At 42.4% G+C, this 144,179-nt stretch overlaps 1 protein-coding gene across 1 annotated transcript; it reads right to left on the reverse strand.

Annotated features, from left to right (window-relative positions):
* Window positions 1–17,322: 17,322 nt before the first annotated feature.
* NKD1 (NKD inhibitor of WNT signaling pathway 1) lies at window positions 17,323–111,882 on the reverse strand. The gene is made up of 10 exons (XM_066583958.1): window positions 111,644–111,882; window positions 111,479–111,511; window positions 109,223–109,329; window positions 56,614–56,671; window positions 45,683–45,786; window positions 41,168–41,263; window positions 38,126–38,273; window positions 37,218–37,290; window positions 33,484–33,614; window positions 17,323–26,767 (listed from the first exon to the last, which is right to left on the reverse strand). Exons 1-10 carry the CDS (start codon window positions 111,666–111,668, stop codon window positions 26,190–26,192), a joined length of 1,353 nt encoding a protein of 450 aa, XP_066440055.1. The 5' UTR covers window positions 111,669–111,882; the 3' UTR covers window positions 17,323–26,189.
* Between the last annotated feature and the right edge of the window lie 32,297 nt (window positions 111,883–144,179).

Genomic DNA, 144,179 nt, shown 5'->3' on the forward strand with positions numbered 1-144,179 from the left:
CCGCGATGGGAAGTCTTTGTGCACCCACAGCATTGGCAGACCCCTGTAACATATCTGTAGCAAGAGTATAGGCGAACCCCTCAAACTATTCAGTAGAAACTGTATAGGTGGGCCACAGTAACATTTATGTAGCAAAAGTATAGGCAGACCCCAGTAACATTTCTGTAGCAAAAGTATAGGCGAACCCCTCAAACCATTATGTAGCAACTGTATAGGCTAACCCCAGTAACATTTCTATAGCAAGAGTATGGGCGGACCCCAGTAACATTTCTATAGCAAAAGTATAGGTGAACCCCTGTAACATTTCTGTAGCAAGAGTATAGGCGAACCCCTCAAACCATTAAGTAGCAACTGTATAGGCTAACCCCAGTAACATTTCTATAGCAAGAGTATTGGCGGACCCTGGTAACATTTCTGTAGCAAAAGTATAGGCATACCCCAGTAACATTTCTGTAGCAAGAGTATAGGCGGACCCCTGTAAGATTTCTGTAGCAAAAGTATAGGCGAATCCCTCAAACCATTCAGTAGAAAATGTATAGGCGGACCCCAGTAACATTTCTGTAGCAAGATTATAGGCGAACCCCTCAAACCATTCAGTAGAAAAGGTATAGGCAGACCCCTGTAACATTTCTGTAGCAGAAGTATAGGCACACCCCTGTAACATTTCTGTAGCAGCAGTATAGGCGGACCCCAGTAACATTTCTGTAGCAAAGGTATAGGCGAACCCCTGTAACATTTCTGTAGCAAGAGTATAGGCGAACCCCTCAAACCATTAGGTAGAAACTGTATAGGTAGATCCCTGTAACATTTCTGTAGCAAAAGTATAGGCAGACCCCTGTAACATTTCTGTAGCAAGATTATAGGTGAACCCCTGTAACTTTTCTGTAGCAAGAGTATAGGCGAACCCCTCAAACCATTCAGTATCAACTGTATAGGCAGACCCCAGTAATATTTCTGTAGCAAGAGTTTAGGCGGATCCCAGTAACATTTGTGTAGCAAACATTGGTGTACCAAGAGATTAGGCGAACACCTGTAAAAATTTGTTTACCAAGAGTATAGGCGAAGCCTGGAAAAATTAGATTGCTAACAGTATTGGCAATGGCCTGAAAAATTGGTGTACCAATAGTACAAGTACCCGTGAAAAATTGCTGAACGCCGAGGGCAGGTGAAACCCACAAACATTTTTTAAAGATGCAGCTCATTATTGGTTAATTTGTAACAAAGCCTGGAGGCAGCCCTCTGCAAAAATTGGTTTAAGTCTAACTTTTAAACTTTAATAACTAATAAAACTTTTTAAACAGAGGATTTTGGGCCGCATAGAAATTGGCAGTTCAGCATGATGACATGCTGTTTTAGGAGGAGGAGTAATAATACACAAAGCTAATTCTCCACTTTTTTGGGGTGATAGAGGATGCATTTTTCTCCTGTTGCAGCGAAAAGATTCTTTAGGATTCCCTGCTTTCCACCGGTGAAGAAGAGAAGTCTGGGGAAATCCAGCCTTTGTGCATCTTTATGAGGGTAAGCACGTCGGCGCTGTCAGTTGACAGATGGGTACACTTATCCGTGATCATCCCCCCAGAAGTACTAAACACCCTCTCTGACAACACGCTAGCGGCAGGGCAGGCCAGCACCTCCACGGTGTACAGCGCAAGTTCGTGCCACGTGTCCAGCTTTGACACCCAATAGTTGTATGGAGCAGAGGCATCACAAAGGACGGTGGTACGGTCGGCTATGTTCTCCCTCACCATCTTTCCCAGCCAGCCACAACTGTAATGCAAACGATGAGGAGTAGCCCTAAGAAGGACCGTTGGGGTTCTTGAAGACAGGAACCTACTCAAACACTTTCCCTTTATAAGCAACTCTTTTCCTCAACTCTGCCTAAGGCCTTGCAGACACAGAACAGTATAGGTGTAATGGCCTGCAAAGGCCTAGATGCTTAAAAAAAAAAATGGTGCACTACTGCTCCCAGCCAGCCACAACAGTAATGCACACTATGAAGAGTGAGTAGCCCTCAGAAGGACTGATGGGGTTCTTGAAGACAGGATCCTACTCTAACACTTTCCCTATATCAGCAGCAGCACTTTCCCTAACCTCTGCCAGCATGCGTCTGAGGCAAGCCGCGGGCGAGACCAGTTTAAGTACTGAGCGGTCACCTGATCGGCCCAGCCACTCACTACTGGGGGGTGGGATAGGGCTGGCACGTCACAGCAGGAAGTGGTAATGCCTTCCCCGAATGTCTATTGGCTAGAAAATGGTGCTAAACATGCGGGGAAGGAAATGCAATTGACTCAAGTACCGCATGGTGTTCGACTCGAGTAACGAGCATCTCGAGTACCCTAATGCTCGAACGAGCATCAAGCTCGGAAGAGTGTGCTTGCTCATCTCTAGTCATATCCTAAATTTATGTACTTGATAGAACATTACAGGCCAACTTTCCGTGAGACCAAACTACAAGATTTCAAGGAAAAAGACTCTTTACATTTAAGGACATTATGTATCAACTGAAATAATTATTGTTTAATATGATGATGTATATAGTGTTACAAGCTAATTCAAAGGTTGGGAAAGGGAGAGAGAAAGGGGAGGGAGGGAAGGGGGTTAGAAATGGAATCTTATGTTTGGAAAAAGTGCCAAAACTCAAAAAATTATTGAATGAAAAAAATATAGAGATTAAAAATGTATTAAAAAATGTAAGAAAAATGGAATAAAATAATATGGAATAAAATTTGAACTGAAAAGGTGCCTTTATGTTTTCTGTTGATTAGGCTTCCCCTTCTCTTGGAGCTGTTTGCTGCTGTCTGCCTCCGGGCAGCAATCACTCTGCAGGCCTCAATGTCTCTGTTCTCTTTTCCAGATAGCACCTCTTACTGCAACTCACACTTCTTGGACTGCAGCTGTGATGCAGTTACTAAAGCCCCATTTACATGCAACGATTATTGCTCAAAATGTGTTCAAATGATGGCATATTAGCAATAATCGTTGTGTGTAAATGCTACCATCATTCACCCTTTGGCTGAAAGATGATTTTTATGGTGGCTTCACACGAGCGTGTTTTTGTGCGTGCATATGTGCACACAAAAACTCGCTTCTATTAGCACCAATGCATTCACTATGGTGTATTCACATGTTCGTGCTTTACAGGTGTGCGCTTGCAAAGATAGGACATGCGTGCACACTAGTGAATGCATGCATTGTCTTTAATGGAGCTGCGGCTGCTGCCAGCGGCTCCATTGAGGACAATGGTCTTCTGGCACCCCTGCATTGTTTTTCAGGGAAGGGCTTTACATATAAACCCTTTCCTGAAAAACAAGGTAAAGTAGAGTAAAAAATAAAAAAATAAACATACTCACCTTCCTTAAGCTGCCAGGGCTCAGCTGCATCCTCTCAGTGCTGTCCCCAACTCTTCAATGCAGTTCTTTCAGCAGGCGGGGATTTAAAATCCCCGCCTGCTGAAAGAGCTGCTTGTGATTGGCTGAGGCTCTCAGCCAATGACAGGCAGCCTGTTATTCATTCATTCAGCCTGTTATTCATTCAGCGAGATTGCATTACATTGTATTCAGCTGACAGCCTGTGGGAGAACTAAGGAACTGATTGCAGAGATCAGACCACTTGCTGTGTTCTGCAAGCATTTACATGCAAATGAAGCTAATAAGGGGCTAATGGACATTAGTGTCCATTAGCATTTTATGTAAAAGGATAGCCAGAACTATCAATCTTTCAATTGCTTGAAAGATTGTCTTTACGTGAAATGAGATTTAAGTCTGTTATATCCTTCACAACTGCTAGTGACTCAGGACCTGTGAAGGGGCAGGCACAGCGGTACTTTTCCACTGTCCCCTGTGCTTAAGGGCGGACTCTGGGCTTCTGACATCATAGAGGCTGTGTTAACCCCTTGTGAGTAGCCTATCACAGTAGTCTCAGATCTGCAGTCAATGTGTACACAATCTTTGCCTCTCTTGATCTCCTTTTTAACTAACCCGGTACATGCAGTTATGTTGTAGGCATTAAATAAAACACAATTAATGAAAGCATATTGCAAGATTAATGAGACATTATTAGATGAACATAAATTTCTAAAAAGTTAGGTCCACTTTAAATACAACGAATATCCAATAAGAGTACAGATTTAGGCAAGACGGTTAAACTGATCAGCAGCATTTATCCAGTAAGTTCTATATAAATATACATGAAGACTGCTAACTCTGACAAGTGTATTCACACTTGTATAAACTACCGTAACACCAGATTTTACTGAACTCTCCTGACGCCTGCGCACCTCCGCTTACCCTGGAAGCTATAAATGTGTCACCTTAAGTGACCAATACTTTACGGTGTATAAATACAGCAGGCATGGGTATATTTAGAGAAATGTTTGTAATCTCTGTTCAATTTTAAGAGCTGCATATTTCCTTCTCCGTCTCTGGAATGTGTTGCAAAATTGTATGAATGTACCCTAAGCTTCAGAAACATGGTGTGGGCATGTATAAATAAAACAGCTTGGTGGGAACAGTAGGGAGAAGTATGGGTGTTACATTGATTTTACCTACAACATAGTTACTATAATGTTACTCACTATGTCCAAATGGGTCTCTAGGAATGTTAGCTTTCGAAAAATAGAAGAGGGGATGAGGAACATTTTTTTTGTGAAAACTTTAAAGAGTTTTGTGTGAATTTTGGAGACCCCTTTACTGTGCCCATTGCTCTAGATGGCATTTGACGTTTGAGCAGACTTTTTCAAGACTGTAAGTGTATTTGTTTCTCTATAGTTGGCTCGACGTTAAGGGTATTTTTTTCCGAAAATCAACCAAATCTCAAAAAGTCCCATAAGTACTTAATAAATATAATCATAAAATGACTTATAAATTACCTATTCTGTATCCCTGCTGCCCTTCTACTACCTGCTTAAGTCAAAGATGCCACCATTACAGCCTGTGCCAGCTGACAATGCCCCCTTCCAGCCTGTAATTATCTAAATTAAAAAAAATGAGCCTCTATGTTCAATTCAGACAGTGAATAGTAGAGCATAAATAATGCATGAATTTATTGAGGTCTGCCATAAAAATAACAAAAATGGAATTCTGTAAAGACAATGAGACATCTTTTCTTATGACTGTTTTTTATTACCATGATAATTTGGTAATCTATATATTGATAAAAAATTTAAGGAATTGTCTCACCAGAGACAACGCCTTTCAGACTAAAGACACTATGACAATCAGCTGATGGAAGTCGGTCCAGCTCCTGGCAAAGCTGTCTTTGCCAAGAGAAGCCACAGTCTGCCAGATATTTCAGAAATGTAGTATCATATGGCAACTATGAAGTATATGGATGACTTGAGTCCACCAGAACATGGTTCTCCCCTTTAAGACATCCGTAAGCCTTAATAGACTATATGGATAGGTTTTGTGTCAGGTGGAAAGCAGATCTGCCTTGCCATACAGTGGTATAGCTTTGGGCTATCTGGGGAGGCTAAAACTGAGTTACTCTCTTTTTCACCCTTGATCTCTCTAAGCGGGATATGGTCTTTGGTCCTGGTAGTGTACCTGCTTATCCTACATCGGGCAGAGAAGCAATACCTAATGGTGTCAGTTGTAGCGTAGTGGTCAGACAGGAAATGATCAAGGCTGGCGTAACAGGTGCAATAATAAAGTCCAGGCAGAGGTTCAGGGCAGGCAGCGAGCAATAGTAAAGTCCAATAATCAGAGCTGAGGTCAGGGAGCACAGAAGTCAGAATCGTCAGGAGTCAGAACTGGAACAAACACAAATAGGGGCTTTGTATCAATGGCTGATGCAGACCAATTGCTTAGGCATTAGAAAGATGTCTAATATAGTTAGACCTGAGTGGGGATTGGGGGAGGGTGGAATTAGGAAGTGTGCACTGGCCCTTTAAGATAGGGGGGCATGTACGTGCCCTATCAGCAGTAGAGAAGGAGTGAGCAAAAACAATTGCAGCATAGAGTGAACAGAGCCTGGCATGCAGGGCAAGGGGAATGGTGATGCCTAACCATGATTCGTGACAGGTGAACCATGGTGGTAGTGTGCTATGACATTTTGTTTTCATGAGACAAACCTTCTAAAGAGAACTCGTCATTGGATGGACTCAACAGGGCTGGCTGGATGGCTCAGCAGCTATGGCCCCACTGCCACTACTTCCATTATTTTTAATACTCACTTCCCTTTGCTTGGATGAGCTCTTCTTATGTCTGGCTCCTGACATTCTAAATTTATCATGTTGATGCTTCCCACTGCTCACTCTCAGTGCATCACCCATTGTCAGTAAGTGGTGGAGCCACCCATTTGATACATTGACATTGTCAAGAGCCAGATGTAAGAAGAGCCTGAAGGGAAGTGAGTCTGGAAGAAAAACATGGATGGAGTCAACAGGGCTGTGGCTGCAGAACCATGTAGCCAGTGCAGTGCCCAAGGAATAGGTCTTGGCCTTGGAGATGGCGGGGATTAAGGTAGGGCCTTGTCATGGTGGCACTACCGTCTCCCACCCAGAGACCGATTTCAAGGGGCCGAGGGCAGGCTAGTAAAGGGGATTGGTTGCTTACTTGATTCTGTGGTTGTCACAGGGGATGCCACTATTCCTTCCTCCTCGGTGAAGCAGCAGATGTAATAAAGTCCACACACATGGGGAATAGTGAAAACATGCCATTGCCGGGAATGAACAGCAACGGGAGCTTTACTTGAAAATGTTTGCATCAGTTACAAGACTTTAGATGAAAATGACTATAGTAAACACAACAGTACAGGTAGAAACTGTGATGAGGACACAAGATGACACCAGGCCCACAGTCCAAATTATCTGTGCATCACCACTCCTGGACAAAATACTCCATAGGAGAACACAAACTCTCTACGGGTCATTCTCACGACCTTGAATACTGCATGGCGGACTTCACACTTCAGACACACTTCAGGGTAGGGGTCCTAGGGAAACACTTCCTTTCTATCTCTTCCATTTTCACCACATGCAGGTTGAAGGTGCCTGCATGCGGGCAGCACTCCAACGAACAGCCCTCCAAGGAGACACAACCCCTAAAAAGCTCAAAAAGCCCCAATTATGCACTTTGCAAACACATTTATATTACCAAGTCACATGACTTACAAAAGTTACATTTCCAGACATAACCCAAACAGTAACCCATTCAGTGCTGCAGCTGGGCAATATACTTCATATTTATGCAACATAAAACATACTGGCAATACACATAAGCACGAGACTACATAGATCACTCAGACTGTTCCAGAAACTTTCATACATGAACTTCTGTACACTACACCAGCCCCACTGATTCTATACAGTGATAAGTCCTCTTTAAGTATTAACTACTAAACCACTTTAAACCTCTAGATATATTATCTATGTTGAGTGAACTCAACCAGTAGAACCCTATTTCGCATCAAACTTTGCTAAAAGTTCTTTTCAGGTTTATGCTGAAGTGAACCTTTAGCAAAGTCCTACCCAAAACAGGGTTCTACTGGTTCGGTTTTCTCAACACCAGTGCTGAACAATGGTGTATAACACTAAGAGCCTTAATAGCCTCATATAACACTCCTAGGGCTCTTTCACACAAGCGTATATCGGCCGCCGTGTTCACGGGCCGAAAAGAAAGTCCCAGGCCAGAATACGTTGGCAGCTGCATGGGCTCCTATGGGAGCCAATTACAGCGGCCAGAGAAAGGAGGTGGGAAGGAGTTCAGCAGCGTGACTGCTAAACTTTCACTCTCTTCTCTCCTCTTTTTTCCTCCCTTCTCTCCTGCTTAGCTCCACCCTCGTCCCACCCACTCCCATTGCAAACAGCTGAAGGGAAGGAGAGACGAGGTGAGCTGGTGAGGGGGAGGCAATGGCATTGCTGCCTCGGCGTATATGCGCCGGGGCCCATGCCATCTGAATAAACGCACAAACATTAGCTTTGTATGCCCGTTCACACGTTTTTACGGCGCCGGTGGCCGCACTCAAAAAACGCTTACGGCCTTGTGACAGAGGCCTTAGGGAGTTGTAAAGGGCATTTATGGCTTTTAGACACTTTTACACATGAGTATTAAGGATTTTGATCCAGTTCAAACTAATTAGGACCAAACTAAACCTTTTTGTAAAGGTTTGGCAAACCAGCGGACTTCATTTTTCAAAAGTTTGCTCATCACTAAATATTATATACTAACCCATAATGATCTGGACCAGACACCAACATTAAAAGAGGATGGGGAACCCAATAACCAACTACCGATGATCTATCTGTCAGTTGTAAAAGGCCGGAATACCCCTCTAATTGTTAATTCACTCTAGAGTATCATATGTACACTATTGCTCAACATAAACCACCAAATATAATATTGTGATTAGAGATGAGCGAACGTACTCGGTAAGGGCGATTTCGCAATCGAGCACCGCGATTTTCGAGTACTTCACTACTCGGGTGAAAAGTACTCGGGTGCGCTGTGGGTGAGTGGGGGGTTGCAGCGGGGAGTGGGGGGGGGAGAGGGAGAGAGAGAGGGCTCCCCCCTGTTCCCCGCTGCTACCCCCCACTCCCCTCTGCAACCCCCCACCCCACAGTGCACCCGAGGACTTTTCACCCGAGTAGTGAAGTACTCGAAAATCGCGGTGCTCGATTGCGAAATCGCCCTTACCGAGTACGTTCGCTCATCTCTAATTGTGATGTAGTAGATGCAGAAAGTTGACAGAGCTGGTATAATCAGAGGTGGGGGAATACGGAAGGTTTGCTGTTTTTAGCATGGGCACAAACAGACTTGGAAACTTTTAATTTTAAAAATCTACATTTGCTCTCGGTAAAGACTGAGAGATATTTTGTGACCTTGTTGCTGAATTAATACTATCTCAAATTGTTTTGGACACTTTTTAAGGCTCCTAAAGTCAAATGCAAGTAAACTATTTGGAATTCACATAGGATCTGTAGGATAATGTCTTATTTTTAGCTAGGCAATGAGTAAATACAATATGAGTGCCTTATGCTATATATCAGTAAAGGAACATAATTATTGCTATATATCATTTGTTGATGCAAGAGTTTGTTATCATGTTTTATTTTTATGCGTTTATACTGTTTGCATCTACACTCATTGTCGAAAAAAATCAGGCACCTATAATGAGTTGTTGGAATTGAATGAAACTTTCTATTTATGATTGTAACGTTGATATAAGTAAGTGATTACAATATCAGAGCAAAAGGATCATTTATTGCGTAAAACTGAAGACTTGAAGGCAGGCATGAAGGCATACAGGTTCCGTATTGTATCCTGCGGTATATCACTCCACATTTGCCTCCAGATCATGCAAACTCATAGTCTGTTGAAGTTGGCGTCCCTGATTATCCCATACATGTTCTATTGATGAAAAATCTGGCAAGTGGGCAGGCCACGGAGGTGTGGCAATGTTGTGGAGGTATTCCTGTCACACTCTTGCTGTTTGCAGCCGAGCATTATCCTGTTGGCGGGCATTTTGTTGATATGACCATCCTGCTTTTCACATTCCAATAATGCACCCCCTCTCATACTCTGTTGACTGGGCAAAAACTTTTTGATTGCATTGTATAGGCATGTCTAGTGGTCAAAAAGCTCTACACAAGTGGAAAAAGAGGTCACTGCCCACAAGTCGCCTTTGACAGCCTTTTTATAGGCTATGGGTAGACCCAGAGATTAGAGCTCCAGGAAGATAATTTGTGTATTCCAGATGCATTTTGAGAAGAGTGAAGAGTCACCGTGAATGAGAGGATTGCTGGGTTTAGCTGGGTCTAGCTGCTCAGAGGACATCACCAGACCAGAGATTGGAGCTTGAATATGATAATTTGCATATTACCGGTGCATTCTGGGAAGAGTGAAGAGTCACTGTGAGCAGGAAGATTGCTAGGTTTATCCGGGTCTAGCAGCTTGGAGAACATCCCCACACCAGCGATTGGGGCTCCAGGAAGAAAATTTGCATATTCCCAATGCATTCTGGGAAGATTGATGGGTTTAGCTGGGTCCAGCTGCTCAGAAGACATCGCCAGACTGCGCGCAAAGTTTTACACTTAGCAGTATCTTATAGGTTATATATCATCACTAGAATTCTTGACTTTTAGAAGTTTATAAGTGAACCTCAAATGACAATATGGAAGGTGTGAGCAGCCATATGGTGAGCTGCAACATATGCTATATGTTTACAGACCTGCCAGAGGAAAAGCCAAACTGCCAGCAATACAAGCTTGTGTGTCTATTAAAGGAAAAGGTACCAACTCTTTAGGAGAGAATAGCTGCATTGAAACTCATTAAGGAAAATGGAGATTTCCTTAACAGAGCAGAAGTAAGTCTTCCAAATGTTGAAGGAAAATAAATTTTCAGTGTACCTGCAGAAGCAGAATAGTGGAAGCATGTGTCCCAAAGAATCAGGAGGATTAGGAATCAGTCAGCACCCATACTCCTCAGAAACCACCAGTACCAGGCTGCTATGCAGAGGAACAATAAAGAGGTACATCAAGAAATGACTGTCCACAAAGAACACTCTAGTAAGCACAGAATCTTCTTGGATGGAGAAAAAGAAATGTTGTTGTGAAGAAGAAAAGGAGAGCGGTGGTTGTGGGGGATTCCCTATTGAGGGGAACAGAGGCAGCTGTCTGCAGACCTGACATAACCTCGTGAGAGTTGTGCTGTCTTCCAAGTGCACAAATCAAAGATATGTCTAATAGGTTATCAAGACTCTTCAGTTCTACAGACAACTATCCATTCCTACTGATGCATGTAGGGACAAATTACACTTCAAAAAAGGACCTTGCAACTATCTGCAAAGACTTTGAAAACCTTGGCAGGAAGGTGAAGGACCCAGGAGCACAGGTGGTCTTCTCATGCATCCTCTCAGTGGATGGGCATGGAATAAGATGATCGAACAGGATTTTAGAGGTGAACATCTGGCGATGGTGCTGTCAGCAACTATTTTGAATTTCTGGACCATGGAGTGAATTACCTATATGATGGATTCCTTGCTAGAAACGGGTTGCAACTTACAAAGACAGGTAAGCATATATTTAGCAGGCGTCTTGCTACACTCATCAGGTGAGCTTTAAAGTAGAGCAATATGGGAAGGGAAATGAAAGGCCAGCTAAACATATACAGCTAATGAATACAACTGAGAACCTTGCTATTAGAAGTGGAAAGAAAGAACACAGACAACAAATTCAGAAGGAAAGTAGAGGATCAAGAGACACCGATCACAAACTAAAATGTTTCTAACTGTTTGGGTAAGAATACAAGAAGAGAATAACAGAAAGGACACCATTGTAGACATTTACCATAGGCTGCCTGAACAAGCAGAAGATAAAGATGAACTCTTTCTACATCAGATGACCACATTCTCAAAAAAGCATGACATAGATTTTAACTATCCAGACATTTGTTGGGAATCTCTCTCAGGTAAAAGTAATGGATCCAACAAATTCTTATCCGCTCTTGCTGACAACTTTATCTTCCAAAAGGTAGAAGATAAAACAAGGGGATCTGCTATCTTGACCCTAATTCTTACCATCAAGGAGGAAATGGTTGAGGAAGTAAGGGTAGCTGGGGCCTTAGGAGGTAGTGATCATGTTATCTTTGAATTTTGGTTAAAAAGGAGTGGGAGACCAGAGAAGACTCAGACTTCAACGTTGGATTTCAGAAAGGCAGATTTTAATTGAAAGATTGTAGAAAGAATCTAATTGCTGGATGTTCTTAAGGACAGAAATGTCCAAGAAGGTTGGGAAATATTGCAAAATGAGATTCTCAAAGCACGATTGTTACCAATCCCTAAAAGAAGGAAGAATGTGAAGCATTTAAAGAGACCAGGATGAATGAACACAGAACTTACACACATGTTAAAAACAAAGAAAAATATGTTTATCAAATGGAAAGAGCGGGGAATATCTAAAGAGTAATATAATGCAGTCTGGAGAAACTGTAGGGCAAGTGTCAGAAGAGCTAAAGCTGATAATGAATTGATGCTTGCAAGAGAGGCCAAAAGCAATAACAGGATTTAGGGGGTTGTCAAAAGCAAAAGTAAAGTCAAAGATGTTATAGGATGTTTATAGGATGAAAATAGTGAATTGGTTAAAAATGATGTTGAGAAGGCCAAACTTTTAAATTCCTGTTATGTATCTGTTTTCTCTCAGAAAGTAGATGTAATATCAACTGATCTTCCCTGTGCTATTGAAGGGATAAAAGAATGCAGGCTATCTATAAGCAGAGAGATGTTGAGGGAACACTTAGCTAACAAATGCAAACACAATGCAATCTTTGAAAATTCATTTAGAACAGGTAAAGGGCATGTCTTTGAAAAAGGGAAGAAGTTGGACCCAGGAATCTACAGGCCTGTGAACCTGACTCTATACCGGGAAAGGTCTTTGAACAAATTATTAAACTGCATGTATGCAAGTACTTGGATGAGAATGAAGTAATTAACCAGAGCCAGCATGGGTTTGTAACAAACAAGTCATGCCAGACTAATCTAATTTCCTTCTATGACAGAATCACCGATTGGGTTGATCAGGGAAATGTGGTAGATAAAATATATCTTGACTTTAGTAAAGCATTTGACAAAGCGTCTCATACCATCCTTATTGAAAAAATGACCAAATATGGGATTGAGAATGCAACTTTGAGGTGGATTTACAACTGGCTGAGTGATTGTACTCTAAAAGTGGTCATAAGTGGCTGCACATTCAATTGGAAGAATGTGTCAAGGGGAGTACCACAAGGCTCTGTCCTGAGTCCAATGTTGTTCAATATTTTTATAAATGATCCGGAGGAGGGAATTGAGGGGGAACTGATCATATTTGCTAACAACACAAAGCTTGGAGGGATATCTAACAGTGGAGTAGAGAAAGGATTCAAAAAGATCTACAAAAGCTTGAACTGTGGGCGGCAACTAACAGAATGGTATTTAACAAGGAAAAATGCAAGGTCATACATCTGGGCAAGAAAAATGAAAAAAATACATACAGAATGGAAGGAATTGGTCTAAGCAGCACATATGAAAAAGACTTGGGTATACTAATAGGCCACAAACTGAACATGTGTCAACAGTGTGATGCATCAGCAAAAAAAGCAAACACAATTCTGGGATGTATTAAGACAGGGGTGTCAAACTCATTTACACTGAGGGCCACATCAGCCTTATAGTTACCTTCAAAGGGCCGATTGTAATTGTAAGACAGTATAGTAAGGGCTTGTTCACATGAAGCCATTGATTTCAATAAGTTCATTCACATGAATGTATATTTTCACACAGCATGACCTATTTTGTTGTGTACTACAAACCGCAATACACAGTGAATGTGCAAGAAACCTATATATTCACTGCATATTTGAGCACCATTTCAATGGGCCCATCTGCGTTCTTTTTTGCTTGCCCAAACACGCAGACCTAAGCGATTTTCGAATTGCACAAATATGCAGCGTAATTGTGCGACCAAAATACTATTACGCCTGTGTGAACGAGCCCTAATAGTGACCTCTATAGTGGCCCCAGTAGTAATGGTGACTCTCATAGTGGCCCCAGTAATAATATTGATCCCCATAGTGGCCCCAGTAATAATAATGACCCCCATAGTGGCCCTAGTAGTAATAGTATCCCCTATCGTGGCCCCAGTAGTAATAGTGGCTCTCATAATGGCCCAAGTAATAATATTGACCCCTATAGTGGCCCCAGTAGTAACAGGGTACCCCATAGTGGTCCAATTAGTAATAGCAACCCCCACAGTGGCCCTAGTAGTAATAGCGACCCCCACAGTGGACCCAGTAGTAATAGTGACCACCACAGTGGACCCAGTAGTATTATTGACAACTATAGTGGCCCAGTAGTAATAGCAACCCCCACAGTGGCCCCAGTAGTAATAGCAACCTCCACAGTGGCCCCAGTAGTAAAAGCGACCCCCACTGTGGCCACAGTAGAAATAGCGATGCCCACAGTGGACCAAGTAGTAACGGGATACCCCACTGTGGTCCCAGTAGTAATAGCGACCCCCAAAGTGGCCCCAGTAGTAATAGCGACCCCCAGTGTTGCCCCAGTAGAAATAGCAATCCCCACAGTGGCCCCAGTAGTAACAGGGTTACGCACAGTGGCCCCAGTAGTAACACAGTACCCCACAGTGGCCCCAGTAGTAATATTATTTCCCCTCAGTAATATTAACCCCAACCGCAATTTTAACCCCCCTTAGTAATATTATTAGCTTCCCTCAATAATATTATTAACCCCCCTCAGTAATATTTACCCCCTCAGTAATATTATCCCCCCCAGTCATGTTAACCCCCACAGCAATATTAACCTCCTCAGTAATAATATTATCCCCCTCAGAAATATTAACCCCCACAGCAATATTAACCCCTCAGTAATATTAACCCCCCTCTGTAATATTATTAACCTCACGATAATAATAGTTACCCCAACCCATATACTTACCTCCTCCTTACTGTCAGCACCGCTCCCCCTCTGCTCGCACTGAGCTCGGGTGCACACTGACATCAGTGTGTGACCCCAGAATGCTTCCTCCCCTGTCCTCTCTTCTGTGGAACTGAGGAGCAGAGGACTCAGGGAATGTGGATCCTAGCTACAAAAATTATGTCAGAGAGTGCACCGGGATCAGCGCTGGCAGCGTGGTTACCAGCGGGGAGCTGCGGTACCCCAGCTGGCAATTGCTTCAGTGGTGAGCGGCCGTCGGCATGCTGCGGGCCACATAAAATGAGCTTGCGCGCTGCATTCGGTCCACGGGCCTTGTGTTTGGCACCTGTGTATTGAGAAGCATAGAGTCTAGATCATGTGAGAGGTAATTATTCCCCTCTACACTTCCTTAGTCAGACCTCATCTGGAATACTGTGTCCAGTTCTGGGAACCCTACTTTAAAAAAGGCATAGATAAACTGGAGCAAGTTCAGAGAAGAGTTACCAAGATGGTGAGCGGTCTGCAAATCATGTCCTTTGAGGAACGGTTAAAGGATCTGGGAATGTTTAGCTTGCAAAAAAGGCTGAGAGGAGACTTAATAGCTGTCTACAAATATCTGAAGGGTTGTCACAGTACAGAGGGATCAGACCTATTCTCATTTGTACAAGGAAAGACTAGAAGCAATGGGATGAAACTGAAAGGGGGGAGACACAGATTAGATATTAGAAAAGAGTTTCTGACAGTGAGGGTGATCAATGAGTGGAACAGGTTACCAGGGAAGGTGGCGAGTTTTCCTTCAATGGAAGTGTTCAAACAAAGGCTGGACAGACATTTGTCTGGGATGATTTAAGCATTGGGCAGGGGGTTGGACCCGATGACCCTGGAGCTCCTTTTCAATTCTAAATTCTGTGATTCACTTTTAGGGCTTCAGGTGCCAAGAACCTTTATCTAATCATGCCGAAACTCTAGTCGTTTGCATATGTAACTGCATGCCGAGATTTGCAGCAAACCGACAACTCCTTCAAAGTGCTTGTTTCTTTTATTATTACAGGCTGTTGACAAAGGCTGTTGTAGCCGAAACGCATTCAGCCGGACCTGTGAGCTGTATGCTTTTTATTTAATAAAGAATGTAATTGTTTTAACGGTAGCAGCTCCTCTCCACTTCTATTTTTTTCATATGGAATTTATTCGTCTGCCGTCGGCTGCTTGAGGACAGAGCTCCTGTTAAAATTCAGATTTCCCTGCTATATTGGAAGATACTGCTGGTGAGGTGAGCCCATACTTCTTTTTTGGCTTATTCACATACATGTTCACTGGTGTTTTAAAAAATGTCTATGTTTTTCCTAATGACCATACTTTGGTCTTCCGCCTGTCCCAACCTCTGGCCTGTTTTACCATGCTGAACCCATTTTGTGTGTCCCAATCCTCAGCTTGCTCCTTGTTCTGAAATTACGCTGCCTGCCCTGACTTGGTTTGAACTAACCACACTCCTGTTCACATGCTCAGGTACTGGGCTTTGGTCTACAGTAGCATCAGCTGCCACATTTCTGAGACCACTTCCAATGTTACGGCCTGGGGAGCCCCCAGCGAAGCCCACATTCCAGTTGGTGGCATTAAAGCATGAAGACCATGGTTCCTCAGGTTTCGCCTTTGAATTTGGCCCAAAGTCAAACCAATGTGTGGCATAGTGGATCCATATCCACTGACCATGACAAATAGATTATACCAGTACACAGGAAGATCACATTGGCCTGTGATCTTGGGCCACCACTGATTTCCAGAATGTAACGAAGAGCTTAAACAACATTGACCATGTGGAGAGATTTCTGTTACTAAAAAATCAAACACAATATTCTCTGCAAAGGGACCCCTGAAATTAGCATCTCTTTGCTTACAATTTTGCGTCAGATTTTCAGTTATGCATCACTGAGCAGTCCCAAATGCACTACAGAGCTATGGAAATAACTGGTAGTCCCCAGTCACTGACTTCACCAATGTGATTATGTCATTTTGACAACTTAAGGCCCATTTAGACCCAATGATTCTCGCTCAAAATTCGCTCAAAGCCTTCTTTTGAACGAGAATCGTTGGGTCTAAACACTCGACCATCGTGCAGTTTTTGTTAACGATTTGCTCATCGTTGTCTTTCAGCAAGCTGAAAGACAACGATGAGTCTTATCAGGACCGTCCGCTGAGTTCTCAGCGGAATACCACAGGAGTATGCAGAAGACAAGCAGTCCAGCTGCCTTCTGCATACCCCGCTTGGAGCGCTCAGCTGTATACCAGCTGAGTGCTCTGAGAAGACAACAGCTGTATGCAAGATAGCGGTCCCGCTTGTCTTCTGCATACAGCGTGAGCCTTCATTTACACACTTATTCAAGATTGACGCTCAAAACTCTCACTCAAACTGCTGTTTGAGTGAATTTTGAGCAATCACCTTGCAGTGTAAAGATTTCTTTTGAGCAATAATCGTGTCTAAACAGGCCCTTACACTTTAAAAAGGAACCTGTCATCGCCCTTGAGCCACGTAAATGATGTTCTAGGGCACCAGCCAAGGGATAGGAGAGTCTGGCAAGCGGTTTTTCATACCCACCACATTCCCCGTTCCTTTGCCGTGTCTTTGTGAAGTTGGCGCATGCACACACTGTTACTCTTTTGAGCCAGCTGTGTGCCCACTTCATAGAGATGAATGAGTGGGCACAGAGAGCCAGCTGAAGAGTAGTGATGTGTCCGAGCGCCAACTTTATGGAGACGCAGAGCAAGAACATGGAATCGGATGCATATAAAACATAATCTACATAACATGGTTTATGGGGCTCAAAGGTGATGCCAGGATCCCTTTAAGTTGTTGTACAATACACACAACCATTACATGACTGTATACCCGGCATTTCATAGCACTTATATGTGACACATCTGTAAAAGTATAATAAAAAGCATTTATTTTATTTACAACAAAATTTACAGCAACATAACCGAAGTAGTTGTTATCCCCAGAGAACATCCGCATCAGTGGAAGATGTTAGCAAATGTCCCGGTAAGCCAAGAATAACTGTGGCGGAAATGCCACCTAGTGGTCAGATTATCATAAAAAAGTTTTTTTTAACAGTGTTGATTTCACAAAGTGTTTCGATTTGAACAATTACATTTCTAATAGACTATGAAGATGGATGAATGATCATTTTATTCACTGCTTAAAGTAACGCATAAATCTCCACTTACAGAAAACGCAATGACACAACATTTCTGGATTACAGTATATGCTCGTTATTTCACTATGTCTCTGATGTAACGGTTATTGGGAAAAAAATGATGTTTACTAAGGGCCAAACAATGCTCCTTCAGTTCCTAAAATGTCAGGAGTATACCAGGGCTCATGTACACTTTCCATGGAGCTAGTTGGATCTTAAATTTATAGAAATAGACCCTGGGGTCTCTATTTTTAACCATTTGAGTTCTAAATTTAAAACTGGTTTAAACTTGAAGAGGAGCTAAGGTTACATTTCCTACTTTATACTAGTTATAAAATAAGTCATTTTGGAATTAACACCTGGTGCAAATAAAGTCACTGAACCTTTTTACAGAACCCAACTGGCAAAGGATACAAAAATGATTTGTTACATAGGCAGTAATATAAAAAAAAGAAATAGTTAAAAGAGAGGCAGATTAGCTTTAAAGGGAACCAGCCGTGTCCCAGCAGCACCACAAACTAAGTTATGTTGCAGTTAGGGGAGGTGACAGGAGGGTGATGTATTTTTTATACTCACCTGCTCCCGCGATACAGCTCTGTCACCGGTGAAGTCAGTGCGCAGCGCAAAAATCTTACTCTTTTCCAGTTCCTGTGCACGCTCTCTCATAGACTTGTATGGGAATGCATGCACAGGAATCTTAAAAGAGCCAGATTTTCATACATCATTCTTACTGGGTGACAGTGCTGGATGACGGGAGCAGGTGAGGATTAAAAAAATGTCACCCCCCATAATAACACAATAACTTAGTTGTGCTGTGGGGACAGGTTCCCTTTAAATTAGAAGTACAGCTTATATATTACATGATGTTTGTGAACGTTTAGGTCTTTTTTCCTGTACAAATGATGCATACTATAAATACCATTATCTACCCCCACATGACTATGTTCGATGCATATTGACTACACTAACATGGTTGGTGATCCATCCATCAGCCAGCAGCATGATGATCATGGATTTGGATAATTGTTCAGTGGTTACATTTACTCTCACAGAAGACTCACTCGTGATACGTTGCATTAGTTGATTACATATATGGCTATTCTGTTTTCAAAATGGCACTAAATTAGGATACTATACCAACAGGAATGCAAATGTTGGTAAATGCCACCAGTGTTTAAAGAGCAGCAAGAGTCTCGTATTATATAGCTTACTTTGAGTTCTGGGTGATTGATGAATGATACAATGGGACTTGAAGTCTCAGATTTAAAAAAAAGTCTAAGCATAATTAGCGTAAAGAATTATAGTAATAAGTAGACTCTTGAACAGTTTTGCTCAAGTATACACATAGTAATAAACATGCAACATTAAAAAATGTAAATGTCACCTTTGGGCCAGATTAAGAATATGCAAGAAGGTCAGTAGGAAGAATACAAAATCCTAATGAAATTTAAAAAAAATGAATTGCTTCCAACATTATAAAGATTGTTCCTGAAACTACAGTACAAAAGCAATAAAGACAAACTAATAAAGTTAGTAAACCAGTCTGTTGGATTTCTTCCCCAGTAGCGCTCCTCTACCTTCATGCATACAAACGTATTCGGAATCCATGTTACGTGGATCATGAATAGAGCACCCATAGAATCTATAAGCTTATACTGTAGTGCCATCTGCCTTTGGAAAAAACGGGCACACTCAATGTGAAGGGCCTAGGAGTCTGTATTATGGATCCTTATTACTAAGTAGCCACCACCATGTAACTTCACACACTCAAAAAAGTTTGGGAGTTGAGGCCCAGGCTGGCGATCACATGGTTGAATTTTTGGTCCATGCCAGGTTGGTCTACTGTGGGCCAAAATCCAAAGCAGATGTTTTGTAGATTTCCACTAGTAGGATTTTGTCTAGTTATTCTGCCAAATAAATGGACCTCCTTCTGTTTGCTTAACTACCTACATCTCATCTAAGAAACATAATTCAGTTGAATCTTCTATAATCTTCACTGTAGATCTGAGAACTTACTTTGCAGTTTTTGTAAAAGCAAATCAATCAGCCTCAAACAAAAAGTAGAAATAGTTTTAAATATTAAAGAGAAAAATTTATTAAAATTAATGCAGTGAACAAAGTTTAGTTTATGATTAGAATTTGAATTTACAGCAGAACTGGCCACATGAACACCTCCAGTTCAATCCCTCCCATTGACAAAGACCCTGCCTTGTAATACACCCAGCAACCACTGGGTACCAGTCTTTATACCAAATTGGTGCTCCAGAGGCTGGGATTACAATTGGGTATACATTGTAATATATATGGTGACCCAATTCTGCAATAATTACCATTTAAATAAACTTGCTGAAGAATAGCTACATTATAAGAAATTGTGAAATTAAATAGCATTTATCTTTGACAACATATTAAAAAGTCTGTTTTGCATTGGGCAGAGGTAATACTGAAATGTACATATACTGGGGTATGCCACCCCAGAAGGTAATGGTATCTTATGGTACCATTTATACAATTGAACTTATCACTACCAGCTTCCTAATCCAGTTTGATTGCAGCCTTTCATCTTTCTTGCACTTTTGGGGAACCTTGTCTTTTTCATTGTCCATCTTTTCAGTGCACCTTCATGATTGACCTTTCACAATATAATGAGGCTTCTGTTAGATGTCCCCACTTAAACTTGAGCTACATGACAACTCCTGACATGCATGTGCTTGGTAGGGGTAATCATGTGACCTAAGGGCTCATTCATTTACATTGACGGAGGTATAATTCACTGTAACATACTTTCCATAACGCAGCCAGGACAACCAACGCCAACAGTCCAGTTAACCTGTCGGAGTGCAGCGTTGCTAGCTGTTGCTAGCACATCAAATGCCTTTAGCATGTGCTTTGAATGCCCCACACATTCTTCACTTATAAGCCTATTATGACTTTTCTGTGCTATTCAGTGGCTTATTACTTTTCCATTGGTCTACTTATTAAAATACTATCCTTACCACATGCACTAGTCTTCTAACTACATTTAACGATTAAACAGGTCTCCGCCAAGTAGATCACACTTATCTTCTGCTGTTGGCATCACTCCCACGATCAAGTTGACTACGGGTCTTTTGACATGGGCAGACCAATCTGCTCATGGGAGTGACTGACGACCAACAATGAGCATGTTGGTCAACGCTTGTTAATAAGTATTACGCAGGAAGATGATCTGCAGTATGGGGATGAATGATCATTAATATAATTGTTCATTCCCATACTGCTGTTATTGGTCAGCTTCACATCTCCTGTTTACACGGCGAGATACGCAGCCAACCAGCAAATACTTTAATGCTTGGACAAATGTGATAATCAGCCAACAAACATGGAATTACTTGCTCGTCAGCTAATCATTGGCACATTTACACTGCCTAGTGAATGGGCAAATGAAGATTCAGGCAATTATTGGTGCCTGACATTCGGGCATTGTATAAGGCCCTTAATATGTGGAAAAGCAGGAGATAATTTTGAAAAAATGTACTATAAGGCAATGTTTGTCCTTAGCCTTCCAAAATAAACAGGCAAAGGTGTCAAATTTTGCTAGAGCCAAATATAAATATTACATTTCTAATTTCCTTGCTAGATATCTTGAAAATCGTGAAATTCTTTGGATTCAACAAAAATTTAAAATTTACCCTTTGACTCATGCCCATGTCTACAACTTATGCTTAATACACAAATTACATTTCCTAATTACTTTTCAAAAGTTTCCAGTAATAGTCAACTTGTATGTATCACAGACAAACTTTCCAAAACCTAACATTTAACAATTAATTCAGTATTCATCATGCTTCAAACCTCTAGAATATTTATTCCTCAAGATAACCTACATCAGATACAAACATATATACAATAATGGGTTATTTATTGTACAGTGCTTTTTGTATTATATACCAGAAGGAGCGGTATTGTCATGTTGGCTATAACAGCTTAACACATGACAACTGGGTTGTCTTCTCTTTCATCAAAAAATACTTTTTTAGGGGCTTCATCGCTATTAACACTTTGACCTTTGTGTGAAAGTAAGTCGTCAGCTCATCATAGGACACGGCTTAATTATAAACACTGGGAATTCATTAAGAAATTATGCAGAATATAAAGGGGTTACCTTGGATTAAAGAAAAGGTCTAGTTTTTTCTAAAATAGCGCCATTACCTTCAATGGGATGTTTCAGGGATTGGAGCTCAGTCCTGGTCACTTGAATGAGGACCACCTGTGATACCAGTCCTGTACAATACCTTTAACCTCTACATAACAATACAGGCATATATCCATAAAAGATATCCTATTAGATCCAATGGTTCACTTTGTTTAGCATCCAGTAGGAGAACCCCTTTATTCTAGTGATTCTTTTTATAAGTATAGAACATTGATAAGAAACATCTATGGTAAGCCTGGCAATCATCTCTAAGTGCCTACCACCAAGACCTTTTTTCACTACTTCAATCCATAATACAAGAAACTTAACAGGGTCCCAAGGTCAGCTTTTGGTTTTCATGATTGGCTTAACATAAATTTTTGCTCATTTGCATATTACGGCAAAACAGTTCCAGGAGCTTATACCAGTCGCATAAGCATGGGGGCCAAAAGGAACATCTTGAATATAAACTTTTATTTTAAAAGTATTTTATCATTTTAAATAAGCATAGGGGGAAGATGGTACTGGAGGCCTCAGGGACCTTTCGCACGTGTGGAATACTTCTGCCAGATGCATCTAAAGACGTACCATAATCTGCTGCTATGGATTTCCACTCCATGACTTACATGTATACATGCAGATTTTGGTGCAGAAGTTTCTGCATCTTTGGGTACATCTTGCAGAAATATTCCACATGTGTGAAAGGTCCCTTAGGAATACTGATCAGAAAACCACATTCATCAGTTCTTCATCAACTGTGAGGTGCCCCCCATTTATTGGTGAGGCATAGCTGGAAAGGCAGTTTGAACATAAGCTGCACAATGCATTCATTGGCTTGTTAATAGAGATGAGCGAGTATACTCGCTAAGGGCAATTGCTCGATCGAGCATTGTCCTTAGCAAGTATCTCCTCACTCGGCAGAGAAGGTTCGGGTGCTGGCACGGGTGACAGGTGAGTTGCGGCAGTCAGCAGGGGGGAGCAGGAGGGGGAGAGAGGGAGAGAGAGATCTCCCCTCCGTTCCTCCCCGCTCTCCCCCGCAGCTCCTCGCCCACCGCCGGCAGCCGAATCTTTGCTCCCGAGCGGGCAGGTACTCACTAAGGGCAATGCTCGATCGAGTAATTGCCCTTAGCGAGTATACTCGCTCATCTCTACTTGTTAACATAATGGACTCCTTTTTGTCATTATGTTAATGTTATACTGGGTTTATGAAAGAAATAAAAATAGATTCATATTTATTTTTAATCTTGGCATGGACTTTGACCGCTGCTACCAAGTCCCAGGCATCACCATGTTCTGGCTGTTGCAGTCCCAATAGGAAAAGTTTAAAAATATTTTGAGACCTAATAATTAGGACTTCTTCCCTGTGTATGTATTGTTCCTCAAAATCACAAGAACTTTAGAAATATCTTTTAAGCATTTATCCAGGATTAGAAAAAAAACTTAGCTGCTGTCTTCCAAAAAAATAGTACGATGGCTGTCCACAGGTTGTGTGGGGTATTATAGCTCAACCCCATTCTCTTCAATGGAGCTGAGCTACAATACTAGACAAAACCTGTGGACAGGGGCGGTAGCAGGGGCATAACTATAGGGGATGCAGGGGTTGCAGTTGCTCCCGGGCCCAGGACCCGTAGGGGGCAATAAGGCCCATCTTCTCCATACAGTAAGCCTAGTAGTATGAATAAAGCATTATAGTTGGGGCCCTGTTACCGGTTTTGCATTGAGGCCCAGGAGCTTCAAGTTATGCCTCTGTTGTGTTGTTTTTTAAATGAAAGCAGACATGTTTTTCAGTCCTGGACCTGAGAAAGTACTCATGATGAAGGAAAATATCACTGATGCAGGGGATTACATTTCAATTTGTTCCATGCAATTTACAAGATTGGATTTTGGAAAAAAATGTAACTGAGAACTTATTACAATGCTATGGTTATTCTTCTTAAGGAAACATTCCACTTTTATCTCAGCAGTGGCTCTGCAGGGCCACGCTTTATAATCAGAGACCAGTGACCATACTATTCCATTGGAGACCCATACGATTCCATTGTATAATCTTAGAGAACCCCTTTAATTCCATCGTGAACTTCATGAAAATTCCATCATGTAGGCACACGGCAATACTAAAAGCTGGAACCCAATTGCATGTGCTGTGAACTACTGAATGATTCCCAGGATACCAATGTTTCAATGCAAAAAAAAGGATGAAAAGAAGGAAAAGTTTACCAAATAGAAGGATCGTTGATCCAAGGAGTTATTCTGATTTGGAGTTGAGGAGTTTTTTTCCCCCTCAAATGAGGAAAGTTGGCTTCTACCTCATGGGAAGTGGGGCTTGCCTTCGATCAACAATATACAATATAGGCTGAACTGGATGGACATGTGTCTTTTGTCAGCTTTACATACTATGTATGTTAAAAAGATATTTACTTTCACCTTTTATCATTTCAGATCTCTTAGGCCAGGTTCACATCTGCCCTGGAACCTTCGTTCTGAGGTTCCATTGCATATTCGGCACAAAATACCGGAAGAAATAGCGATTTTTCTTCCGGTAAAATGATGGGTAGGTGAGCGGAAACAGAACGGGCCCCATTATAGTCAATGGGGTCCGTTGGGCACTTTTCAGTTTCATAATAAGACAGACTCATTCGGCCAGGGGATTCTCCTTTCCTGCTTTCCGAATGGAGCATGAACACAGAACCCCCGATGCAGATGTGAAGGCAGCCTTATGAAAACAGAATCTGCAGCTTATACATAGGTTACACTTTTGCAGGGAACTTTACTTGCTTATTAATGATTACAGGAATACAACGCAAGAGCACAACATAGAAGCTCCTAGAAAGGTTGTTATAAGCCTCCCTCCCCCCAAAAAAAATTTCAGCTCAAGTTCTATGACGCTCTGAATGTGACATCACAGCTTGCCTTAAAATCCATTCAAATAGTATGTAACTCAAAACCTCCATAAAGTTACTAGCTTTTAGTGAACTGACATTTGAAGTCCTACAACTGGTTCAGTATGGCTGCCTTTAATATAAAATTTCCCTAACTAGCTTTTTCTGTGTGAGAAACAGTAACCTGTTACCAGGGACAGTCCTATTATCTGCTTTATTTTCATTAAGTGGAACATAAAGAAAAAGACAGAAAAAAAAAGAAATTAAATATACTCCTTCACAATTCAGGTTTTTTTTCCATCATAAATGGGAATTTTGCCCTGGAAACAGCAAAGTTTTTAACACAAGATTCTGTTATAATACATAGAAACTCTTTGAAATAAAATAATTATAATAATTAAAAAAAAAGAACAGAATGCTACAAATAACCAAACCACAGATTTGTTTAAACGCAAAAAAAGTACCTGAGTGTATATATAATATACTTTTATATAAATTTATATATATTTATACTATATACCTGATAAAAAGAAAAAAAAAAAACAAAGACAAGACTCTGGCTATTGAGAAGAACCTAGAAAGGAATTAGGATGTTGCTTATTACACTTTGAAATATTCAAATACTGGTAACCATATGCAAAGCAACATAATGAGCTCCCCTATACTGGGGCGGGAGAAGAAGTCATGTGATCTCATGATTATAAAGATGGTCAACTGGAAAGCCCTTGTGATCAGCTGTTACCATTGAGGGGGTGAATATGTAAGTGCCCGTTTTACCTGCAGTGTAGCTGCAATGCACCTTTTAAAAACAAAGTATTACAATCAATGGGCATCAGTTTTTCAATGAAAGCCTGAAGTCAATTCAGAGTTGAGACTTGAGGATCGTGGCCATAGCTAGTAAATGGCAAAATCTCTAAGAGGTCACTTCTTTTAGCCAAACCTTTCAGATGCCTCAGACTTTGACAATTAATACAGAATACCATAAATTCTTATTACTTCCACCTATCTACAGTCTCCATGTTGATAAAGACAACTTAAAATTACTGTACATATAAATATCACCAATGATCTAGAAACAGTTAAGAAAAGTGAAGAATGTTGGCTTTTTTTTGTGTTCATAAGGTAAACAGTTAACATATGGACAATATATATATATGCCACTCGGGTCTACCCGCCTCAAAGTCAAACTACAAATAATACTAGAGGTAGTGTGCCGTTTGTGGGGATTTTTTCGCTATTTATTTTCTGGTGTCCAAAACCCATCAGAGTTGATTAGTTAAAGGCGTGTGTGCAAACAGTCTGAATGTTAGATGAATAAACATCACTGAATGTTAATCTTCCACGGCAGGTCCAAATTCTAAGAAGTGCTTGGTTGAGTTCAAAATATATTTAACAGTATCCACCAGTGGGTTTTTGGGTCCGCTTTGCCATTTTACAATGATATCGTTCCTAAATTGTATGTCAGGCAACAAAGCAACTTCACTTTCAGAACAGGCACCAAATTTTGAAGTTCTTCTCAGGATGTGGAGTAAATGGACTGATTTATGTTTGGTAGAAATGATGATAGTGGTGGTGATGCTCATGGTGATGATGATGCTCATGTCTTTGTATCAAGTGTCCATTGTGACCATCATACAACAGCACGCTTGGCAAATCCCTCACGTGCTCTTTTTCCACTACGTTAATAGGTGACTGGAAAGCTTTGCACATCTGGTGGCCTTCCTTGGTTTTCTGCTTGCTCTTTCTATGAGGTTGCTGAGGTGGTAAAGGGTGGTAAGCATAGCTCTGGCCCATAAGTGCAGTTGGGGAAGTCACAGGAATTTGCATACCGTGGATGGTTTTGCTCCTTGTTGTCCTTCCTGGTTGACTGTTTAATGCTGTTACATTCTTGTTTGAAGCTTTGGGACTTCTGACAGAATGTTTGTTGGATTCTTGACTTCGTTGTCTTTGCTGAAGTTCTACCATCTTTGGATGAGAAGGGTCTAGTAGACTGAAATGTCCAGGATCCAACGCTTGAGACCTTCTCTGGTGTAGATGAAGAGTTTCTGGTTCATGGGAACGAGACCTCATTTGATTGGAGGCTCTTGCATGTGGATCTGGTTTTTCAGCTGTTGCAGAACCTGCAAAATTAATTAAAAATTAAAATGAGCTTTTACCTCAGATATATATATTTTTTTTTACAAAAATCAGCCAATTATTCATCAATAACACGTGGTATGCAGTTCTTTTTTAAAACGTGTACCAATTTACATAATTTTATTTAATTTGTAATACTTGTAAAAATAAATATGTCTGTAGAATCCATTATAACACGTAAATACTGCCTTTAGGGCATAACTTAGTAACATGGTTTGTAAGGCTGTAAAAAGACATACGTCTATCGAGTTCAGCCTTGAGGTGGTGCCCATTTTCCTCATTTTAGGAAAAAGATTCTTGCCAACTCCAAATATGGCAATCGCATAAATCTCTAGATCAACGACTACTCTAAACTAATCTAGTAACTATAACATGTAATATTGTTACACTGAAGAAAAGGGTCCAGGCCTCTTTTGAACTCTTCAAGCAAATATACCATACCCATTTGTTCAGACAGAGCTCCATAGTCTCACGGCTCTTAAAGAACCCCCTTTTATGTTCATGTAAAAATCTTCTTTCTTCTATAATCTGCCTCACGAAGAGAATGCAGCCGACAGTGGTGGTATTGAATGCATCACTTTGCAGTTTGCGGTTGAAGATTGATCATCTCTCCTCTTCTTGCCTCTCTTCCGGTCAACACAGGCAGTCACATGATCGGGACCATTGGCATTTGTCACAGTTGGCCAATCCCCAACCACAAACAGTGAAGTGATATACTCAATGCCACCACTATGAGCTGTATTCTCTTCATGAAATAAGACTTTAGATGTAGATAATGCCCCCTCACTGTTACATTACATACTAAGAATAATGATTGATGATTAGTTCTGAGCAATTAGTGGAATAATACGTTCAAGTGAGCACTGGGTTGATTTTACAAAAATCATTGCGAGTCGGACTCTATTAAAGTCAGTGGGAGTACAAATCAAGTTCACTAATTTGCCCTCCAGAAGGTCCCAAATGCAGCAAAAGCCCCCCAAATTGCATGAGAGTACACATCCAGAGAACACAATGCTCCTCCCAAAAATTGCTCAAAATAGTGTACAGTGGTGTTGGGGTCAATTGAAAACAAAAGAAGGTCCACATAGGATCTCCTAGATCAAAAATTGTGCTAAGGAAGACAGCAGGCGTGGTGCTGGTTTTAAAAGTAATGTCATACATTTTACCAGGGGAAATTCTGCAAACACTCAAGCATGGGCCTGCTCCAAGGAACAGCTGTAGAGCTGTGCCCATGGTATATATGGCTAGGTCACGTGACTCAGCCATCTAATTAAATTGCTGCCCACATGCAAGATGGAGGACACATTTCTTGACATCAGCAAGATGCCATGGCTGCCGATTGACTTCATGCTAATCCTCTGCAGCAGGCATTATTGGAAATTCGATTTTCCAGCGATCTGACAAAAATCAGTTCTGACTAATCCGATTTGATTATGCGAAAATTGGGATGATTTAATCGCCTTGCCGATCATAAGTAACACGGTTGTTGATACATTCATAACAAAGGTCAATCACCACAAATAAGGATATAAGGAAATGTTATATCCCTATGACGAGTCCATCCTCATATTGAACAGCTATTTCGTAGTCTAATACACAGCTAAATATCCAGGAATAAATAACTTAAAATTTTAGAGTTAACTAAATTTATTGGACCAGCTGTAAAATAATTTTTGGTCACTAGCCAAAATCTTCAGTAGAGATTAGAGATGAGCGAACGTGCTCGGCCCCGCCCCTTTTTCGCCCGAATACCGCGATTTTCGAGTACTTCCGTACTCGGGCGAAAAAATTCGGGGGGCGCCGTGGCGGCGCGGGGGGTTGCAGCGGGGAGTGGGGGGGAGAGGGAGAGAGACAGGGCTCCCCCCTGTTCCCCGCTGCTACCCCCCGCACCGCCGCGCCTCTCCCCGCCCCCCGGCGCCCCCCGAATCTTTACGCGCGAGTACTGAAGTACTCGAAAATGGCGGTACTCGGGTGTGTAAGTACTCATTACGAGTACGTTCGCTCATCTCTAGTAGAGATCTTATAATAATTTATCAAAAAAATGTCCCTCCTTTTTATTTGTTACTACTATTTGAAATCCTCTTTTTGTATATATTAAGGTTGCTGGATATTTTTATGGTTGAAAAAGGCTTTAAAAATGTTTTACATACAACATTTTAAGTGGCGTTCTATCGGGGAATATTAAATGTGCTATAAATAGAGATGAGCAAGCGTACTCATTAAGGACAGATACTCGAGTGAGTATCGTCCTTTTCGAGTACCTGCCTGCTCGCCCGCAAAGATTCGGGTGCCGGCAGGGGGTGGCGGGGAGATCTCTCTCTCTCTCTTCCCCCTGCTCCCTCCTGCTCACTCCCGCAACACAGCGCTCACCCCCGCTGCCACCCCAATCTTTGTGGGCGAGTGGGCAGGTACTCGAAAAGGAGAATACTCGCTCGAGTATCTGTCCTTAACGAGTACGTGCGCTCATCTCCAGCTATAAACTGTGCGCTTTTTGGCTCCATTCTTTTGCACTTGTCATTCATTTTTTAAGTCAGTTACTTCTTCTTTGCAATAGCAACATTGTGCCGTTTGGCATTTTTTCTAGCATTTTTGCATAGATTTCTCCATAGGATGTGAAAAATCCCAGAACAAAAAAAAATTTGCTTAAAAAATGTGTTATTACACAAAAGCCACCAAGAAGACTTTTAAAAAACGCACGTACCATTTACAAACAGAAACAAAAAAGTGTTTGTGGAGGAAGCCATAATTTCTTTTTATGACAACTGTGCGGTTTTATTGTATCTCTCATTTCCACAAAACTGAATTCTTTGAGTTCTTGAGTTCTTTGAATGTATACAGTCCCAAAATATACGACTAACTAGTGCTAGTGCTCCCACAGAGGAGGTAAAATGAGAGGTTTCTTTTTATATTTTTCCAATTGCGTCCAACCACACGTGAGTTACTTATATCACCCATAATTCTAAAACTTCTGGGATAGAGGCACTTTCAGACTTTATGCACATAGCAGGGCCAGTATGGAGCGCTCAGAGTCCTCTAAACTGCGTGCTTTGAAGCTGTAAGTACTTCATGTCACCTTATTGTACATCTGTAGACTGACAAGCTATGGAGATATTCTCTTCTAGAAGCATTACTTCTAAGGGAGAGTATCTCTGTAATACCGCATATGATGGAACATACTGTAGCACATTTTTTTACTGTCAGATTAACCCAAGAGAAAAGAAATGCTGTGTGCCGCCATAAGAAATTTAAGGCATATAGAGCTATAGGGCCTCAGTCTGTATTGAGATGTCATGGCTACATGCAACGCATTACAGAGGAGTAAGCATGATCCCTAACTTTACACCAAGATCAATTTTACGAGCATTTGTTTTCTTTATTAAAGGGGTTGTCCCACGCCGAAACGTTTTTTGTTTTTTTTTCAATAGCCCCCCCTGTTCGGCGCGAAACAAACCTGATGCAGGGGTTTAAAAAAAAACAAAACGGATAGTACTTACCCGAATCCCCGCGCTCCGGTGACTTCTTACTTACCTTGCGAAGATGGCCGCCGGGATCTTCACCCACGGTGGACCGCAGGTCTTCTCCCATGGTGCACCGTGGCCTCTGTGCGTTCCATTGCCGATTCCAGCCTCCTGATTGGCTGGAATCGGCACACGTGACGGGGCGGAGCTACGAGGAGCAGCTCTCCAGCACGAGCGGCCCCATTCAGAAGGGAGAAGACCGGACTGCGCAAGCGCGTCTAATCGGGAGATTAGACGCTGAAATTAGACGGCTCCATGGAGACGGGGACACTAGCAAAGGAACAGGTAAGTGAATAACTTCTGTTTGGCTCATATTTAATGCACGATGTATATTACAAAGTGCATTAATATGGCCATACAGAAGTGCTGAACCCCACTTGCTTTCGCGGGACAACCCCTTTAAGATGGTCTATAGTCTAAAATACAACATGAGGCCATATATGTAAATATCATGCTGAAATCCAGATATAATAGGGGTATAATCTTTAAATTATTACTGCTGGTTTGGTTTTTGTTTGTGGCTGGAAAGGTTTTCCCTGAGTGTTGAAGGAACTGCAGTGGCCAACAGAACTTTTGGAAGTTATTGTTTTTTTATGTGGGACTAGTGCCATAATCCCTAGTTGTGTGGTTGTGATTGTTAATGTCCTAGTGTTGCTGTTTATTTCGTGTATTAATGGCTCTTCTGCCTTTAAGAGGAAAAGGTCTCTGGCTGCAGCTACTGTTGGTAGCAATCGGGGAACCTCAACTGGTGGTGGCCATCAAACACCACTTTATTCAGGAGGCCTCTTACCCATTTGTCTTACTTTATATGTATGGAATACTGATTGCCCTGCCCCAAGTATGTTTTGCTTTAGCTTTAAAGTGACAGTCCAGTTGTGGGATAAACGTCTGTCCTGAGACTGGAGAATAGAAGGGGTATATTACCTGTAGTTAATTTTGTTGGCCATTCCTCAGTTCCACCAGTTCAGGGTCTTGTTTTCAGGCAGCCAAGATGGTGGCTGCTCTGTTTAGACTACCTAAATTGCCCATAGTTCATTGGTAGTGTTAGGAATACCAATGCATTATACCTGGTTTGCGATTGGTCAGCACTGTGCCCATGTGATTTGCACTGACCAGTCATAGAGCAGTGTCATAGACCATAGTGTAGTTAGAAAATGTCGATAGCCATATCGGCTGTTCATAAATGGGACACTGAACTGGCAGAACCGAACAATGGCTTACAAACTCAGCTACAGGTTATATACCCCTTGCCACTCTCCAATTTTGGGACAGGATTTTGTCCCAAAACTGATTGGTCACTTTAATGCATATTCATGTTCTTTCTCTGTTTGGTGGCACTCTAGTGCATTGCAAGTATTGCATATAGTTATGGTGTAACATGGTGGTTAATGACTCAGTCTCAGTCCAAGTAGTTTGATATAATACGACACCTGGAGGGATAAGCCCCTGCGCAAAGTTATGTATGGGTAATGTAATGCAAAGTAATGTAAAGAAGCCCATGAGTAGTACAGTGATGCTGATGTAGACTGGACTTCCTGTAGGGACAGTGTTGATATACACCACTTGCCATCAGAGGGGTGAGCTTAGCTATCCCCTGGTCTGAGTGATATAGTGGGCCAATGTGATTTTTTTCCCATTTTTGGCATCATTTGGTATGGAATCAGTGCACTGTCCAGTTACAAAAGTCTGGCGCAGGTTGGATAGTGGGAGCAGATGGAGTGGCTGAGTGTAGGTGATCTGAGTAGCCCTACGTAAGTGACCCAGGAATGAAGTGGGCATAGTTATACACTACAGTTCAGTGGCTATTCATTGCATCCAACAGCAAGTGAAAGACTGACTAGCCAATTCCAGTACCTAGGAAGAAACTCAACTTTTTTTTTGTATATTCAACCGCCAACTGTGTCTTGTGTTAATGCAGTGAAGTAACCATTAACATTCTGAACCAGTTGTATCCATTAAGAGTCTGTACCAGGCGTAACAGCCAAGCAAGTTATTTTCAATAAAGAAGTAAATTTTTAGATGAAATTGCCTTTTGTCTATTACTCCTGTGCCATTTGTGTGTGAACTTAACCCACTCAGCCCTAGTACAAATCATGGGCCCATTATAGTTTACTACTTTGCTTAAAGCCTAGGTATAGGCAGCCATTTTTCAATACTGTGGTGCCTCCTTAACCACAGCATACATTTACATTGGCAAAAGGGGCCACTCTGCCCTCAAGTAACTAGAATCCAGAATGCTTTATTTTTTCCAATTGTCATGCTTTTTTGGAAACCGGTGTAGTCACCTTCTTTGTCAAATAAATGCTTATACCAGGATCCTATATTGTTGGTGTATCCCAGATCTGTTTCTCTCCGTCATGCCACTTATGTTTTTAATCAAGGATTAAGGCCCATTTACAAAGGACTAGTGTCGGGCAAACAATGCCCAAAACTCATGCCTGCGTCTCTGCGCTCCCTTGCTCCTGGAGGGGGGCGGGGGAGCGAGAGTAGAGAGATCTCCTGCACTGCCCTGACCCCCTTCTGGCTGCTCCGTGTGCGAGCCAGCTCTGCTAGCTCCCGTGCTCCTGCGGGAGACACAGGGACGAGACACAGTGCCCGACACTCGTCCTGTAAATGGGCCTTAATGCTTGATTAAAAACATAAAAGTGGCATGACAGAGAGAAACAGATCTGGGATACACCAACAATATAGGATCCTGGTATAAGCATTTATTTGACAAAGAAGGTGACCACACCAGTCTCCAAAAAAGCATGGCAATTCAGTAGCGGCCACTGGTGGTCACTGGTGGACACTGGTGGTCAAGCCTGTTAACAAGCAGCCACCGAAAATGGGGTGTAGATCAGCGTTTGCTGTGATTAATCACATATAACGAAATTAAACAAATTGTGTCAAGTCTTAATGAATCCTCCAGGCTGCGTTCATACAGTGCAGTTTTAAAAAGAAAAAAAGTTCAATAAAAAGTTCAAATTTCCCAAACTCCCTAAAGAATAATAGCAAACGGAAAGTCTGGTTTTCACTAGCTTCGTTCATTCTAATAAGGACCAAGGAAAAAAAGAATGTCCTACTTTCTCCTGTCCACAGATATTCCCTAACTCCATAGAAATGGTTGATCTCTTTGTGAACTTTTCCCTGATTCCACTCCTTTTCATATTTTCCGGCAGTAAAATCTCAGCCATACACACCTGGCCCAAATCTTGAAGTGTAGTTTTCTATTCCAGCAAGATCCAAGTAGTGGTTTCTCCGTTCAATGTTCTCATCCACACACTGCCGGAGACATTCAGTCTGTTCTGTTTCATTTTCAGCTGGGTTATGTCTACAGGAGATAACAAAGAACAGGATACATCTGGGAACCACTCACAAAACATCTATAAACAGATTAAAGCATCTGCAGAGACATTATTTTTTACAAGCTGGAGGATTTTTTTTCGAGCATTCTGCTGTCTGATCATTTCTTTTTGGACTTTGCCTTAAACAGTGAATTTTATCCCAGACCTGATTAGTATATAACATTCAGCATCTGAAAGCCCCATTATATAAATGCACCGCTCTTTGATTCTCTAATTATTGTTTTGGAGTTTCCATGAAGAAATACTTCACATTTAGGGGTAGAAGCAGCACTTACGGCATGGGATTCCATTCAGTATGGGTAAAAAAATGCAACCCTTGTCTACTTTCACACAAGTTTAAAACCGAGGCAATTTTAATCTAAAGTGCTTTCCCTATATGCATGTACTTCGAACATGTAATGCAAATGGAAGATGATACAATGCGTCTATAGCACCACCTATTAGAAGGTAGCTTTCCTACAAGTCAATGACCGGCCTTTAACATGACTGGGAATACAAGCCAAAACTAGAGTTTTCTCCAGAAGGAAAAGATAACCATGTACAGACAGCCTGTTTTAGGGTTTTCGCCTGTTAAATAGGTGTTGCTGCCAAGACATTGTAACATATACATTTGAAGAAGTTGCCAAGGAAAAAAATTAAATTGAAATCCTTTCAGCATAGTGGAAAAACATTGAAAAGGCATATTCACCTCACCCAATTTCCCTCCGTTCCCTTTCCCCCACTGCTCTTTATTTCCTCAATCATTGCAGCCAATGACTAGCAGTCAATGATTGACTGCATCGGTCACATGTCCCTGTATTAGGTCGGCATAGTCATAGCAGAAGGCAAAGAGCCATAGGAGACTATTGGAACGGGTGATTGGGTAAGTAGAGTTTGGCCCTTTTTTTTATACTATGGTGAGTAGAGATAGATTTAATTTATTTTCCTCGGAAAACCCCTTTTAGTCTGTGGCTTATTACATTTACAGCAGATACATCCATATATTATCCATATTAAATCAGTATAGCATATATTTCTAAGGGACGACCTGATGTACTTTCTATTCCTTCTATGGATACATTCTATCAGTACTATGGATCCATAACCCATGATACGAAGATATATTGTGAATGCTTAGTCTGCAAATTGACATATACAACTGGTGGAAATTGAAAGTGTAATTCCAGAGTTCCAAAAATGTATAAAATTTGGATCAAAGGATCTCCATATGAACGGTATTGAATAATAACAAAAGAAGTATGTGAATTAGTATGGAAATGATGGGGCCCTTTGATATGCAAAATACTACATTGTTTTAATTTATAAGTCTTAAAGTGTGTTACATAAGAAGGTCACTTTTTTGTCCAAAGATTGTAGGTGACCAGTTATTCCAAATCGTAGCATTGGAATTCTGTATACTCTTATGTCTGACAATGAGCGAGGTTGGATAGTTGAAACGGGGTCATCATATTGTGAGATCTCTAAAGGACTGGCTGTAGTGCAATGTCAGTACAGAGAGTGGTTACTTAGTGGATGCAGTAAGGATCCAGTATTTGAAGACCTGGCACAGGTCCACCAGAAGACTGCCAAATTATGCGTATGGCAGTTGCTGATAGATGGGCGACGGCAGCATAGAGCTGAGCAGTGGTTGGAATCAGAGTCACCCTATGAACAATTGTAAACCAATCGCTCGAAGCTGGGTTTCATTCTCCGACCCCCATACAGGGTGTTCTGTTAACACGATTTCACTGCCAGCAACGGCTAACCTGGTGCTCTGCTAGATGCAAGTGGACACATGAATGGAAAAAAGTTGTTTGATGATTAGTTTTGATTCTCTCTGGGGCAACGTGATAATCATCAACATATCCATTGGCATTTTGGAGAAAGGGACCACCCTACCGTGATTTCAGAGTCCAACCCCTGGTGTCATAGTTTGGGAGGGGCAATGATGACAGCAGGATTGAGTTGGTGGTTGTTGAAGCTACATGATTGCCTGTCCGTATGTTGACAGAGTGGTACACCTTGTTGTCATATCACCATCCAAATGGTATCTTCCAACAAGATAATACCCATCCACATACTGCAACCATCACAAGACACCCCTTGTAAGGCGTCACAACCACGGATTAGCCCAACCCGTTTCTAGATTTATTCCCAATAGAGCATGTCTGAGACTTCACATGGCCACCCACCACAAACTGTACAACAACTGAATACACCGTTCATGCAGGCATGAAGAGACATACCCCAAGAAAATATCAGAACACTTATAGATTCAATGTCTGCAAGGATCAAAGAGTGTATAGGTGCTCATCATGGGCCCACATCTTACTGAAACCTCTACTGACCAGTTATAAACTTCGATTCATTCCAATTTGCTGTCATTTATTGCGGGTATGACTCTGTACACATCTACCATGTTTCACGAAGTTCCATGAATTCCTTCTGGGTGTAACACTTCCAATTTCCACCAGTGTAGGTTTGTGTGAAACGAGAGTGTGCATTTTAGAGCATAATATGGTGCACCAGATGGAATTGTATTGTGCTCCCCATTGTTTGGTGCTGACTGAATTGTTATAATGAATTATTTTTTTCCTCTAAAACCATTGAATATGGTGTTTCTAGGTGGAAACTCGGTCCTATCTACAGAAGGCGATAGAGCAAGCTGTAATTTTTTTATGAATTATAGACTTTGCATGAGTTTGCCATCAAAGTGGTATGCATAGCCGCATTGAAATGCAGCGACACTATAACCTGGATCCATGCAATATGGAGTCCAAATACGCTGGTTTATACAAGACTTTCATCCAATCAAGAAAATAATTACAATTTTATTGGTCAACTCATTAGAGTGCTTCACTTTAGTCTGCTTTTGAAGATTACTACATATATAAATATTAGTCCAATGATTGATGTAAGAATTTCCATGAGCATAAAAGAGGAAATCTTCTAACAGCCGTTGCACGCCTGTTGCCTATTCATTCTCATTATAATGTTGAACAATGATTCTGCAGCAAAGCCCTGAACGGTGTTGGCAATGCTTAGAACGTCATCTGAAAGCTATTCCCAATGCTTTTCTTCTTTCTAGCATAACATATTTTAACTTTCAGACATAACACTCCCTTTTATCTTCTCCTTTATCTGCCTTCACCTTCCATATATCTTGAACATGGCAAATCTCACGACAGTCTACTCTAGCTTCTGAAGGCCATAGGATACTTTTATCACAGAGGAAAGGCTAATCCAGCGCCAGGAGTCTCTCCACATAGAGACCCCGTGCAGACACAAGAGCTACAGCCATGCTTGGAATGTAAGACAACAAGGATCTGAAGGCATCAGCTGCTGCCAACATAAATATTCTTGGAAGATCTTGGGACCCTTCCTTTCATCTCAGTTAACTACTAGATATGTTATGTTATAAATCTGTGCTGAGTAAGATATCATTACTCTTCAGCAGTTCAACATTAGGTGAAAAGAGCTATTGATGTCCTGCCTCTTTTTAACAAGTCTGAATTGCAAAGCAGCAAACGTGTATTAACTTGTCATTATCGGTAGACGACTATATATAAAAACTGAAGTCTATAATTCACCTTGAAGAACTACGTTGTTTCTTAAGATCTTCATTCACTTTGCTTTCACTTCTGTATCTTCCATTCTGTATCTCTGTAATTATACAAACTATTATTCATAAGCCTGACATACAGCTAATTATAAAGGCTATCTACAGACATAGACGTTAACATTACACACCAAAACTCCCTAGATATTATAATATTTAAAAAAAAACAAAAAAAAACTCCATTTAAAGGGGTTGTGCCAAATTATAAAGTTATCCCCTATCCACTGTGAAGGGGGTTCCGGTTGGTCGCAGAGTGAATCGAGTGGAGGTTGTGCAGGCACGCCATCGCTCCATTTATTTCAATGACAGCACCGGAGATTGCCGAAGTGCTTGATTGAACTCGACAATCTCCATCACTGTAATTGAAAGGAATGCAGTGGTGGCGCGCCTGTGTATCCTCAGCATCATTCATTCAGGGACTGACTTGACCCCCGTTCTCGGGATTGGTGGGGATCCCAGTGGTCAAACCTCTATTGATCATAAAGTAATCCTATCCAGTGAAAAGAAATAGGAGAGCACAATGGAAGCTAGTACGCATGTGCTCCTGAGATCCTGGCCATCGGCTTTAGATAAAAGAAGTGCACAAGCATCTGCCTCCTCTGCTATTTCTTTCCATAGAAGAGGTGGTCTGTTTCTCTCACATATCCGCAATATCTGGAGAATGGGGAATTTTGAACTTAAACATCTTATGGTCAAGTGTATTGGTCTGCAATTCCGAACACATTGAATAGGATTCCTGAGATGGGAAAACCCCTTTAATGGACTTCACTTAAAGTGCATAGTCACTGTTGTACTTAAAGTAAATCTAAAGTTACCTAAAGTATTGCCCAATTTGCCCCCAACAACTTTTGCACTGAAAATGTTGATACTAAGTATTACCCGTGTGATTTAGTAAAACAGTCCTCTTCTTCAGAGTAGCATCTGGCGCCACAGACAGCTTGACCCTAAGGGTTTTACTGGAACTGGAGGAGTGATTCACTGATGCGTCAAATACTTCATATATGGTATGTAACAAACTTGTAATGTCCTGGATAAATAGAAGTTAGGAGTTAAACTCTAAATTGCAGTTTAATTATACACATACAGAATAGCTTATGCACATATCTATATTGCTTGTCCTTGTTTCCTCGTGGTTCAGAATGGGTATTTGATGTTTTGTCTAAAATTCTTCAGACAGTCCTTGAAATGTGAAATGTTCTGCTTTGTATAAATGAGTTCTCTGGGTATATGTACATAAAGTTCATTGAAGGTATTATAGTATATTGTCTGTAATAAATGAAAGAGTAACTGCACTTTCATTTTTCTTCTTAAGTTAAATAGGGATGATTTTAAGATGGTTAGTAATATATTTATTCACTCCTGAATTGCTGTCTCTATCTATATTCAGTTATGCAGCTGAAGACTGTTGCTAAGGAAAATCCATCTTTAACTGCATAGATGAATAGGGCAACTGATGACGGGAAATGGCTGCTCTTTACTGTACCTGCAGCCTTCCAGAGCTATTCCTGGCACAGCTGTGGGGGAAGTACTGGTATAAAGAGAATAACTTTGTCACATTGCACTGTTATATTGTTACTTTTCTGGCCAGGTGCGCTTGAAGGTAAAAGATAGGCATGGCATGCTACCTCAATTAGGTATCATTGAGTAGGGACCCAGAACTAGGTATTTTGAAGTCAAGACTGTTTTCTTCATTATAGAATCTTATTAAGAAGTCAGTCAGACTTTGAAACGCATAGTCTAAATCAGGGTTTCCCAAACTCAAGTTTTCATGACCCCCCCCCCCCCCACACACACACACAGGTCTTGTTTTCAGGATTTTCTCAGTATTGCACAGGTGATGTAATTATTGTCAATGCCTCAGATATTGCTACAGGTGTGCTTTCTATAGGATATCCTCGAATCATAACCTGTTGGGCCGGTTGTGAAAACTGGAGTATAGTAAACTCTGGTCTAAATAAAACTTTTACTTACTTATCTATTTGGTCTTTGCCCACCCATACCTAAATGAATTGGTGTGTCCTTACTAAATGTTTACCAGCTAGTTGGACTTACAAAGTATTTCTCTACAGGAAAATTCACACCAGATATCAGAGAAAAAAGATTGTTGCTGATTTGCCGCTTAGCTAAAGGCCCCCATACACATTAGACCTAAGTCATCCGGACCAGTTGATAACAGTGGGGCCAGACAACTCTTTGATGTCTATGGGGTGGCTTAACTTCTCCCCGATAGATGTCGGGAGAATAAGAATTGCTGACATTGAATTACGAAGCTCGATAAATAAGTCAAGCTGTGTGCTTGCAATCTACTTCCCTAAATACAAGCTCTTGAGCTGAACATTCATATGTACGGGGTAGTGGAGTAAACATCACTTGTTCAACAGGCATTAAATACATATGGGCAGCTTAACATTACTGTGTCTAATCAAGGAAACTGAAACCGTGAACAGGGTTTTGCTACCCCCAACTACACTTGGTAGCAACCACAACTGGTACCTCTCAGTTTTCACCCTATGGGGCAATATGTAGCTCTTTTCTCTTACATTTTGGGTGTAAGCTTTCATATGGTTGTATTTACATAATTTTTGTCCATGATATATGCACAAACATAGGGTCCACAGAAAAAAAAAATAGATTTGAAATCAAAGCTCAGGGATCTAATTGGCATGTATCAATAGTAGAAACTCTGGAGTATGGATTTGCGAACTTCTAAAATGTACAAAAACTTGTCTAGAGTTAAACCCAATTGCAAAATACATTTAACCCTTTCCAATCCACTGTCTGACGTCTGAAGACATTATAATTTAAGGCTGTACTGCTCCGATGTTGGAAGACATCCGACGGGGTTCTCTTACTGTATATTGCCAGCCTCTCTGCTGTCGGAGCCTATCCAACGTGTCACCTCATGCAGTACTGGCTTTAGCCAGCAGATAGACCATTGTATAACGGCAGAAAAAGAGTAAGCCCCCTAGGAAAACCAGGATACAAATTGGATTGGAAAGGGTTAAAAAGCAAATCCAAGAAGGAGCTGATGGCTCAGTCTATGTACTTGTTACAAGAGAATTTCAAAATCCTTAGCATAAAATGAAGTCTTATTCTGTATACACTAAAGAGACCAGTAAACTACTGGGAATGGTTAATAAAGTCAGCAGCAGACAAGGATGATCTAGGTCTTTTAAACCTCAAACACTTTTAGAACACTTCACAGATCACAAAACATTAGTTCAATTATCACAGTCCGATTAGCCATTTTTCTTACAAAGATAATTACAGGGCAGCCTGTCAGTTGTAGAAAAAGACCTCAAGTACAAAATAAATTGGACTGTCAATGACGGAAAACACTCTATTAGCTAATTCTTTTCAACAGGAGTATTAAAGACATGCCGTTATCTTAACACGCGCAGAAAGAGAGGACTGAATGGCTCATCAAAGTCCTCAGAAGCGAGGTGTTTCCTACACGGACTTGGCAATAGAGTCAAGGAATGTGTCGTCCTGTAATGAGACGTTTCATATGCAGTAGCCTGACAAAGGGAATACTAGATCATGAGAAGGACTAACATTATAGGGTCACAGTTAGGGTCAGTACTCTTTAAACACGACAACATTCTTGTATGTAAAAAGTTAGTCTGCCTTTTAGCTAGTCCATTCTTTCTTCGTTGCATCAGTTTTTTTTTTGTCCAAGAACTTTAAAGTTCATGTAATTCAATAAAGTCATGTTGATGAAATAGTGACATCATACAATAAAGAGTATATTCAATAGAAATGCGTTCTAGAGGTTTCTGTCCGAAACCTTCTGCGTTACACTGTGTTTCTAAACATCCGTTGCCATGCACAGTTGCGCACCGTGTGCCAGGACACGTAACATGCTTGTAAAGGAAAGCTTCAAGCACTACAGATAATGAAAATACTATTACGGGAACGTACCTCTCTTGTTACTCTTCCACTGTTGTCGAAGTCATACAAGGTGAATGTCCACTCTTGGCGGTTATCTTCTTCCACCGAAACATCACACTGAAATTCCTGATTTTTATAGTGAAATAAAATATGTGCCCGTCAGTATATGGGATGCTATATATTTTATGCTATATTATATATACATACATACATATACACACACACATTATATAGGGTGCTATATATTTTTTATATCATGATCAAGTGGATGAGGAAAAGTCATTTAGTTCAATTATATAAAGTGTAGAAATCAATCAAGTTGCTTTGGGACTAAAAAAGTAATTATTATATAACGTCCGTCATAGCAGTCATAATGGCTGCTGTGGAGCCCTCCTTATCTCGGCGTTTGGCAGCCCAAGCCCCCTTAGACTGTGGTTACTAAAAGAAGGGAAAGGTATAAAATATTTTAAAAAATAGCCTATACTCACCTCTGTCGCTCTCCCATTATTTACTCTGATCTGGTGTCCCCTTGCTTTCTGGCAGTGGTCATGCGCCTTCTAAACATGTGATTACTGTGTCCAATCGCTGGCCTCAGCCACTGCTACCAAAGCTGAGGGCAAGGATTGACCATTGCTTAGAAGTCACGTGACCACTGCAAGAAAGCAAGGAGAGACCAGATCAGAGGAAACGAGCGGACAGCAATCCAGGTGAGCATATGCGGTTTTGTTAAAAGCATAAGCGGCACATTATTACTAAAGTGGGAACAAAAGGGGCATTACTACTAAAATGGGAGCTTAAGGGGCAGTAGTATTAAAGTATGATCATACAGGGTGTCATTAATACTGAGTGGGGCCATATAAGGGTCATTAATACAGAGTGGGACATAAGGGGGCATTATTAGTGAGTGGGGGCATGCAAGGGGCACTATTACAGATTGGGGCATAAGGAAGTATGATTACGAAGGGAGAGAATTCAGGGGACATTATAACTGATTTGGGCATAAGTTGTTTTTTTTTCTCTATTAATGAGTGAGGACATAGAGAGGACATTATTACTGAGTGTGAATGTAAGGGGTCATTTTACTAGGTTGTGGGGCATTAAAACGTCATTTACTGTGTAAGGCCTAGAGGGGGCACAAAAGGAGGGACATTATAACTGTGAAGGGCACCATTATTGTAATCAGTGCATAACTGTTTGTGCCACCACTCCTCACTCCTGTGAGAGTAACGGCACACTTAGTGGCCTACTGTAGTTTGTCTCTAACTGAACTCTTACATGGGGCTGGTAAATGTTCACAGGGGGTCGGGTCATTCAACATTTTGCTACTAGGCTCAGCCTTTTCTAATATGCAGGGTTACAGAATGTTACAAACATCATAGCAGTCAGCTTCAACATTCACTTAAAGAATCCCCTGGTATGGCAGTATAGACTCATTCATTGAATAGTATGGGAAGGAATATACTGTAATTCACTGTTACAGTGCAGCCTCTCTAAAACACCACCTCTTTGAGAAGACCACCTCCAAACCAAAATTTCCTGCGGCAGATTTTCAGTTCTATCATATATTATGATTACCATGTTCTTTGTAAGGACCACCTGTCTGCCAGACCCATGTTCAAGGCAATCATGGACGATCAGTTCAAGGTGGTCTTAATGTATATAGTCATTGTTGGAATCTCTTTTCTTAACAATGGGGTCTTGATCAGAACACCCAGGAAGACGTTTTATGTTGCAGGACATTTTTGTGTCAGCCTAGCAGTATTATGTATAGCAGCACTACAGAGTAGGAGTTTCATAAGGAAGGACAACTGCAAAATTCGGATAACTGCTAAAATGGGAGATATCATAGCCTGTCCTGCTCAATTTCACGATTTCTCCCTGTGCCAGCGTGAGCCATTTATAACATTGTGCGAGGGAATATCCCAATCCAACGGTTCTCCTTGACTGTGAAATAAGAGGAGTTAATGTAAAACGCACATGGACACAATAAAATGACCCGTTATAGGCACATCTGCAAATAATACAACCGAGAAGGACTAGTAAGTCTGTTCGCTCCTTATATTGTTCTGGAGAGAGAGACGGTGAATGGGTGCTTAAAATACATCATGCTAAACCCAGCAAAGTAAACCGCTCAAAATAGCCCTCGGTTGTGTGCAGCCCAGTTACCTGCTAGATTTGCTGACTGAAATCCATTCCCTCTGGCAGTTCTAAAGAGTCTGTGTCCCCTACTGAGTTCAAAGCCTCCTGACTGTAATAAGCCAGCCTGAGATATTGCAAACGGTACCAGTCTCACATTACATGGTACTCGCAACTAGGCTGATTCTCTGTGAGAAGGTAAAACAGGAGCAAGAGGAGGAGGTCTGGATCAGAGATAAAAAGTGTCTGAAAAAAGCTCTGCTTTAAACTATCAGGGGGACACCAAAAGCATTAACATGATGTCTGTGAAAGAATCAGTCAATGTGCTGCACACTGAATGCCCAAATATTCTCCTCTGCCACGGTGCATGCAGGGAATTAATAAATGCCGCGTTATGCACTTGGATTCTCCTCTCCTTTAAACTTGTTTTCTTTTGCTCTAGAACTATACTGGATTTTGGTGAGGCTTTCGTGAGATTTACTGACTTTATACATAGCATACTTGTCACAGCATGCTAGCTGCAACTGAAGATCGGGACTGGGGTGAGGTCTCCATATCAGCCCCGACCCATGGAATCTTCATCGAACGCGTGCTCAATGTCATTTCAGCATTGGATGCCAATAGGGATACTTTTCTTTCTGTGTGTGGCCAGATTGGTTGGCCGAGACATGAAACAGACCAGCCAACCAATCAGTATTAGCTTGTGAATATTTGTTCCAAGTCCCCCTCATAGAGGGCACCGGTTATTCACTTGGTCTGGTCTGAATCCCTGTCTGATCCAATTATTTTACCCTTTCCAATCCACTGTCTGACGTCTAAAGACATACTGATTAAAGGCTGTACAGCTCCGATGTCGGAAGACGTCCGGCAGGGTATTTTTACTGTATATTACTGGCTACTCTGTTGTCGGGGGCCTCTCCAGCATGTCCAATACCGTAGTACTGGCTCTAGCCAGCAGGTGGCGCGATTGTATAATGGCAGAAAGAGAAAAACCCCTAGGAAACCCTGAATCCAAAATTGGATTGCAAAGGTTTAAGATTTGGTCTGGTCTGCAACTCCCTGTCAGATTGATTTCTGTCCGCCTTAGTGCTAGACTCTCAGTCTGAAGTTGTGTCTGATCTGGGTCTCAAGTTAAAGCTAAGTCTGCTGTTCTATCTGGGGTATTTGTATTACCTTATCTTTTCTCCTAGATAATTGTGGTTATTATATTTGCTTAACATCTAAAGGCCCATTTACATTGAACGATGATCGCTCAAAATTCGCTCAAGCTACAGTTTGAGTGATCATCTTTGCACAACTGAAAGTAGCTTATCAGCTACTTAAAAGTTAATGCAGGTGGAGCGAGATACCACCGCCATAGCTCCGAGAACAGCAGCTGTTTTGTATATGCAAACAGTTGCATTGTTCTCGGAGCTCTCAGCTGGTGTCCAGCTGAGAGTATTCATTTAGCTTGTATCCCGCTGGCAGCTATTAGCGCTTCCTGCTGAGAAAATCACCATGCGGCACTGATAAGAGTCATCAGTGATTTCTAGCTTGCTAGAAATCAGCGATGAATAAAGAGCACAAATAGTGCACAATGGCTGCGCGTTTAGATGCAACAATTATCGCTCAATAGACGCCTTTTGAGCAATGATCATTGTGTCTAAATGGGCCTTAACTGTTGCCACATTCCCTGTTGCTATCTAGGGAGAGCCAGGGTCATCCAGGCTCCTGACATAGGGTAGCCCTCAACATGGCGATTGCCCCACTTACAGGTAGGGTCTTTCCGTATCTGCAAAGTCAGAGTCAAGATTCCTTTGATTCTCCGTTTTGTGTTTCTAACATGTAACAATGCTATTCATTTTGAAGAGGGCAATAACAATTTGCGGAAATTAAAAGGGGTTGTGTAACAGAGACAATCCATTAAAAAAAAAGGCAATTAAATGATCAGCTGATTGCTGTAGGTTTAGCTTTTTGCATTTTCCAGGTATAGGGGAAATGCATAATAGCAGTACACTGCAACCATTCCGAGTTGAACAACTCTTCATTCTCGCTCATATAGAAAGTACTGTATCTGAGCAGGCATATGGCTTTCATATGCCCTAATGGGGCATATGGACGGGCGTGGCTTTTATGGGTTTAGTCCTTTCATAAGAACTTGTGATATTACTTGGTGCCCATTTAAATGAATAACCGACCATGCAGCATATGGTCTCATCGTGTTCTCAAGAGCATGAACTGTTCTTTGCTCTGGTTGATATTCATCTTGCAGCCATATTTAAGGATATATCATGTAATCCCTTGAAAATCTCCCTTTTGTGCAGGAATGTAAATGAGATAATAACCTGTCAGTATGAAAGGAAAGGGGTCTTTAAAACAAAGAATCTAAAAAATCTTATTGCAAGTGATGATGTGAAAAGAAGAACATACTTCAAATTTCAGTTGTTTTTTTGCCCGTCCATCTGAGTCTTTGTCTCCTGGCTTCTTTTCTTCACAGGTGAAAAGACCATCACCTTTCTCGGGAGGGAGAGCAACTATAAAACATAAAAAAAAAGAAGTTGTGACAATGATATAAAAAATGTAATTTGCCAAAGCATAGAATGGAAAATCCAACATGTCAACCTTCCCATCGGGTAACGATCCCATACACATTAGATTGTCAATAAATAACCGTTTTGTAATGCCAGCAGAACACTAAATTCAGGCTAGATTCACCAGTATTTGATTTTTCGTTTATTTGTCCTATCATGGAAAATGGTAAGTTGGATCCGCCTGGAAGGAAACGACCGGTGTTGGACGGGTCTCATTGACTAAAATGGATTATGAAGTGTTCACTCATGTGTAATCAACGTTACAAATACCAAAGCCTTAGGGCTGTTTTAAAAGGAAGAACTAATGTTCATTTTATCACTGAATCATGTGAAACTGAATGACAAATACTCAGTATAAACACTGCTAACGACTAAAAGATGAACAAATTTGTGTATCATTCGTCATTCATTTTATGCAGGAGTAATAAAATCAAATGGCAATCGGCTCGGGTCAACAGGCAGTCGTTCATCTATCAGTGGAGGTGGGTGAATGGAAGCCCTCTCCAGGGCGTTCCACCACCAATCAGTGAACGATTATCACTCCCGTGTGAAAGCACAGTAGCAATAATCGATGGGACAGTCGTCTCATGTAGAAAGACCCTAAGTGGCCTGAGGTCTTGAGTCCCGTGACAAAGATCCTGGGGATTCTTTCTGCCTCTCTTCTATAGATCCTGTAATAGTGGCATCATCTTCTCCAAAATCTAGACAGATAATTACCCCAACTACTTAATTTTGTAATATCTAGCAGAGAAAAATATAACCGAGATGACTAAGCAATTCCTAACACTACTCAGGATAATTCTTAAGAGAGCTTCAAGTAGTTAGGCAAAAAAACTATTTGCTCATCAAACCGCTAAGATTTTGGTAATGGCAAATCAGTCCTAACTCTACCAGAACCCAAATTTTTCATCATCTGCTGAGAAATATACTTAAATAAAAATGCTAATAATCATTTATTGATTTATTAACAGTTAAGGTCCTTCATTCTGGCAATCTCAAAGTCCATTAAAGGGATTGTCCTGGTTTAAAACAAACACAATCTGACTTTTGTAGTACTGGCACACATTTCACAATGTGTCTTGCTTGCTGATCTTGCTGATGGAGATCCAGCATGTAGTCATGTGACACCCCCACTCTCTCCCCCCTCCAGGGCTTTTTAAGTGGTTCTGCCAATGTCGCATACATATAGGACATAGTACGTCTGGCCAGGCAACGTTACTAGTGATGTAGCGGTCATTATCTGGCGGGAAATGCACAGTACGCTTTGGGAGTAGTGGGCAAGACAAAGCACTGGTATGGATACTTGCTAAGAGTGGAAGTAGTGCTGGCATGGAAGACAGTGCTACTGCTGAGGTGTACTGACCCCATGGGCAAAACTGGAAGTGACACTGTGCCACGTCCTGGACTACAACAAGGCGGCAGCAATGCTCAAGAATGAAATGTGGACACAAAATAAAGGAGCTAAAACATCTTTAGGGGCTTGTTAATGCTGGGAAGGAGTCTGCTGGGGCCAAAAAAGTTTTGGAGTGGGAAAACCCCTTTAAAGTACGAAGAATTGTTGACATGATCATCAAGTCCTCATAAACTTCCATCATTGTTGACGGCACATACCCAATTCACATGGGGGGATGCACTACGGACAATAATTTTATGTGACGTGTAAAAGTTGTGATCACCCAAGAAACAAGAGTTTGCTTATTCCACGGGTGATTGGTGGTACCTTTACATGGCTTTATCCAACCGTGTAAAAGGCCCTCACAGACCTTTACCACAGCCCAATGATCTGGCAACAACATTCCTGACAGCCAGCTGCCGCCATTCAGCCAACAAACGAGCAGCACCCAACGAGTTTGTTGGGCGATTGCATCGTTTATGTGGCACAAAAAATTATTGTTGCCAGCAGCACATCACCTCATGTGAATGCGTGGATGGGGGGTGGGGGTGGGGGGCTGCCAACAATAATGAAATTCTGTGGGGGCTAACAACCCTATGAACTTTCTTTCATTCCCTAACATCGGCCTGTGCGATCGTAGATCAGAGCTTGTCATCAGCGCTTAATCTATTGATGTAATAGGACCTTTAGCTACAAGAGTATGAGTGGTAATATTATGTGTATACAGTATACCCTTGCTTTCAACCAAAAGAATTTTGCTACGTCCTACCTTTTATTAAGTGCAATGAACCAGTGCCCCAAAGACGTTACAAGTTAATTGTTTGTCTGGTAAAGATGCTGGCACTTTTCCAGCAATGAATAGGTTAACACCCCTGTTCAGACCATCTTAAACAGCACTTTGAAGTTCTTTTTCTCAAGGCTCAAAATACCTTGTTGGACGGAGATCAGAGGGGTATTAAACAGAATCGCTAATTAATTAAGCAAAGTTACATTTTTAAACAGTGTTTGTTGTGTTAGCCAAACACCCGTATGGAAAATCTTACCCCCCTCTATCCCTCCCTGAAAACATCAAAGCGCTCTCTCCTTCACCAACTATAAAAAGATGTGGGATCTTATCAGCTTTAGACTGGATTCTATGTACAAATAGCAGCAAGATTCGCTTTTGATCAGTGAGGATGTGAAAATTTTAGAGGAACAGTGGAATCCACAAACGCTGCATATTTTAATGCGAATTACATGCTAACTTGAAACAAAGACAAATCTAATACTTAGGGATGGAACAGTCAAACACTTTTCACTTCAATTATAATACTGATACGGTATATGGATTTTAGTTGTATTTTGTGTCCTGTAAGTAGAATACAAAATAACATAAAAAGTGACGAATAATAACAAGAAAACAATATTCACCTATATAAAAAGTTCAGATCCTTGAAAAGACTTTCCCCAAGTCCCACTTCCATTTCCTTTAAATAGTATTGCAAAATCTTATCTATTTCCACTGTAGGTCTTACAAAAATAAATTAAGAGCATAAACAGGCGTATTAAGCGATTATCCTCATACCCAATAACAAAATTAGGAAAAGACACTCTTGTCTAATCATCATCAGAAATTGGGTTCTGTGTCCAATAGCTAAGAGCCACATGCATATACAGTACTTGTATGCACACAGATATGCATATACATACATATACAAGCCTTTTCAAGCATACCAGATGGCTAACAGTGCCCTGAAATCTACCAGATGTAATCTATTATATTTATTAAACTGGCCAAATAGGACATATCTGTTGGCTGAATGCTCATTCGGATGACCAATATCTCTCCCGATCCCTCATACACATGCTGAGCGCGTTCTTGGTAGAAAGGGGAGAAAACAACTGACACACAGCTCTGGCAGTGGCTTATCTTACATAGAACAAAAGGATTTGGGCATGTTGACATCCAACCGCCCAATCCTTATCTCCCTTGACAATAGGAGAAAATTGAAATACCCCCATGCACAATTGATGGTTGGCTGATCCTGTCAAAATTGGCAGGTATGTACGATCTACATCTAATATAGTGGGTTGTTTTAGTTTGTCTTCTCAAATGTAACATCCTGGAAATGTGTATGGAGTTATAAACATAGCACCATGTGGGCATTTTGGCTGTGAGTACTGTGGCTGCCATTATTATGGTAACACCATGACTGACATTGACACGGAGGTGTCAGGCTTCTTCTCTGCAGGGTCTTGCAGATGTCACATGGGCTGCCTCTATGGTAGGTATGCCAATGATCTTAACAATTTATTGATTACCTAAAAAACAGAAGGCAACATCTGAACTATCAAAGTATCATGTCTGGCACAAAACACTATCTGATTTGAAATGTTTCATTAAAGGGAGCCTGTCACATTGAAAATGCAGTCTATTCTGCAGATAGCATGGTATTCAGCAGGAGGAGCTGAACAGACTGACTCTAGTTATGTTCCAGCCACAGGGTCGTCCTTTTCAGGGCGAGTGCTTCACTCTGTTGTCAGGATCAGTCAGGGCCAATGCAAGTAAAAACCCAGTGCTTGTTTCCATTTATTTCACTGTCCCTTGTGTAGTATTGCATGTCTAGCCACCCTAGTGCTTTACACGCCCATCAGCTTATGCCTGCACTCAATGTCAAAATCTATTTGTCGACATCGCCAACAAGACATGACAGTTTTGTGAGTAAAGGTTCAGTATAACTTGTATCTTATTCACTTAAATCTCTGCTCAGGCTGAGCCTAGCGGTCCAGTGGGCGGTCCTACAAGTGATTGACAGCTGTCTGTGTATGTGTTTGTATACAGGGATGGCTGTGAATCACTGATAGGACCGCCCACTGGACCGCTAAGCTTAGTATGAGCGGGGATATAAGTGAATAAAATATAACTTATACTAAATCTTTTTTCATAAAACTGCATATCAATCTTCGCCACCCATCCTACTCTACAACCTGCTGCCTGTCACTTGGACAGCATGTTCGAGCAGACATGTTCCCTTTAAGAGAGGCTCCAATAGAGTTTATATGGTTTTAATAGGTGTACATGGTAAATGTAATATATGCAAATAAATGCTTTGATCAATGTTGCCTTATCTCAGTATTTGGGACATTCATTGCATGTCTTTCAATGCCCTTAAATGCGAATTCACTGTATCTTTGTAAGCTACTAACAGTTTAGACCTTCTGTAATAAGACATTCAAAGTACTCTTGTGAGGACATAAAAGCAGTACGAATCACAGAACGATTTGTAAGTCTGTCCATTTACTTTAATTTTAAACAAACCATTGTTCTCATGGGTAAGTGTTAATTGTGCGCCTCTATAAACTGTTATACATACCCAGAGTATCTGCATTTCAGCCTCTGCGTGCAGCAGACGTTCGGAGCATGCACAGGGGTATGAACACTTGGTGAATTCCTTTCCACAATAGTGATTATCAGTGTTTTGTTTACATTCATTAGGCTGAAGTCATTACCCAAGAGGATGAAATCATTTTGACAGGGATAAGAATATAATTACATAGCAGAGTACCATGGATTTATGCAGAATAGGATATGTACTGGGAGCCCGGGTCTGTCAGAGACCTACATAGATGGTTATTACAGCTTTATGGTCTTCATTTCTTACACTGTCTTGCCTCGTGCACACATGGCAGAGCTGGAGGCCATATGGCGGCTCTTCAGAACCATAGACACTCCATGTAGCACTGTATTATGGGGTGGTTCGAAGAAAAATTCTGTATGACACCTCAAGAAATTGGAGGCATATGGACGAAGAGTGAAGCCCCCCAAAAATGTTAGAGTATAATCGCCCAAGCCCACCGATTTTGGCAGGACAGGATGACTCACATGTGTAGGGGAACCTCTCGACTTTTTCGGAAAATTATGTCCAAGAAGGCTTGGGCATGTTGAATTTCAATGCCGGATCCCTTTGTCCTCCTTGGAAATAAGCAAAGCTGCCTGGCTTTGGCATTCTTCACTAAAACACGTGAATGGGCGGTAAAACCAAGCGTTCACGTATATGGAGGAGTCAGGGAAGTGGCTGTCATTCAGATATTGAAGTTGTATGTGAAGCTATAGGCATTTCTATGGGTACAGAATTACAACTCTGTATAACTCTGAGGTTGAGCAGAGTTTTAATGCATGAGCCCTTCAGCCGAATTCACACTTGGTATGTTTTCTGCATTTATTTGCATATTATGTGGCAGAGATGCTGCTAAACTCCCTCCCATCTTCCTTTCCCGGCAGCTCCCATAGGAGTCTATGGAACCGGCCAGTGCATTCCAGCCGAAAAGATAGGTCCACCGTACGCGCTATCTTTTTGGGCCGGCGGTTTTTACGCACCGGAAAATCAACCATCTGAAATCCAATGCATCAGATGGTCTCAAATATCGTCCAGCCGTGAAAATGTGGCCAATATATGCTCATGTGAATAAGCCCTTTCTTCCAACAATTGTCTCATCCACCAATCACAATTATGTACAAAGTCCAATTTAAGTGGGACGACAGCCAAGTGACTGCATGAGTGCTGACATTACCGCTATGGGCATTAGCGCTCACGTTTAGACAGGCGGAGAACACCTCTGGATCGCGGGCTTCTCGCTCACCGCTTCACCTTCTATGTGAATCGGGTAGCGTTTACATGCAGCGAGAAGCCCCCAATCCAGCGTTTTTTTAATGCTGACTAAAAGTCAGCGATAACGAAAAGTGAGCGAATAGTAAACAATTTTTTTTGCATTTACAGGAGACGATTATCGCTCATTTTCATTTGTTTGAACTCATTTTGAGCAGTAATGGTCCCATGTAAATGGTCCTTTAGAGTAGAACGCAGATGTTGAAAATGTTAAAATGATGAAACCTTAGATAAAGCAAATATCTGTAGGTGGCATAAGGTCACAGTGTATTGTTCCAGGGGTGAAACCTGATTACATAGATATGTTGGCTAGTACTCATTAAGAGGGTTGGCAAAGTGATGTGCCCAATTATGTGTAACATGATAAAACTTCTGCTGTTGTCATGGTCTGTGTGTGGTCTACATCCTAATGAGCAAGAATTACAACACCGAGCCATCGGCTGTTATCGCCTCTATGATCTGTCAGATGTTCATATGGAGGGGCTCCCCACAGGAGTTTTATTATGTTTTATGCTAACATTGTTTTTACTATAAGGCATCCAATATAGGTAGATCCTGCTAGATCTGGGGGTGGGAAGATACAGCGTATCTGTCATGATTCCAGGGGGCGGGTACTGAAAAATATCTGGACATTAGTACACTTGGATGCATGAGCATTGCTTGCCTCACTTATGCTGAGACAGATATGGAAAGTGTCCTTTTCCTACCATAGGGTTAGTTGGGCATGTGCATTGAGAGCAAGTGTATCCAGAGGGTATGACGCAGTGCAATGTGAAAAACTGGGGCTGGGCTCCGGGGGCGCTAGACCTGAGACAGCCGTCTACATGGGAGGAGCTATGAGAGATCCAGAGTGCAGTGTGGAAGTTGTGCATTGAGTAGCTACTTGTACCCGGTTTGTGAAGAACTGTTTCAAAGGATTACAGTTGCTGCTAGTTTACCCCCGCACCAGTTTGGCCATATCAGCCTTTATATCATTGTTCAAAGGATGCTATGCCGTTCCCTGTGGCCAAATTGCCCATGTAGTTAAGCCTGTTTTCTGCAATTGCCAAGGCTTTGTCTTTCATCTGTGATAACCCAGTGCTCTGCCATACCCGCGGCTTATACTTTAACAGTACAAACTAGTCTGCATTATATGGAGTCTAAGTATATATTGATATTTGGACACAAAAGCATCTTGGTCGATGTAAAATCTGATCAGTACTAATAATACACTATGTGTGAGCAAACTACAATTAACACATACATAACAAAATAGAGTCAGATGGATCCATTAACCCTTTGCAATCCAATTTTGGACTCAGGGTTTCCTAGGGGGCTTTCTCTTTCTGCCAGTACTGCGGTATGGGACATGCTGGAGAGGCTCCCCGACAACAGAGCGGCCAGTAATATACAGTAAGAATACCCTGCCGGACGTCTTCTGACATCAGAGCTGTACAGCCTTCAATCAGAATGTCTTTAGATGTCAGACAATGGATTGGAAAGGGTTAACATCTACAGAAATAATATACAGGTCTAACTTCAGGGACCCCCACTGATTCCAAGAATGGGCATCCAGTTAGTCGACAAGTGAATGGTGTGGAGGTTTTTCAGGCTCACCGCTACTCCATTCACTTCAATGACAGCGTCGGAGATTGTCAATGCATTTGAACGTGGTGATCTCTGGCACTGTCATTGAAATGGATGGAGTGGCGACACTACATTCAATAGTGGATAGTCCTGACCCCTCCTCTTGGAATTAGTAGAGGTCCCAGTGTTCAGTTCACTTATTTCGTACCAGAAAAACCCCTTCAAGCGTGGATCCACACATCATTTTATAGGGGGTCCAACTGCAAGGCATATGTTTCACAGCTTGAAACAGCTGATTGGCGGGAGTGCAGTGAACCGGACCTCCACCTATCTGATATTTATGACTTATCCTAAGAATAAAAGGTAAAATAAATTAAATGATGCGCAGACAAAAGAGAGTCCTGCATAAGGACATTATATGGGCCCCTTACTCTCCCTTAGCTCATCACAGTCTTGCCTCCTTTTAGGGTACTTTTATATAGGCTGATAGTTGACCAAGTAACTATCTCTCCTTGTAAACACGGGACCTGACAGAGCAAGTAAGTGAAAAAAGTTGGATTTTCAGTTCACCTAAAAATTAAGCAACTATTGTCTTATGTAAATAGGCAGTCATTCATCTATGGACTGCCTGTTTACTCTGAATGAAGGTGTGTATCCAGAAGAAATCTCCTGCCCGCTCTGCCTCAATTCAGTGAGCAATCATCACTCCTGTGTGAAAGCACAGGAGCGTTAATCATGGGGACAACTGTCAGGTGCGTAAGTGTAAAAGTACCATAACAATAAACCAGTAATTGCGAGTTCATTGCTTGCATACACCCTAATAAACAGGAGGAAGCTGCTAGCTTGTTTTATGGTAACAGCGGGCTGTGCCCTATGCACATATAGTATGTCTGCCCCTAAAACAGCAGAAAGCACTTTCTATTAAACAACGACCCCCTGCACTACTGAAAATTCCTAAAATCTATTCTGCACTTAACAGGATCAGTCACAACTAGAAAGCGGACTTTATTAATGAGGTGTCTTCACTCCCAGTCCATTACCTGGAGATTCTGAATTCCCTCTGCCTGGCTGTAAAACATCTCGTGTCAGACATATCAGATGTCAGCCATTTGTCTATACATTACGGGGTCTGGTCTGGAGGTTTACAACTTAGGATCAGAGTAGGAACAAGGCCTCCCGAGTAAGGGCTGCACATTAATACGTTGCCATAACCGATTCCCCTGAAGATAGGCAGGCATCTGCCAATTATAGAGGAATGAGCTCTCCACTGCATCGCACTACACTGATGTCTTCTTTGTCTACAAACAGCCTTTGTACTTTATTTTTTTCTTCATTAAACTTACATCACACATAGTTTAGATAGCAAAAAATAACATTTGCGGAGCATGTGGGTCTTTGTAAAAAGAAAAGGCAAAGTTTCAAAGCGCAGGCTTGTACTGGATTGTGTTAGCATTTCAATAAGGATTATATGCAAAATAGCCGTCCTCCAGAAGGAAGAAACTCTGCAAGAGAAAGTCTCCGAACAGAGTTTATACAGACAGCTCATTACACTTTGCGGCTGAGCGCGCACTAATGAAAAGCAGGTACGTAAAAACTCAAAACTGAGAAGACGTTGAGTCGGCATGAAACATAAGAACGAATCGGGCCTATATACTAATTTATGTAGACTCAAAGAATGGCCATAGAGGCAATGTGAAGAATTGCTCCCATTTTTTCAGCACATAATCTCTCTCTCCCCCCTGCTCACTCCCGCAACTCACCGCTCACCCCCGCTGGCCCTTGAATCTTTTGAGACGAGCGGGCAGGTACTCAAAAATGGCAATACTCGCTCGAGTAATTTGCCTTAGCGAGTACACTCGCTCATCTGTAATTACAATCCAATGCAGAATTTAGAGCCTCTAATAATTATGGCAGAAATCCTCTGCTAAGGGCTTAAGCAGATGGGCGTGATTTAGTGCCATTATGTCGCCATGATAATCACAGCCGCAAAATGGGACAAATGAAACCACTCATTTCAATAGTTTCATTATCACTAGAGCATCTCTCACCTGTTAATACTACGAGCGAGAAAAGATATGACTTGCCATATCTTCCTTGCACGTAGATAATACTACACGCGAGAAAGATAGGGCAGGACCCATCCTTTCGCTTTTTAAAAAAAAAAACAAAAAAAACTTACGTGCTATAGAGCGGAGTTTGATAACTCTGAGATTTAAAAAAAAACAAAACATTCATGTGCAGCTACGCACTGTAGCGGCTAAATATACAGCCGTGCTAAGAAGCCTTGAGCCATGGATTTCTGCTGCAGGTATGCACATATACACATATGGATCCGCCTGCAGAGTAAGACCTTCTCAATGGTCAAATTCGTGTGCGGAATTCCTGATATGGAATCTGCAGGGATGAGACGTGGAATCCACATCCAAAAATGACATCACTTCTTTTTTCCTCCATGCACATTCGGAAAAACGCACAGTGCAAAATACAGCACGGATTTCCATAGAAAGTAATGAGATGCAGATTTGTCACGAATTTGGCATCAAACATCGGCTGATGTTTTATAGTAGCAAAATAGCCGCGATAAAACGCTCACGTAAATTTAACCTAGGGCTCCGTTCATACCAGTGCTAAGTTTTTCTATTATTCCTCTCCGTCCTAGGAGTCAAACAGAGAAACCGGAAGTGCCAAATATGGCATATGTCAATCCCAAATGACGCTGAATGGGGTCCGTCTGGCTTCTGGCATGACCCCATAATTTTCCTGGATGAAGTATTAGCATGCCGGCCTATTATGTCCAGGATCAATGCCAGATGTGCACTGGAGGCTCTGAATGGAGCCTCTGGGTGGATGGGACCATAGCCTAGCGATAGTCACTGGGACAGCCGTCAGGTGCTCCTGTGCCCAGCACAGGTACCTTAAGTAAACTTTTGCACAACTTTTCCTTGTATAGTGAATGCGTGGACACAAGACTAAAAAAATTAATTTAGGGTGCGTTCATGCGCCGTTGATTTGTCACAGATTGTGGAGCAGATCTGCAACAGATGACACCCTTTTAAATGAATTCCAGCTGAAGGGCTGAAATCGGCTGCAGATCTGCACCAAAATCCGCAGCAACTTTTGAACATAAACACTGAGGATGAATTTAAGGTTATTTGATGTTCCTACCTTCAAGACGAAAATGTTCATCACCGATACTCTCTTTACAGATCTCCCCTGATGGATCCTGCCAAAATAGGAAATGAATTAGTAAGTATACTCAACCAATCATGAAATACATTAAAAACATGAAGAATAACAGGATCTGACAATTTTAAAATGATGTTAAAAGGTTTGTCCTTTCACATGGACAAATCGGCATCAGATTTGCTGTAAATATGCAAAGGATGAAATCCTGGAAATTCTGTGGCAAATCTGCTTCAGAATTCGCATGTAAGACATACAGATTTCGGTGCTGTTTTGTGCCTAACATGTGTGAAAGTACCCTTAAAGCAGTTGAACCAGAATTACAAGTTATCCCCTATCCACAGGATAAGGAATAACTTTATGATCGGTGGAGGTTGGACTGCTGGGACGCCACCGATCTCAAGAATAGAGGTCCCCATCAGCTTTTCCACCTGCAGTACTGTCAACATGAATGGCTCGCTGGCCGAGCATGTCCTGCTGTCACTTCTTCATTTCAATGGGGCTGACAGAAATGCCCAAGCGCCTGGGGCAGTCCTATTGAAAGTGAATGGAGCGTAAGCGTGCTTACGTGACCAATGCTCCATTCAGTCTCCTCCTCACTGTGGGGGGTGCAGTGAGCCCATAATGAGGATGACGGGGACATGAGACCTCCATTCTCACATTGGTGAAACTCCATCAATCAACAAGTTATCCCCTATCCTTCAGGTAGAGAATAACTTGTAATTCTGGTACAAGCCCTTTAAAGGTACATTTGTAGCATATGAACAGCAACAGGATTAAAACATTCTATGTATGTACATAAAGTGTAACAGCACACTACAGATGCCAAGAGCTATGCAAACACTGAATATATGAATTCAGAAATGCATTACTGCTATATTTACTATGTGTATTAACCCTTTCCAATCCACTGTCTGACGTCTAAAGACATTCTGATTGAAGGCTGTACAGCTTCCGATGTCAGAAGATGTCTCGCAGAGTATTCTTAATGTATATTACTGGCCACTCTGTTGTCGGGGGCTTCTCCAGCATGTCCAATACCGCAGTACTGGCTCTAGCCAGCAGGTGGCACCATTGTATAATGGCAGATAGAGAAAAAAACCCAGGAAACCCTGAATCCAAAATTGGATTGCAAGGGGTTAATTATAACTTTTTTTGGGCACATTTTGATCAAATTGTGAGAACCCAACTGCAAAGTCAAGACGGCCTTCTTGGTTGGGACCCTACATGAATAGACATCTCTCTTTGAGCCTAGTTGCCTATTGAATAAGGGTATGTAGAATCCAAGTTTCCAATCAAAATCAGTCTTAGACAAATGGGAGGAGTTCACATCCAGAATGAAACGAGTCAAACCTCCATATGTAAAATTTGATAACAATGTGAGTTAAGAGCCTCAAATTTCTATACACAGTAAATACAGTTGTAGTTTCATATATTCGATGTTTGCATAACTCTTGGCACTGGTAGCATGCTGTTTAGCGTATGTTTGCTTTTCACATCACAGCCACAGTGACGTGCCCCTACATATATTGAATTCATTTCTGATGTGCCATCTAATCCTTCTTTTAAAGTGATATATATCCCTGTGTGTATTTGGCTAGCTCAAGCAGATTAAAAGTGTAGGACCACGCGCCATCTCCGATCACACAAGCCGACTACATTGGACAAGTAGTCATTTTTACAATTGACCCCCCCCCCCCCCCTTAAGAACAGACATGGATATATTAATATATTTTCAAATAGGTTTCCTCAAAAGTCCAGTAAAATATTATCGGCCTTCTACACAGTCTGCATGAATGTTCTGTATACTTCCGCACCAGCCGATCACAGTGCCAGATATGCTAACCGCAGAATGAATGGCATCTTCTTCTACAAATCCAAGCTTAGAGCCATAAAATTAAAGACACAATTCCTAAATAGTTCTGTAATGACAGCATAACTCAGCGCAGCACTTACGTAACACCGCCAGATCATAAGTCACCCAAGGGTGTTCCGCACAATTAAGGGGGTTTACGCTCAGCCATGTTCTGTAAAATTCCCCTTAAATTCATGGATGCCATCCTGAAAGACCATCATTCAAGAGACTGGTGGGTCTTTAAAGAGTTTCTAAGATTTGCTACATAAAGTTCTATCAGTTGCTTCTTAGTAACGTTGGATTTACACGGGCAATAGCAAGTTATGGCCGTGAAGCACAGACGCAACTCGCACTGTAGGACAAATGGACAACCCATCCGTGTGCGGTGCGATGTGCCAGTCATCTTATATTGCAAGTCCTATTCTAGAGCAGGAATCATATGAAAATCACCCATGTAAACTCACCCATTAGAAATAATGGGTTAGTACATTGTAGGAGTTCTGTGCGTTGCGCAATGCATAGAACCCATGCGATTTTCTCAGTCGGCCTAACGGTGAGCAGGCACAAGAAAAATTAGTGGAGGAAGTATATGTTTGTCACCGAGGGGCTGATAAAATACACAGCAACTGTTTTTTTCTCATTGCATCTATGTAATTGACATTTTTATTAAAGGCCCTTTAAAGGTATCTTCAAATAGGCGGTATATGTTTCGGAATTTCTGCAGCATTTATGCTACAAGCTATGCAGATGGGATATAGAAAAATCTTGACCATTTGCGGAACAGTATTTGAAATACGCAGCGGATTCTAAATCTGCAGCATGTCCATTTATGATGTGGATATTAACAGCTGATCTCAATGTTTAAAGAGCAAAGGTTGAAACCCACGGGAAATTCGAATCATTTACGTGCAGATTTGTCCCCTGGGCATTTGGTGTCCGTTTCCACAACATAATCATATGCGTATTTTATTGGGGATTTGGGGGCAGAAATGCAGATTTTTATCCACTGCGTGTAAAAGTAGCCAATAACATCTAAATTAAAAGTTCACACCAATCGTCATTAAAGAGGTTGCGCCAAGAAGGCATCCCCTATGCCCTTTAAGGGCATATGAATGTCATAGAATGGGGTGCCCTCCGTGTTCCGTAAAGCTCAGTCATTCAGTAAGAGTGACTTATGTCCTGGTGGACCTTCTGCTGTCCTATTATTAAAGGATGGTCATTCATGTGAATGACCATCATATAATACATTCCCCCAGCAGAACCCGCTGTCAGGCTGGCTGTGGCTTAGCCTGGCAAAATCAGCTGTATCTTGGCACCACCCCTTTAATCGTTAACTGTAGCTGTAAATGGGAACATTACTCAACTAACATTTGCCAATACCATCAAAGTTATGTTTGGAAATGGCGGCATATCTATGATGATTAGTTCCGTCAGATACTCAGAACGATTTTTCATACCAGCAAGGCAAAAATGAAATGTCACGCTTGTAACATTTTTGTCATTTAACAAACTATATACAAATTACACTGCCGTTTCAAAGCAAGCCATATGCAATTGGTTGGGATGCAGCATCTGTAATACCACTTGGCTGATGAAATTTGACAGCTGGGTACTGAGAAATATTTTTGCTAATCAAATTAGATTATATATTAAGCAGAAAGCATGCCTGCATTTTATATGTATGTATTTAAGAGCATATTATATCATTGATATCCATTAAAATGAATGGGGATATATGTCTGCCTACACAACAGGTAATAATAGTCTATAAACAGTTTGGAATAACTTGAGGCCGTGACTAAGGAGATTTCGAAAGTCAATGCTGATTTTCCAGGAATGGTGCTCATCTTACAGAAGAGCTGCCCGGTTACACCTGTTGGAATCCATCTAGTGTAAGGCGCTACAATCTCGGAATATGCTCTCCGAGCGCGGCTTCTACAGCCACTGAGGACATGAATTCGGAGTACAAAAATCATATTGTTTAAAAAGTCCAGAAGTCCAGTTACAATGTGCGCTAAAATATAAATTACATATACAGGAAACGTTTAGCAAAGTCAATGATATGAACCGTAATTTTGGATTTGTGCAATTTTTGGTGCATTACCAGGTATTTATATAGAACATACAGATTTCACAGTGTAGTACACACATTTTGGGTTCAAATTTATGAAGAGCTTTACACCAGTAGTCGAAGGAGTAGGGGCTGTATCTGAATTACAAGTTATGTGCCATCACGAGGATAGGGCATAACTCGCTGATCAGCAGTGGTCTTACCGTTGAACCCCCACCGATTTTGAGAATGCGGGTTCCTTGTCCCCTGTGCTCCTTATGGGCTTACTACACCCCCCTGCAGTGAGGAGGAGAAGGAATGGAGCACTCATCGCACATATGCTCTGCCGCTCCATTTATTTTCCCCGGGAATGCAGAGATAGCCGAACAGTAAGTGCTTAGGTATTTCTGCCAACCCCTTTGAAATGAATGGAGCACCAACCTTGCATGCTTGGCCACTGCTTCATTCACTATGATGTCACTGCAGCCTCCACCTGCTTTGATTAACCAGTGCTGCCGACATGAGCAGTGCTGGCCAGTCATCAGCATGTAGTGCCTTTAGGCCCTTTTGCACGCATGAAAATCATCGTTGGCTCGTTCACTCATTGTTTGGTTTATATACCGTTCATTAAGTCCTTCTCATTGGCTTATACGGTGAATGTGAACGACTGAACTATTTCTAGTTTGAACGAACCAACAATGTATAAACAGGCTGCACGAGCGAACTCGGACGTCGTTTGGTGTAAACGGACCCCATGGCCTCCTTCATATGGGTGTATGTATATGGGCATAGAGTTTTTGCAGAACAAACTATGCTTCTCTTGCACACACATCGGTGTATTTTATTTTCATTTTTTCACCCGTAGGCCTTGTACATTTGTGCACGGCAAACAAAGGCGCACCAAAATTGCTAATTAGTCTTAACCATTTGCAATCCAATTTTGGATTCAGGGTTTCCTAGGGGGCTTTTTCTTTCTGCTATCATACAATGGCACCATCTGCTGGCAAGAGACAGGATTGCGGTATTGGACACGCTGGAGAGGCCCCCCGACAACAAAGCTGCCAGTAATATACAGTAAGAATACCCTGCCGGACATCTTCTGACATCAGAGCCGTACAGCCTTCAATCAAAAGACGTCAGACAGTGGATTGGAAAGGGTTAATGTGTTCCAGATTGCACACTCGCCTTTGACTTCTATGGAAACCTTTAATGCACAAATACAAAAAAAAAAATAGAGCACTTTTGTTTGCGCGACTGAAATGCGTGCGCAAAATCCGGAAATGTGAACGACACATTGAAATCAAAGGGCTCTATTCTCTGTGTATTGCGCGTGCAAATACACCCATGAGAAGCCGGCCTTACGCAGTAGCGTTGCTGTATTTTACCCAGTGCCTCCGATCTACTGGCGTCTTCAATTCCCACATTGAGTTGTGCTTGCGTCCTTCTCTTCTGCCAGCGCTCCATGGCACCGCAGGTATCTTCTGAGTCTATCAAACCCTCAGCATTTAAGAATATGTACACATTGAGGTCTACATATGATATTCATCCCGACAACAGACACTCATGAATTATGTTGGACAGAACTTATTTGTAGTGCAGAAACCCTAATAGTACCACATCTAATATTACCGTTTCTATGGCACAACCGCAAACTAGTTCAGAATCAAGACTAAATTCCCCTGTGTAGACTAAAGTTTGCAGGAAATATTCACTAAATAGGCTCTTTCAAACAAGAGAAAATTAATCCTGGGCACATGGATTTCTTACCCTCATATGCGGCATAGCATAAACCTGGTTTCTATTACCATGTCAAGTTATTGTAAAAATCCTTTACGCCTTCTTTTAACCCCTTTAGGCTTCGATAAAGGACTGCTCCAAATCGTTCCTCCGTCTAGTCTGCTGTCCCGCCTGCTCCATACTACATCAATGTACATTTTACCAGGAATTAACATTCTTTACATTCTTTCTGTATGTTTTTATCTCTTCTGATACCAGGGAGACTCGTCTGTTTTCTGCGCTCCCCCTGCTCTGCTGCTCAGTCTTGAAGTCCAAACTCATAACTTACTTCCTGACTCGAAAAGAATTTCTTAATTGGTTTAGAAGGAGGTGTAGGGGGAGGGATGTTGAAAGTCAGCAGATGCCGCAACCAGTGGAAGCAAAACCGTAGTAAGAACTTCAAATAGATTTTTTTTGTAAAGTGTAAAACTTTATATTACAATATATTGTATTGATATAGGTGAAATCCATAAGGAAACCAGAATGTTAGGCTCTGTTCATACATAGTCCTGCCAAAAGTATTTGGAAACACCTCTGTCAGTAGAATAGATCGGGTCTTATAAGCATATCGCACAAGTTCTAAACCATGCTACATAAAATACAGATCATTGGAAATATCAGCTATAGTTTGTGGTAACTGCATGCAGGAACCGGGTTATGCCGCTGCACACAAGCCATCCATTATAAAGTACAATGCATCGGCCCGTCTACAATGGTGCGGGGAGTGTGGTCATTGGACAGTTGAGTAATGGAAGTGTGAGGGTATATGTATATATTGCCATATGTTTTTTATGCTTTTATACCTGTATGCAAGTTCTATTCAATTCTAAAATGAGAAAAACTTAATCTGTCGCCTTACATCAGATATTCCAAAGGCCTTGCAAGGCAAAGACAAAATGTATCTTAAACACCGCAAGGAAGAACCGAACACGAAGGCCGCGTGTTTGGCTGTTTTCTCAGAGGCGCCGTATCAAGATAACGACTGTTTAACTACGTATATGACTATCAGTGCCTCAGCCGGAAATCCGGACTTTACATATATGGTTATGCGGTGAATTTGAGCCAATGAGCCCATCACCCATTCCTAGTGATGAGACCAAAGGGTATAAGATCCCATGTAATCTGTAATAAAGTGCGCAGTTATGTCCCCGTGTGAGGAACTATACCAGACATCCGGCAGCGGGGCATTGGGGTGGGCCTGATTGGTGCTGTATGCAGAAATTTCCCTGACAGAAGTATACTCTAGATGCACCTGGGTGTGGCGGATCCCGGGGAATGCCTTGTGCCTGAGTGTGTTGTGTCAATATTAAAGTACTGTGGGAGTTCCATTATAGTCTGGGGATGTTTTACGTAGTATGATCTTGGTCTGTTGGTTGTAGTGGCAAGAAGCATGAACATGGAGGTGTACGTTGGCATTGTAGACAATAATGTTCTGCTCACAATGTCACAATGCTTCCAACAAGACAATGAACCTAGTCACAAATCCAACGCTGTCTTATGTTGGTTTGAGGATATTGATGTTCCATGATTGGACTTGTCCCGACCTGAACCCTACTGGACATATTTGGGATGAACATCAGGTCCAGAAATATAAGCAGCATCCATCTTCTTTGAGAGAATTCACTAGATGGAGGGAAATACCAGCTGAAGTGTATCAGACGTTAGTAGAAAGTATGCCATGGAAAGTATCCGATGTCAGAAGGGCCAAAGGAGGCTCCACTGAGCATTAACATATGTAAATGAATACTGCTCTTGACTCTTGCTCAGGTGTCCAATTACTTTAGGTAGGATGGTGTATAATGTTTAGTCTTTCTGTGTTTTTTCTGTTTCATTACAGGGTAGGAAAAATGAATGACAGCAGGCAATGGATACATCACATGGTGGAAATGAATGGTGCTCAATGGACCTCATTGACTAGAATGGAGTCTGTTGGGTTTCTCTTATGAACCATGGATTACCAGACAGAACAGTGTAGCATGCTAGATTTTGGTGTCAGAGGTTGGGGGCTCTGATTGGAGCCATTGATGCAGATGTGATCATAGCCTCATACACATTCAACTAAATAAAGTCTTCAACATGGAGGTACTTTATAAAGTAGGCTACCTGTACATGCACCCGTAGTGTGCACAGGGCTGAAAACTGCACAGCAAGACTACATTGTTAGTGGTTGCTGGTTGCCCAGCTAGTACTGGTGATACAGTATATATGCTTTCAAAGTTTTTGCAAATGGTCAATGAAAAAACGCCTCTGTAGCAGCATTTATTGAAAGGAAGCTTCCTTCCAAGTCAATGTTCGACCCTCTAATGGGTCTTGAAATATGATAAAGGATTAAAGCACGGGCGTAACTATAGGGGATGCGGTTGCACCTGGGCCCTTAAGGCGTCTCTTCTCCATATAGGGAGCCCAGTACTATGAATGAAGCATTATAGTTGGGGCCCTGTTACAGGTTTTGCATTGGGGCCCAGGAGTTTCAAGTTACGCCTCTGCATTAATGGGTTAAGAGAAGCTGGAGGGCCCCAAGATAAACTTTTTCACTGGGCCCATGAGCCTTTACCTATGCCCCTGGATATAAGCTAAACCAAAATCTTCTCCATAGGATACCCATCTACAGATATGTGTTTCAAGGTTCTTACCCCCTCATCAGTGCAGACTACGATGGGGAGGGATACTGTTTCTCTTTGTGGAGACCACCAAGAAGGCATAGAAAGAAAAGAGACTTATGGGCTGTGCAACGCACAATGCTCCCTGGTTTGCGTGTTGGAAGGTCTGTTAAAAGGCAATGACTTATATATGGTGCTACAGAGGAATTTTTCCATCCCCCATTTGCATACATTCATTTCCATGATGCATTGTATGACCTTTAAATCTACCTACTCCTTGGTGGTCTCCACAAGAAACAGTACCCCTCCAAACTTTGGTGTCTTTCACCTGTATGAGCCCACCAGCAAAAACTGCATTGCCAAGCTGACAAATTGAGAAATCACAACATGTGGTCTTGCTGCAAAGTTCTCTGTCCAGTGGCACATTACCTATATGAGGACAGGCACATTTATGGAGTTTCATCATGAGCAATTCCTTCATATACTTCGAAGCAATTCTACTAAAGAAGTCTGTGCCTCCAAGACTGCTATTATACAGAGCAGACTTCTCCAATGCTAAACATAGGTAGAGCTTTACTGATTGTAGCCAGGAATATACTCAATGTTCTTTGAATTGGCAAGTACAAGTGCCGGCCACAATCAGCATTTCTCTGCCTGCATTTTGCAGAGGAGAAACACTGCATGTAAAAGCAGCTTAAATGGGTTGTCTCAGATTTTATTGTTGAGGATAGGTCGTCAATAGGTGATCAGTGGGGTCTGTCGTTTGGGATACCCACCAATCAAGCAGATCGATGGGCTTGTCGTCAATGTTAACAGCATTGAAAGCAGATAGTGCTGTCAACATTACAGTAGCTCAATTTGGTTCTATAGGCATAATGGCCATTGAATTTAATGGGAGCTGTGCCTGCAGTACCAAACCAGGCCACTGCAGTATGGACAGCACTATCCACTTCCAGTGCTGTTCACATTGATAGCAGGCCAGATGAACAGCTGAATAGTGTGGGATTCCGCTGATCAACTACTGATGACCAACCTTAGAATAGGCCATCAACTGTAAAAGTCCTGGAGAACCCCTATAATGCTGCTTTGAAGTCAAATTCCCCTCATCATAATTCAGAAGCCATTTATGGTAGCCTTTATGTTGTGAAAGAAAAGTCCTACAACAGTGCTGTGTGAACATATGAAAAATGCTCCATGTAAGTACACCAAAAAGTCTGTCTAACGGAGAAAGCTTCTTTGCATATGAGATGTAGGGGTGGAACTATAGGGGATGCGGTTGCACCCGGGCCCAGGAGCCTTAGGGGGCCCATAAGGTCTCTCTTCTCCATATAGGGAGCCCAGTGCTATTAACAAAGCATTATAGTTGGGGGCCCTATAATAAGCATTATAGTTGGGGGCCCTGTCACAGGTTTTGCATTGGGACCTCTGGATATAAGGATATATTCACATGCAGCAGAATTTTTAACAGAAAGGCCTGCGACTAAAAAGCATTTCCATGTATTTGAATGGAGTTGAATATTAAAATGTGTTCTTTCTGCTAAAAAGAAACAATATTACAGATTAAAGTATTCTGTGTTTAGTTACCAATTAATAATCTGTAACTAATTAAATTCTTAAACACAGATCATCTGCCTCGGATTGATGTCTTTTCAACCATCTGTAGCAATCGCATTAAAAAGTCAGGTGTGAAATCTCTCGTTAATCTGCACAACCTTAACCATTAAAATAAACATTAAAGGGACCACAGACCCTTTAAACTCTCAAGTGATTGTGAAAATAATTCAATGGGAACTCATAACATAACACTTCAATGGGTTTGCACAGAATGCCTGCTTTTGTTTTTTTTTCCCTTTCAGCCAAATGAAGTGACTCCTAGGGATTTTATTTGTAACAGGATTGCCTTTATTCACCATAGGAAGTCTTAACACAAATCTGTTCAGTACACTCATTCAGCTGGGGTAGAATACAAGTGGCTGTAGAGACGGAGCAGCTTGTCTGCGCACATTCCAAGATGACAGCGAGATAACTATGTCTGTCTGTACCTTTGTTCAGAAGGAGTTCCCCTTATTAGTTGGCGTTATTATTATTTGTTTTGAAGTGCCGTTAATTGCAGGGCGCTGTAAACATGAAAATTGGTTTATGGGTTAAATGGAATGAGTATTTTTGAGAAATGATTGGGAGTACATAAAAGTGGACATATAAGGTCCATTTGTTTTGTTTAAGTGTGATAATGAGCCATGAATGAGGCCCGTACTGTAACTTAACGACTGCCTGCTTACACAGGTTAATAGCCACTTGGTTTTTAGGTGAACTAACCAAGCAACTCCAACATAAGTAATACTCGCTCACTTGCACTGTTGGGTCACATGTCTACACAGGTCAACAGTCACCCATAATTGCTCTTTTGACCGATTACTCAGGTGACTATCGGCCTGTGCAAAGCTCTACTTACCCAACATATGTATCAGTAAAACAACACCCAACGTGCAACAAGCTTAAAAGGGTTGTCCCAGAGTCAACTTTTAGCACCAATCCACAGGATTGGTAATAAAACTTTGATTGGTGGGAGTCTGTTCTCGGGATCAGTGCAGGTTCCAGTGGTTCCGTGTCCCTCCTTCACCGCTATGAGTAGGAGCTTACATGGAACAGAAGCTGAACATGCACCCCAAGCAACTCTATGGGACTTACAGAGATAGCCAAACATTTGTACTTGTCTATTTATGACAGTCTTATTGAACTACATGGAGCGGCATTGTGCAGACTGCCTCTCCATTCAAGCTGCTTCTAACTGCAGGGGTTAAGGGGACACAGGAGCCCTTCCAGCAGTGGGGCACTCACCGATAAGACTTTTAGTACCCAACCTATTATGGACTGATTAAGCCATGTTGAGCTATTACACTGGGTTTTCCGTCCATAGGTACTTGTGTTAGCTATAGCTGAGAGCCTTGTCGAGTGCTGCTCTCAGATCTTGGCAAACATAGACCCCATTGATTTTATTAGGCATCTTTTAATGCTTTATTTTGTAAGCATGCACACTGCACGTTCCCATACATAGCGGTTGTCTGAATGGGCTACCACACTGCCCTGTGAGCTTGTCTTGGTAAACTCAAAATTCGGTATGCATGAGGTATCAAAACCAAACTTTATATTTATGAAGAAGAATGACTGATGATGGAAAATATCAGGTTTCTTAGTGTTCACAGTGGGCAACAGGTCACAATCATCTGAGCCATTGGTAAATCTAATGGTACCCTTACACATCAGACTGAAGTTGATAGAAATGGATGACTTCAATTAAAATGATCTTTCATTGGGTGATATTTACAATGAATAATCATCTAAGTGATGGCATACAGTCATTGTCTGGACAGAGTTTGGCTGCTCTTGAATTTTTTGACTCGAATGAAAGAGCTTTCGCGCATGAGCAATACTTCATTGAAAGAGCGTTCCCAGAAAAATCCTTCATCCATCGGCTGATGTCAACGAACATGTATAGCCAGTTTGAAGGACTGTGACGGCCAACATGGACTAGAATGTGTATGACTGCATCTGCGAAACCAGACAATTGTTTGTTCAATTGTTATTCAACCATCAACTTACTTCTATCTAATTTGCATGGCCAGCTTTAATCAGAGACACAGATGAACTCATACCCAACCACCAGATAATTGCAAGCCTTGGTTGGGGAGTAGTCCAGGATTCTTGTCTCTAAACTAGAGGCAGTCCACTGATCACTGGCAGAAAATCTCCAACTGACTGTTACTAAATTTTACCAAAGCTTTATTGTTACTAAACAGCTAAAACATTAAAGAGAGCTCAACATTTCACAATTCTCTTATTGCTTCATTACGAGGAACATTTCTACATGCTGATCAGATACTCTTCATAACTGTATGGTACCCAACTTGGGGCCTGCAGCCCAGGCCCAGTAGATGGTAGCTGGGTAAGGTACAGTGCCTCCAAGTTATTGATTCGGAAGGAGCACTTCTAGAAGCTTATCATCTTATGGAACAGAGAGGCTGCTTTGATAACTTCTCTATTCTTTCTCCTGCACTAGACAAAGGGAGAAGTGGAGAGCAATTCTTCTCTCTACTGTCTTTGACACAATGTGACATGTTGAGTGTACAAAAGGCATTAATAAGTCCAAGTAGACACCATCAATTTGTTCATCATCACAACTCATAATGTACCCTTAAAAGGTCTTAAATACTGTTGAGTGAACTGAACCAGTAGACCCCAGTTTCTAGTTGAACTTTGCTAAAACTTTAGTTTGGCCTGAACCTGAACTGAGCTTTAAGCAAAGTTCTATCTGAAACAGGATTCTGCGGGTATGGTTCACTCAACACTAGCCCTGTACACGGATGTGTAAGGGTACCTTCACACGGACGATTTTCACGTATGATATATGGCCGATTGCGATATGCTCAGATATCGTGCATAAAAAGGGACACATTACTATCAATTTTTTTAATACACATGAGCAATTACTCTGTCGGACCAATGGTCTGAGATTGAAAAAAGTCACTGCATGTCCTGCGTTTCCTATGGCAGCAAAAAAGATTGCATTACACTTGCATGTAGATGCGGTTTTATGCAAGTGCGATTTTTCTATTTTCTAATTTCGTGTCAGTCACATGAAGAAAAAAAAAATCGCAGCATGCTCCATCTTGGTGCATATAACGTGTACATACATGCCAAGGTGGTGCATAGGGACTGGTGGCACGCAGCAAGTATGCGTGTCATTGCGTACTTGCTGCGTGCAGGCGACATATTCATGCGCAGCACGCTGGCTCGCACGGTTGTGTCAGACTGGCCTATCTTTGTATTGGTATAAACACGATCAATATATGACCTGGAACAAAACATTGAAGCCTATAAACTGCACCTTTTTGTAAGTTTTACACTATTCTTCAATAAAACGAGTACATAAAAAAGCACATAAATCTCGTATGTTGCAAAAAAAGACACATTGCACTTGCAGCAGAAATTGCGAATTAAAGAGTGCGGCATTAGCCGGCATTTCTCGGACCGATATCACACTTGCCCATGTGAATGCACCCGTAGAAAGTGTTATACACGAGTTTTGGGGGCCTTGGTGAGCTTCCAGCTTGGTTCAATTCAAACTAATTCGGACAAAGCCAAACTTTTTAAAAAAGTTCAGTGAAGCAGTCAAACAGAATGAACTTTATCTGATAATTAGGTTTCCAAGAGCGTTTCTATTTACTATCATAAAATAAACTACAAATTCCTGCATGTAGGCCAAAATGATGGAAACACATGCTGGATGCTCCGGGTCATTTGGACTTAGTATTTTTTTTGTTAGAATTTTATGATTGTGCCAAGTCTCATTCTAAAAACTGGAATGGTACCTTTAAAAAGCCAATAAACTTATAATATCCCTTTCTTCAATTTCTCCCTCCTGTTCCACATTCCTGTGTCCTCCCACCCTCTCCTTATCCCATCCTCCTCCATACTGGCATCTGTGTTTGTAATCAGCAGGGCAGCAGTTAGCCAGGCAGATGAAAGAAAGAATTGTCTCAGGCTTCCAAGCTTCCTGGATAGACCACTCCACTGATCAAAGGAAGAAGGCACTGCTGTTTGCTTTGTGTTTCTCTTAATAAAGCCCCATTAAGTGATCCCCACACATCTTATAAACACAACTTCAATTCAACATTCACACAAAGAAGTTTTCACAGTTTTGACACTGTCTCCAAATGTCTACAAGCTACACCTCACTTATCACCCATGTCATGCCAAAGAACCAAATGACAATTATACGGTTTACGGCAGATACCTGCACTGGTGCAATAATCTTCAGACAAAGGATAATTTGCTGAATTGCTCTTCTTACTATGTAAAAAACTATGTTCTTAAAGCAATAGTGCAATAAATAGACACTTATCGACCTTTACAATTCTTAGACTTCTAATATGACTTTGCTGGCGATTTCTGTAGCTGCTTCTATTCTTATAAGTCTATCAGTCAATCTGTACAAAACCATTGCTGTACTCAACACAAGTCATGTGAAATTGCTTTTAGTTCTGCAAAGGCGAGCCTACTTTTATACAATTTTCTAAGGAGAGGAAACATCTCCAGATTCGTCCTTAATTCCATAGTAACTCCCTGGGTATTTAAAAATGTTTAGCACAATGTAGATTCTTTGATGTTGTAGTATTGTAACATCATGTCCAACCGTACCAGCTTGAGACCCATGTGGTTGCGCAGGGCACCGGCCATCAGTCTATATGGGGTTACAAGGCCTATGTTGGCTGGGGCAATCTTTCCCTTAGGTCTACATGGCCAGATAATCTTCTCTATGCAGCAGCATCTTGGGGAGCTACATAAATCCTCCTCCTCCTAGCTCTGTCTACTGCCCTCTGTGGTTCTGAGGCACCATTTCTGCTACTATATGTTATGAGCTTGGTTCTGGTGCTGTATTTATTTATGAGCTTGGTTCTGCTGCTGTGTTTATGTTATAAGCTTGGTTCTAGTACAGTATTTATGCTAGAAGCTTGGCTCCAGTGCTGTATTTATGCTACGAGCTTGGTTCTGGTGCTGTATTTATGCTATGAGCTTGGCACTGTATTTATGTACGGACTTTGGTTCTAGTGCAGTATTTATGCTATGAGCTTGGCTCCAGTGCAGCATTTATGCTATGAGCTTGGCTCCAGTGCAGCATTTATGCTATGAGCTTGGCTCATGTGCTGTATTTATTCTATGAACTTGGCACTGGTGCTGTATCTATGTACTGACCTTGGTTCTGGTGCTGTATTTATGTTACGAGTTTGGTTTTGCTACAACATTCATTCACTGACATGTTCTGGTGTGGGTGTGCTGCTATCTTTCGGCTTTCTATGTAAGCAGAATACAATCAGACTGCCTATCAGTGCAATATATATAGTTTTTTCTTATGATGGGGAAAGGAGCACCAAAATAATTCTGCACAGGGTGCTATCCAACCTAAGGCCACCGCTGTGCAACATATATAGAAGTTAGTAAAGAACCCCTTTATGTTAAGGGTTTTAGGGTGAGCTGGCTATAGGTGTAAAGATTTTGATGCAGAATGGATCAACAACTCCATAATCTTTGCAAGTACCCATGGAAAAGGCAGCAAGTGACCCTGTATTACTGATGGGGTACATCTCATTTTTATCTATCAAGTCATGTTGCATATACATAAAGCTACACACATAGGGAAAAACAGTGTATAAAAATACAATTCTGTTTCTTTAGCGGATAACACCCTTCAAATATCACCAAAACTGATTGCCAGACCTGCAGTTATGTTGTTAGGATAGCGTTGCAATTCTCATCCGCAGTGCTATCGCCCCCAGCTCCTGCTTTTGTGAGTCTGGTCTAATAAACAGCTCAATGGATAAGAAAATAGAGTCTCAATAGATTAACATATATAATAAAAAAAAAACAATGTACATATTCTGAAATGAGAAATTAATTATTCTAGTAAACCAATTCAATTAGCTTCATATGTCAAAATATGAAAGAAAAAAAAAAAAGCCACGAAAAGCACAAAGGCGAAAAAAGAGCTGATGACATATTGATAAAGCACTAATCTCTAAATCTGGGTGTCAGTAACGGGGACATGGTATGAAGATCTAACTCCGCATACCAGCAATCCGCAAACACAACGACAGATCTCATTGATCCAAGGCCAACAATTACTGGCCGCCGTCCCAGAGCCTATTTCAGTATCAGACTCTGGACGAATATCAAGCCTCTACAAATGTGTGTTCACTGTCCAACTCGTGTGAGGCCATGATAGTGTGGCAGGTGTGTGTCTGTGGGACAGCTAATAGCTTCACATTGTGATCGACTGTCAAAATGTTTTGCTTCCAGCAGATGTAGTGTTTGCGCAAACAATAAATATCATATGGTGCGTTTAGGAGGAGGTAGAGAGGATGTCTTTATGACATTTCTGTTGTCATCTCCATAATCCCCCACGAAAGTCTTTCATCTTATTTTCTATACTGAAGTCGGCACACGGGGAATGAGATTTTATAAATTCTTAACACCTACCCTGCTGAGATGAAAGGTCACAACTGATCCCATAACCCAGGATGCTAAAGTGCATAGCTTGCGATTTCAGTCTTGTAGGACAACTCTATGATTGCAGGTCAACGCTTCTTTCCAAAAACCGGCATGGACACAAATACTGTACATTTTTCCAAAGAAAGTGATAATAATTTTCCAGTATTGGAATGTTTCTCTGTTTAGAACATGACAAAGATGTTTTTGAGCTTATCTTTGTGATACTCCAAGGAAAGGCCAATTTACATGTAAAGGTAATATTTCGAATGATTGAAAGATTGAAAGTTTTAGGGATCTTTTTGCATAAAAAGTTAATGGCCAGTAATGTCCATTAACACTTCATCATCTTCATTTGCATGCAAAAGGGGTTCCAGGAGCTGTTTGCAGAGCCCAGTGTGATTAATCACATGGCCAGCTGTGCGCACAGCTGCATTGTTCTTGTTGAGGCTGCAGGCTGGTTACAATGTAATCTCCCAATTCCTGCGGAGAACACAGCATCCGGTCTGTTGAGAGGCAATTTATCTCTCTGCGGCTGATAGATGGATTTTAAGCTCACCTCGAATGATTGAAAGATTAAAAGTTTTAGCAATCTTTTTGCATAAAGAGTTAATGGCCAGTAATGTCCATTAATACTTTATCATCTTCATTTGCATGTAAAGGGGCCTCCAGGCGCTGTTTACAGAGCCCAGTGTGATTAATCACATGCTCAGCTGTGCAAACAGCTGCATTGTTCTTGTCGGGGCTGCAGGCGGGTTACAATTTAATCTCCCGACTCTCGTGGAGAACACAGAATGCGGTCTTTTGAGAGACACTTTATCTCTCTGCGGCTGATAAATGGATTTTAAAGGGGTTGTCCCGCGCCGAAACGGGTTTTTTTTTTTTTCAACCCCCCCCCCCCCCCCCGTTCGGCGCGAGACAACCCCGATGCAGGGACCTAAAGAAAGCTTACCGGAGCGCTTACCTTAATCCCCGCGCTCCGGTGACTTCAATACTTACCGGTGAAGATGGCCGCCGGGATCCTGTTCCTCCGTGGACCGCAGCTCTTCTGTGCGGTCCATTGCCGATTCCAGCCTCCTGATTGGCTGGAATCGGCACGTGACGGGGCGGAGCTACACGGAGCTACACGGAGCCCCATAGAGAACAGGAGAAGACCCGGACTGCGCAAGCGCGGCTAATTTGGCCATCGGAGGGCGAAAATTAGTCGGCACCATGGAGACGAGGACGCCAGCAACGGAGCAGGTAAGTATAAAACTTTTTATAACTTCTGTATGGCTCATAATTAATGCACAATGTATATTACAAAGTGCATTATTATGGCCATACAGAAGTGTATAGACCCACTTGCTGCCGCGGGACAACCCCTTTAAGTTCACCTTAAAATCATCGTTTAGATAAAAAGTGCACGATGCCGGCATTTACATGTAACGATTATCACTCATTTTCATTTGTTTGAATTAATTTTGAACGATAAGCATTACGTGTAAATGGGCTTTAAGATGTTTTCTTCTCATTGTTAATGGCTACAATTGTGGTGATATCAACTAGTGACCAAGTAAAAATTATAACCATGCCTAATAGATTTTACAGCTTCAATTTGCCATTACAATAGAGACACATTGTTTCTCTGATCATTGCTTCCTCTCATAGGACATAGGATAAGTGTGATACAAACTACTGCATATTCAATGAACATGGGGAACATATGGATCAGTCTTCTCCAGCACATTAGATGGCATTCTGGTCACTAGTGCTGAAGTACTTCATAATGAGGTTTGGTGGGGAAGCATATTTATAGGCCCACATCGTGATGCCTCTCAAGGCAGTACAACAATACAGGTAGTCTATGGTTTGTGGCAACAATGTATGGCAAATTGCACAATCTTCTTGCTCTTGTCAACTTGGCTGGCATGTTGATTCCATCATCTCAGCAATCTCAGCCCAAACCACAAAACATTGGGAGCATAGGCCAACAAGTCTTCCACCTGACAGACTAACACCACACAGAAAACCCTTATTTAAAGGCTACTCCTACGCATGCATACTAAGCCTCTGCCATACACCGTTGTGCGCCATCTCCTTCCTTAATTATTTTAAAGTGACAGTACACACTGCATATAATGCATATATAAATTGCCCAGAAATATTACCCCAAACAGCGAAATATATAAGTAAAAAATATGAAGTAGTAATTTCTATTTAACTAACCATACACTCCTTCACCCTAGCAAAAAGACAAAGCGTATGTTCGCCATGCAAATTAGATAACAATGTCAGCACACTGGGTGGTCAATCTGCTCATGCAGTCCCTTATAGTAGCAAAATTTAACCCAACGCTGATAACGTGCTGCGATGAGTTATCTTAAACACAACAAAGTCATTGAAAAGCTATTTAAAAAGTTTTGTGCCATGGTTAAACGTATTGGAATTTTTAAAGAATTTTTAGTGATTTTTATTTTTCCATGTCACAATCATCTTTAAAAAAAGTGCTAATATTTGGAGGTTTTAGTACTGACCACTTAGCCTAAAAATAGTTCTGTAGAGAAAATGTTTCAGCCATCATCTCATTACCACAGACAGCATTACAATGAAAAGTAACCCCTATATATATAGATAACACAGGATCCACCATTCAGAATAGGTGATGGACACAGCTCACCTCCTCTCCCTCCCTGCCTACACAATGACCACTGCACAGCTCACAGAACATGCCTAAAATAGTCTCCCATAGAAGTCAATGGGTCAGCTCATGTCCATTATATGAATGGTCGCCGAGTTCTGCGGTAAAGCATTTCCCTAAATGCTACTACAAAGCATATCTCTGCAGCAAAGGTAAAATAGCCCCCACTATAGTCATGTACATACAATGGAATAAAAAAATATCTACAATCAGATAATAAAACAGATTGGAAAAATGGAAAACGATTTATTATATGGTTTTAATTAGTACAAAAAAATAGAGGTGATGCATTCCCTTTAAATACTTTTCTTGCTTTGTATGCCGGGTAGTTGTAGTAATGTCACCTTAAACTGGCAGCATAAACTTGACTTGAAACAAGTCGTTACATTTGTTGCATTAGAATGTGAAACAATTACAAATACAAAAATACATTGCGGAGTTTGTTAAGAGCACACATTGTAATGATTGATGATCATATTCTGAAAGAGGCTGCTGGCATACACATCTGATGGCAATGTGGACCTCTACAATAGAGCTGTATGACTTCCAAATCGGAGTTGTTTATTTCAGCTGGAACATAGTAGATGGTTGGAATACCAAGCATTTCACTTTTATAAACTTTCCCTGGGCAGAGTAGTAGAAACCCTCCAATAAATGGAATATACTGTACTTTCATGAACACACCGAGAAACCCTATTGCCATCAGTAATAGTAATGCAAATGCTCCCTGGTCCCGAGTAAATGTTCTATGGAACCATTAATGTCCCTTTTAGACGAGCCGATTCTCGTTTGAACCAGCGAGTCACGTCACCACTAACTAATTCGCTCTCGTCAAACAGCCAGATCATCATTAATCCTTAAAGGGGTTGTCTCGTGAAATCAAGTGGGGTTATACACTTCTGTATGGCCATATTAATGCACTTTGTAATGTACATCGTGCATTAAATATGAGCCATACAGAAGTTATTCATTTACCTGCTCCGCTGCTAGCGTCCCCGTCGCCATGGATCCGTCTAAATTCGCTGTCTTCTGGCGTTTTTAGACGCGCTTGCGCAGTCCGGTCTTCTCCCTGGTGAATGGGGCCACTCGTGCCGGAGAGCTGGTTCTCATAGCTCCGCCCCGTCACGTGTGCCGATTCCAGCCAATCAGGAGGCTGGAATCGGCAATGGACCGCACAGAGCCCACGGTGCACCATGGGAGAAGACCCGCGGTGCATCGTGGGTGAAGATCCCGGCGGCCATCTTGGTAAAGGAAGAAAGAAGTCGCCGCAGCAAAAGTAATAAACTTTTTTTTTTTTAACCCATCCCTTGTCTTTGTCTGGCGCCGAACGGGGGGGCCTATTGAATTAAAAAAAAACCCGTTTCGGCGTGAGACAACCCCTTTAAGCAAAATGCAACTTTTAATGAATTACATCAGAGCTATTTATATATATATATATATATATATATATATATATATCTCAATATGTCCTTGGATAATCTTTGCAAGTCATTTTTGCAGTGAGAACCTATTCTAATAAATCTGTGACAAGCATAAAGGTGGCCTTATATACACGATAGCTGTCAGCTAAATCTTTTTGTGAACTCCCGTGTACTTTTGTACTAAGACTTGTCTGTGTGTGTGCTTGTCTATTGCAATGGGAAGAGGAAGACAAGCAGCTGCCAGAATTTGGCAGCAGCTTATCTCTGGCAGAACAAAGAATCAGGCATGCCTTAATCCAGCATGCGCAATTATCCATTTCTCTGAGGTTTCTCCATCAGGAGGTCCTATACACATTAGATTGTTGGCAGATCTGCCAGCATTCATGTAATGCATATGGGCAGCTTAAAGGGAACCGGTCATCAACTATAAGCACCGTAAACTAAGTCATCGGGCTAATAGTCTAGGTGACATGGAGTCCGGGGAGCTTCTTTTCATACTCAGCCATTCCTGCGGTGTCCTTGGCAAAGTTAGCATATGCTCAGCAAGCATGGCTCTTTTCAGAAGACTGTGTGCACGCTCCCATAGAGAGGAAGAGCAATATGCGTGCACAGCCTTTTGTAAAGAGTCAAAATGGCTGTGTGCGCGCTGCTTTTGCCAAGGGACTGGGTGAGTCAATGGAAGCTGTCCGATTCAAGGACCCTTCCGCAATTGACATTGTGGAAAGGCTGTAGATTCTGCGTCATCACTATGATGCGGGAAAAGCGGGGGTTTAAAAAAAAAATCTGTACTGCACATGTCCAACGGCTCAGAAAGCAGGTACGCGCAGATGCCACTGTCGCCAGGGACGCACTCCGCATGCGGAATCGGACCTGCTGCCCGTGTGCATGCTGCCTTAGGTAAAGACAACATAATGGGAATAGTTCAAGAACCCACAAAACCCACTAATATGATGCTGTATGGGTGGGTCCAGGGGCGTAACTATAGAGGATGCAGGGGATGCGGTTTTACCCGGGCCCAGGAGCCTTAGGGGGCCCATAAGGCCCCTCTTCTCCATATATGCAGCTCGGTACTTTGAATAAAGTATTATAGTTGGGGGCCCTGTTACAGGTTTTGCATTGGGGCCCAGAAGCTTCAAGTTACATCTCTGGATGGGTCTAATGACAGACTGGTTACTAGAGATGTGGTGTCTACCATACTACCCTCTTCTCAGATCACTCCGGTCTTTGGTAGAAGATCAGATTGGTAAGAAGGCTAGCACAGAGCTGATACAAAGAACCTTGGTAAAGGTCCAGCATGGTTTTCTATTAAGAATCTAAATACTTTTAAATTAAATTTAGATGAAGAACTTCCATAATATTCTTCACTCTCAGCCCCAGAAGCCAAATAGTTAAAACTATAGTGTAAAATAGAACAGCTGGAGCAAAAACTGAGAAGGAATTTTTGCCAATAAAGTTTGGAGGAAGTGAAAACCTGGGTGTTCTCTTTGTGTTACATTCCACACAGACTCTGGGGACTCCACTAAAAGGCATATTTCCTTCGTATTAATTCCAGATTCCTTTCTAATCAATTTAATAAGGATTGCAAACATTACACGCAATTTATTCCACGGACGTTACGAAAGTGCTATATAAATACTGTAGACCTGAAATCTTAATGAACGGACTAATGTAATTAGTAGCATATCTAGGATATGCCATCGTTTACTGATTGTAAGGGTTTGACTCCATGGACGACCATAATCTTTAGGACCCTTTTACATTTATCGTTCCAAAAAAATAGTTAAATTGTGCGAATTTGAACGATAATCGCTCAGTGTAAACACAGCCAATGATTGGACGATGAATGCAGGCATAAAAATCATTGTTCGTTCGTTTACACATCGTTGCGTGTCATTAGCAGTCGTTAAGTGGTTCATATTCACTGGTACATTAAATGAACGACTTGCGAGCGAATGGTTTATCTGTGGACAAGGAGCCTAAGGGCGCTATGAACAAGGTTGATTTGCGCGTGTATCGGCACATTGTAATGTACTTTTTGCACACATAGGGCATGTTCATTTGCACGCAGCAGACGAACATGGATTAATTTAAATGGCAATTTAGCCTAATGAGGTCCAGATGTGTTCTTTTTACAGCGGAATTGTGTAGCATATTGTGCATTTGCGTATTTTCCATAGACTTCTATGGGGACCTTTGCTGCGCAAATGTACAGGAAGATAGAGCATGTCGGTTTTTTTGCATGCGCAAATTGGGAAATGATAACAAGCCATTTGAAATCACTAATGTATGGTAAGCTTTGGTTACTTTTAGACAAGATGACTGTAGGACACTTTAAGGAGTTGTACCAAGATTACAAGTTATTCCCTATTGATGGAATAGGGGATATGTCGCTGATAAGTGAGGGTCTTACTGCTGAGGCCCCCACCAATATCAAGAATGGGAGAACCATATACCTCATCCTCATTGCGGGGATACTGCACCACCCTCTTCAGTGAGGAGACTGAAGGGAGCACTAGTTGTGCAGGCGTACTTCTGCTCTATTCCCTTTCAGTGGGACTATGGAGATGGCCGAGTGGCACCCACTTGGGTATTTCCGTCAGCCCCATTGAAATAAATTGAGAGCCGACTACATATACTCAGCCAACGCCCCATTTATTTTGACGTTACTGTGAGTGGAGAAGCAACCCCCCCCCAGAGTGACAGAATGGGGCACGGGAGTCCTGTTCTTGAGGATCGACAGGGGGCTCAGCGGTGAGACTCAGCCAACTATCGGCTCATGTAAAAGTACCCTTAAGTTGCTCCCAGACACAGCTTTCTGGCTGTGGCTTATCTTTTGTGGGAATGTACCAGCCTGATGGAGAAAGTAGCCTCGAAAGCTTGCAAATATTTTTCTGGTTTACATCAAATACACTCTTGTGGGAACAAAGGCTAGGACATGTTGAAACCCAACTAGCCTAATCCTCTTCTTACCCAACATTTGCCATCAGAGAAGAGCTGGAACACACTCATGGGCATGAAACAGTTGGCCAATCCCATTGAAATTGGCAGCTTTGGCTGATTGTTCTCTAACATGTATGGGCATCTTTGGTTTAAGGAAGATCTTGTCATGGTGGGAGTCGGAAGGCCCCTAAACACGTTAAATGCTTGGCCATATCTGCAGAAATCAGTGGGTTTGGCTGATCTAGAGCTAATGTGCATGGGCACCCTATGATACCAGTCATTGACAAACTGCATGAGTAACGTATGGAGGTTCATATCTACAGATCTCAGCCATTACCTGTGGCATATATTGGGACCCTCCAAGTCAAAGCCAAACATAATTAATATATGAAGTGGCCAGCTGTGACAGATTCTCTTTCATATGAAATTTGATTAGTACTAATAAGGACTACAGCACATCTGTGCTATCTGCATCCTGTTATTAAAAGCATCTGACACCATCCGATCAAAGTTAACCAGGACAAGCATTACATCTGTTCCAGAAGATCAAGTGCACAATGACTTTTTTTCCCTAATGTATATTAAAATTGCACATTCCACAGTGGCCGAGGGACTGCACATGGCTACAAAACCAGAGATGTCATACAAACAGGAAGTGTGCCTTTCTTTGAACTTCTCCTACTGAAGAGGCCTGGGGCAGTGAATTGAGAACAGCTGCTCTTTCAGCTCTTGCTCCGTTCACCACACAAGTCATGCCCTCTTGAAACGTCCTTCCCCTCCCAATCCTCATCACCTCTGATGAAACACAATTCCGTGTGAATTCTGGCAGGTGAGGAAGTCCTGCAGAGTTGCTCAGTCTGTCCGTATTAGGAAGGCTGTTTATGGCGATTTATGACAATGTGGTGATAATAGATGAAAATAACTATATTTTACATACAATTCTGCGTATCCATAGCAGTCAAAATCCTCCGATAATTAGTGGCAAATCCATCCGGTGTGAACATATCCTTAGGGTACATAGGCATATGGTAGATTTGCGGTAGGTTTTCCAGGAATAAAAAAAACCACTGCAAATCCAGCACATTTCACCCTTTCAATTGAAATCAAGCCAAAGGGGTGAAATCTGCAGCGGATCCACACTAAAATCTGTGACAAGCCCAGCCACAAATGGTGAAGATTTTGATGTGAATTTGCTGGGAATATTTTCAGCTGGGGAGAGTTTGCAGTAAATCAGCTGTGTGTGAACGCACCCTTAGAGCTCATTCACATGGGCGTATTGCCACTGTGTATTACACACATGTATTTCCCGTGCATAATACGTGGTGAATGGAGGCAGTGAAAGTCTACTGACTTCCATTCACACCTGCACGTGGGACCTGCGTATTGATACGCAGCAGAAATAAACCGCAGGATGCTCTATTTCTCAGCGCATCAACGCGGCCCTTGAATGGGTTATGTATGAAATGCTGTCCATGCGCGGGCATTGCGAAGGGGCAGTGTTTCAATATGCATCACCACTCTGAACAGAGCGGGGAATTTGAAAAAAGTAAATACATTTTTTTAAAAAGTTCACACTGCGCATGTCCGTGACGCCAGATTCCCAGGAATGCACAGTGCCAATTGGAGCCCTATGCAGTTTCTACCAGATCTCTGCCAATAGAGAATATGGGTTGCAATGCATACAATGCTGCGGGAAATTCACATACGTCTGTGTCAATGAGCCCTTAATTCGATTTTTTCTACTTAAAGGGTTTTCCCCATCTAGTAAAGTGATGGAATTGTTAGGATATGCTATCAGTTTATGATTGGTGAGGGTCTGACCTCTGTGACCACCGCTGATGATTGAAGGGGATGGAGTGCTAGTTTACTGTTGCGTCCCTTTCCACTGCTCTACAGCGCCCGGGTGATGTTGGGGGGGGGGGGGGGGGTGAAGTGGGGTGTAGGCAACTGCAAACATTCTTGAGTTACAGTACTTTTACATGGGACGACATTCGCTCCTGCGCTTTCATACGAAACCTTTAGTCGTTCAGTGAATGGAGGTGCAGCACACCAGAGATCTCTTCCGGCTACCCGTTTCCTTTCACTGTGAACAGGCAGTCGTTTACAGATGAGTGACTGCCTGTTTAAACCGTGCAAGAAGTCACTCATTAGTCGCTTCATTTCCATGAACTGAAACTAAGTAACTAGCGAGTAATGAGCGATTTCATGCTCAGTAACCTTTTATAAGAAACAAGCATTGCTCAAAAACACCGATAGCCCATGTAATAGCACCCTTATGCTGCATGTCTCTACACAATGCTGAAGGGGATACAGTTTTACACCAGTGCTGAGACCTCTTAAAATCTTAGGATCAGTTGGTGGTCCCAGAAGTCAGACCTCCACTAGCCATAAAGTGATGACATATCCTAGTGACAACATTGGAATAAGTCTTTTGAAAAAAATCTAATTAATAGATATCAATTAGAGCCTCCTAAAGTCCAAAACAGCAGCGTCTGCCTGTATTGTCAACCGTATGCCTGGAACGAAAGCCACAAATATGAAAAAAATGAAAGGCAGAAATCCTTCATAATTAAATTCTTTGTTCAAGTGCCAGTGGAAAATAAGATGATTTTAGCGTGTTACAATGGCAGCATTCATTCAGAAAAGAAGTAGGTGTTCAAAAGAAAGCACCTCCGTCTTACAAGGTGAAAAGATATAGTGCAGGTGCTTTGGAGACATCTTGGCGAGTGACAGATCTGTTTGTACTGTCAGAAGAAAGACGATGCTTTTTAAGGAACTGAAAAAAATACACGGAAGGAAGTCACCGCTGTAGGACCTTTAAGGAGTTGGCTGGGGGTGAGATAATTATTTTGCATTGGTGCCCGAAGGCTCCAAGCTACATTTTGTAATCTCGGTGGCTATGTGGGCCATACCTAAGGACTTGTGTATTCAAATACTCATCTCCATCCAACAAGATTGCTATTTGGGTCCAAAAATATTAGATATGCATCTTTTCAAGGCAATGGATTGATCCACTAAAACCTATGACCAACAAAGCACAACTTTGTGTTTACAAATAACAGATTGGTTATTATGACAGCCTCCGACCTTCTGAGAGCTGTCAGGGCTGGCATGTACCTGGCCTATCTTAATAGAATGCTGGCAGAGCTATCATACACTGAAGTATTACAGTATGTGGTATAAACAATCAAATGATCACAAATTCGAGTTCCCTAGGAGGACTTAAAAAGAAAAAAAAAAAAGTAAAAATGTGTAAAAAAGTGATTATTGTAAAAATAAGGCTAATATTAAAACATAACACTCTGATTTCCCGGATTTATAATGAAATAAAAAAAATGTCTACAAAAGAAATCAAGATTTGCGCACTTTTTTAGGTCACACCATCTCCAAGTAAACAAATGGTACCAACACAAAGAACGGCTCATCCCACAAAACACGAGCCCTCACACAACTCTATCGGCAGAAAGTTTTTTAAAAGTTATGGCGGTCAAAAGATGGTGACTAGAGATGAGCGAGTATACTCGCTAAGGCACATTACTCGAGCGAGTAGTGCCTTAGCCGAGTATCTCCTCGCTCGTCTCTAAAGATTCGGGGGCCGGCGCAGGTGACAGGTGAGTTGCAGCGGGGAGTAGGGGGGAGCGGGGGGAGGGAGGGAGAGAGAGATCTCCCCTCCGTTCCTCCCCGCTCTCCCCCGCCGACCCCCGAATCTTTAGAGACGAGCGGGAAGATATTCGGCTAAGGCACTACTTGCTCGAGTAATGTGCCTTAGCGAGTATACTCGCTCATCTCTAATGGTGTCAGAATTCTTTTTCAAAAATATTTTATTTTTAAAAGTAGTACAGCAAACCCCCCCTAAACAACGAAATAAATTTGGTATCATTGTATTCATATCGCCCCACAAAATAACGCTAACGTGTCATTTTTTTATTAGAATCTTGCTTGTTGTGATAAATGAGATGACTGCTGGAAAGTGTTCTCTACATAACAGGAAGTGTCAAACTAAAATGAAGCTTATTCAGATGAACATATATCGGCCGGGTATTCACGCCGGCCGACATACGGCGTCCCTCTCTGCAGGGGGAGGAGGCTGGAAGAACCGGGAGCAGTGCTCTGAGCTCCTGCCCCCTCTCCACCCCTCGGCACTATCTGCAATGAGAGGAGGCGGGGCGGAGCTAAGTCACGATAGTTGGCCCCGAGGGGCGGAGAGGGGGGTGGGAGCTCAGTGCACTGCTCCTGGCTCTTCCAGCCTCCTCCCCCTGCAGAGAGGGACGCCGTATATCGGCCGGCGTGAATACGCGGCCGATATACGGTCGTCTAAATAAGCCCTAATAGTGTGAAAACTGCAGGATTTCAGGATTTTTTTTTTACAATATAGATTGTGACATTGAAAATAAAGAAAAATAAATTTTAAACTATGTTAAAACTTAAAAACTTATATAATAGATCATTTTCTGATGACACTCCCTTGAAGTTCTAAAGCCCTTTCAAACTACTCTAATCGAATCTTGTGCACGGTGTATACTTTCACAATGCTTAGCGAGAGCTGGAAACATAAATGGTGATATTGGACTGCTCCGTTTTTGTAGAATTAATGCCTTTAGAAAGAACTAGTTTTCATCATGCCAGTGTGCAAAGGGTATGTTCAAGTTTGTGTGACAATTGTGTGGCACACCCTGTCTGCTGTATAATGAGCCAAGATTTTCATAGCAACACCAGAATTTAAGGAAGGAAAGGACAGGAAAAAGAAAACGTAGGCAAGATGAAATTATATTTTAAGGATAAATGAAAAAAAAGTGCATGAACTGGGGAGGAGCGAGGGATTCATGCAGGGCTCTCTTGTAGATCAGAGCATTTTGCTTGATTTTTCAGTCACTTTGAAATGCAAGATATATTCACAGAAGGCATTAAATAAGCTATTACAATGAATCTATTGATCTTTTCAATAAATTCTGTCTAGCCCTGAAGAAAATATCAACCTTTCCTATACAATTCTAATACATTTATTCTGGCTGGGGACCATATTTACCTCTCAGGTTTCAATCGTGTCTTACAGAGGCTCATTACTATATACATAAGACACCCTTCTGTATTCTGTCAGTTGTGATATTATATATAATTACTAGAAAAGTTAAGGTAAGAGATCTGTCGCTGAATCCCATTACTTTTAATGAGCAGGAAACAGATGCCGAATGTTCATTTTGGCATTCGTTTCTCAGTTTGGGGGGATTCTTTTGCATGGTTCAAAAATACTAATGTGAATGAGACCTTAGGCTGCTTTTGTGAGTCTGTATTATGGCTGCAACACCAAGAACCCCTGTGGTAAGAATGTTCTTATCTAAGAAAGTGTGTGCATGCTCAACATGACTACATATTGCAAACATGATATCAGATGAAAGACATAAGGATCCTATCACATTTCAAAGGGAAATACAAATTGGTTAGGTACACTCTGGGATCAGGGTTTATGTGCTTTTCTCATGAAGGATTTATGGTTGTGATGCTTCAGTTGAAAGTGATATATTACTCTTGGGTCAGTCCAGTTAACAAGGTCCATATCACTCATCGCCATGACTGGCAATGACCGACCTTCCAGAAGGAGGCATGAGACAACTGTGAAATGGAAACTGGTGCACAGTACAGCCTTCCAATCATTATACGTCTGGCAAGTCAATGCAGATCAATACCTATTATAAAACACAGTACCAGCAACAAAATGCATTTTGAGGTAAAAAGCCACTTCATCAGTCAAGCTGGGGTACAGGAAACAGAAGTCGAAATTAGTACATGGCTTCGTGTTGCAAGGAGTAACGATGCTAGCACCAATCACAGTGTGAGGGCTAATGTAGTGCTGATTAATGAGCATGCTTGTTGAAGAGAGCTGTAACATTAGCCCTCCCTGGTGTCGGGATTATTACCCCTGCAACACCAAACCATGTACTAATTACAGTTTTTGCTGCCTGTACCCCAACTTGACTGATGAAGAGGTTCTTCACCTTGAAACACATTTTGTTGCTGACACTTTATTTTATAGTAAAAGATATTGATCTTCATTGACTTGCCAGAAGTATATTTATTGGAGGGCTGTGCTGAATTGACTCACGGAATAATTTAACCCCCCCCAAACTCTCCAGGCACCAATTTGGGACTGCTCCACCCACGTTTTCTTCTCCGTCCAGTTCTTCCAGAAAAAGGGAGAAAGGAGGGGGGGGGGCACCATTTAAGTGTAGTGAGTTCCACTAGTTGGTGGCAAAGAAAAGTGAGTGGATGTGCTCTAACCAGCTTGAGTTGTGCAACCATAAGCACAACTCTAGAGTGTGCTTGTCAGTCACTCGGACCAAGATATTGGCGCTCCAAGGAAGTGTTTTTTGGCATCAGTGGTCCACCCAGGTTGTTGCTATGAAGCCTTACTTACATGCAGTCCAATGGAAAAGATAAAAACTCTTGCTAAAGACTAGACTAATCCAGTGTAAAAACACATCTTGCCGGTTTGGGATTAAGACTTTTGTGTTCCACCATTTGCCACCTGATGTCTTTCATCCTTTTCGGGAATCTTGAAGCAATGCCAGCAAGAGTTGTCTTATCTTTTTCACTGAACTGCACTAATGACCATGAAAGAAACAGAAGTTGTACGCAATGTAACCAAACCAGCAGCCATTACCCCAAGATGAAGAATAAATAAGTTCTCCAAAATGGAACACCGATGCCAGGACTAACCTCATTGTTTTCTGCAAGATCATTTCTGACACTACATAGAAAAATACAGCATGCAGCATCTTTTCTGTCTGGCTATTTCAGGCTGTGGATGCCAGACCGGTCTACAAAGTGTATTTAGGCATAAAACAACTGGCCCCCCACAACTGGTACATGTGCACCCAGCCAAAGGCAGCACATGTCTATGGATGTCCTATTAAGGCTTCATACAACTCGGAGGTTGTAGGCAGAAGTAATGCGGCCATCAGGCCTAAGGTCATATATTTTGCCGTAATTTGCCATCATAAAAATGAATAAAAGCGCAAGAAGAAATATAGACGAAATCAGTGGCGCTAGATTGAAATATATATAGCTTCTATTGTTTGGGGTAAGACTTTAGATATTATCAAGTCTAAATGATTGCAAAATAAGTTTGTCTTTATGATCTCTTTGCTCTCATCTGCCAAAAACTCCTCAATCCCATCAAAATGAACTCTTAAAAGATGTTTAACAGAGCAGCCTTTGTGAGTGGGGTTTGTCTACGTTAGAGTAGCCTGGATGTTTTTCCTAAAACACAATAGACGTCAAAGGGAGAAGTAAAAAAAAAAAAAGAAAAAAGATTAGCTTTCTCAAATCCAAACAACCAAAACAAAGAGGATCTCCATCCAGGACTCTGCATTTTTTGCAGTCTGTGTAATGAAACGGGCTCAGAAAATAAGTATTTTATATGGCTAGGATTCACGACAGAGCTCAGAAGAATTTGGCAGAGTTTGATGCCAGGATTTCAAAAGTCTTTCCACATTTCTAGCAAAGATCTAAGGAACAAGAAGTTCAAATCCTTTTGGACCCTCCGTGACATTATAAAAAGATTGCAAAAATGTACTTGTCCCCAGGACTCACATAGCTAAGCAAAGTTTGAACAGAATCAATATTGTGAGGGTTTTTTTTTATTGAAAGCAAGGAGACTAACATTATGACGGGACCAAACCAGATGTAAAAACAAATTGATCTGTTATAAAATAGTCTTGGGGGAGAAATCCACACATTTATACATTGCAGATGACCTTCACACATCTGCTAGCAACAGTAGGGGTATGCTCAAACTTACTGCTAGTGGTGGGACACGAAGCCACACAATTACTGCATCATGAAAACCAGGTTTTATAGCATTTTTTCTTAAAACAGCTCGAGTCCAAAAGATGAAGAAAACTGTATACCTCCATCTAAAATTGGAGGCATATGGATGCAGAGTTTTGAGAAGTAGACTTCTATATGCATTCGTACCACTTAAAACTTAGAGAGCCATGAGGCTATAGACTATTACTAAATATGTGAATGACTGAAACATTTCTCTCCCATTTTAGTAGAGTTATCTATAGTCAAAGACTTTGCTTTGCGTTTCTGTTGGCATATTAGACCAGTCAGATCTAGGTGGATGAGCGGTAAGAAGTTCAAGCATGAGGATGCTTCTGGGACGTAAAACAAATAGAAAGTACAACATTAACTAAATACAGATGAGTAAAATGTACTCATACACCCCCAATAGCTGTCGATCAGCTAGTTCTCCTGAATTCCCCTTACATACCAATGCTCGGTTAGCCAAGCGTTCATGTTTTTTCAATGGGCAGAGATGTGTAAGCTGCTGCCAGACTGCTCTGGAGGTGGTCTACCTCAAGGGAGAACAAAAGGATTGGGCATTGAAGCTAAGTGCGTCCCATCCGTCTGTCACCCAACATCATCTATTGGAGAGTATCGAGAGGACTCCATACTAATACAATAGTTGTCCTGTCTTTCTGAGATTGGTGGATTTAGACACTTTCCTCTATTGGGGCCTTTAGTTACTGATGCAGTACAATTTCATAATTAACACACATTATTCACCATTAGCAATATTAACCACTAGCACACACCCCTCCCCTCCCATAGCCAATTTTGGTCTATGTGACCAATGCCCAATTTTTCAAACCTGGCATGTTTTACTTTATGTGGTTAATAAAGGTTTGGTACGGTGTTAGCCAGTAGAGCAAAATGTGATTGTTCCCAGCAAGAGAAACCAAGTAATCTTGTAGATATGATGATACCTTTTAATGGCTAACAAGAATACATGAGGTTAATGCGAGCTACCGAACCTCTTAAGTGTTCTTCTTCAGGAAAAAATGGAATAGATCCGAAGAGGCATGCATATTTATACACACTTATGACACACATACTTATGACAAGGCACAGACATGGATGTGATTGTCATAAGTATGTGTGTCATAAGTGTGTATAAATATTCATGCATCTTCGGATCTCTTCATTTTAAGCCTTAAGAAGAATCCTGCGTTGGTTTGGAAGCTCGCTATAACATCATGTATTTTTGTTAGCCATTAAAAGGTATCATATCAACAAGATTACGTGGTTACTTTATGGTACTTTATGTGGTTAGAACTTTATTATTACTTATTCAAGTAATTCTGAGATTGTTTTTGTGACACATTTTACTTAATATCCCTGGTAAATTTTGGTTGATGTGTTTTGTGTTCATTTAGAAAAAAAATCCAAAAATGTTGAGAGAATTTGGAAAAAAATAAACATTTTTTTAAAATATGACATTTTCTACTTGTAATACAAATAGTTAATAAATAACATCTACCATATGTACTCGTTCTGTTGGCATAATTTTTTAACTTAATTTTTTATTTTTTTGGACGTTACAAAGTTTATAGATATAACAGCATTTTTTTTAAATTTGGAAGAATTTTTCCAAACTCAATTTTTTCATATCTATCACATGCCTGAAGAACAAACTGATGGTTCTTTAGGCTAAAGCCCCCTTTACACACAACGATTATCGCTCAAAATTTGCTCACACAATGTCTTTTGAGTAATAATCGTTGCATGTAAATGCTACCATCATTTGCTTTCAGGCGAACAATGATTTTTAGTTCAGCATAAAAACCATCTTTCGGACAGCCAGCTGATAGCAGAGACTGCATGCTGTGATTCTTCACTGGAACGCTGATAACATTGTTTTCAGCTGCTGCCCTGCGGGAGAACAATAGAACTGTATGCAGGTAACAGACCACCTGCTGTTATCTGCATACATGGAAGGGAGGCTGATTTGCACGAAAATTAAGCGAGTAAGCTACTAATGGGCATTAGTGCCCATTAGTACCTTAGGCAAAATGGTCACTCAAACTGTCATTCAAGCTATCTTTTGAACAAATTTTGAGTGATCATCTTTGCATGTAAATGGGACTTAAACCCTGTAATCTAAGCTGTCATCAGACACTAAGATAACAGAGCTCCTGCACAGTGTGGGAATTCTACGGGGATTCTCTGAAAAGGCGTTTTAAAATCTCCTTGCAGAGATAGATAAGGAAACCCTGGATAATTATGGCCAGTCCTGAAGTGGTTAGGGTGATATTGCTCCATAACATACATATATACTTTTTGCTAACGGTCAAAGCCGGCTTCTCTAACCCCTGGTGGTAAGTTGCTATTGCTGGTGAAAGCCATGGCTGGACAGAAATGTAGCACTACACCACAGACATAACTTAAAGCTGCTGGGCCTCAAAGCAAAATCAGCAACTGGGTCCCCGACTATAATGCTTCATCCACAGTACAGTTCTGCTTATATATAGAAGAGAGACCTTATGGGCCCCCTAAGACTCCTGGGCTTGGGTGCGACCACATCTTCTGCACCCATTATAATTATGCTACTAACCTATAGAGAGGTTTTTACAGACTGTCTTACTCATAGTGAGGGGCTATGACGGACACTTGTTCTATGACATATAAAAAGGGGTTGTTTCATGAAGCCAATGCATAACAGTTTAAGGACTTCAGTTTTGCAGGTATCATAAAAAAAGAATCTTGGACTAATCTGGGGCAATAAGAGATACATCATGTATATTAGAAACAGTCCCATCTGTAACACAGGCCATTGTATTTAATGAGACATAAAGAGATGAAAACCATATGAAAACCATATTTAGGAAATATAACTTTTTCTTGGATAAACAAGTTACTGAGAACCAATTTCTAAAAGATCTAAAAATGCAGTCTGATTACCATATGGATTCACAGAACAACCTTAAAGGGGTTTTCCTTTTTTTAAAAAAAAATTGTATAATTTAAACCAGACCAAACATTGTTTTTTTAAATCCATCCATGGGCCATACAAGCGCTCCTTTGGCACTGTGGCGAAAGGTGACGTCACCCTTTCTTCTAGTCGCAGTGATAGCCTGCATGGAGGTCACATCGGCTTGTAGTTAATAGGTCCATGACCGTCTATGGGAAGTCACTGATGATGTTCCATTTTGGAACAGGATATTGGCTACAATGGCACGAGAATAAACAGGCATGTCACCAATTGACCCCAGCCAATATAGACACAGCCCTGCTACGGGGACAGGAGCAGCAGCGCTGGAACAGAAGGCAATGTGTGAGGGGAGTACATTATTTTTATTCTTTTATATTATAACCCCCACTGCCACCAATAATTAATATACCAGACAACCCCATTAACTGATATTTCAACTTTTACACCAGCCTTTGTTATAACACACATAAAAGTAGACAAATACATCTAGGCAGTTTTTATGAAAAGCCAATAAAAATATATAACCCATAGGGCTCATTCCCACAAGCAACGCAAGATACGCCTGCGGAATTATGCCGCGGGAGTACCGCGATTAAAAACAAAAAAGTGCCTGCGAGTAATCGTGGATTTCCGCAGTCTCCATTAATGCTATATTAATGGAGACCTCCTGTGGTGTAAATCCGATGAAAATAGAACATGACGCAATTTTTTTCCCGCTGCAGAAATCCGCGGTAGAATTCTGCATGTGAGCATTGGCAGGCAGAAAGCTATTAGGTTTGATAGAACCTAACAGCTGTGCAATTCACGCACGTTTTTCCACAGTGGGAAACGCGTAGTGATTCTGTCCGTGGGCATTCACCCTTAGGCCGCCTGCAGACGGCCGGGTCGGATCCGGCTGTGAGAATTCTCGCAGCGGGACCTGACCTGAGCATCTGCAGAGAGCAGCGTGACACTCACTCATACTTTGTGCATGAAAAAAATCAACGTACAAATATCTAAGTAAGTGCTTGCAGAAAAAAAATGATACATATCTGTTTTTATGTTGAGTTTTCCTTCTCATGCATTTAGAAGGCCTCATTCTTGCTTTGCAGGCTCTCCTACAATCAAGTTTCTGGCTGGGGGAGTTCCCAGTACTGACTACCTGGAATGAATTATGGCCCTCTGTAACTTTCTTTACCCTCTGCCCTCCTGATCTCCTCCACTATTCCCCTATCACAGTCATTCATCCCTCTGTAAAAAAACAGGTAATAAAACCCTTGCGCTCATGTGTAAAATGCAACGTGTTTTGGAGGTGCGCTAATAACTTCCTTATTCAAGCTTGGATGCCTAATCTAGATGCCCATGGGTGTATGGTCACACGGTAGATCTGTTGCAGCATTTTTAGTGCCAGAAATTAGTTCATGTGAATGGAGTTGATGCTGTAGCATGCATATGGATTTTACAAACCCCATTCAGATGCATGGAACGGATTGCAACAAATCTGCTATCTACTACAAGTAGGCACATAAGTATCCACAGACCTAAGCAAAACCACTAATATTCTAAAGTACTGTATATAGTTTTATGATAATATCAGGTCAATCAAGACAGTAGCATTAGTGGAGGTCGGGTAGCTGGGATGAGATGACTGCCTATACTAGACTGTATTCATACATGCTAATTATGCTGTACTTTATATGTAATTTTTGCGTGGTTTTGGTGCGTTTTTAATCAGGTTGAATCTATACCCACAAATGTAAAGTTACCCTTGGGGCACCTTCTATTTAAATCAGTAAAACTTAAGCCTCATATGTTTGGTTGGCATACATGGGCATCCGGCAGTCCCAACTTTATTTGAAAGTACATGGCAAACTGAACAATTACCCAGGGCCACAGTTTTCTAGGATAGAAGCCCTATGAATAAGCGCAAACTACCTAGTACTATTTTTACAGTGTATGGGGGTAGTATTTGTGAACAGTATAGTATGGAAAATATATGGCAGTATTATGGAGGAGCATATTAGCCTATTACTCCCCACTTCTACAGGAGCCAACATAAACAACCAATCACCATAAAGCAGCCAAAGCAAATAACCAATCACCGGGAATCAGCCAACCCAAATAACCAATCACCGGGAATGAGTAAATCCAAACAACCAATCAGGTTGTGAATGGTGTGCATTTGGGGGGTAATATAGATATATGCTATGGGGGAACTCTAAGGCAGTACTAATAGGATTCTGTATGTTGGGAACTATATAGTGGTGTGTGAGCTGTATATAGCAATATTGTCTGGGTGGTGTGATATTATATGGGCTAAAATTAGTAGAGGGGGCTTAACTCGATACTCAGAGTCCAATTTTCTATAAACTGGCGATGTGCTAAATATGGAGCATGGTGGGGGGAGGGAAGGAATTCATGATGGGGTTTACGCTAGTCCAGTGATGAATAACACACTATATTTGCATCAAAATGTGGGCCTTTTGCACCCCATTCTCCACTTTTCTAATACCAGCATCATGGAGGAAACTGGAGAAGTACTGAGCAGTGGAGATGTGATTCCAGTAGCTGTAACATGCTAAAAATTCACTTTCTATTAACTGCAAGAACATATTTGTGAATCTTTCTCTCCATCATGCAGCTCACTTCCCCATCTCCTCACCATGGAATTCTATGGACAGCATGAGTCAACATCCTGCTCAACTTCCTATTTGTTGCCTCGTCATTTACTAGAGAGGAGCATCACTTCACAACAGGCAGTGGACAACAAATGACGAGAGACGGTTAATGGTTAGCATTTTAGAGTGATTTTTCAGCACAAAGATGTCATTTTAGGTAAAGTGATTTGCAATTATGCTAGTTGTCACATTGGCAATCTCATTAGAACACGTTGTTTGAGAAGTTAGTCACCAGTTAGCAATGAATAAACCAATAAGACTGATAGACCATCTTTAACAAGGCAACAAGTAGGCACATCTGTCTACAGAAAATTGTTGACCGTTTCCAGATAGCAGAATTGGTTTTTCACACAACACTAAAGACATGAGCTGAGTCTATAGTCAATGTTAATATAGAGCTTCAAGTAAAACCAAAACTAAAACCAACATCACAAACCACTTTTATAGTATGTCGTATGTCAAAAGTCTTTCCTTTCATTAATCCCAAAGAGTAGCATTGTTATTCTCAGTCTTGATTTATCCCAAAAATGTTCAAAAGTGGAACATAAGAAGAGGACATAGTAAGACAGACATGTCCTTACAAAAAAGCAAACAAAACGGTGCTCTTATTTATTTTTACAGTGCAAAGGCTTCACCAGGAGCTGCTGATGTTATTTTTTTTAACATGAAGGAGACCACAGAGGTGAAGTCCCGACCCCTCAAAAACTGCTAACAGCCTTACATGAAAGGCCGAGTCTAAAAGAGACGACTGATTGTCCTACACACTTTAGTCCTCCTCCAAGTCTTTATTGGCTACTACCTCAAAGCACCCTGGGAGTCTGTATTTATTCAGCTACTTCCTTCCCAGTCTGTTTATGTGTTTCAGCTGCAGCATTAACCCCTTTACTGCTACGTATGAACCCTTAAAAATACATCTTTCCTCTCATTCATCTTGTGACAATACAGATAAGTGAAAAGGAAAGTTTTAAGAAAAATTAAGGAAAAAAATTTTATTGATTATTTCTAAAGCATTTGCTGGTGTTTTACCACCGGTTTTATCATACTAACAATTTTACTATTAACTAAAAACAATTTTGGAAGGGAAAATCATTCAATTATTCTTAAATTTGCACATAACGTATTTTTTTATTAAGTTTTATTACAATTGATGTAGTGATGCAGAGTGGCCCAAACTCCCAACCAATGAATCTGCAGCATAGCCTGAAAGGTATACTGAACATAAAACAATTCCCAAAACATAAAACAATTCCCAAAACATAAAACAATTTCCCAGTAATTCCTCCCTTACTGCGATCCAATTTTGTCTCACTACAATTGGAGGAAAGGTCATCAATAGTTGGTCAGTGGGGTCTACCTGCCAATCATCTGACTGTTGGCCATGCTGTCTGCGTGGACAATGCTGAAAGCAGATAGGGCTATCTGTATTGCAGTGGCCTGAGTTGCTACTGCAGGCACAGCTCCCACTGAATTCAATGGGAGCCGATGGCTTATGAGGATTGGACATCACTAGTAAAATTCTGGACAACCCCGTTAAAATTTAGAAATATATAAAGAAATCTTCTCTGTGTGTCCCAGGAGCCCAGCAATGCCTCTCTTCCCTCTCTCCCTTTCGGATGTTTAAGACAAGTGGCTACAGCCTCCCCTTTGCTCTGTGTGTAGTAGAATGTTAAGACCCTCCCACTTGACTAGGCCAATCTCCTCAGTCATTTCCTTGCTAAAATGGATCAGGATTTCTACAGGAATGATTGCTTCCAGAATATGCAGAAAACTTTGCAAACTGACAGTGAGGGGAAGATTATCTCTTGTTTATTTTTATCATTCATTTCTCGATTTAGTGTTCCTTTAACCCCTTTAGTGGCACGCCCAGAAAATCTCCTAAAAATCAGTGTTGAAATGTACTGACGACTACCTAAACCTGCAACTGAAGGAGTTAAAGGGGTTTGACTGGAATTAGTAAAGTGGGTCCTCTTCCCCCCCACCCTCCAACTCCCTAAAGCAGCAACACTGATGTTCAGGGTGTCTTGCACCCAAGAAGGTAACTATAGTATGTGCAAAGGGTGCAATTGCACCTGGTCCCTGGATCTTAAGTGGGTCTCTCTTCCTCATATGAGGATACCAGTACTATAAATGAAGCATTAAAGTTGGGGGGACCCATTTACAGATTTTGCATTGGGGCAAACCAGCCACAAGTTACGCCCCAGCGTGCACCCTTTTTCTAATCATGGAAATATCTTTTGCATACACACATATTATATATCAGAGATTTTTGCGAAAATCCCATTTTTCTGAATAGGGCTTGCAGAACCTTGCACATGCTGCCGATGCAACTCCTCTCAGACGTATGGAGTGGAGACATATCTGCAATTAATCTGGCAATATGCCCTCTTCTTCTGGCCATAATGTATACATAGATAGCCCATCATTAGGGTAGACCCTCATTGTGTGATCAGTGGAGGTCCGATTCTAGAAGAAGAAGAAGTGCTGCAGTACCAGGCAGACCCGCACCTACCGTGTTTCCCCGAAAGTAAGACAGTGTCTTACTTTCTTTTTATCCCCAAAAGCCCCATTATGTCTTACTTTCGGGGTATGTCTTATATTGGAAAAAATAAATTTTTTTTTACATTTTTCTTTTTTTTTTTTTTTACACTATTTGAGTCCCTCTGAGGGACTTGCAGCAGTATGCCTATGATCGCTGTGATAAGGCATGGCAGAGCTACTGCTCTCCCATGCCTTATCGCCTATACAGCGATTATAGGCACAGGCAATACAGGACGCCAGTGTCTGGCGTCCTGTTGCCATGGCGACAGGCCGGGCTCTCGCGATGACATCGCGAAAGCCGGCCGGAGACACAGAAGGATCGCGATTCCTCTGTGAACTCTTTCACTGCCGCGATCTACTTAGATCGCGGCAGGGAAGGGGTTAACAGCGGGGCGGCGCATCTCTGATGCCCCCCCGCTGTTGCAGCGGGACGCCGGCTGTGAGTGACAGCCGGCTCCCGCTGCGGGATAGCACGGGATCTTATGTGATCCCGCGCTATCTCCAGGACGTACCGGTACGTCCTGTTGCGAGAAGTACCAGGCTCCCAGGACGTAATGGTACGTCCTGGAGCGGGAAGGGGTTAAGATCAGAGGGAGGCGGCAATACCCCCGTGTTTCCCCGAAAGTAAGACATATGTCTTACTTTCGGGGTACGGCTTACATTGGCCGACCCCCCTGAAACCCCCGATACGTCTTACAATTGGGGGTGTCTTACTATCGGGGAAACACGGTATGAACAAGCCGCTGTACTATTTGAAGCTTACACTATTAAAGCTTACGTGAAGCCCACACTGAGGCAGCTGGACATCCATTTTAATTTTAGCGGCTGGAAATCCAGATGGTTTGCTAACAAATTGTCAGCCAATGCATCTGCTGTGTGTCAGATCCCAAAATAATGAATTAATGGGGAGGGGGGCTTAGTGTCCCAAACTCTGTACATAGGGCTGAACCCAGCTTATGGAAGCAACTGGTATCGCTCAGAGATAATTCCTTGGAATCCGGCTTTGTTACATTGCTGGCAGCGCAGCTAATCCCTTCATTATGTCACAAGAGCATTTAGTCCCTTTAAAGGGGTATTCCCACCAAGAATTAGTAGGCAAATAACATTGACAGGTTTAACCACTTCGCTGCCAGGTGGCCTAGGCAAAGTCTTAAGTACTGAAAAGTAATATAGCTCATTAGTAGAAGACACTAAAGTAGAATTTTAAGGGAATTTTCAATCTTCTATCGACTTTTTAGTATTGTGTGATATCCAGTGGGATACTTCAGTATGTCTATTTTTGCATGGTGCTCTGATTTTGGTAATACTTGGATACTGTAAATAGATCACTGAATAGGTGCTGTGAAAGAGGTCAGTCTTGGTGACTCATCCTCTTTAAGAGGATTCTTCATTTTTACATTCATTTACACCACTTTAAATTCAAATACAAGCTAACATAAGATATAACTGAGATTTTGGTTACTGTTACAGCATATTAATTTGTGGCAGAGATTTGATTAAGACTGATGGGGCACTCTGAGGATGACATCAGTAGGAGTGCCCAGTGACTTTAATTTACCTGTCTGGTGTTCATGGGTGAAATTGCAAATGTATGGCATGACTGGCTGAATCTGGCCAATCATGCCATTTTGTGTAAGCCATGGGAATGCTATTAAAATAAAGAAATAGGTCATACTCGCCTCCATAAGTGTCCCCTTGTCCAGTGCAGGAGTCCATTTGCAGCTGCTAGGAACCCTGAAGAAGCGGTTAGTAGTCACATGCTGTTCACTGCACTCATGACCACTACCAGCTTCTTCTGGGTTTGGAGTGGTGTTAACTGGGACTCCTCACTTGACAGGAGGACACTTGGGGCGCACAAATGTATTCTAGCTGCATTTATGCATCCGTAATACGGACAAGTGATCTGACTACGGGGCTTCTGATCCATACACCAAGCACCATAGAAATCTGATGCTGACAGATGATGTCAGAAGAAAGAAGGATGGGCATATTGAATTTTAATGCCTAATCCCATTGTTCACCTGGACATGAGCTGCTGCCAGAGCTATTTAGTGGTGGCTTACCTCCCTTTAACTATTGAAAGCTCATGAATGAACAGTGAACTGAGCATTCATGTGTATGAGGGAGTCGGGATAAATAGCTGTAGGCCAAATCAGTGTATAGCTGACTGGTATTGAAGTCTTATGGGTACCTTAAAGTGACCCCTCCAGCTTCAAGACAAAAAATTCTGTCTGGAGACTGAAGGGGGGTATAGTACCTGCAGCTGTTGTTCTTTGCTGCCCCTTCAATCCATTGGTTCCAGACCCTGTTTTCAGCCATCCAAGATGGCCGTAGCATTTTTCTAACTAGTGCACAGTGTGTACTGCTCTCTGATTAGCCAGTACTGACCACGTGAGCAGCTCTAGCCAATCAGAGAACTGGTATAGTGCGTTAGGTAATCAGAAGATTGTATCGGCCACCCTGGACGCCCAAAATGGGACTCGAATCAGCAGATCAGAAAGATGGCAGATAAGAGCAAGTGCAGGTAATACACCTCCTGCATCTCTAGTCCTGCCAGAACTTTGTCCCGAAACCAGATAGACAGTCACTTTAAGTAATGCTCACAATCTACATTAGATCCATGTTGATGGAGCTACTCAAGCTTCTTCTCTTGCATGTCCCAGTGCTCTACACAGGGGCGCTGCCTCTTCAGATTTGCTGACGTGAATGTGTACAAGTTTGCCACATGTAGCAAATATAAAATGTTCAGAAACTTCTAGCAACTAAAGCAATGAGGAAGAGGAGTTAGAAAAGAGAGATTATAATGCAACTGCCACACCTATATCTGGGCAGATCATGGCCAGTTTTAAAGCATAGGGGCCAGAAAAGAGCTTTGTTAATAAACACTAAATATTTATTGTGTCACTAAAGCTTTTCATGGCACCACAGAAAATATAAGAAGAGAAGGAAATATTACTCAAGTCCTATAAGGAACATTAATCCTTTCTGCCTTTGATCTTCTAGATTTAGGATTGTACTAGATGGTAGCTCAAAATTATGCTAAATTATTTATACTCTTAAAATATTTGTGGTACATATTTCTATAGATTAAGAATTCCAATGAAAGTTAAGAAAAGTTCAAGAAACAATAAAGGTGCAAGACTTCTATACAAAGATAAGCAGTTGCATACACTAATTGCATAGATTGTTGACATTTCTTTTAATACTTACCATGAATTCTAATTAAACTGACTTTTAAATTAACATCCTGTTAGCTCTTGCCAACTAGCAAACATTCTTAGTGTTCATAATGCTAAAGTTAACTCTTTAATACCCTATTGGACTGGTAATGCACAGTCTTTTTTAGTTTTGAACTTTTGATGCATGTGTGCAGTTTCTGGTAAAGAAAAAAAAAGCTGTACCCAGACTTTTGTTGTATGTCAATAGTAAAATATGAAATGTCCTAAAAACGTAACTTTATTTAGAGGTGTTTTTGTCACTTTTGCTGCTTTTTTGGGTTCCCTGTGCTTTTTCAAAATTTTCCCGTTTTCCCATTGGCTTTTCTATAGGTAAAAAAAAAATGTGAAAAAAGAAATGCAAAAAACTGGCACAAGTCAAAAAAGATCAGGCACCCAGAAGGAGTTGTCGGAATCACCTAGGAGTTGTCGGAAGTGAATGAAACTTTCTATATGCGATTGTAATGTTATTATAAGTAAGTGATTACAATATCAGAGCAAAAGGATCATTTATTGCAGAAAAACGAACCCTTGAAGGGAGGCTCTAGGACCTTGTTGGGTCGCCTCTAGCTTGGATACAAGATGTGATACGGGTGGGCATGGAGGTATACAGGTTCTGTATGGTATCCTGTGGCACATCAATTCAAATTTGCTGTAACTGAGCCTCCAGATCGTGCAAACTTCTAGGCTATCGAAGTTAATGTCCCAGATGGTCCCATACATGTTCTATTAGCAATATATCTCGTGAGCGGGCAGCCACAGAAGTGTGATAATGTTGTGGAGACATTCCTGTGACCCCCTTCTGTGTACAGCCGAGCATCATCATGCTGAAAAATATCTCTTGGAAGCCACCATGAGAGGAACACATGTGGCTGCAGGATGTCCTGAACTGAGCTGTCATCATCCCTCGTACCACTTCTAGAGGTGACCGACTGTCGTATGCGATGGCCACCCAGACCATCACACCAGCAGCGGGGGCAGTATGCCGCTCCACAGAGAAAGCAGGATCAGGAAGCTAACCGCTTGGTCCCCAGACATGAACATGGCCGTTGTCAGTGCCCAAACTAAACCTGGATATATCACTAAAGACAACCCGGTATAACTCCATAGCAGTACAGTTTTGTTATTCATAACATCACTGCAAACAGAGACAACTGTGGGTTGGTGTTAAAGGCAGTACACATAATGGATGCCTTCAGCCGAGTGCCTGAAAATGGTTCATAGAGACACAGGCACCTGTAACGATGGTGCCATGAACCGATGGTGAACAACGAAACAGTTGGAGCTGCTCGTGCTTGTTGGACGATCAGACAATCCGCTTTACTCGTGGTCTGTGGAGGGCGTCCTGAACCCAGTCGCCATGTGTGCATGCCCTCATGCATCCACTGGTCCTAACACCTCCTAACAGTCTGGTCAGAATGGTCCAGGTGGTGGGCAATTTCATCAATACAACCACCTAGCTTCTCGCTTTCCAACAATGCGCCCCCTCTCAAACTCTGTTAAATGGACAAAACCTCTTCTCTGCGTAGTAAAGGCGTCTAGTGGTCAACAAGCTCCACACAAGTGGAAGAAGAGGTCACTGCACACAAGGAGCCTCCGAGAGCCTTTTATAGGCGAAGGTTGGAATTACTTTTAGGGCTTCAGCTGACAAAACCGTTCATCTAATCACACAACAACACTAATCATTTGCATATCTGCCTGAGATGTAACTGCATGCCGAGTTTTGGAGCAAAACAACACTTCCTAGGTGCTTGATTTTTTATAGAAGGAATATATTATTATGAGTTGTGGATTTGTGATATATATGTAGAACTTTGAGGATGGCGCCAATTTTCATGTGGATCAGCATGTGGATTTAAGCCCAGTCTATGGGCAAATTTGTGCGCAGTTGTCCAATGTAGATTTCAAGCAGAAACTGCACCAAGAATTGACAAGAATTCTTTTTTTACACATTGCGGATTTCGAAATCCATAAGCAGAGAAATCTGCATCATACGGATTTGCATAGCATTCATCAGAATGCTAAAATGGTGCTGATCTCGCTGCGGATTTGAACCCTAAGGCCTCCTTCCCACGAACGGATTTCCGCCGCGTAATTCGCGGCGAAAATCCGCTGCGTTGCCCGCAGCTATTAGGTTCTATTGAACCAAATAGCACAATGCTCACGATGCGTAATTCCACCGCGGAATTACGCACCGCGATTTCTCCCGTCCTCACCCGCAGCATGCTCTATTTTCTGCGGGTGAGGACGGGCTGTACGCACTGACGGCTTCCATTGCAGTCAATGGAAGCCGTCCGTTCACGCTATCTCCCGCTGTAACCAGCGGGAGATAGCGTGAAAAAACGCTTTCCCGCCCACCGCCGCGCGTCATATGACGCCATATGACGCGGCCGGCCGCGTCACGTGACACGGCCGGTGACGCGGCGGCGGTGGGCGGTGACGCGGCGGCGGTGGGCGGGGAAGCGATCTCCCGCAGGTAAGTATAGGGGCTCTGGGGGGCGCCGTGACGGGCTTCACTGCGTAATATTACGCGGCGGACCCCGTCACGCTCGTGGGAAGGAGGCCTAAAGCTAGGTTCCCACTGGAGAAATCTAGCAGCTTGGCCGCACCGAAAAGCCGCGAGATTTCCGAGGGAGAGCCGCAGCTTCAAAACCCGTGGTATTTCGCTGCGGGTTTTGACGGGGTTTGGCCGCCGGCATTCTGTTGCAGCTTTTTTTCCCCATAGAGAGGAGTGAGGCCACAGCAGAAAAAAAAAAGAATTGACATGCTGCAGCTGTCAATTCCGCGCCTCATCACCGGTTGCGCCCGGCTTTGCCGTGACGGATTGGCCGGCCAGTATGGATGAGATTTTTGTAAAATCTCATCCACATGGATGGCTAATCCCAGGATTAGGAGCCATTGGCGGATTTGCAGCTCAGAAATTCTGCACGGAATTTCCGCTGCAAATCCGTCCCGTGTGAACCCAGCCTTAGGGTGGTTTGACACAACATTTTTTGGAAAAAAGAAAAAGCTACACTTTTTCATGCAGGTTTTTGAACTAAAGTCTTCCGAGTGGACCCACTTCAGATTTTATATGGAGGATGAGATTCAGCATCCACAGAGCAAACAAATTGCAGCACCAGAAATGCATAAACTGCAAACATTCTGTTTTTATAGATTTTAAGCAAGTCTGAAAACAAACTTGAATTAATTTACTCTGTGGACCTCGATCTCTTCCTTCTTCATACTGTATGCTCTCAGTGCTAAACTGGGCACATGCATGCATCCTAGCAGGAAGCTGAGCTGGCTGTATTTTCTGTGTCACTTCTGGTTTGGGTTCAAAAAATTGCACCATAAAGTACAGTGGCATTTCTCCAAAAAAATGTTATACATGAAACCATGCTAACTAATGTCACCGATAAATAAAGCACTACAAGGATTTAGGGAGTGTAGTGAAAAACACTTTGGGATTATGTCTGGGGGCTACCTCACAGGTGCCAAAAACAACACTGACGGAACCCCTAACCAGAAACAAATGGAACCATTCACTGTTATAAGGGAAACAGACACCACTTTGGTGTCCATTTGACAATGCTTCCTCTTGTTTCCATTATATTTACGGTATAGAATAGCATAGTTGCCCTAAATATAACAAATAAATGGAAACATTGTCAAATGGACACTAATAACAGTGAATGGTTTCGTTTGTTCCTGTTCGGGATTTCCGTCACAGTGCTGTTTTGGGCAGCTGTGATGTAACCCCCTTACGGAATCCCACAGCATAGTGAGAAATACTTGGGGGAATACTCCCTTACTCCAACTGCTAACATGACCAAAAACGTCCGGGTCTTTCTCTTCACTGTGGATATCTCAAACATTTATCACGCAATCTAAAGCCCAAGGTTATAACTAAGGCAGAAGGTGAATTGTCTACAGCCACAATTCTCAGGGTTCAGCCTACTTGTCTTCTTGGACAGGGAACATCTAGTACTCAGAAAGGAGTGATCATCCACAATGATGTCTAATGCAAAGACAGAGTGGCTGTCATTTGACAACTGCTTTAATACTCTTTCCTCTAAAATAACAACTGTATCTTCAAAGAACACTAACCCACAAGACCACCATTAAAAATTCACCAAATCCATCCAGCACCAACCAATGCATCAACAGGGACTGCAGCCGTTATGCTTCTTTGTACAATGCAGATTCAAGAAACAGCAAACTTTCAGATCCAGCAAATACTGACATATGTGGCCTACAAGGCATATTCAAAAACGAAAGTTAAAGAGGTTTCCCTCTGAAGACAACTTTTTTTCAAAATGAGCCATGGTTATGGTTTCTCTCTGTCTTGGCAATCCGGAAGCACAAGCCATGGCCAGCCACACATTTCTAAGCATAGCATAAATAAACAAATTGACTACCATATTGCCAGTAGAACAAAATATTATTGTTCCCAGTAACAAACAAAATAATCTTGTTGATATGATAACTTTTAATAGCTAACAAAAAGAAATGATATTACAGCAAAAGCTTTTGAGGTTTTCTTAGGTTTCTTCATCAGGTTGATATAACAAAACATCCAGCCTGATGAAGAGACCCAAGTAGTCTTGAAAGCTTGCACTGTTAACAGCATTGTTTTACATTAAAAGGGATCATATTCAGCAAGGTTATTTTCTCTTACTGAGAGCAATAACTAAATTATAGCAATTAGAGATGAGCGAGCATACTTGCTAAGGCAAACTACTCGAGTGAGTAGTGCCTTATGCGCGTACCTGCCCGCTCGTCTCTAAAGATTCGGGTGTCGGCGGGGGAGAGTGATGAGTTGCAGGAGTGAGCAGGGAGGAGCGGGAGGGAGAGAGTGAGAGAGAGATCTCCTCCCCGTTCCTCCCTGCTCTCCCCCGCCGCTCCCCGCCGACACACGAATCTTTTGAGACAAACGGGCAGGTACTTGCATAAGGCACTACTCGCTCAAGTAGTTTGCCTTAGCGAGTATGCTCGCTCATCTCTAATAGCAGCAAATGAGTAGCCCTCACCCTCTGTTCTGGCTTACAAGCAGGGGACGCCCCTTTATGATGTACATATTCCCTGTAATGTCTTCTAATGATAATATTGGGCTGATTTTTGCATCTTCGACTTAAAAACATCCATAACCGTAAGATACTCAGTGCCTAAAACAAATGACAATAGTAGTGTCAAACCTATAGTAACGGCTGACAGTGCAAGCTTGATTTACACTGCATATAGTGCTGAACCATGCTATGAACTAAGCTCTTAGCAGAAATGCATCAAGACTATGCTGACATCAAAATTTTTTAGCTCTTTGCTAGATTTTCGAACATTCTTTCCTACAATGATGAAAGTATGTGGAAGAACAATTTCACCATTAATCATTTTCTTTGTTAAACAAAAAAGAAAAATAAATCCCTTTATTAGAAACTATAAACATTCTGCGAACAAGAACTTCAAAAGAAAGACGAATTGCTGCAGGAGTTGTCCACACGCTCCTTCTATTAAACATAAAAAAAAACAGTTGCAGCAAATATAATGTAAGCATTATAATCCCTGTGCAGTCAGAAATTCCAAAGTCTAAGTGCTCTGCACGTTCAGAGACAAAAGTGTTACAAGAACAAAGGACTTGTTGAAGAGATGATATACTGGTAGCCAGTGATGAGATAATTGCCAGGAATTCATACTTTTTACGTTAACCAAACCTTTCTAGAGTGAGATAAAGATGTAAAGGCTGTACCTTTAAAGGTGATCTGGCATGACGCAACCACATGCTGTAGGACGGCGGACTACAATAAATCTTAATTAATGAACATATGTAATGATATATATATATATATATACACACATATACACACACACACATATATATTATATATATACACATACACACTTTCTAGGCTACCTAAGGCCTCATCATTAGTCCACGCCGATAAAAAGGCCTTGAAGAGCCTTACAAGCTGGCGAATGTAATTTTTGGGGGGTTAGCCAATAAAAGTATCGCCTCTCAAAAAAGAACCCCTCTTGTCATCTTTATACAAAAGTATTTAAGATTACATAGATTTTTCAGGCTAACGCGGTACCACACTATTTTTGCTCTACATCTTAATGAATATAGTAAGGTCATGGTGACTTTGTAGTGTGAAAGCATGCTAGATTTATAATACCCTTTTCGGCATATAAATTAAGAGCATGGTATGGATGTTGCACCTCATTCATTTTTTGAAATGGGATTTTCTTATATATAAAATGAAAAAGAAATCTGCCAAAGTTAAGATGCGTTATTTGGTACTATATGTGCACTTAAAAACATACTTACTAAACTTGTGCACTGCTAAGCGGCACAACAATGTGTAATATTAATGCCACATACACGGTGTTCCTTATTACAGGATGCAAGAAATGCTGCTTTTTGTAAATACCTTGCACTGCAAGTAGCTTAGAAGTAAGGCCCTTTCTTCGGCCACTTTACAAGGACCAGACAAAAGGTGCCAGGGTTGGCAAGAATTGTGTTCAGCCTGAACTCAAGTTTTTTTCAATGCAATGGAGATGGAAAACTGGCATTATTGCACTGAGAAATATGCACCAGTAACTTTCCGCTTACCTACCCTACTGGTAACTACTCTCTTTAAAAGGTGGAAAGGAACTTGAAATGCAAAGGGGAAGTCATGCAGAACTCATATGTTCTGTGCCTTCTAAGTCAACAACTTTTGACTGGCCAAAAAAGTTTTTGACAGGTCTGGATTCTGAAAAAGTCTCAAAAGTCCAGTTGGAGTCGATCCCATTTGGAGCCAACCACTTGCAACTATAGTCTATTTTTATGAGTTAATTCACAAATTAGCCATTGGGCCTTGATGATATGTCCTATGTACACAATGGTAACAGAGTTTATGAAGCAAATGCGCACATTATATATAGATGGAGGGTGGGCCCAAGGTGTTTCAGATTGACAGTGGTCAGCAAGTACTGGCCTGTTTGTATGCAGCTTCATTTGTAGCATCTCTCAAGTCCCTGTTAGTTTATTATCCCTAATACATGAAGTAAGGTTTAAGATTAGTCCTACACATTAGATGGAAATCTGCCAGATCTGCTGATTTTAGCATGTCCAACCAATAATCTAATGTATATGGGGGTCTCAACTCTCCTGACTGCAAATGTTGCAGGAAATAAGGATCAGGCAGTTGGATTTTAACTGCCCAATCCTTCTGTTCCCGAAGAAGAAAAGCCATTGCCAAAAGAGGCTGGCAGCGCCTTTCTACATTCGGAACTCATCCACACTCAGCGCGCTTGTGTATTGGGTGGTTGAGCGAGATAGCTGCCTGCAGCATGAACGTTCGGCAAACAGTTGTCTAAAGTGTATGGCCACCCTAACAAAGCTTAGCCTTAACTTTAAAACCATTGCTAAGCCCTAAAATACACTATTAGAAGGAGTAGTCATTTTGTTGCAAAACTCAGCATGCAGTTCCATCTCAGGCAGATATGCAAATGATTAGAGTTGTGGTGTGATTAAATGAACAGTCTTGCCACCTGAGGCCCTAAAAGTGGTTCCACCCTTGGCCCATAAAAAGGCTCTCAGAGGCTACTAGTGTGCAATGGACCTCTTTTTCTGCTTGTGTAGAGTTTGTTGACCACTCAATGCCTCTATGATGCAGAGAAAAGATTTCACCCCATTACCAGAGTTTGAGAGGGAGTGCATTATTGGAATGTGAGAGGTTAAATGGTTGCCTTTGACACCTACCCACCATCCCCTCCATTTGCAGTTATGTTGTGAATGACTAAACTGGACTGCTAGGGACTGGAACAGGGTTGTCTTCAATGACGAATCCAGGTTTAGTTTGGGAACTGATGATAGCCGAGTTTGTGTCTGGAGACCTAGGGGTGAGCGCCTCAAGCCTGCCTTTACAGCAGGGAAGCCCACTGCCCCAGTACTGGTGAGATGGTCTGGAGGGCATCCTGTAGCCAAATGTGTTCCTCTTATGGAAGGGCTTCCAACAGACATTTTCCAGCATGATAATTCTCAGTTGCACACACAAAGGTGTCACCGGAATGCCTCCACAACATTGCCACACTTCCATTGCCTGTCTGGTCACCAAATGTATTGCTAATAGAACGTGTAGGACCATTTGGGATGCAAATTTCGACAGCCTATGAGTCTGCGCAATCTGGGGGCTCAGTTACAGCAAATGTGGACCAACATGCCACAGGATACCATACAGAATCTGTATGCCACCAGGCCCGCTCGTATCACATCATGCATCCAAGCTAGAGGCAGTACAACAGGGTACTAGAGCCTCCATGCTCATCTGTATCACATCATGCATCCAAGCGAGAGGCGGCCCAACATGGCTCTGGAGCCTCCCTTACAGTGTTCAGCTTTCCACAAATTATCCTTTTGCTTTGATATTCTAAAAACTTACTTATATCAATGTTACAATCACACATATAAAGTTTCATTTGATTCCAATAACTCCTTCTAAATGCTTAATTTTTTTTTTTGACAATGAGTGTACCTAACTAATGAAATGATATTTCAAATGTGAAGTCATTGCTTAATTCCTTGGATTTGGATCTGAGCAGCTGGATCATTTCATAAGCACCTGGTAGTTATCTGGGAATAGTGTGTGGACTTCTTTGCCAGACACTCAGAAGTAAAGAAAGAAAACATGTGTGCGGATGGCTACGATCTTACAATATGGCTGCATTCCGTGCTCATCTCAAGCCATGTGAAACAATCAGGCTCATCTCTGCATACAACTACTGACACCTTTTTCTTTTTCCATAAGAAGGCAAAGCAAACAAGTATTTCAAAAAGCTCTTCATCTCTATGATCTTTCTGTGAAATCTTTTGTTGTTGGGCTGATCTATTTTTCAGCCCTTAGATAAATGTATTTGCTTTATCTATGTTCTGAAGTGCTTAGAAAGCTGTCATTAATCAAACAGATGAATGGAAGGAGCTTATGTGTTGAAACGAAGGTTCCCGCAGAAGAGTGACACATAGTTGTGCTCAGAACAGATACAAAATAGTAAAACAGGATTTAATCTTTCGGATACACATCTGTTTCAGTCTTTTGCTTCCACACGTAATCGCCGCAACACTCTCCAAATTGCCGGAGACCAGTCTGATAGCAAAAGGGTTAATGCTAAATGGAACAATGCCAGAGATTTAGAACTAATGCCAAAACCCACATCTTGTGCGGCAGGCAGTCTCCAAATATTGCTAACACGTATGAGAAATATTATCACTTCCCAGGAAAGGGGCATCACTCAGAAGAACTTAAGTCCTACCAAGGCTCCATTCTGTTGACCAGTAGGACAGATCCTTTTTCAGTGGGAACCATACAGATCCCATTTGATATATAACTGGGTAAGTCAGGTTTCTATTGGGGTAGAAGACTTCTAACTACATCAGAGAAAACAGGAACCTAAGAGGATAATGCCAATGTGGACAGAGTTGAAGTAGTAGACAAATTATTACAAACGTCTTATACACAAGACAATGATTTGCTATTAAGTATTGGCAAAATGAATGGAAGCCCGGTGACTATATTTGGACTAAAAATGTGGAAAAAGTTACTTTGTTTATTACTTTTCATTTTTCAAGTTTAAGAAATGAATAGGTCCTTGAGGAAACAGAGGTAAAACCAGAGAGGCAGAATTACTGCTTTGCTTGGATTACTCCCCTAAACAGAAGGTTGAGCGCAACGTACTTTACCATTTACAAAACCGGCCTTATAAGAAATGTTAAAAAAGTAAAAATTGCTAAACTATAAACCTGAGCTGGGTATTTTGTATTAGTGCTATTAAGCAAACAAAATCACCAGTGATCAACCAACTTTTTGGAGCTACGTCATATCTTATCATGGATTGCACTTATGAAAAAATACGCTTTTCCAAAGTCAAACACCAGGCAGTCATCATGACTTATTCCTTATCAAGAGAATTGGGTTGCAGACATGTAATTTCAATAGGATTATTGATATACAGAAATGAACCAATAACCTTGGAGTACGTTATACCTCAAACTATATGGTACATATTCAAGTCAATGACTTACCCTCTTAAACCCAGCTTTATGATTGGGAATATTTGAGGACTTCTGCTTGGCAATCCAGTCTTCTATGCCTTTCCGGGCCAAGCAAGCATTTACTGCAAAACTGTCACCTACAAAAAAAATGGCAAAAAAACTATGAGTTTTAGACAGACACGAATACTCAGCTCACTATTCTTAAGTATCAGATCCAATTTGGAATATCCAACATTGATTTGATAATAACTAAATTGCAATCTGCATGCAATTACTGGTAAACTGCAATTACTGGCATCCACTTGATAAACCACGGAGAATCATAGAATTAAAAAAATAATACAACCACCGATCCCCCAAAAACCACGACGTTACAGAATGATGGTTGTCACTTAAAATGACCCAGAGTACACTATCACTCTGGCATCAAGTAAGACCTCAAATCAAGACTTATTGTAAACAAAGCTATTAAAAATTAAGTTGGAAATGTCTTTGAATTGACAAAAACACTTTGACCATATCACTGATCTAAGACATTCCAGGGAATTAGACTAGATCACAGGAAGCTAACATTTCAAAGATTGACTTTAAGCATTGGTAAAGCGTAGTTTACGGGTCACTGACACATGAAGGGATTAGACAAGGACTGGTCACAGATCAAACACACTTAGGCAGACACAAGTCCATCATCAGAAGTTTTAAATCCTAGATCAAAAGTTCCTAAAAGTTTGGTTAATAAATCAATTGGACCAAATAAATCCATCATAGTTTCCTTATCACAGTAAACAAGGATACATATTAAATATCGGATTTAAGTCCAAATTCCAATACGCATACCTAAGAATGCCCATGTAATCTGCATATCAATAAACGTACCCAAGAATGCTCATGTAGTCTGCATATGTGGCACAAGTACATTAGCATTAAAAGAGCATGTGTCAACTTTAAAAATCTTTGATAATCTTGGATACATGTGATGGACACTTACTACCAACTGTATGCATAAAGGCTTTAATGTCAAAGTCTGACAAAAAGAGGATAGATCATTAATATCCCAAGCACAGGATGAGATCTGAGATTACTAGCAGGAGTTTTACTCCACAAAAAGAAACCTCCAGCCTACGGACTTTATAAAGTAAGACTTAATTCAAATCTCTAACCAAAAATCACCAAGTACTGTCAACCCATCAAGTGATAAAGGAAGAGTTTGATCAACATTTCCAATGTGATTATGATTGGAAAGGTTCATAAGAGCTTCCCATCAACTGAGGACCATTAACTTCTGACTCCCAATGGAGGGTCCATCATTTTGTAAAGTCCAATACTTTACTAGAATCCTTAAAATAGTGGTCTATAAATAAAGATTATTCCTTATGACAAATAATTGCTATGACAGCCTATATATGAGTAGAGTGCAAGTTAACAGACCGTAAATGAGTATAGGAACATAGCTAAATTCAATAAAGTTCAAGACTGATTCAACATAACTCAGCTGACTTCAACATGGAAGTATAATGTACATCAAAGGCATAGCTCCTCACACATTGGAGTCATAGCAGAATTACCTGTTCAGAAAATAGCGTGGAACACTTGAGGTCTGTGCTGCAAACTTCAAACAAACTTTTTATCCTTTGCTGCAAAAACTTTCTTACTTCATGCACAAGTCACATTGCTGCCTGCATACTTCTAACCCGGATCACCACAACTGATGAAGCACAGAAACTTTCCCTCTAGGTTACATTATACACTGGGGCATAGGATTGACTCTTAGACTCCATAACATGGCACAAGTGCACTTAAAATGGGCCAGATTTTTAGCTAACTCTTCTGGATTAGCTTTGATATGTTCTGTAGTTAAGAGGGATATAATGGCAGGGACACTAGTAAAGCAACACATGTTCTAAAGCAATGCATCAGTTCTTTATGTAGAATAGGGAACACTCCACAATGACAAGGTACCACTGCTGAAAAACGTATCGTGTGATGTCATCTGGAAGTTGTATGCAACATTTTGAGTCAAACGCAATAGACTTATGGCTTTTTTCAACTGTACTAACTATGCAACTATGTGCAGTCCACCAACAGAAAGAACAGTTTTATACTATGTTGCGATTAATATAGCAATTTGATACATTATCACACAATGTGCATACGATACATTAACTCAATCATAACAGTTGTGCCACAAATCTATAACAGAAAGGGAAAACAACAAAACAAACAAGTCAGATTGGGACGAGCAGGCAGTAAAGCTAGTAAAGTCAGTCGGGGGATTTAATTTCCTACCTTCAGGGCTCTCTCTGGGTTTGCAAACTGCAGCTGCCAGTCAGGAGAAACAAGATGAAGTACGGAAAAGAAACAAAAAAAGAGATGATTAGATGACTGACTGCAAGAAAAGAGTCTCTATATACTATGTATCAACACATGAAGCAGATAAAGCCCATCACTCACCATGTTTGGAATAAAGTTTCCCCATCTCTCAGCAGGAGACCCCCAGATCCTGGACATCAGATGCACATTACAATCCAGTGCGGGTATAATCCATGTGATTTCCACAAGGAATCCACAAAAGCAGATTACTAGAGGGATCTGCACCCCCGTAAATCCAGAAACCAGAAGCAGCTGAGACCCCTAGAAGCAGTGACACCTCATGCTATCCTGTTAGAAAGGCTGCAGCTCATTCTGCCAGGCACACACACAGTCTACACAGAGTAAGGAGGAGTTAGGGGCTGGGAGTGGGGGATGAAAGGGGAGAGCAGAGGAGGAGGAGGAGGTGGTGGTGGGAGAGGGGAGGGGATAGGAGTAAGGGTCGACAAAAACAAGTGAGAGGAAAGAGAGTGTCAGAACTGAGGAGAGAATTGGGGAGTGCGAAGTCATTAGCTAAGTGATGTTTGTAAATACAGCTTTAATGAAGTGATACTTATACTGTATACTGCTAGAGAAGTAAAAACCACAATGCCCCCGTGATCTCATGGGTAAAGGACTTTTGAATTTGGACTTTTTATGGAGGCAGCTGCTTTTTAGGTTGAATTCACAGACTGCAATTTTTTTTGCAGGAATTTCTGCAACTGAAAATCCCTTCCATTCATCTCAATGAGAGAGGATGCAGACGGGCAAGTTTCATGCAAGTGCAAAACTTAGACCTATACCACACCTGCAAAGATGCGATTTTTACGCGAATGTGATGCGTGATGTGTGAAAAAATGCACCGTAGCACTTGCGATTTTTTCGGAAGTGAAAATCGCCCATTATTTCCTGTGGGAGCAAAAACACACGCATCACACTTGCATGAAACTTGCTCATAAATGCGAGCGTGATGTTTTTTTTTAGCTCCCATAGGGAAGAATGGGTGATATTGTCCACAAATAAGACATGCTGCAATTTTTCCTGCTTCTTCCGGCAGCGCTGCGAGAGAAAAATCGCACACATAAATGCACAAATTATAAATAATGGGTTCCTTTCCTGTGCGATTTCTGCGCATCTCGCAAAGCACAGAAATAATATGGGAAAATTGCCCATGTAAATGCACCCTGAGTTTGTTTCCAAGCAAACATGAAGATTTCTGTTTTTTGCTTCCCAATTAATTGGACAGTTACAAAAAGTTCTGCAAGAAGTATGCTGCATGTGAGTTCACCATATGGTATGTTCACACAGGGCAAATGTGCTGCGGAATGTCCAAAGCAGATATTCTGCAGCAGATCCACAGCTGAATTTTGGTGCAAAATTCACCCCCTCATTGAGAAGAACTGAGTGCCACAGCATGAATAGGGATGAAATTGACATGCTGCGGAATTAGGTTATTGACTGCATGTCAAATTCCTCATGAGTTTTGTGCTGATTTCTTCTACGGCGTGTCCACTTTACTGTTACTGTAAATACCATGAATTTTTCATTTGAGGGGGCCACACAGAAAATTGGTGGCAAATGCGCCCCATGTAGAGATGAGCAGGTATACTCGCTAAGGCACATTACTTGAGTGAGTAGTGCCTTAGCCGAGTATCTCCCCGCTCGTCTCTAAAAATTCGAGGGCCGGCGCCGGTGACAGGTGAGTTGCAGCGGGGAGCGGGGGGGAGAGAGGGAGAGAGAGATCTCCCCTCCGTTCCTCCCCGCTCTCCCCCGCCGCTCCAGAATCTTTAGAGACGAGTGGGCAGGTACTCGGCTAAGGCACCACTCACTTGAGTAATGTGCCTTATCGAGTATACTCGCTCATCTCTAGCCCCATGTGAACATGCCCTAAGGCGTTCTTTGCTCACACTTTTCTGTAGCTATTTTTAAAAATGGTTTATGCAAAGGCGCCAGAAAAAATGCCAAATCGGCTGCCTATTCAATGGCAAAAGAAGCTACTGATCCAACTGTCAGTTTGGGTCATAAGACTCACAGTCGAACTGGAAAATTTGGCCATAATATGGGCACAGAATCATGCCAGGATTACACTCCTGTGAAAGTAGCTTTAGGGCGGCTTAACAGGTATTTATTTAAAATTTGCGCATGCAACATGCAAAGAATAGAACTAATTGATTTCAATGGGTTTGTTCTCATTTCTGATTTTGCGCACACATTTCTCACGCGCCTATAGAAATAGAACCTGCTCTATCTTTCGGCGCATTTCTGCACCAAAGATTTTCATAGAAATCTATGGTGGTGCGCAAATGCACGTGCAATGGGATACTTGAAACACTGCGCAGTTCTGGGAAAAAAAGAACGCATCTGGAACCCATTAGGTTAAATAACCATTTAAATCAGTGTAAAAAGTACAGTAGACTGTGCCGATATGCACACAAAAAAGACTTGGTTATAGTGCAAATATGTTGTGCTGAGGCGTGTCTAAAACCACATATGCCCGTGTGAAGCTGCTTCATAGGGGAGAATAGAGCCATGTGCTGTCTATGGCATACACGGACAGCACATGACCTGAAAGTACTGCTGTGTGACTGTTTTAAGCAGTAGAAACACACTTGATCTTCCAAAGAGGTTTTTCCATCTGGATAACTCCTGTCTGTATGCCATATGATGGCATATGGATGTCCTTAATTAGGATACCCCTCTATGAGCCAGAGCAGAGGCATTAACAATAGAGATGAGCGAGTATACTCGCTAAGGCACATTACTCGAGCGAGTAGTGCCTAAGCCGAGTATCTCCCCGCTGGTCTCAAAAGATTTGGGGGCCGGCGACAGGAGAGAGCAGGGAGGAATGGAGGGGAGATCTCTCTCTCCCTCTCTCCCCACTGCTCCCTGCCGCAACTTACCTGTCACCCGCGCCGGCCCCCGAATCTTTAGAGACAAGTGGGGAGATACTCGGCTAAGGCACTACTCGCTCGAGTAATGTGCCTTAGCGAGTATACTCGCTCATCTCTAATTAACAAGCATTGGATTTCACCTTTGACATGAATCATGGATGGATGGATTGCATGGACAGCCATTCATGGCATCAGGTGATGCCAACTTTTCCTGGTAAAATTACCTATTTGCTGGGGGTCTATAATGAGGGAACTCCTTTACATGAATAGAGTAATTTAAAGAACACCTTCTCAGATTGAGCCTTAATATTTGGAGCCTTCATGATCATCTGTAGGGGAAATGCTAACTACTCTGGAGTATCAATGCTAAGATTAACATGGCACTCACTTAATATATTAGGATCCATTATTTTTAGGAGATGCCAATAACCCTCCAGAGGTTAGAACTGAGCCACTTTGTCCCCTGTCATTAGGTCACCATGCCTTAATACCAGATATAAAATGGGATTATCTCAGTTGGTCAAGCACCCTAGATAAATGTCTGGTGACAATATAATGTCATCCCCTTTAGTATGGCAGTAATCATGTAGGCTCAGCAGATCTGCGATGGTTTGCAGATGATAACTGTCAAATGATCAATTATTGACAAATCACCTGAAAGATCAGTCTTAAATTTTGGCGATTGTTCTAGAGGTTCTACTTGTCTCAAGAACCTCTAGAACAATTACCTATGGTATAATGTATGCACATTGACATGCATAAAGTATAGGTGCTTGATGTTTCTTAAAAGGGGTTATCCCACAATCTAAAGTTATCCCCTATCCACAGGATAGGGTATAACGTTATGATTGGTAGGGGTCATCGCTCCATTCATTTCAATGGGGCTGATGGAAATAACCACACACTTTGAATGGAAGTGAATGGAGCGGGCATCGCTGCATGCAACCTACTTCTCATTCCTGGAGGTGCAGTAAGCCACAGTGAGGAGGAGGTGGACACGGAACCCCCTCAGGATAGGTAGGGGTCTCAGTAGTGAGACGTCTGCCAGTTATAATGTTATTCCCCATCTTGTGGGTAGGGGGTAACTTTAGATTTTAGGGATACCCCTTTAAGTCAGGTTAGGCTATGTTCACATCTGGGCTGCAGACTCTATTCAGAGCCTCCAATCCTCCAATCCTGGACTAAATGGCACAGCATACTGCAGTATATGGTCTGGGAAAATGCCGGGCAGCATGCTGGAAGCCAGACAGACCCCATTATAGTCAATTGTTTCCGTCTGACGCCGTCTGTTTCCAGCATAAGCTGGATCTGCACTTACAGTATTTTCATTATTCGGCTCCAAGGATGGAGCCGAACAACAGAAATATAAATGCACTTGTGGAAGGGGCCTTGGATTTCAGTTCCATATATCTGTTTTTGAACACTTTCTGTAGCTGTTTATATCCCTAAATCAAGAGACGTAATTAATGAAAAGCAAAGTAAAACAGATGTTTCCTTAAAAAATCTTCTATTTGACTCTCTCTTTCACGGAAGTATCAATACTGTCCCATCTGCAATGCAAATGAATGGCGCCTCGCACTAAATAAAAATGTCAGCTTGTTCTAAATGACAAATTCCTTTGTCATATATAGCAGTGAATTGAGGGGTGCTCATTCCCTCCCTCGGAACAGATGCACCCCACCTCATTCATTCCTCTTCCTGCCCCCTCTGGATGAGTCTTTGAACAGAATATTTTTCTTTTCCAGCAGCTTTTTCCGCACAGAAACACAATGGGGCCTTTGACAGCAAGACTGTGGGACATCAGCTTTGATGTTGGGATCTAATAAGTTGTGTATGTCTGCATCTAAAAACAATGCTCGCAGGCGATCAACCCAAGGAGGGAGAACAGGAATAGAGAGGGAACTGTTAAACTGCATTCAGTTGTGTAAACTGTGGCTAACACACGGCAGGGACAAAATAAAAAAAGTCCCTTTGATGCCGAAGATTAGACCTACAATGAAGAGGATAAAAAGAGAGCTAATAATATGCCTAAATTATGGATTTAAATTAGCGCCAGGGTGGAGGAAATGTTTTTTTTTTTTTCCAGAGAACGTCTTATATACCTTATTGCTATTTTATGTAGCTGCCTCTCTACAGCCAGTCCTATACATGAGGCTAAAGTCCGTTAGTTGAACCTATTTTGGTGTAGCCGACCGACAGTATAAAACAGTATTCTATATTTCTCCATGGCCAATACTTTGTTACTCTTTCCCAAAACATTGACAACGTTTTCCTGCCAGCCATTTATTCCCTTTTAATGCTTGTAACAATATGTCAGGGGCCTCAAGTAGTTGGGTCATTGTGATGTAGTATTACGTCAAGGTGATCATGCGGACGCTGCAGTATTTTACAAAGGAGGGTGGCAGTCATGTTTGCCATAACTGGTATCACTGTGGAGACCCCCATGGACCCGACATAGATCCCGAGAGCTGTATCTTGTAAAATCCTTTGAGGGTATAGCAGTGGTGTGCTAACAGGTAGCTGTGAACAGGCACCATATACTGGCATACATAAGTAGGAAAGTATATTGTCATTAAGAAATGAATGTAAAATTAAAAACTAAGATAAAGTTTAAAAAAAAAATGGATGTACAAAAAATTACAAATAGCAATTCTTCATATAGGATACATTATATTTTATAAAACACACAGTGATGTAAACTCAACGTACTTGGTATTCTCATGCAACCTCTTCTGGGATATCAATCTGTCCAGTTAGGGAGCATAAGTGATTATGAATCCATTTCACCTGGAGAGGTGACAGCAAGTCAACCCCAAAAAGGGAATGAATTTGCAGGTGGTGGTCGCAGACACTTACTCTCTCCTTATCCTTTCTGAGTGATTCTTCTTTAATTCTGCGTCTTGTTAATGTCCTTGTGGCTACTGGTAGGAGGAGGCGATACCTGCAGACCAATCAGGCTGTACAGCTAGCATGGGAGCTGTGGCACTAATAGAGGGGGCAGCAGCGCAGACAATGAGCTGGCCTGATATTGGAGACCTCAACCAGTGAGTACAGCACCAGAGAAGACACGAAATGAGGAGTGTCACCAAAGTCACCTGTGTAAGGAAAAGGGCACCCGGTGTATGCTACCAGTGATCGAGAGGGATATACAGAGTACTGGGAGTCTGTTTAATTTCAGTACCAAACAGTTACCAGGACTGCAAAATGGATAATAGTAATGGAAACCTAAATTCTATTTAGTTATATGCTAAGATTTTTTGGCTGTTGCACTCTGAGTGCTGTGTATACCTTAGTAACCTTTATTTATAATCCCCGATTCTGTGTGATTGCCATTGTTAATCTGCACCCTACAGGGACGCTATCGCATCCTCTTCATTGTTCACTAGGCACAGCACTATACATTTAGTAGTGGCTGTTCGTGGTACTGCAGCTCACTATTGTTCAACTCAATGAGACTGAGCTATAATACCAAGCACAACTACTGCTAAAAGTATGAAGCTGTAGACTGACTGCTCTCGTCCTATATACAAAAGGGGAGAGAGGTGCCAGCCTATATGTTGTGGGTGGGGACAGGCCAGCGCGGCGCTACCCCATAACTCGGAACTCCAAAGTAGATTTTTTTCAACAAGGTACAATAGCATACCTGTCCCTGGTTCATGCTGGTTCAGGAAGCGTGAACCTGGTGATAGATTGCCTTAAAAAATGGATTAAGCTTTCAGGCGACCCAATGTTTTATTTTATGTGATTACATTTACAGCAATTTTGGGGCCACCATCAGGGATTTGGACATACATTTTTAAAAAAGGGGCTCATTTGCAACCTACATTGATTTGCTCACTGTAATGGGGCATATATAACTTCACACTGGTGAAAGGAAAAGAGTAATATTAAGGGGCTTGTTATCACCACCAAAGTAAAAAAGTAGGATGACTGACTATGAAGCTGCTGCATGTCTGTGTTCTGTACAAGCAGGATCTTCGTTGAAATGTTGTTTTTTATGTTCACCATCTTACTTTCCACAGAGCCCCTACCCACCTACTCTTTCCGCCCATCCCTCTACAGAGCCCCCTGCCAGGTTGCACCTTCCCCCCTCTTACACCTGTCACTTTAATCTCTCCCAGACCCTCGGCTAACAGAGCCCTGGTACCTAGTTTCTCACCCCTGCTCCCCAACAGCTCCCCTGCCTGCCTACCTACCTACCATGCCTGCCCTGTCCCTTCATAGAGTCCCTTCTAGTTTCCGTCTCCTATTGCTTTTTGTTTCCACAGTCCTTTTCCAATTGCAGTATATGTTTGCGCATACATCAAAGCATCCATAGGCTCCCATTCCCCAGATGGGTGCCAAAAGAGTATCCTGTTGGCTTCCAACACTCTGGTATATGTCAGTAGTATACATTTCTGTGCTGTATAGAATAGCAAATGAGACTACACTATTCCGCACAATGGCATCCAGTAAACCAGTGTGTACTGTGCGGTATACATATATTTTTTTAATAGGAGCCTATGGGTCAGCAGAAGCCCTACCACCTACTGTCTTCCCTGCCTCCCCACAGAGCCCTGCTATCTTGTGTCCCTACCGAACTCCAGAGCTTCTGCCAACATGTCTCCAGCCTGTCCTGCAATGAGGGGAGTGGCCTACAGTTTCTCCTTGAGTAGAGCGCCAAGTTGGCATAGCAAGTCTTACGGTATATAGGCCATGCAATAATGCTCCCTGAGAAAAAAAAATGCAAATAAGAAATAGAAAAGTACTTCCACAGAACCATCCAAGATTTAAGGCCCATTTAGACAAGACGAATGTTGGGCAAACGATGCCAGACACTCGTTCCCGCACATACTCGCTCTGGTGCTGCTGCACAGGAGCTAGTGTCGCTACTTTTCGCTCTCCCCAGCCTCTCTCCGTTGACTTAACATAGTGGCTCTTCAGTACGGAACGGCTGCTCTTTAAACTGAATGATGAGCGATCAGCTCACTGTCCATCGTTTATGCTGCATGAGCTGAATGCTGATCGCTCAGTGTAAATAGCGGCAGTTCAGTACTGAACGGCCACTATGTTAAGTCAATAGAGAGGGGCGGGGGAGAGCGAGGAGAGAAATCTCCAACAGCTGCCCCGCTGAGAGCTAATGATGCCCGCTCCTGTGCAGCAGCACGAGAGCGAGTACATGTGGGAACAAGTGTCGGGCATCGTCCTGTCTGAATGGGGCTTTACTTAGCAGGGAGGTGTTGATATTCACTCCTCTCGAATCCAGGATCACTCATCAAATATCCATTTCAATCCAGAGATGAAACATGTGAACAACTCTTCCTTATAGTGAAGAAGTCAGGACTTTATTAGTATTTCGTTTAGGCGGACTTTAAAAACAAATTGTCTCCTTTCTCTAGTCATAACCATGGCTAGAGAAAGGCCATGGTTGTTAAAACTTGTTGTTAAAGTCCTCTGAAATATGTTCCATCCTTAACTACAATGTCAAATTAACTCGCATTGCTGAATACTGTTACTGCAATGTAATAAATGCTAAAATTAGCTATTCTGATGCATATGAATTTCCCTAATTAATTGCAAAAAAGTAAAAAAAAAAGTACCCAAAAAAGATTTTATTTCTCTCTCCTAATCTGCGATAATCTGCTGCCTTTACAGATGCAACAAGCTATGTGTGCCCCTATAGCATTGCCAATCACTGTGTACCCATTAGCATTTAAAAATTCCCATATTAGAAGAAAAGACCTAATGCCCTTAGTGAGAGGCACAGTGTCGCTAGTGGCAGCCATACTGTCCCTTTCAGAATGGCATGAATTATAAAAAGGCCAGCTGCAGTGACATTTTGTGTCCTAAAGGGAACGTATTGCCTGTATTTGGTACCAATTAAAACCAGATACGGATACACATTCTATTTTTCTGATCTGTTTTTATTCTCCGATGGTACATTTTTTAATTCAATGATCTGTGCATTGTTATGGGGGCTTTCTGTTAGTGAAATGTCACATCAGGAAACGGCCTATTATATATGTCACATTTTTATGTTAACCATATTTTAAAATAATTTTTGGTGATTAAAAACAAACAAAAAAAAAAAACGAAAAACCATTTGGTCTATATTTTCTTAAAATCCTGCATTTTTCACACTGACCACAGAGCCTAATACGCGCCTTTCACTTCCTGATCTGTGGAGAGAGCGTTGCAGAAGCCATCTCACTAACATCACAGGCTGGATTACACTGAAAGGTAACAAATATACAGATAACAGGGGATTAACCTTCCCAATAGGTATAGACTCTGACTATCTACCCTCCTGCCTGCAAAATGACCTCTGCACAGGTCACAGAGCTCATCCAGAACAGTCTCCCATGCTGCCATATATTCTAAATGCTCCAATTGCGGTTAAATGTCGCTCGAGCAAGATGCCCCCCTTCCCCCATAGTCATGTATAAATAACAAGATAAAAAGTTCTAAAATCAAACAATTTAAACAGATTAGAAAAATGTAATATGTCTCTCTGTCTGGTTTTAATTAATACAAAAATGTTTTGGTGATATTGTCCCTCTAACAACATTCAGAGAGGCTTTACAGCAGCCATATGGACCTTAGACACCTGTAGACTGGAGATGACTCATTGACTTCTACAGAAAAGTTTTGTGCTCCTGCTCTGTAACCTGTGCAGAGGTCATTTTGCAGGAGAGGGTAGGAAGTGAGCCGTACCCATCACATCTTATGAATGACGGATCTTAAATTATCTATATATAGAAGTCATTCTTATTGTAATCCTGCTGTGATGATGATAAGATGAATAACAAAATCGAAACTTCTTAAAAGATATGTTTAACATAAAAGCTTGATTTAAACAGTAGCTCACATTCTTATGTCGCATTCGCTTTAGCATGGAAAACACATTTAAAGTGTATCTTAGGTACAACTGAAGCAGGTGGTTGGTGGCGTTGTATCCCACGGTGGCAGCATGGTGTTGTATCCTGTGGCGGTGGCATGGTGTTGTATCCCACGGAGGCAGCATGGTGTTGTATCCTGTGGCGGTGGCATGGTGTTGCATCCCGCGGCGGCAGCATGGTGTTGTATCCCACGGCAGCATGGTGTTGTATCCCGTGGCGGTGGCATGTTGTTGTATGTCGCGTCGGTGATAAATAGAGGCAAAGTCAACATTTTTTAAAATAAACTTTTTTACTGAACTGAAACTTTACCGGTGGCTTTCTGCTCATAGAAGGGCAGTAATACTTTGAACATTTCATAATAACGTTAACTAGAAGTTTACGATAACATTATGCGTCACTCATATGTCTCACAAAATATAGCATCTTCGGAATGGCGAGGCACTCAATGCATATTAGCATCATTACATCTTTGGGCTTCATACTATCATCATATGTTTATAACATTATCCTTGCGGCCTCACGCACCATAGGTGTGAGCAGAGGCATAACTTTATGCTTCTGGGCCCCAATGCAAAACCTGCAACAGGGCCCCCAGCTATAATGCTTTATTCATAGTACTAGGCTCCCTATATAGAGAAGAGAGGCCTTATGGGCCCCCTAAAGCTCCTGGGCCCGGGTGCAACCACATCCCCTATAGTTACACCCTTGAGTGTGAGTGACCATCTCTCTCACTGATCTAACACTGCTTACTTTACTTCAGGAGGTCCACGGCACACTCTAGCATCACGGCCTTAATGCACCATACGTGGCCGTCTTCATATAATGCACATGTAATTCAGAGCTCCGCCTACTGACGGACTCCAAGCACCACAGGTGTATCAAATACAGCCCCACTAACTGTGGTACATCTCTTCCATATCATAGTTTCTCTTTTGCATGTAATACCCAGCCAGACGGGTACATACATTTACGGTACTGTTGTACCTTGATGCCACCGGAAGTGGTGTGTGTACACCACTGTTAGGCTGCTTGACAACCAGGTGACGCCCCCACTTCTACATTGGCTGGGCACCGGCCACATTGAGAAGGGGGTGGAGAGGCACAGGAAAGAAAGCACAGGAGCGGCGGCGCCACGGACCTTGAGAGCAGGGGACTGACAGTGCCGGAGCAGCAGGGGAGAAGGCACAGTAGCGGTTCAACATCAGAGGCTCCTGCGGCGCAGGGGAGTGTGACAGTGGCCGCTGTGGCGGTGGCGCTGCCGGCAGGGGGGGGGGGGGTTAACACAAGGGCACCTAACTTCATAGCCTTGTGGCTTAGGAGCATGGAACGAGTTTCATAATGGATGGAGGGTTAGAGGTTGTTTCACAGTAAGGGCGCCCACCAACTGGCGTTTTTTTCCCCTGCGAAATTCGCAGCATTTTTTTCTCTGCAGGGGTCTATGGGACTTGTAAAGTTAAAATCGCGATCGCGCAAAATCGCAATTTACCGCGATTCGCGGTAAATTGCGATTTTGCGCGATCGCGATTTTAACATTACAAGTCCCATAGACCCCTGCAGAAAAAAAATGCTGCGAATTTCGCAGGGAAAAAAAAACGCCAGTGGGTGGGCGCCCTTAGGCATAAATTATGAGCTGTACATGCTTCCATGTTCATGCAAATACTCTACGCCTAACTGTTAAACTACCTCCAACCCTAACCCGCCATCCATTAGGAAAGTTCTTCCACACTCCTAGGACCTTGCAGCAGGCAGGAGCTTTTCAGCCAATCAGGAAGCGGGGGAGTCACCGGGCTGTCAAGCAGCCTAGCAGTGGTGTACAGCGACTACTTCCGGTGGCATCAAGGTACAACAGTACCTACATTTACATAGCCAGAATTTAACTCTTCTTGGTAATCAACCCCTGCATTACCAGCACAAATACCAACATAAATAACCCATGCATTGCCAGTACACCATATTAATCTATTGCATATACAAAACTAGCAGTCAGTTAATCCCTACCTAACCAGTACATATATCAACCAGTAAGGTGCATTCATAATTAGTCCAATAGTCCGTCAAGTCTGTGCACACTTAGTCATTTGAGACCGGTCTCACATGTTTGGCAGCTTTTGTCCTTCTGAGTGCATTTTGCTGTCATATACTCTAGGACCAAGTTCCTGCACATAGTGAGCTTCCCTCTCCTTCCACGAGGTCTACGTCTTTTGACCCAGGTCATCGGGCCCCTTCCTCATCTGGTGTGTGCTGCTCCCCAACATTGGGACAGCAACTCCAAATGTGAATCCATTCTGAATTCTCTCGGGGTGGCTATATACAGACGTATTTGTGAGCACAATCTGCAGAGAATAGAGCCCATTGATATCAAGGGGTGTCTACTAGAGATGAGCGAACACCAAAATGTTCGGGTGTTCGTTATTCGGAACGAACTTCCCGGGATGCTCGAGGGTTCGTTTCGAACAACGAACCCCATTGAAGTCAATGGGCGACCAGAGCATTTTTGTATTTCGCCGATGCTCGCTAAGGTTTTCATGTGTGAAAATCTGGGCAATTCAACAAAGTGATGGGAACGACACAGAAACGGATAGGGCAGGCGAGGGGCTACATGTTGGGCTGCATCTCAAGTTCCCAGGTCCCACTATTAAGCCACAATACCGGCAAGAGTGGGCCCCCCCCCCTCCCAACAACTTTTACTTCTGAAAAGCCCTCATTAGCATGGCATACCTTTGCTAAGCACCACACTACCTCCAACAAAGCACAATCACTGCCTGCATGACACTCCACTGACACTTCTCCTGGGTTATATGCTGCCCAACCGCCCCCCCTCCCCCCCCACAGCGCACACCAAAGTGTCCCTGGGCAGCCTTCAGCTGCCCTCATGCCACACCACGCTCATGTCTATTTAGAATTGCGTCTGCCATGACGAGGGACCGCAGGCACACACTGCAGAGGTTGGCACGGCTAGGCAGCGACCCTCTTTAAAAGTGGCGGAGCGATAGCCCACAATGCTGTACAGAAGCAATGAGAAATAGAATCCTGTGCCACCGCCATCAGGAGCTGCACACGTGGGCATAGCAATGGGGAACCTATGTGCCACACACTATTCATTCTGTCAAGGTGTCTGCATGCCCCAGTCAGACCGGGCTTTTTAATTCATAGACACAGGCAGGTACAACTCCCTATTGTGAAGTCCCTGTCGACCCACAGCATGGGTGGCTCCCTGGAACCCACCGGCGGTACACAGAAATATCCCATTGCATTGCCCAACACAGCTGAGGTAGTAATGTCGTGCTTAATGCAGGTGGGCTTCGGCCCACACTGCATGCCCCAGTCTGACTGGGGTTCTTTATAAGTGTACAGATGTAGTAAAAAGTCCGTGTGCACCTACAGCATGGGTGGGTGCCAGGAAGCCACCGGCGGTACATAGAAATATCCCATTGCATTGCCCAACACAGCTGAGGTAGTAATGTTGTGCTTAACCCTTTCCAATCCAATTTGTATATGGTTTTCCTAGGGGGCTTACTCTTTTTCTGCTGTTATACAACGGCGCTATATGCTGCCTAAAGCCAGTACTGCATGAGCTGACACGTAGGATAGGCTCCGACAGCAGAGAGGCTGGCAATATACAGTAAGAGAACCCCGACGGACGTCTACCAACAACGGAGCTGTACAGCCTTAAACCCTAATGTCTTCACAGGTCACACAGTGGACTGGAAAGGGTTAATGCAGGTGGGTTTCGGCCCACACTGCATGCCCCAGTCAGACTGGGGTTCTTTACAAGTGGACACATGTAGGTTAAACTCCCTGTGGACCCACTGCCTGGGTGGGTGCCAGGAAGCCACCGGCGGTACATAGAAATATCCCATTGCATTGCCCAACACAGCTGAGGTAGTAATGTCGTGCGTAATACAGGTGGGCTTCGGCCCACACTGCATGCCCCAGTCAGACGGGTTCTTTAGAAGTGTACAGATGTATTAAAAACTCAGTGTGCACCTACAGCATGGGTGGCTCCCTGGAACCCACCGGCGGTACATAAAAATATCCCATTGCATTGCCCAACACAGCTGAGGTAACGTCAGCTGTAATGCAGGTGGGCTAAAAATTAATTTGATTACACTGTAGGCGAGGGCCCACAAAAATTGCTGTATCAACAGTACTAATGTACATCCCAAAAATTGGCCATGGCCAGCCAAGAGGGCAGGTGAAACCCATTAATCGCTTTGGTTAATGTGGCTTAAGTGGTAACTAGGCCTGGAGGCAGCCCAGTGTAACGAAAAATTGGTTCAAGTTAAAGTTCCAATGCTTTTAAGCGCATTGAAACTTATAAAAATTGTTCAGAAAAATTATTTGAGTGAGCCTTGTGGCCCTAAGAAAAATTGCCCGTTCAGCGTGATTACGTGAGGTTTCAGGAGGAGGAGCAGGAGGAGGAGGAGGAGGAATATTAGACACAGATTGATGAAGCAGAAATGTCCCCGTTTTGGATGGTGAGAGAGAACGTAGCTTCCATCCGCGGGTGCAGCCTACGTATTGCTTACGTATCGCTGCTGTCCGCTGGTGGAGAACAGAAGTCTGGGGAAATCCAGCCTTTGTTCATCTTGATGAGTGTTAGCCTGTCGGCACTGTCGGTTGACAAGCGGCTACGCTTATCTGTGATGATTCCCCCAGCCGCACTAAACACCCTCTCCGACAAGACGCTAGCCGCAGGACAAGCAAGCACCTCCAGGGCATACAGCGCTAGTTCAGGCCACATGTCCAGCTTCGACACCCAGTAGTTGTAGGGGGCAGAGGCGTCACCAAGGATGGTCGTGCGATCCGCTACGTACTCCCTCACCATCCTTTTACAGTGCTCCCGCCGACTCAGCCGTGACTGGGGAGCGGTGACACAGTCTTGGTGGGGAGCCATAAAGCTGGCCAGGCCCTTAAAGACTGTTGCACTGCCTGGGATGTACATGCTGCTCGATCTACGCACATCCCCTGCTACCTTGCCCTCGGTACTGCGCCTTCTGCCACTAGCGCTGTCGGCTGGGAATTTTACCATCAGCTTGTCCGCAAGGGTCCTGTGGTATAGCAACACTCTCGAACCCCTTTCCTCTTCGGGAATCAGAGTGGGCAGGTTCTCCTTATACCGTGGATCGAGCAGTGTGTACACCCAGTAATCCGTCGTGGCCAGAATGCGTGCAACGCGAGGGTCACGAGAAAGGCATCCTAACATGAAGTCAGCCATGTGTGCCAGGGTACCTGTACGCAACACATGGCTGTCTTCACTAGGAAGATCACTATCAGGATCCTCCTCCTCCTCCTCCTCCTCCTCCTCAGGCCATACACGCTGAAAGGATGACAGGCAATCAGCCGGTGTACCGTCAGCAGCGGGCCAAGCTGTCTCTTCCCCCTCCTCCTCATCCTCCTCATGCTCCTCCTCCTCCTCTTCAACGCGCTGAGAAATAGACAGGAGGGTGCCCTGACTATCCAGCGGCATACTGTCTTCCCCCGCCCCCGTTTCCGAGCGCAAAGCAGCTGCCTTTATGGTTTGCAGGGAATTTCTCAAGATGCATAGCAGAGGAATGGTGACGCTAATGATTGTAGCATCGCCGCTCACCACCTGGGTAGACTCCTCAAAATTACCAAGGACATGGCAGATGTCTGCCAACCAGGCCCACTCTTCTGAAAGGAATTGAGGAGGCTGACTCCCACTGCGCCGCCCATGTTGGAGTTGGTATTCGACTATAGCTCTACGTTGTTCATAGAGCCTGGCCAACATGTGGAGCGTAGAGTTCCACCGTGTGGGCACGTCGCACAGCAGTCGGTGCACTGGCAGCTTAAAGTGATGTTGCAGGGTGCGCAGGGTGGCAGCGTCCGTGTGGGACTTGCGGAAATGTGCGCAGAGCCGGCGCGCCTTTACGAGCAGGTCTGACAAGCGTGGGTAGCTTTTCAGAAAGCGCTGAACCACCAAATTAAAGACGTGGGCCAGGCATGGCACGTGCGTGAGGCTGCCGAGCTGCAGAGCCGCCACCAGGTTACGCCCGTTGTCACACACGACCATGCCCGGTTGGAGGCTCAGCGGCGCAAGCCAGCGGTCGGTCTGCTCTGTCAGACCCTGCAGCAGTTCGTGGGCCGTGTGCCTCTTATCGCCTAAGCTGAGTAGTTTCAGCACGGCCTGCTGACGCTTGCCCACCGCTGTGCTGCCACACCGCGCGACACCGACTGCTGGCGACATGCTACTGCTAACACATCTTGATTGCGAGACAGAGGAGGAGGAGGAGGAGGAGGAGGGTGCTTTAGTGGAGGAAGCATACACCTCCGCAGATACCAGCACCGAGCTGGGGCCCGCAATTCTGGGGGTGGGTAGGACGTGAGCGGTCCCAGGCTCTGACTCTGTCCCAGCCTCCACTAAATTCACCCAATGTGCCGTCAGGGAGATGTAGTGGCCCTGCCCGCCTGTGCTTGTCCACGTGTCCGTAGTTAAGTGGACCGTGGCAGTAACCGAGTTGGTGAGGGCGCGCACAATGTTGCGGGAGACGTGGTCGTGCAGGGCTGGGACGGCACATCGGGAAAAGTAGTGGCGACTGGGAACTGAGTAGCGCGGGGCCGCCGCCTCCATGATACTTTTGAAGGACTCAGTTTCCACAACCCTATACGGCAGCATCTCAAGGCTGATGAATTTTGCTATGCGGACGGTTAACGTTTGAGCGTGCGGGTGCGTGGCGGCGTACTTGCGCTTGCGCTCGAACACTTGCGCAAGCGACGGCTGAACGGTGCGCTGAACTACACTGCTGGATGGGGCCGAGGACAGCGGAGATGAGGGTGTGGGTGCAGGCCATGAGGCGGTAGTGCCTGTGTCCTGAGAGGGGGGTTGCATCTCAGTGGCAGGTTGGGGCACAGGGGGAGAGGCAGGGGTGCAAACCGGAGGCGGTGAACGGCCTTCGTCCCACCTTGTGGGGTGCTTGGCCATCATATGTCTGCGCATGGTGGTGGTGGTGAGGCTGTTGGTGTTGGCTCCCCGGCTGAGCTTTGCGCAACAAAGGTTGCACACCACTGTTCGTCGGTCGTCAGGCGTCTCTGTGAAAAACTGCCAGACCTTAGAGCACCTCGGCCTCTGCAGGGTGGCATGGCGCGAGGGGGCGCATTGGGAAACACTTGGTGGATTATTCGGTCTGGCCCTGCCTCTACCCCTGGCCACCGCACTGCCTCTTGCAACCTGCCCTGCTGATGCCCTTGACTCCCCCTCTGAAGACCTGTCCTCCTGAGTAAGCGTTGCACACCAGGTGGGGTCAGTCACCTCATCGTCCTGCTGCTCTTCCTCCGAATCCTCTGTGCGCTCCTCCCTCGGACTTACTGCCCTTACTACTACCTCACTGCAAGACAACTGTGTCTGATCGTCATCGTCCTCCTCACCCACAGAAAGTTGTTGAGACAGTTGGCGGAAGTCCCCAGCCTCTTCCCCCGGACCCCGGGAACTTTCGAATGGTTGGGCATCAGTGACGATAAACTCCTCTGGTGGGAGAGGAACCGCTGCTGCCCAATCTAAGCAGGGGCCCGAGAACAGTTCCTGGGAGTGTTCCCGCTCCTGAGCAGGTGTTATTGTAGTGGAGTGAGGAGGCTGGGAGGAAGGAGGAGCAGCAGACAGAGGATTCGGATTGGCAGCAGTGGACGGCGCAGAACTGCGGGTAGACGATAGGTTGCTCGAAGCACTTTCTGCCATCCAGGACAGGACCTGCTCACACTGCTCATTTTCTAATAACCGTCTCCCGCGTGGACCCATTAATTGGGCGATGAATGTGGGGACGCCAGAAACGTGCCTCTCTCCTAATCGCGCAGCAGTCGGCTGCGACACACCGGGATCAGGAGCTCGGGCTGTGCCCACACCCTGACTTGGCCCTCCGCGTCCTCGGCCGCGTCCACGTCCTCTAGGCCTACCCCTACCCCTCAGCATGCTGTATTACCAGTGATTTGATTTCACAGGCAGGAAATAAATTGGCGCAAGACTGCAGGCCAAATATAATTTTTGCCCTTTTTGGAAAACAAAAGGCCCCACTGCCTCTAGTGAATGAATTATCTAAGTTTAATAACTGTGCTGTGTCCCTGCTAATGTGTCACAGAACGTGAAGGTAGCAGAGTTATTATAACTCTTGGAGAGCAGGTATTTTTTTCCCAATTAAGGAAAGCAAATGGCGAAGCCAGCAGTAAAGCGTAGCTGGGTGCGTCTGATTTAGCAATGTTGTTCACGCAGCTCACACGTGTCCACCGCCCTTAGGACGGACAGAGGCTGGACAAATAGATTTGTTTTCAGTTTTTTTCCACCAAAAGGCAGCACTGCGTATATTCAATGAACATGAGAAGTTTAATAACTGTGCTGTGTCCCTGCTTATGTGTCACAGAACGTGAGGGTAGCAGAGTTATTATAACTCTTGGAGAGCAGGTATTTTTTTCCCAATTAAGGAAAGCAAATGGCGAAGCCAGCAGTAAAGCGTAGCTGGGTGCGTCTGATTTAGCAATGTTGTTCACGCAGCTCACACGTGTCCACCGCCCTTAGGAAGGACAGAGGCTGGACAAATAGATTTGTTTTCAGTTTTTTTCCACCAAAAGGCAGCACTGCGTATATTCAATGAACATGAGAAGTTTAATAACTGTGCTGTGTCCCTGCTTATGTGTCACAGAACGTGAGGGTAGCAGAGTTATTATAACTCTTGGAGAGCAGGTATTTTTTTCCCAATTAAGGAAAGCAAATGGCGAAGCCAGCAGTAAAGCGTAGCTGGGTGCGTCTGATTTAGCAATGTTGTTCACGCAGCTCACACGTGTCCACAGCCCTTAGGACGGACAGAGGCTGGACAAATAGATTTGTTTTCAGTTTTTTGGCACCAAAAGGCAGCACTGCGTATATTCAATGAATAACAACTGTGTTGTCGCCCTGCCTATACAATTCTTTCCCTGCAGTATCAATGGAGGGTGCAATGGTCTGCAGAGGCGATTTTGAGAAGCAAAAAAAAATGCAGCACAGCTAACAGCAGCCTGGACAGTACTGCACACGGATAAATATGGCCCTAGAAAGGACCGTTGAGGTTCTTGAAGGCTACACTCACTCCTAACACTCTCCCTGCCTATGCAGCACTTCTGTCCCTAATGCCAGGTGCAACGGTCTGCAGAGGCGATTTTGAGAAAAAAAAATTTGCCACTGCTAACAGCAGCCAACACACAGCTATCAGTGGCCCTAATAAGGACCTTTGGGGGGTCTTGAAGCCTACACTAACTACCAATTCTTTCCCTACAGCAGCTCCGGTACAAACAGCACTGTCCCTCATCTAACTCACACGGCATCTGAGGCGAACCGCGGGAGGGGCCGACTTTTATGTTCGGGTGACACCTGATCTTCCCAGCCACTCACAGCAGGGGGGTGGTATAGGGCTTGAACGTCACAGGGGGAAGTTGTAATGCCTTCCCTGTCTTTCAATTGGCCAGAAAAGCGCGCTAACGTCTCAGGGAAGGAAGTGAAAATAACCAGAACACCGCACGGTGTTCGTTACGAATAACGAACATCCCGAACACCCTAATATTCGCACGAATATCAAGCTCGGAAGAACACGTTCGCTCATCTCTAGTGTCTACACATTTTCTGTGTTTGTAGTTTATTTATGTATATTTTATATTTACTAATAGTACCAACATATTCTGCAACACTTTATAATTCAGGGGGTTCAAGTACAAACAAAATCAGATATCACAGAGCAAATAGGGACGACACAAGAGCTAGTAGCGTTTGATTTGTACAATCGTCCATATATTTTTTTTTTTACACAATTGGGAGAAGAAGACACATAGCGCTGTATGAGCCGGTCAGCCAGCCAATATCTACATAGACAAAGATATGAAACGTATTGGGGAGCACCAAGTGTAAGAGATGCAGGAATAAGCTGCACACAGTACACAGCATGTACAGCATTTTATGGCATGCTGAAAACTCAGGATGTTTGCCTGAAACACACAAGATTATACAGAGGATGACATTGTATTAAGAGGTCCTGCTGATGTTTGCTTAGGCAGATAGGATGAGCTTTTAGGCTTGAAGTGTTAACTGACAGTTAATGGACTATGCACTTTTCAAAGACCTTGCCCATTTTCCTCTATTAATGGCTGTTTTACATAGGAGATCATTGGTAAAACAACTGCATGAGCGCCGACGTCACCGCTAAGGTCGTTGGCGCTCATGCAGAGCGTTTAGACAGACAGATTTTTGCTGCTGGATCACGGGCGTCCCGCTCATCACTTCACCTTCTATGTGAAGCGCTGAGCGGGGGGCGTTTACATGGAATGATAAGTCTGCGATCCAGCGTTAGTTTTTATGCTGATTGAAGGTCAGCGATAACAACTTGCAAACAAATATTAAAGAATTTTTTGGGGATTTACACTGCAAGATTATCGCTCAAATTCGTTCATTTGAGCAAATTTTAAGTGATAATCATTATGTGTAAATGGCTAGTTTTACGGGACAAACTACCATCCCAATAAAAGCTTGTTGAGGATATGTAAGCGACAGTAGTTCTCTATAAACACGGCCACCAATTCATTCTCTAGTCACTTGTTTCAGCTCACCGGAAAATAATCATTGATTGGTTAATTATCACCTGGTGTAAACAGGTAGTTGTTGTCTTTCAACAACTAGCCAACAATTCTGCAGGCAAGTGTACACGCTGATTGACTTTCACCTTTCTTTGACATTTTGCCCTCCCACTTAAAGGGGTTGTCTCGCGAAAGCAAGTGGGGTTATACACTTCTGTATGGCCATATTAATGCACTTTGTAATATACATCGTGCATTAAATATGAGCCATACAGAAGTTATTCACTTACCTGCTCCGTTGCTAGCGTCCCCGTCTCCATGGATCTGTCTAATTCTGATGTCTTCTTGCTTTTTTAGACGCGCTTGCGCTGGGCGGTCTTCTGCCTGGTGAATGGGGCCGCTCGTGCCGGAGAGCTGGTCACTGCGTCGTCATCGTAGCTCCGCCCCGTCACGTGTGCCGATTCCAGCCAATCAGGAAGCTGGAATCGGCAATGGAACGCACAGAGCCCATGGTGCACCATGGGAGAAGACCCGCGGTGCACCATGGGAGAAAACCGCAGTGCATCCCTGGGAAAGGATCGGCGGCCATCTTAGGGAGAAGATTTTTTAAAGTCCTTATTTCATCGGATTGGTGAGTAGCAAGCGGCTTAAAAACCGCTTTAATTTGCTATTTTATGCCAGGGGGGTGACAGGGGGAATGGGGTAAGGTAAAATTTTGAGGTTTGCCGCGAGACAACCCCTTTAATGCTCATTGGTTTCCAAATACATAAATACATGTCACTTATCCTCGACTGAATAGTCCTTGATGATCTTCGAAAGAACACTCATGATGACAGTCTCTGGCTAGTTATGGTCTTCGAAGATACACTCGCTGCTGCGGTCTCTCGCTCGTTTGGCCTTCTTTGTGGCATGCCTGCCAAAGAAGCTCGTGCCTCCTAACTGGTCAACAAACTAAATTAAACAACAAATAAACAACAATTGACCTGTGTAAAAGCACACAAACAAAGGTCTTTCATACACTGTGGCAACTATTTTGGACGACTATTTAGACAATAGTTCTCCCATGTAAAGCCACCCATAAGCTTCAAAATGTTAGCAAATACAACAAACATCTAGTACCATCAACTCAGAAGGTACTTTGGCTGACGGGGAGCGCTGTAGCTGACATTAAAGAAATTGTGGACAACTTTATTACAGGGCCACCTTGGCCACTGGTGTAACTATAGGGGATGCAGGGGATGCGGTTGCATCCGGGCCCAGGAGCCTTAGGGGGCCTGTAAGGTTTCTCTTCTCCATATAGGGAGCCCAGTACTAGGAATAAAGCATTATAGTTGGGGGCCCTGTTACAGATTTTGCATTGGAGCCCAGAAGCCTCAGGTTACGTCTCTGACCTTGACAGGCATTGTGGCTCATATTGATATGGGGACATTGTAGCTAATACTAGTAACTTTGTCCATGACTTTGCTATAGTTACAATGTTGCTTTGATTTTTATTGGGGGCTGGGTGTATGCATTATGCTTTCCAGAATGCAAATCACTAAAGCTAGCCCTATGCAAATTCTGAGCCAGCAGGGAAAGTGTTAAGTGTGTTCAAAGGTGAATATGCACTTGAAGTGGTTGTCCTCCTGTAACATTTTCCTTAAAAAAGTCCCAATATATCATCCAATGCAATGATTGGAAGTATGTGCACTCACAAGATGACCTTTCATGAAACTAAGTTTTGAAACGCTAGACAGCTAAATAGTACAAGCATGTGCGTCTGATTCGGGAACATAGCCCTTTAACTGAGGGTGAGGCTTCTTCAAACATAAAGCAACATCTGAACTTTTCAACTATTTTTTGAACAAAGCTAAAGGAACAAAAAGATTCTTTTGTGGGAAACACTAAAAGAATTACATAGCAGAGTTTTTATAGTTAAAGATCCACTTGGGATAAAAGGAATTCGAGGAGAAAGCTTTCCTTTTTTCAAGACTGACTGCAGAAATAGTTTTCATTTGAAATCATACACTCAGTATGTGAACCTGTACATGAGAGATGGTCATGTGTTCTTACACAAAGTTACCAGATAGCTGTTAGAGAGAATCTACCTGCGTCCCCTCCAATCATTTCACTGTAACAAGCCAAAATGACCTAAATTGCAAGGACTGAGCCAGCTGGCAAATCCCATTTCAAGTTGCAGTCATTTAAAGGGGTTTTCTAGGATATTAAAAAGACTATAAAGGGTTAAACTGAAGCAAATTTGAATACTCACCTAACCCAACTGCTCCCCGTCGAGTGCTGCAGACCGGTGGATGCTGCACAGACCCCAGAAGAAGTGGTGGGTCGTCACATGCTGTTCATTATCTTCAGGGGCCATAAAAGAATTACCACGGAAGCCTGTGACTGGCTCAGTGGTCATGTCCACAATGAACGGCACATGACCGCCCGCCGTATCTTGCGGGTTCTGTGCGATGGGCACCAGGGCTGATGCGCTGAATGGGTAGACTCCAGGATAAATGAGTATTCAATTTTTCTTCAATTTAACATTTTATAACTTTTTTAATGCCCCAGAAAGCCCCCTTTACGTTTTTTTTAGTTAGCGGCAACCTTTGAATGAGTGCACAGTGAGGGGGTATTTAGACAAATGATTTTCCTGTGCTAGTTTCTTCTGATTGAGATATGAACTCACATTGGAAAATAACCCATTGACATTGATTACTTGGTGTTTATTGTTACTATATGGAATTAAGCTCTAAGAATGAACCCTGTTTTAGCATTTAAAGATGAGTGGGGAAGATGTATGGGTGGAAAAGCATATAGGAAAAGAGGGGTGTAAGGGGGTGGCACCCCACTGAAATATCGCAGGTGCCTTTTGTTAAATAAATGACTTTATTACTTTTCTCACACAGAGGTACAGAACGTTTGATAGTTACTGTCACTTTAAGTGGTACAATACACTTGGTGGTTGTAGCTTACATTTGGTGGGTTAATGCTCTTGAATAGTTGTGAAACATCAACTTTAACTGGATATAGTGGCCTCTTACAAGGGCCCAGAGGACCGTGACCAAAACCACTGGTGCTTTCTTACAGCTTCCTTTTTGGTGACCATGGAGAGGATGGTGAGAAACAGCATTTGACCCCAGAAGGTCACATTGTGGCCAGAATAACTGCGAGCTTTCATCCATCCCATTTGTGTTGCTCTGGGTCTCTAGGAGTCTATAGCCAGTGGCCGGTGCCTCACCTAGGTGCTTTTGCGAGTCTAGTGGGTCTTCGTGGCCACTAGACCACTACCCTTCATAGAACTGCCTTTAACCCCACCTACCAATGTTGTGGCACAGTGTTTTAGCACCATAACGCTCACCATCACATCAGCATAGGGCTCTTAGACCAATGGCTCCCACTGACTAACGGCACTTTTACACCAAACGATTATCGTTCAGATAATAGTTGGATCGTGCAAATTTCAACAGTAATTATTCAGTGTAAACACGGCCGACAAATGAATGATAATTTGATAACGAGAATGATAATGATAACGAGAATTTGTTCACTTGTTGTTCGTCATTCATTTTATGCAGTCATTAAAATAATCGTTCGCACTTTTGTACATCGTTGTGTGAGGACAGTAATCGTTTAGTCATTCACATTCACTGTTACTCTCTTTCCCTTTCCCTCTCCCTCTCTCCCCCAGTCGGAGTTACAGCTTTCCTATGCAGTCTGTGATCGGTACCACCGCTCATACGCAATGTTTACTAGGCTGCGGGTGGCACGCATCCATTGACATCAGTGGAGGCTGTCCACATGGAATCCGCATTACAATAGTGCATGCTGCGATTTTTTCTTCCACTCGTGGAAAAACTCAATTCGTACCTGCAGGAGTGAAGAAAAATTCGAAAATACATGCCTTTCATTGCCCACGTTTTACCATGAAATCGTCCACGCAGACGTCGTTCACGGAATCTGCAACTCAAATCTGGTCATGTGAGACTGGCTTAACACCAGCTGCAAATTGGGATCTAGAAAACCTTAAAGGGGTTGTCCCGCGCCGAAACGTTTTTTTTTTTTTCAACCCCCCCCCATGTTCGGCGTGAGACAACCCCGATGCAGGGACTTAAAAAAAAACCGCACAGCGCTTACCTGAATCCCCGCGCTCCGGTGACTTCTTACTTACCGGTTGAAGATGGCCGCCGGAATCTTCTCCCTCGGTGGACCGCAGGGCTTCTGTGCGGTCCATTGCCGATTCCAGCCTCCTGATTGGCTGGAATCGGCACGTGACGGGGCGGAGCTACACGGAGCCGGCATCCTGCACGAGCGGCCCCATTGAGAAAAGAAGAAGACCCGGACTGCGCAAGCGCGGCTAATTTGGCCATTAGACGCCGAAAATTAGTCGGCTCCATGGAAACGAGGACGCTAGCAACGGAGCAGGTAAGTGAAAAACTTCTTATAACTTCTGTATGGCTCATAATTAATGCACAATGTACATTACAAAGTGCATTAATATGGCCATACAGAAGTGTATAGACCCACTTGCTGCCGCGGGACAACCCCTTTAATCCTGGTGCCAAGTACCCTGAAAGGGTATGGTGATACTACTGAGTGCAAGGAAGTATAAACATGGCATAGCAACACAAGAACAGAAAAAAAACAACATTTTTAATACATACAACATCATGTAAATGGGAAAAGTATGGCTTGTTTATCTCTAGTCTTAACCCCCTTGTATGGGTCCTCACAGAGTGATAGCTTATCTCAAATATATCTTCATTAAATGTTAATTTCAGGATCACATTACCCATAATAGTCATGAGCAGTCTTTGCTGACCTGTAGGCAACATCTGTAATGTCCATGCATCAGTGAACGATACTTAATAGGATGCTACCAGGCCCAGTTTCTGTTTTTGTGGATGTATGTACACATACAGTATGTGAATGCCCATGTGTTTAAGCATATTTCAAAAACTGAGGCTATTACTTGTTTTGAAGACCAGATACTTGGGGCAGCCTACCGAACTCCATGTTTGCCAATATATATATAGACTAATTAGGACAAGTCTCCAAAAGTACATGAGATATTTTGTTTATACGCTTTGTATTTTGGCCTTGTATCTCTCCATATCTCTCATGCAAACATGTTTATATGAATAAGAGGCATCAAGAACATCGGGGCCCCATTTTGACATATTTCTGGATGTATCATGGTCTACTTCAGAATCTGTCCAAAAATCTGTCAAGATAATGGGGTTCCATTCCTCTTCATGTCTCATATGTATCCACAACTATACAAAGACATAAAAGCAGTGCAGTTTCTAGCTATTCTGTGTCCCAGGGAGCTACTGTACTGAAGCTACGGTAGTAAACAAGAATTGCTGCTTGGTAAATAGATTACATCTGAAATATCCTGACTAGTGATTGGTGGAATAATTGGCTTGTGTCGGGATCGGCTGATTTTGTCAAAATCATTACAGTTCTTGTAAAAGAGCAGCGCCAGGAGTGGATTCCTCCTGGCGCTGCTCTTTTACATGAACTGTGTTAGTTACGTTTGGAGGAGCCAAGGAAATCTGCCTCCTTATTTGAGCTGTGCGCATCACTTTTTTGTTACCTCCCACTGTGGTGGTTATGCACTGAGGAGTGCTGCTGTGGTATGCTTTTGGAGGTTTGTCAAAATCATTGTGAATTGGGATGGCCAATTACGATTCCTTTTAAAGTCAATGGGAGTAAAAATAAGGTTCACTAATTTGCCCTCCAGAAGATTCCCAATGCAGTCAAAAGCTCCCAAATTGCATTGGAATATAGTCACAAATCTGGGGAAAACTGTGCTCCTCCCAAAAATTGGCAAAATAGCTAACAGGCGTGTGTGTATTATTCGTAGCACAGGGGTGTCACTAAAAACAAAAGAAGGCCCGCATAGCATCTTCTAGATCAAAAATTGTGCCAAGGAAGACAGAAGTTGTGCTGCTTGTTTTAAGCAATGTCACGAATTTTCAAAGGACAAATTCTAACAGGTAAAGAGAACAACCAAGCACGGGCCTCCTACTTACTCCTCTTCTTCCTCTAAGTAAAAGCAGTAGCGCTACCAGAAATTTTACCAAGAGAGACAGCAGGTTTGTTGTTTGTTTTAAAAGCAATGTCAAAAATTTTTCGAAGGACAAATCCTACCAACTTAACTGAACAGCCAAGCACGGGCCTTCTCCAAGGAAAAGCTGTAGAGCTGGGTCATAGAATCATAGAATGGTAGCATTGGAAGGGACCTCCAGGGTCATCGGGTCTAATTCCCTGCTCAGTGTAGGATTTAGGTCGGTTTCTTATGCTTTGGAACATTTTCATTTTTGAAGGAGAAGGGGGAGGAAATACGGCAGAAGCAGGAGAAGAAGAGCAGCAGCAGTTCTAACACCACCAGCAGCAACAGCACATTGATGGCACAGTGTGCTCCTCATAGAAACATGAGAGATGAAACTCCATATTTCTACATTAACATAGTTTTCTTTTGTGGAGTGAGGTAGGAGGAGGAAATATAGCAGAAGCAAGAGGAGAGCTACAGCACCACCACCACAACCACCAGCAGCAACAGCAACTTGATGGTACAGTGTGCTCTTTGATATAAATATATGTTCAGTCATGTGATTAAAATTTGCCAGGGTGCTAATGAATAAGTGAAATTTGCCATGAGGGTGCAGAAGTGGTGAAATCCACACCTGGTACATTGTTATAAAAATCTTTTTGGTTTATATTCACCAAAAACCACCAACAACTAACGAGGCCGCAATCTCTGGGTGGCACGATAGGTGAGAGCAGAAGACTACAGAGTGTAGATAGCGTCTTTGTGAACTATGTCTGTTTTGCTCAGCATAATTTAATACTCCCCACCCCACTGCGAGCTGCATAAGGCCTGCAAATGATTCGTAGTGGCCGGACTCAGAAATTTGAACAACATCTGAGGCCACTGACATGCACTATGTGTATTTGCTATTTTCCTCTTTGGAATTCACAAAAAAAACTCGCCACCAACTAAATACGCCACAATCCTTGGGCAATATGATATGTAAGAACAGAAGGCCACAGAGTATAGATTGTATATTATGAACTGTCCTGGTTTTGCACAGCATAATTGAATTTAATTCACCCAAAGGTAGCTACGTAAGGCCTGCCAATAATTCGTAGTGGACTTACGATTTTGAACAATGTCTGAGGCCACAAACAGAGAACTGCAATATTCTCCATGCCTGTCTGCATTGCTGCTATATTCAGTGACAGCAGCAGAAATATCCCCTTCCAATGTAACATAGTATGTTAGGCTAAAAAAAGACTACGTCCATCCAATTCAGCCTGTTTCCACCCCCTCCTCACCTTGTTAATCCAGAGGAAGGTAAAAAAAAATGAGGCAGAAGCCACTTTAACCCATTTGGGGGAAAAAATCCTTCCTGACTCCGTAATGGCAGTAAGAATAATCCCTGGATCAATGTTTTGAAAGTTCCTACCTGACCCGGATCAACAACCCTGCTGGTTATTTAATGTCTATGTCCTGCAATATCATAGCTCTCTAGAAAGACATCTAGTCCCCTCTTAAACTCCTCTATCGATTTTGTCATCACCACATTTTCAGGCAGAGAGTTCCACAGTCTCACTGCTCTTACAGTAAAGAACCCCCTTCTGTGTTGATGAAGAAACCTTTTTGCCTCTAGACCTAGAGGATGAAGCTTCTCTGTCCTGTGCTCAGCTGTAAAATGAGCACTTATTTCACTGTGCCTCTGTTATATATGGTTAGGTCATGTGATGCAGGCGTCCAATAAAACTGCTGCCCATATACAAGATAGAGGAAACATTTGGTAACAGCATCAAGGTGGCTTGCGGCTGCACTCTGACCTCTGTAGAAGGCATGTTGGGAAATTCGATTTACCAGCGAGTTTCACCTAAAATTGGGTTAGACTTACCTGATACTATTTGGTAAAAAAATTGGAACGATTTTTCTGCACAGCCAATCAAGACAAGCAACAATAGTCCTGACTTGCAGCATATGACAATTCACGCTGGTTAATATTGAAAATAAGGACCAGAGTGTTTCAGTCCTAAAGGACCAGACACTCCTGATGATTTTACACATGTGATGGTTTTATGGCTCAATTTTTTCCTTGCGCTGCCAAAATTATTTTTGCTGTATTTTTTTTCATGACATATAGGGTTATTTTTAAATACCTTTTGTCAATAAATTATTTTATTTGTTCTATTAGGGGTAATGTGTACAAGAAGTTAAAAATTATATTTTCTTTATAGTTCTTTTTCTTAAATTTGTATTTTTATGCTAAAATAAAGTACAGGAATTTGTTCCTCATTTTGTTTTCAACATTTTGACAGTTTGTATAGTCTTGGATTACAGGGAGAATATTGTAACAGTTAAAGGGGTTGTCTCGCGAAAGCAAGTGGGGTTAAGCACTTCTGTATGGCCATATTAATGCACTTTGTAATATACATCGTGCATTACATATGAGCCATACAGATGTTATTCACTTACCTTCCCTGCGCTGGCGTCCCCGTCTCCATAGCTCCGTCTAACTTCAGCATCTAATCGCCCGATTAGACGCGCTTGCGCAGAAGGGTCTTCTGCCTTCAGCTCGGTGTGGCACGAGCGGCGTTTTGGCTCCGCCCCCTTCTACGCGTCGTCGCGTAGCTCCGCCCCATCACGTGTGCCGATTCCAGCCAATCAGGCTGGGCGGAGCTACACGATGACGCGCAGAAGGGGGCGGAGCCAGAACGCCGCTGCTGATGAACAGACCCGAAGGCAGAAGACCCTTCTGCGCAAGCGCGTCTAATCGGGCGATTAGACGCTGAAGTTAGACGGAGCCATGGAGACGGGGACGCCAGCGCAGAGAAGGTAAGTGAATAACTTCTGAATGGCTCATATTTAATGCACGATGTATATTACAAAGTGCATTAATATGGCCATACAGAAGTGCTTAACCCCACTTGCTTTCGCGAGAGAACCCCTTTAAGATGGGTGTTGTCAGTGGCTTGTTTGCTCTCTTTTTTTAATAGATTTTAACTTTATTATTTAATTTTTTTAACTTATTTTTGTAGCTATTTTTTATCATCTGTGTCCTCCATGATAATATATAAGACGTCTGGGGAACATTGACACTGTTTTTTTATTTTGCTGTTTTCTATTGTAATGAATCACCTATAGAAGCTCCAGTTACAGAGCTGGGCTAGGGTCTGCTCCTCTATTAATCCACTGTTAAACTTCACCTGGAATATGACATTCAATGTTGGCCATCATATAATAAAAGAGATGTAAGGGGGCTATACAGGGGTCAAAGGTGGGTGACTAGATGAATAAACAGGATGAAAGATGCCCCAGAGGCAATCTTATACATATATATACATATGTGGTCAATGCAAAGAACTGCCAGATGATTCACTCATGTAAAGACATTTACAAAGGACGAGTAAACATCATTTAAATAAGTCTCTTTTCACATTACGTATGGCTATCCATCGCTGGTTCCGTCTCAGCTTTCCAGGCTCCATGCAGAAAAATGCATGGGAATGGAAAGCATGACGAAACCGGGGGAGAACTATATGGGTCAACATGTGGGATGGAGGCCTCTTTGGTTTCCCCTTGACACAGTTTATGCCCTATAGAAGAAGAGCGGCATAGCCCACCAGGTAAATATACTTGTGAGTACATTTTATTTATTCCAATCGACTCAAAACCGCTGGAGAGTAGACTGAAATTTGTAAGGATACCCTTCATCAGTCATGGACTGTGACTGCAGGCACAAAGATAGAGGCCTGGATCAGGTTCAAAGAATGCCAGAACAATTACTAAGAACAGGAGTGGTCTAGTACATGGCACCAATGGTTGCATAGTCCATACCTGATGAAGGGTGTCCTTACCCAAAAGAAAGCATGCAGCCCATGCCTGATAAAGATTATCCTGAAATGTCGCATATAAATTTGAGTCTTCTCACCAGAGTCAATTGGAATAAACAAAATTTCATCACGAGCATATTTACCTTTTGTGTAGTGCCACGTATTTTATGGGAAAGTGGTCTACCCATTTAGAACCTGCACCTACATTCCCCATTAATTGTGCAGCCTAAATACACTTATAGTTTCTGTCCCTGTCTTTTAAACTGGACCGAAAACCAAAGTCCTCTGCAGAGAAGTCTGAAGGTAACCTTACTTGTGGAAGAGAGGCAATTCCTTGTAGAAAGGGTTTAAAGGGGTGTAACTATAGGGGATGCAGAGGATACGGTTGCACCTGGGCCCAGAAACCTTAGGGGGCCATAAGGCCTCTCTCCTCCAGTACTATGAATAAAGCATTATATTTGGAGCCCTTTTACAGATTTAGCATTGGGGCCCAGAAGCTTTAAGTTACGCCCCTGGTTTACATTTAGGGTATGTCCAAGAAAAAACCTATTTACTGTACAATTGCAAATGAATGAGTTTTCACAAACTGCAAATCACATACAGTGAATAAATATTACGGAATGCTTCAGATATTCACATCTACTGAATGCCCTATATCTTGTGGATGTGCATTTCTGCAAATGCAAATACAGTCTTGAGAAAAGTTAAATGGCTGAACAAAGTGTATTTTTACCCTAAGTACCCATGCAGAAGAACATTGGGTCAATTTTAATTTGACTTTATTATCTACCACCAGCTATCTGGTACGCTATATACTGTAAGATGGTGGCACAGTTTCTTCATCGCTTTCTCTCTTTATAATTTGGTTGCACTAGTCATTCAGTTTTGACTTTTCTCAAAAATAACATGATTCGGTAACCCACTAGTTAATTAGCTTATCCGCTACTGCAAAAGATCAAGAGTTTGGGACTAAAGATGGTTTTAACTCACTGTTAAATGCAAACGCAATTAGGCCAGTGAGGATGAGTCAGATAGAGATCCCCTTTCATGTAGGAATATAAAAGGATATGCATGGTTTTGTCTGAAATGACAACCAGAGCAGGTTTACTAATGGGTATCTAATAGAAAAAGAGAATTTTATGATGCTCATTAATTACAAAAGTGTCATGTGCTCCTGGCAGAGCGATAATCCCTCCCTGTAGATTAGGAAGCTTCCACAAAGGACTTCAAAGGGTTTTTCAGTCTATCCCCTGGGAGATGCCTACTGCAAACCACACAGTCTAACCAAGCAAGGCTACAAAAAGGGCTTTGTGACCCTGCCCTAAAGAGAATACTAGGAGAAGATACAATAAGGTAAGTGTATAGCCGGACTAGAAAACAGTTTGTACAGTCAATCAAAGCAAGATCCGGAGGTTTCTCTGGGTGAAAAGGGTCAGCTTAAAGTAAATCAATAGCAAAAGCCAGTTGGTCGCTTCTACATCTTACTTGGCAATAAAGCTGGAATGTAAATTGGAACTCATGTAAAAACAGAGCATCCTGTCAAGCTCACAAAAGACACTAGGAGGTGTGAACCAAGAGTCACTCCCAAACATGTCCTGTCTGATAAGGGAGGTCCCATCTCTTGAGCATGCACTTATTTTAAGAATGCACGTCGCCCCCAACCCAGCAATCTTTTCATTGCATCAATCAGTTAGAAACATGTTAGCAAGTATCTGTCAAATCAGAAGCAATCTGTCAAATGTAGACGCAATAAATTGTATCCTTCTATATCATACTCTATAAGGGCAATGGGACATAGAGTAGCACCGATTCTATTACTGCAGCGTTTAGGCCCATTTACACCAGCCGATGATCGCTAAAAAATCACTAATCAGCGATCGTTTTAGCGATAATTGTTGCATCTAAATGAGCACCCATCGTGCACTTTTCATGCACTGCTAGCTGATCGTTAAATTCAGTCCAACCTAAAAATCGTCCTTCAGTCTTATCAGCAGTTCTCCACGGGGAGTGCTGATAGCATTGTTTCCCCATGGAGAACAAAGGATCTTAGCGCAGATAAGAGCCCTCAGGCTATTAACTGCATGCAGGGAAGGCTTCATTTGCACACTTAATTGCTATTAAGTAGCTGAGTAGCTACTTAATAGTTTATGCAAAATGATTGCTCAAAGTTGTCACTCAAACTGTCACTCAACATGAATGTGTTTTTCTCCCCTCATACGGCTGTGATAACCACGGCTGTACAATGGGACAAAACAAAACCATTAATTTCAATAGGAGTGCAGTGGTTTCGTTTTCACTATTGAGATTTTTCAGCCGTGAATATTACGGCCGAGAAAAGGTAGGACCTGCCCTGTCTTCCCTGCACAATGTATTTAGTATGTGCAGGGAAGATAGGGCAGCACCCTTTTCAAACTCCTACGCTCTGGCTATGGACTATACTACCATGTATACTAATTCCTCTAACCATCATATCAGTATGTGCCC

The sequence above is a fragment of the Eleutherodactylus coqui genome, chromosome 11 (assembly GCF_035609145.1).
Source record: "Eleutherodactylus coqui strain aEleCoq1 chromosome 11, aEleCoq1.hap1, whole genome shotgun sequence".
NCBI classification, from domain to species: domain Eukaryota; kingdom Metazoa; phylum Chordata; class Amphibia; order Anura; family Eleutherodactylidae; genus Eleutherodactylus; species Eleutherodactylus coqui.

What these genes read in the sequence shown, in the direction of transcription:
- NKD1 (XM_066583958.1), bottom strand. Translation starts at nt 111,668, where the DNA reads ATGGGGAAACTTTATTCCAAACATG. An exon ending in TGTTTTACTAAATCACACGG is followed by an intron (nt 37,291 to 38,125) that starts GTAATACTTAGT and finishes GTATAATTACAG; the next exon opens with AGATACAGAATGGAAGATAC. An exon ending in CACTTCAAGATTTGGGCCAG is followed by an intron (nt 26,768 to 33,483) that starts GTGTGTATGGCT and finishes TTAATTTTGCAG; the next exon opens with GTTCTGCAACAGCTGAAAAA.